Source organism: Choloepus didactylus, chromosome 7 (assembly GCF_015220235.1).
Source record: "Choloepus didactylus isolate mChoDid1 chromosome 7, mChoDid1.pri, whole genome shotgun sequence".
Taxonomy (NCBI): domain Eukaryota; kingdom Metazoa; phylum Chordata; class Mammalia; order Pilosa; family Megalonychidae; genus Choloepus; species Choloepus didactylus.
In genome coordinates this window covers 10,503,493-10,625,388 of record NC_051313.1, presented here as the reverse complement: position 1 = coordinate 10,625,388, position 121,896 = coordinate 10,503,493, and the positions used below count along the sequence as shown (strand labels likewise).

The 121,896-nt window shown below is 41.6% G+C and overlaps 2 protein-coding genes across 3 annotated transcripts; both read left to right on the top strand.

Moving 5' to 3' along the window:
* Positions 1–216: 216 nt before the first annotated feature.
* Positions 217–103,229, top strand: PEX7 (peroxisomal biogenesis factor 7). Of its 2 annotated transcripts, XR_005217921.1 has the most exons (11): positions 217–415; positions 2,111–2,168; positions 3,048–3,198; positions 18,025–18,102; positions 18,476–18,584; positions 32,730–32,836; positions 34,486–34,599; positions 36,147–36,202; positions 62,919–63,018; positions 98,559–100,623; positions 101,606–103,229. XR_005217921.1 is itself a non-coding variant. In XM_037843421.1 (10 exons), the coding sequence occupies exons 1-10, from the start codon at positions 286–288 to the stop codon at positions 98,625–98,627; spliced, it is 972 nt and encodes a 323-aa protein (XP_037699349.1). In that variant the 5' UTR covers positions 217–285; the 3' UTR covers positions 98,628–101,449. The 2 variants fall into 2 exon arrangements, 1 of the variants encoding a protein (XP_037699349.1); XM_037843421.1 differs by lacking the exon at positions 101,606–103,229 and having other exon boundaries at positions 98,559–101,449.
* A 2,442-nt stretch (positions 103,230–105,671) lies between these two features.
* Positions 105,672–109,411, top strand: SLC35D3 (solute carrier family 35 member D3). Its single transcript, XM_037843420.1, has 2 exons — positions 105,672–106,619; positions 107,539–109,411. Exons 1-2 carry the CDS (start codon positions 106,157–106,159, stop codon positions 108,366–108,368), a joined length of 1,293 nt encoding a protein of 430 aa, XP_037699348.1. The 5' UTR covers positions 105,672–106,156; the 3' UTR covers positions 108,369–109,411.
* The last annotated feature ends 12,485 nt before the right edge of the window (positions 109,412–121,896 follow it).

Genomic DNA, 121,896 nt, shown 5'->3' with positions numbered 1-121,896 from the left:
AGGCAACAACGAAACTTGCGAGAATCCCCTCCCAGCCCTACCTCCCTCTCCAGTCAGCCCAGGGTCCGCACCACGCACCAACCAGCGATTTGTTTTGCCCAAAGCCAAAATGGTGTCCGCCGGAGTCAGCGCCCTTTCCTTTGCGGACCAATAAGAGTCCAGCGCTCAGGCCACGGCCGGTGCCACTTCCGCCCTCTCTTCCCGGGTAGCAGAAACCGCCCGCCTCCACCTCCGCCTCCGAACCGTTTCCGGGTCCGGTCGGCGCGGCCGGGAGGCGGAGGCGGGATGAATGCGGCGTGTGGCGGGACGGCGCGGACGCTGCGGGTGCCGGGCCGCCATGGCTACGCCGCCGAGTTCTCGCCCTACCTGCCGGGCCGCCTGGCCTGCGCCACCGCGCAGCACTACGGCATCGCGGGTGAGCCCGCCCGGAACCAGGGGCGACGCCGTGGCTGGCGCCGGGGCCACGACCAGGGGGCGGGACTGAGGGCGGGCCGGGGCATGGGCGGGCGAAGGCGGGGGCCGGAGCCGAGGCGTGGACGAGTGAAGGCGGTGGACGGAGACGGGGGCAGGGGGCGGGGCGAATGAAGGAGGGGGGCGGAGACGGTGGACGGGGGCGGGGCCTGTGGAGCCGGGGGCGGGGCGGCGGTGGGCCCGTAGTAGTGGGAGGGATCAGGGGGAGGGGCGGGGACCGGCCGGGGTTCGGGAGGTGGAGCCCGGCGGTCCTGGCGGGCCCCGGAGGTCGCGGGAGCCGCAGGTGGCCCGGGTCCCGCTCTTGAGGTTGCGGGGAAGCCTCCGGGTGAGAGCCTGCCCGCTCCGTTCCCTCGGTGGGGTCCTGGAGGGAGCTGATGTGCAGAAGATACCTGCCATCCTTTCCGGTTAGCGTGGACGCCGGACAGGGAAGCGGCTCAGCAGCCCCTTCCCGCATACCTTAAACCAGAAGTGGCTCAGGTACCGCGGCCCTGTGGACAGCGGGCGGGTAGGCCCCTCCGACTGGTCCAGACCAGCGCGTTCCACCGTCTGCCCCCGCTGCGCTGAGACCCGCGTGTCCTGCCCAGCAAGAGTGCCCTGAGCAGGCGCTGGGAGTTCTCCCTGCGAGCGCCGGGATGACGTGCGTGAGGTTCCGGACTGATCTTTGGGTTGCACACAACTGCAAAACCCTTAAGGGTTCAGTTTAGTCTCTGCGTGCGCCTGATAGCAGCTCAGGGGTCCATTCTTGACCTCGCTGTTTTTTAAATTCATTTCCTGCCTGTGGTTACGCACTGAAACTATAAGAACCAAGTCATTGCATGATGGCAGCTCTCAGTAGTATTTTTTATTTGGTCCTGCAGCCTAAAAACGTAATGATTTCTAAAACCCAGAGAGAGAAATATTTGCTTTTTCGGTATTGTTACCATTAGCTCTCAGTGTTTGCACATTCAGATGTACAGTACCTGCCAGCTAGGTTGAAGTATTAATGACCCATGAATTTGTAAAGATAGTTTAAATCCTTTTTAAAAACTCTTTAAAAGGAAGTCATCTTTAAATAGAAAAGTTTTCCCTCCCAGTCTCTATAAAAATAAACATAACTTCTTTTAAAATGTATTATTCTTTTATTAAAATTAATTCTTCTTTGGTGGATAACTAATATTAACTGTTTTTAGCACTGTCACCAAGGATGTGGTAAATTCCACTATGTCTTTGCACAATCATATTTTTTTAAAGGTATATTTTAGATTTACTGGGGAGGCTGGGTGGAGACAGTGAAGGAGCACAGTGTGTGAGGGGCCAGTATGGCTCAGGTTCTCATCTGTAAATGGAGAGGGACACCTACAGGGCAGGTGTGTGTACCTGGCACCCTGCCTGGTTGTAGAGCAGGCACTTATGCTCCCCCCCAGGGCTGTGGCTAGATCCCAGTTACAGATGAGCTTAGTGATGGAAGCACAAGATGGAAAGACAGAAATGGAGGGAGGGCACAGTCCTGACCCTTTTGTATTCATGCTCCCCATTACTTTAGGGAGACACTCATGTTAGTTAAATTAGGTGCTTGTTGCTTCACACCTCCTTGACCTTAGATGGTTGCTTGGCAGATCAGTGTTCAATGGCACTGCCTTGATGATTTTTCTTTCTTTAGGCTGTGGAACCCTAGTAGTATTGGATCAAAAAGAATCCGAGCTGCAGCTTTTTAGAAGGTAAGGAGGCTCTCATGATTAAATTTACATTCATGCTCTGTTGGTATTAGAGCCTTAATAGAATTAGGTTTATAATCTTTTTGATCAATAAAATGTTTTAATTGCCAATGTAGAGGAAGCTTGAGCATTTGCCTATAGTAGAACTTAATTTTTGCCACCAAGTTGTATTGCGTTACATTTCATAAAATTAAAAAAAATAAGTGGACTTGTTTACTGTGTGACGTTGACTATCTGTGCTGTCTTCTTAATCTAGTTGAGCTTTACTCATTCAGGAGCTGCTTATCCATTCTGCAGATTAGCCAGCCCCACTTTTCCTTTCTTCTTTCCCTGTCTGTCTTGTCCATGTGACTGTTGGACTCAGTAAGACCTACGTTGGGGCTAGTCAGAGGTAGAGAAAGGAAAGGAAATTCCTATCAGAAGATAACTACCTGCTTATAGGTCGGGCAAAAGATTTATGGGAAAAGTTGACATCATTGGTCTAAATTAGTATTTTGCAGCTTGCACTGGCCCATCCTATAAACCACAAAACACAGTGAACCCCAGCATGGCCGCGTGCCCTGATATAATAGTGCCAGTCTGATTGCACTGTAATCTGGCTCTGCAGAGTCTCATTGTTATCACTGGGACTGTTCTTTTACCCTCTCTGAACTTGCTTCTGATCTGTCCAGTGCCTGCTCTGTGTACCCCTCATGGCTGTGAAGACCACGGGAGATAGCGCATATTAAAAGATTTAATGTTTGATAAACTGTAAAAAAATAAAAAATATAAAACTTGATAAACTGTAAAATGATGGTTGTTATTCTTTTTTTTCAGCTACCTATGTAAGCGTGTATCTGTATTTTTGATTAGTGTTATTTTTGTTTCATTTCCCTGGTGTAGCTTTGACTGGAATGATGGTTTGTTTGATGTGACCTGGAGTGAGAACAACGAACATGTCCTCATCACCTGCAGTGGTGACGGCTCGCTGCAGCTCTGGGACACCGCCAAAGCCACGGGGCCACTGCAGGTCTACAAGGAACACACGCAGGAGGTACGGGGGTAGTTCTGGGCTGGGTGCTTTCTTTTTCAGACTTTGGAAGAAATCCCTTTAGGGATGGACATGTGGGAAAATGTCTACAGGGGACAAGGGTTTACACTTCAGTGTTTTTTTAGGAAATTGTACATCTTAGATGTCTCTTACTATTTGATAACTCAACCATAAAGTACTTCTTGGCCTAAGGAGCTGGGAAAGGAAAGCAAAGGTCAGGCTTCTCTCTGGGCTGTAGGAACGCCTCCAGCTGTGCCCTGTGCCAGCATTTCCTCCAGAGAGCCCTTCACTTTCTTGGCACTGTAAGATTGTGCCTGCTACACAGGCCTTGAGATAGAGGTGGGTGGACCTTCCGCAAAACATCACAAGATCATCTTTAGGGCTTCAGTAAGGTTCACAGCATATTAGAGCAGGAACATCAGGTCCTGAACATGGGACATCACTCATTGAAGAAACTTTAAATCTAAATCTGGTTCACATTGCTATAATTCTTTGTTTAGCTTAGGGAATAGTTTGAGCTTCAGGCATATTTAAAAAATATAGACAATAATTATTGTTTAATGAACATGAAAAGACATTCTTTTCTTCTGGTAGTGTGCTGGTTTGTGTATATTATGTCCCCCAGAAAAAACCATATTCTTTGATGCAATCTTGTGGCAGCAGATTGATGAATCTTTTTGATTAGGGTGTGACTTTTTGATTGGATGTTTCCGTGGAGATGTGACCCACCCAACATTAGGTGATAACTCTGATTAGATAATTTCCACAGAGGTGTGGCCCTGCCCATTCAGCGTGGGCCTTGATTAGTTCACTGGAGCCCTATAAAAACTTAGAAGGAGCTCACTGCTAGCTAGCTGTTGCGACTTACAGAGACATTTTGATGACAGCTGTTGAAAGCAGAGTTTCGCTGATGCTTTGGAGGCTATAGCCCAGAGTTTGCCCCAGGAGGATGATTCAGGAACATTTTGGAAAATGCCATTTTGAAACACAGCCTGGGAGCAAGCAGTCACCAGTCATGTGCTTTCCGAGTTAACAGAGGTTTCCCGGATGCCAATGGCCTTTCTCCAGTGAAGGTACCCTATTGTCAATGCCTTACCTTGGACACTTTATGGCCTTAAGACTGTAACTTTGTAACCAAATAAACCCCCTTTTTATAAAAGCCAGTCCATTTCTGGTGTTTTGTAAAATGGCAGCATTAGCAAACCAGAACGGGTAGTTTACCTTAAATATTTAAAAATTTTTCCTCCAGTTACTATTAGATACTTCAAACAAAAACTTACAAATTTACTTTCAGGTTTATATCAGCCACAGTGCCTGACCCAAGAAGGCTCTCAGTAAATTCTTATTAATTGCAAGAATGTTAGTCTTTTGTGATTAAAGATTAATTACATGAGGTTTCCACACATCATTTCCTGGTGATAGCTATTAAAAAGCAGTATCACTAAGATTGTTACTGAAAATGATGAATAATTTTAGTTCCTGTATTTTACTGTAAAAGCTGTTGGAAAATGTTTGAAAATATTACCATGTTTTCAGAGAATCACTGACTTTTTGGTAAAGGTAGAACTTTAGTTTCAGCACGTTCGATGCAAGAATCCCCACAGAGTAGCAAATCCAAGATTTAGATTCTGATACCATGATGATTTTTGCCATTTCTTTATTCTACCTGTAATACAACTAACTTAATGTTTTTCTTTGAGTTGTAACTTTTATTTATCCAAAAACAGAAATATTCATGAATCCATGGGTTTGATGACTAGTTTAATATGTATACCTGTTTCTTCTTTATGTGCATCAAAATAAATATTTAATAAAATAAAATAAGTGTGTGTACTACGTGAAATCACCTCACGTACAACCGGTGGTGTGTGTGTTACTCTGTGGGAAATGCTGTTGTAGAATGTCCCTGACAGATGATCATTCAGTCTTTGCTTCATCACAGCAAAAGTGAACTTCACTGTCCAAGGAGATAACTTATTGTACTTTTAGATTACTTTAATGGTTAAGAAATGGCTTGTCTTAATCCCAAATCTCCCTTCTGTAGCAACCAGCTGTGCATCTCATTCCTTTCTCTGAAGCAGTGAGAGTAAATCCAGTCCCTCTTTTCCAGGTGAACCCTTGAAAATAGTCATCATGGCCCCTTCAGTCCTCCCTCTTCCAGACTCTGCTTGTGTCATTCCCTCAGCCCATTGCCAGACACTGTGGTCTCCCCATCTTCCATGCTTCTGGGGCCCCTGCTCTTGGTTTCCAGTGATCCTTTTAATATTGTATGTCTGATTTATTCTAGAAATGTGATGGTCAGTGCTGAGCTTTGTGAGACTTTGCCATCATGCTCCTGAGGCTGTTTTCTATAATGAGACCTGAAAGGCCTGTGCATTTTCCTCAGCCAGGTAATGCCAGGTTACTTAACTCCACTAGTAAATCACCTAGATCTTTGTTACTTGAACTGTGGTTAAGCCAGATTTTCATGATTCTGTAACTATGTGACTTTTGTTTTGAACTGAAGAAATGCTTTGTCATATTTTTGAGGTTTTTTTTTTTTTTTTAACCAACTATTATTCTAGATTATCTCTTCTCATTTTCTTTACAAATATAAATTTTGACAAACATTTGTGTCAGTTGGAATGCTTTCTCCATTTATGCAAGAGAAAATCCAGCAAAATCCAACAATTAGAGTTATTATTTCACCTCCACCTACTTCAGGCATATGGAGGTGGGATGGTTCTAGGCGTGATTAATTCTAGGCTTCTCCATGTTACTGATTATCAGGGTCCTCCTGCTTTCCGCTCGTATCCTCGGTGGGTTTCTTTTTCTCCTATGCTAGTTCCCTCATGCTCTGAAGATGCTCCTCATCTTGCAAGGTCAGAAAACAGAAAAGGGGAATGTCCCTGTCGGGAGTCTCTCTCTAAGACTGAGCGAACGCCTCCTCGCAGCCCTGCAGCAGACACCTCAGTGGCTTCTCATGCCCAGCCCTGACCCTGTCACTGGTGGGCGCTACATGAGCTTCACCTCCAGGAACGAGAAGGGCCAGAGCTTTCCCTGGAGGACAAAACGGGCTCTGCAAGCAAGGAGGAAAGGGGGCTTTACTGTTGGAGAACCAGCCACCACTACCTATTATGTAAACGTTACTCCCCGTTGTCTAGCTCCAAATTGTTTGTGAAAAGTAAACTGTGGAGGCAGGTGTCAGATAGAGAAGTGCAGAGAACATATCAGACTGTACCGAGGCAGAAAGGGGAAATCCGAGATCCAGGTCTTTTTTAGGCCTTGGGGAATGAGGATCTTGGTGAGTGAAAAGAAAGAGAAGTGTGGACATCATCTATGAGCCTGGCCTTTAAACTGTGTGTCAAAGAAGGAATCAAATTCTTCTTCATAGTATTTGGTGGTGTCTGCGGAGGCCAATGTGTCTTTGAACTCCATAAAATACTTTTGGCTTAGAATGCTGCTATGTTTTTTATTACAATTTAAAATAACAGTTTAAAACTTTACACCCAAAATTGTCATTTTAGAGGAAAATAGCTTCTAGCTATGTATCAGTTGAATCAATTCTCCCTTTTGGGATTTTACTGCCAATGGGATATAATGATTGTCATCGCTTTTCAATCTTTATGTTTTAAAACCTTCACTTACTTATCTATTTCTTGGTTTTGTTTAGTATTTTAAAGTTTGGACTTGTATTCGAATAGCTAGACCTGGCTGTACTGATGGCACACGTTGTATGCAGCCGTGTGCTCGTCATTGAAGAAGCAAGTATGAGTGAACCTCAGGGACCAGGCTCTGGTGTTACTCTGGGACATGCAAGCCATTTTAAACAACATGGTGACTGTGGAAACGGTGGTTTGTACCAAGCACACGGAGGGGGGATCTAATGGCAGTCACGAAAGAGGTGCTGCTCAAGCCTCATCGTGGGCACACAGGAGACTGCTAGGATCGCAAAGAAGAAAGGGCATTTCTGCTGGAGAAGGGCATCCACCAGGGTCCATGTCTGTGGATGAGCAGGACCTGTTCAGGCCGCCGCCACTCCTTGGGAGGGTAGAGTGAGTGGAGGGAGGCACGTGTGTGGGGGGCGTGGGAGATGAGGCAGGAAAGGCGGGCGTGGGTCACACCCTGATGCTCAGAGGCCTGGCCAGGGAAGGGGTAGTTTATGCCGTACAAGTTCAGGCGATAGACGGATCGTGTAGACTGTGTACTAAAAGCAGGGCATCTGTGGATGGATACGTATTACACGTTTTCCACTTAATCCACTTGTTCAGGTCTTAGGGTGGATGAGACTAATTTAGGGATTAGACATGTTAGCATTTGAAATGAAAAAAGGTGGGCAAATGCTTGCTGTAACTCAGTGGTTCCCACATTTTGGTATATACTAGGATCATCTGGGGAGCTTTTAGAAATCTTGATGCCCAGGTCATGTCCCATATGAATCCCACTCTAGTGTCTGGGGCTTGGAGCCAGACATCAGTATTATTTAAAGGTTCCCAGGTAATTTCAAAGTGCAGTGGTTTGTGGAAGCCACTGCCTTACTAGGTGTCCAGTTTTATTCCCTTGGTGTATGTTTTACCTGATATGTTGGGAGTTGTAGTGATTCAAAATGCAGATTTAAAAAATCTTCAATAAAGGGAGTGAATTCCCTCTGAAGTGGTCACTCACAGTCCATTTATCTATCTGAAATCTTTTTTTTAAATTTTTTAATTTTTTTTAATTTTTTAAGTAGATGGAAGCTGCTGAGGTTGAGAATGACATTGGTGTGTGACGTGTGCTTCTGTACCTGTCCTCACTCCCACAGGTACTCACGGAGGTGCTGAGCATTACACCTGGTGCCAAGCACTGTGCCTGGCTCCAAGCCAGTTAGGGAGCTTACAGAGCTAGGAATTAGAACCCCAGATCTCCTGTTTCAGGATCTGTTAGCAAACATATCTAGGAGGATGATGCAATCTTATTTGATAATTTTTTTAACAACTTTATTGACATACCATACAGTTCACCCACTTATAGTGTAAGTTTAATGGTTTTTAAGTGTATTCACAGATAATGTGAAAGAATTACCATCATCAAATTTAGAACATTTTCATCCCTTGAGGAAGAAACCCATATCCTTCAGCTATCACTCCCCATCCTCCCTGCTCCCCACCCTCCCCAGTCCTAAGCAAACCACTCATCTATTTTCTGTCTGTATAGATTTCTCTCTTCTGTACTTTCACAAGAATGAAGTCAGATAGTATGTGGTCTTTTGTTTCTCAATTATTTCATTTAGTGTAGTTTCTACAAGGATCATACATGTTGTAGCATTATCAGCACTTCATTCCATTTTATGACCAAAAATATTCTATTGTATCGCTGTATCACGTTTTGTTTATCCGTTTGTCTGTTGATGGACATTTGGATTGTTTCCGCCTTTTGGCTTTTTTGAATGATGGTACAGTAAACATTTGTGTACAAATCTCTATATGGCTTATGTTTTCATTTCTCTTGGCTATATACCTAGGATTGAAATTGCTGGGTCATACGGTAACTCTATGTTTAATTATTTGAGGAATTGCCAGACTGTTTTACATTCCCACCAGCAGTTTATGAGGTTTCTGCTTTCTCCACATCCGTGTCAGGACTTACTATTATCTGACTTTTTTATTCTGCCCATCCTAGTGGATATGAAGTGGTATCCCATTATGGTTTTGATTTTCATTTCCTTGATGACTGATGATGTTGAGCATCTCGTAACGTGCTTATTCACCATTTTGACTTTCTTCTTTTGAGAAATACTGTTTTGGTTTGCTAAAGCTGATGAAATGCAATATACCAGAAATGAACTGGCTTTTATGGGGATTTTATTAGCTTACAAGTTACAATCCTGAGGCCGTGAAAATGTCCAAATTGAGGCATCAACAGGACAGTATCTTCTTCCTGAAGAAAGGCTGTTGGCATTCCAGACTCTTGTCATGTGGCCAGGCACATGGCCAGCGTCTGCTGGTCCTTGTCTCCTGGGTTTCGTTGCTTCCAGCTTCTGGCTGCAGTGGCTTCCTCTCTGTTTCCTGTGGGTCCTCTCTTAGCTTCTCCAGGGCTTTTCTCTAAACTTCTCTTGCTTTTTTTCTCTTCTATCCTCTTTAAAAAGGACTCCAGTAAGAGGACTGAGACCCATCTCGGGTCAGGCCTCAACTGAAATAACTTAATCAAAGGTCTCACCTACAATAGATCTGCACCCACAGGAATGGATTAAAAGAACATGATCCTTTCTGGGGTGTATACAGCCTCTAAACTACCTCAAATATCTATTCAGAGCGTTTACCCATTTTTAGGCTGGGTTATTTGTCTTTTTGTTACTGAAATGTAAGAATTTTTTTTATGTATTCTGAATATTAAACCCTTAACAGATATATAGTTTGCAAATATTTTCCTCCATTTTGTGGGTTGTCTTTTCAGTTTATTGATAATGTCTTTGATGCACAAATGTTTTTAATTTTCATGAAGTCCATTTTATCCATTTTATTTTTGTTGCTGTACACGCTTTTGGTGTCATTTCTAAGAATCCTTTGCCAAGTCCAAGGTCATGAAGGTTTTCCCCTGTGTTTTCTTCTAAGAGTTTCATGGTTTTAGCTCTTAACATTTAGTCCATTGATCCATTTTGAGGTATTTTTATAAGTGGTGTAAGATTGGGGTCCACATTTTTTTCTTTCAGATGAGGACATCATTTGTCCCTGCACCATTTGCTGAAGAGACTGTTATTTCTCCACTGGGTGGTCTTAGCAGACTTGTTGAAAATCAGTTGATCATGGATGTATGGGTTTATTTCAGCACACTTGGTTTTATTCCATCGATCTGTACATCTGTCCTTGTGACAGTGCTATACTGTTTTACTGTTTTGATTACTCTAGCTTTGTAGTAAATTGAAATCAGAAAGTGTCAGTTCTCCAGCTTTGTTCTTCCTTTTTAACGTGGTTTTGGCTATTTGGAGTCCCTTGCAATTCTATATGAATTTTAGAATCAGCTATATATGAATATAAACTCATATATATTCTATATGAATTTTAGAAGTCATCTGGGATTTTGGTGGGGATTGCATTGAATCTGTAGATCAATCTGGGGTGTATTGCCATCTTAACAATAAGTCTTCTGATCTGTAAACATGGAATGGATTTTGATCTTCTTTAACTTCTTTCAGTAATATTTTGCACTTTTCAGAGTATACATTTTACAATGATTTGATGATTTTAAATTATATGGAACTAGAAATTGTTTTTAGTTTTGCTGGTACAGCTATTTAAATATATGTAGACTTTACATTTTATTTAAGCCAGGGAGGAGCACAAGGAGTACAAGTCATAATTTCAAAAAGAAACAATGGAAAGATAATTCCAAAATAAATAAAAATACTTCACCTTTAAAGAGGGTGAGGAAAGAAAGTAGTGGAAGGGGACACGGATGGAAGCAAGACTTCTCCTAATGTAACTTGTTTCATAGTTTTGACTTTGAAACCAATGAAGTCTTTGACGTAATTAAAAATGACAATTTATATAAAAAAGGAAAAAACAATTACTAAAAACTGAAAGCAAACACGAAGCAAATTAATTGAATGGTATGTCAATTGGTACCATAACCAGATAGGGAGAATAATTATTTCAATTAACTTTAAAAGCACAGTATATTGATTGTCTAACCCTAATGGGATATATTCAATGAAAAGAATTACAAAAACTGCATTCAGCAAAATCAATATTGTTACTTTGATACTCTCACATGTATATAATGGGATAAAGCATATGAGTAAGTATATCATTAAAAACCACAAGTTTTAATATAAAAAGATATGAGAATAAAATAAATTAAGTAGAAACAATCTTTAAATAGAATGGGAAATATCCATGTAAACTCATGATTGCTTTTTCTCTTTCTGAAAAACTGTCTTTCCTCAGTTTTCCCCTGTAGAGACCTAGACACAGTATCCACTCGGTGGCAGTGCCTGCCCCTGGTTCCCATTGAGGCCCCTAATACCGTCAACCGCTAAAAGGATCAGGGATCTTTGAGAAATAGATCCCAGGACTGGGCAGGAAATATACACATGGATCCAAGGCATCCTGTATCAGAAAGAAAGAGTGCTGCGAAGGCTGCTGGGGCCGCGTCTGCGGGGGAGGAGATAGAGCGGGGCTTTCGGCCAAACATGTGACCATTTCATCCTCAGAAAGAATGACGGCTGTGAAGCGAAACACTGCACACACGCACACATGCACACACACACACACATACACACACGGACTCTTGTTGGCCAAAGGGGACCGTTTCATCCTCAGGAAAAATGACGGCTGTGAAGCGAAACACTGCACACACACACACATACACACACCCGTACACACACAAAGCATATTTATATTTATATTTTCATTCATTCTGTGAAGTTGTGATGACTAAAAAAACACATCTGGTCACCACTGAACAAAAAACAACCAGCTCCTTCTGAAAATTTTTACGTGAAGGTAAAGAATGAAGGCCTTTATCCTGCCTCTCCCATATGAATTTTATTGTGGGATAATTGCATAGTTGAGAAGGAAACTTCTTTACAAAAGAATTCCAGCTAATAAATGCAGAAAGAAGGACGAAACTAGAAAATCACCTTTTAGTCATGCCTAGTGAATTAATGACTGTAGGCACAGATCATCAGTGGATGCTAAACCATTAACTTAAGACTGATACATCCTCTGAACAGTCAAGATCTCTAAAAGTGGGTCAACCAGAAATTATACACCTCCTAATACAATAGGAAACTAAAACAAAATTGTGTATCTGATGAAGCCTCTAGATCTAGTTTCTAATTTAAGGGCAGCTAAGAAGGGTAGAGGAAAAGTTAACCATCACCAAGAGAAAACAGTCAACCAAAGCCAGACCGTAGGTCACAGTATCACACTGATAACTTGGTTTCTTCAACCAATAAATGGTACCCAGAGGAGGGTGCAGAATAAGCGAGGTCAGGAGAGGCAGTGTCCTGGATTAGAAGAGGCTTACAAGATGTAATAGCCAAATCCTGATTCAGAGACACCAACTGTGAAAGGACACACTTGAGACTGTCAGGTTATGGACTGAGTATTAGGTGATATTAAGGAACTGCCATTAATCTCATTAGGTATGTAAAAAAGCAGAACCTCCTTTTCTGTTAGAGAGCTGCTGACTGATTTATGAGTGAAGCAGTCTGATGTTAAAATCCAGTCGCCAGTCAACCATCCATCCGGGGAACAGATGAAACAAGATGGGCAAAATGCTGAGAACTGCTGATGTGTTGGGGGCACATAGGATTTATTAAACTTTCCTCTCGACTTTAATGCATGTTTAAAGTGCCCACAATGGAAAGTTTTAAAAAATATAAATTTCACATTAAACGAAATGCACAGCCTTTTCTAATCACTTAGTAATTAAAAGTCAGTGTCCCTTTCCTTTGTGTTGATACAGATAAGCATGAAAATTCTGGACATAGTTTTATTTGATGATTCTTAATTAAATAGACCAACTTAAAAAGGGCAACACTTTACAGTAGATTAAAAATGAGTTCTTTGGGAATTGGTTTCAGTAATAAAATTGGTCCTCTCATACTATGGTTTTGATAAGTTTCGGATTTCATAAAGCAGCACAAAACAGTGTTCAGTGTTAGTTTTTTTGCTTCTTTGCATTTTCCCCATTAATTTTCTTTTCCACTGCCAAGTGTAATTTCAGAAGACAGGCCTTTAGAGAACCTACTTTTAAAACATAAGGATCAGGGACTCCACCTCTCTCTTCCTTTTTGTGTTTAATCAGACCCTTTGCCATGTCCACTGCCAAGTAGGAGTAGGGGGGAAATTGGGAGTAGGGGAGAGAGAAGAGTAGATCCCCATGGAAATATGCCTCCATTCAGGTTGGTTTCTCTGTCCATTCATCCTTTCATTCATTCCAAACATTTTTATTACTCTACTGTTTGCAAGTTACTGTACTGGGCCTGGCTGGGAAGATGCACGGGTCAGGTGTCCTTGTCCTGCTAGGCAGTGAGCGGCTTTGGGCTGCTGGTTGTCTGGTTTATGATTTGGTAAGGGCTGGGAGTGTACGGAGGGCCACCAGAGGGGAGGTTCTTGGCTGGGGCAGGGGAGCGTCCTGGAGTCTGACGGGAGCACAGGAATGACCTGTTCGGGTGGGGGTTGGGCAGAGGGACAGCAGTGGAGGCAGAGGACAGTGTCCCCTTGAAGGGCGAGGGGCAGTCAGGGTGCTGATGGTGGGGCTGACTCACATCAGTGGAAAGACACTGGAGGTTTTAAAAAATTCACCATGAAATATTTCATACATGCATAACATAAGGTGTAGAAATAATATCAGCTTAAGAAAGAAATCCTAGCCTGTGCCGTTGGAGTCCCCTGGTTACTCCTTTTGGTGTTTTTTTCCCCTCTCCCTTCTGTTCCCCTCCTAGTTCCCTCCCTCCCTCCTTGTGGAGTAACTACTGTCCTGAATTTTGTGCTTATATTTTCTTTTTAGTTTTACTTCATATGCCTGCATCCCTAAACAACACAGCATAGTTTTGCATGATTTTGACCTTTGGGTAATAAACATCAACATGGATGAATCTCACATAATGTTGATAAATTACGGGAGCCACATAGAGTGAAACCACCAAAGGGCTTTGTACAGGAGAGTGACATCAGTTTGTATTTTACAAAGATTATTCTTTATGCGGTGTGGATAATGGATGGAGAGAGCGGTTGGAAGGATGTTGCCTTCCCCAAACATGGTATTTTTATTCCCTGCTTCCCAGGTCTTTACTTGGTCACCCTACCTGAAACCTTTCCTCTTGAATCGGTGGAGTTTTCTCTTCCAGGGTGTTTAGGTCTCTGTTCAGAGCCGTCTTCCCTGACCCTGCTGTCAAAAAGTGGCCCCCTGCCCTTGCCATTGTCTCCTAGTCCCCTTACCTGGCTTTATGTTTCTTTGTATATTTTTAAAATTACAATCTGAAGGTTTTTTTATTGCAGCATATTTTCCCCTGCCAGAAGATAAGGTCCACAGGGCCTGGGACCTTGCTAACATTGCATTCCCATGTCTTGCACATAGTAGGTTCTTACCAACTATGTGTTGACTATATTCGTGCACTGACCCGAGGCTGGGATAATGGAATCCAGCTACCCCTTTTCTGCTCTCTCCCCAGCATCTCTCTGGCTGTGAACTTGGTCCAAGCTTCAGATTAACCCCAATCCCTGTTCCTGTGAGGCATTTCCACTCGGCTGCCTTGCTGTCACCCCAAACTCAGTATGTCTAAAGTTAGACGTTACCTTCCTTCCTCCAGTCTTTCAGTTTTGCCAGTGCCACCCTCGCTGACAGTCCCCAGGCCCCGGTGGTGCCTGGCAGTGTTTACTCTTCCTCTCCCCAGGGTGGCTGCACAGCTCCACTTATGTCTTTGGGGAGTTTCTGCTCACTGTTTCCTGCCTGTTGACACTTCAGCCTCCTTTCAAGGCCCTCCTTGAACCCTTGTCTTCTGGGCATCATGCCGAGGCTCCGGTCCCAGCTCCCCTTTTGTACTTAATGTTTATAGGATTTTTATAAATACCATTTCATTGGCTTGTACCATTACTTTCCCATGTCCTAATCTTTTAAACATAGTAGAACAAATTAAATACTTACTGATCAGCCGCCTATATTTCCTCCCCCACTGTCCCATTTTAACCTCAGCCCCACGTGTGTCCTGTGCTTGGTGTTGTCCTAGAACCCTAACATTTGCCACTTCGTGGTGTAACAGGTATCATCAGCTCAGTCCTTACCTGCCATCCTTCCTCTCAGTAGGGTGGGGTTCTCTGAACGGATGGAGGCTCACTCGGTCTTAAAAAGGGAGAAGTCATAAGATTTTGATTTTTGTTTCACACTGGAAGCGTGTGGAGGCAGTGGAACCTGAGCTATATGTTATTTAAAAAAATTTTTTTTTAATCTTCATTTTATTGAGATATATTCACATACCATGCAGTCATACAAAACAAATTGTACATTTGATTGTTCACAGTACCATTACATAGTTGTACATTCATCACCTAAATCAATCCCTGACACCTTCATTAGCACACACACAAAAATAACAAGCATAATAATTAAAATGAAAAAGAACAATTGAAGTAAAAAAGAACACTGGGTACCTTTGTCTGTTTGTTTGTTTGTTTGTTTGTTTGTTTCCTTCCCCTATTTTTCTACTTATCCATCCATAAACTAGACAAAGGGGAGTGTGGTCCTTATGGCTTTCCCAATCCCATTGTCACCCCTCATAAGCTACATTTTTATACCTGAGCTATATGTTATTTTTTAAAATTTGTATTCAGTTCTTTTCCAAAATGAAGTCAGTAGCTCTCTGTACCTACTCAGCAGTGATGCAGGTTGGGAAGATAAATCGATTGATTAAACTTTTTGAGTGCCTGCGATAATGTGAGGATACGAGATGTGTTGCTTGTGTGGTGCCCTAGGTGCCTGGTGCTATGACACATGCACACAGTGGGTGCTTCAGCAACAGGAATTTATTAGCTCATGGTTTTGAGGCTAGAAGAAGTCTAAATCCAAGCTATGGGCAGGGCTCGTTTTTCCCCTGCAGAATGCAGGGCTGTGGCGCTGGCTGCTGGCCATCCTTGGGGTTCCTTGGCTTGTATTTCTGCCTCCCATCATGGCGATGCCTTCTCATTTCCTGCTTCCATGACTTCCGAGTTCTTTTTGTGAGACCTCCAGTAATCTGGGTTAAAGCCCACCCTGGTTCAGTTGGCCACACCTTAACTAAAAATAACCTCTTCAAAGGGTCCTTTTTACCTTGGGGTCACACCCCCAGGGATGCAGACTAAGATTAAGAACATGTGTTTGTTGGGGTACAGAATTCAGTCTGCCACATGAGGGATCTCCAAATCTTGCAGACATGGCAGTTATTTACCATTAATTTTGGTAAACCATAAGTGCTGAATGAGAATTGGGTTAAAGATACTCTGGAAGGCTCGGAAGAAAGCCGCCAGCTCTTGGAGGGGGTTGGGGGAGGCTTATTTCGTGAAGGAGGCACTGGGGCAGGAGTTTACCAAGTGAGCAGGTGCTTTACATTCCCTGATATGGATAATTCATGGAAATAGAGCTGGGTCCATCAGTGCTACATGTTGCTCCAGTGAAGGGGGAGCCCAGCAAGGGCAGGGCTTTGTCTCCTTGCTGCATGGCCCGAGGCCCCCGTGAAGTTCCAAGTCAACAGTGGCCTCGAGCAGCGTGCTCTAGAGACAGCCTGTCTACTACATGCAGCCATCAAGCTGCCTGGGTTCAAATCTCAGCTCTCAACTTGCCAGCTCTGGGAGCTTGGACAGGTTGCTGACCTGTGAGCCTCAGCACTGTGCCCACCATAGAGAAGTGAAGATGGAATGAGAGAAAAGATGCAGAGTGCTTGTGACGACGCCTGGCACGCAGGACATGCTCAGTGACGATTGCCTGTTCTTGTTGTCATCGTCATTTTTGACTGTTCACATCAGCCTAGAGCAGGTGCTAGACTCCTGGTCCCTGTTTTTGTAAATAAAGTTTTATTGGAACACAGCCATATGGACACACCAAGCATCGTCTGCTGTGCCTTCGTGCCCTACGAGGGCTGAGTTGAGTGGTTGTGTCAGAGACTGTATGGTCTGAAAAGCCTAAAATATTTACCATATGGCCTTTTAGGGTAGTTTGCTGAGCCCTGGCCTGGAGGATTTGGGGTCTTCAGTGATTGCTTCCAAACCTGTCTTTCATCTCTATCTGTCAAACGCTATAGCCGTGCCCTGGGTTTGGCTGCCCCTCCTGGGGTTCCTGAGCTGCTCTCTGGTGCCAGCCAACGGACTGTGGTTCTGGAGTGTTCCAAGGGCTCTTGTCTATTTTCTTTTCATGAATTGGGGCAGCTGCAGGACCAAGACAAAAGTCACTAATGAAGATAAATATCCTTTAAAGGCAATATTTAAAAAAAAACAAAATTACTGCAAAAAATCCAAGATGAACAAAATATCAAAATGTGAATGTAGACAGTATCAGTGTTACTGGCTACCCCCCTTCCCCCACCCCGGGCTCCAACGTGTCTCAGCAGAGCTCTGGGCAGCAGAGAGCGAGGAACCCACACCCCAGCCACAACAGTCCCCAGGGGCCTACATTCTGCCCATGTAGATACGGTGCTCAAAGGAACTGGGCACCTGATGACATTTAATGACATGGACTCAGGCCCACATCAGGTCCACTTTCCCAGGTGTAATCACGCAAACATTTTTGTTGAGCCGAGCTAACAGGATTGATCTGTATATGATCTGTTCTATAAAATGACAAAATGAGAAAATGTCTCATAATTTTTCTGATAGTTCACTGTAAGCTGTGATGCGCGGACTAGAGTAGCAGCATGGGATAACCGAAGTTGTTTACCAAGAGATCTGAAACGATCGCCTGGTTCCTATAAGCTTTTTCTAAGAAGGGCCAGATACAGATGTAATTGAATTTTAATGCTTTCTGATAAACTCTGACCCAGCAAGCTTTTAGATGACCAACTTTCTAATCTGCTTTGACATTTCTTCAAGGTGCTGCAAACAGTGATTTGTTGGTAGATTTAAAAATATGTGTAATTTTAGTGAAGAAGGTTTTGCAAGAGTCTATAGAATTCTGTTGAAGTAGAATGGAGTCTTATCTGTAAGGAATTGGCCTGGAAATGTGGAGAAGACGAACTTTCCGTTTCCAGACACCATGTTGAGGTTTATAGGACATTGTTTGATGTTTCAGGGAAATAAATGGGTTGTTCTAACTGGCTATGACTGTTATAAAGAGATAATAGAATATAATCTTAAACCTATGCTCTTTTGCTTTCTAAATGACACTTTAAAATATTTTTAGGTTTATAGTGTTGATTGGAGCCAAACAAGAGGTGAACAGCTTGTGGTGTCTGGTTCATGGGATCAAACCATCAAACTGGTATGTCAGCATTACCGTATTTACAAACAAATACTCCCTTCCCCAAAGCTTGCATTGAATTATTTTCTTTTCCAAAACATAGTTCTGTAGCTTTTCAATAGGACAGCTAATTTTCTTTTCAAAACTATGCATTAAAGCACTTATTAGAATTTCAGAATTTCTAACCTTTTGGCTATAACCTAATAATTAGCTCAGCATTGATTACCTGGGACCCTTAAATAATGTCTTGGTTTATATAAAAATAGAATTTCACAAAATCTTTGAGATATGATTGCACAGATCATGTGTATATTATGTTGTATATATTGCCTATATAAAAGCATATATTTGAACTGACCTCTGTTTAGTAACTGAATTATTTGTTTACTTGTAGTGGGATCCAATGGTTGGAAAGTCACTGTGCACTTTTAGAGGCCATGAAAGTGTCATTTATAGCACAATCTGGTCTCCCCACATCCCTGGTTGCTTTGCTTCAGCCTCAGGTAAATACTTCACTATTTAGCAGAAGCTGCATTTGTGGTGACTTTGCCTGCATGCCCAGCAGGTGGCTCTGTGAGCCTTGGGGTTGGAGGGAGGCAGGCCCGCAGCACTCTTCCTCTGTGCGCTTCAGACTGCTTCACTCTTTACCACCCTCTTAAGAGTTAGCTCAGGACTGCATTACCTTTCACTGATTCTAACCATCCAACTTGCCATGTTTGCTTCTGGTGAGGTGAAAAGACAGGAGCAAGCCAGGGGTTTGGCCTTGGACTCACTGGAGTCTGAGTACTGTCTCTTCACCTAGGCCAGGGGACCCCGAGTTTCCTTCTAGTGAGATGGGGTCAGTGCCACCCCACTCGTGGGAGCATGCATGACGTCTGCCTGGCAGTTAACTTCCTTCCCGTGAGGCTCACCTGCCTTCTCAGGGATGTTCTCTTTAATTCACGGCCTCTGAGCCACAGCAAGCATGTTTGGGGTACGGTCTTTTATCTGACTATTTGTTTTTGATTCATGCCAGCAACTCTGTGGCAAAACAGACACTTATATTTATGTGTCTCTGTTATTTTTGCAGAGGAAGACCATTTTATAGAAATTTAATAATTGCATTCTATAAAAATTTCCAAATTTGGTTTGGCTGATTTATAAGTCATATAAGGCATGTCAATCCAACTAACAAGTAGATATCATTCTTCATTCATCAGATTGGTGACCCTGAAGGACTGAGGAGAGACATTTGTTAACCATCTCAGATTACAACAATGTAACAATTTAACCTTTTAAGTGTAATGCTCGAGACTACTTTGCAAAATCATTTTACAATTTTAAGTTAAATCAGAATTTGAATTAATTAAGATTTACAAAGATAGAAAGCCATTGCTGCTCTGAAATCAATTGTAAGTAAGTTGCGGAAAAACCTCGCCTGTCGTTGCAGAGCTCCACCTGCCAGTGGTCATCTAGGGGCTGCCCCGACCTGCCCTGGCAGCTGGCTGCTCTGGGGCACTGCACCGTTTCCTCTGCTTCCACACCCAGAGGCTCTGCCCTCCTAGATGCCCTGCTTTCATCCATCAGCCTTCCTTCCGGCACGCCAGCCAGTCTCCTCTGTTCCCTGACTTCATGTGAAACAGTTGCATAATGAGGCCCTTTCTGGGGTCAGTGCTTCCCCTGCCCTTGCCCACATGTTCAGGCTGTTCTCAGCGGTGGGAAGCTCTCCTTTGGAATGGCATTTGGAGTTACAGTTCCTGTGGTTGTGAATATGGATTGTTACTTCTTAATGAGTGATACTGTATTATCTGCTGTAGCATGGCTTTTCATACTGTAAATTAGGTAGAACTCAGCTATGAATGAATGAATACAGTTCAGATTAGGCGACCACAGGTTATAAACCCTTCAGAATTGGGAACCAGCCTATCTCCTTTGCTAGCCATGGAATTGCTTTGCTTAGGCGGCTTTATCCTTGGTCTGTTGGTCAGAACTAAGATTGCTAAGATGGAGTAACAGTTACAAGACTGCGTAACATGTGCTAATTACTCATAATAAGATCATCATTCCTTATTTTTTGCTTCTTTTATAACCTTAAAAAAGATACATAAATTTATTTAAAAAAAAACAAAATGGTATCCCAGATAATCCCTATTCTGACCATATATATAGTCAGGAAATTCAAACCACACAGAAACATGCCACCCTGTTTCCCTCTGAGATAACCACTGCTAATATTTTCTTGTTTTCCTCCAGAAAAATTCTTATCCCATTCCACAATATATAGTATAATAAACTAAAAATATTAATGGGGGCTGTCCTTGAGAAAAAATTGGATATCCTTAAAGGCTAATTTGCTTAATGATATTTGGCTTTATAATTACAGGCTTATAGCTATAAAACCCCTCTGTTGCTGAAATCCCACAGGAAAAATAACTTTGAAATTGTGAGTTGGAAAAACTCTTGTTGCAAATTCTTTTTCTCCACTAAGAAGAATGTTTTTAAAAAATAGTTATTCATTGTGGAGGTTTCTTGGTAGCTTCAATCCAGTGTTGTAGCTGAATTGACTGAATCCTACAACCGTTCAGGAATAGGGTGGTTCTTAGCCCATACTTTCGAATGGACTGGATGGAGAAAATTTTGTTGAATTCTCTGTTTAAATTTATGAAATTAAAACAAGTTTAAAATAGAAAAAGAGGTACAGCAATTTCTTTTATTCGGTCTCCCACAAGTCAACACTTGGCTAAAGAGTTGTCTGAATAAGGCTTCTTTTCTAAAAGCTCAGACTTTTTAATACATATTTAAAATTTCTGGTACTTCGTTTTTCTTTTAGATAATTTTGTGCAGTGTACTATGTGCCATGAAAGCTTTTAAAAATGCAGAGATAAAGCAAGGTGAATGACTTGGTTGGCCTTGGCCAGGCCAAGGTCTCCCTGGAGCCCTTTTCCTGCCGTCTCATTGGACGTGGTCAGAAGGAGGAACCAGTATCTGCTCAGGTGTTCGATGCGAGGAGCCAGCAAATGAGCTCCCTTGGGAATGCATACACAAATACAGTCGTCCGTCTGACGCTGAGGATTCTCATTTGGGTTTTATGAGCAGCAGTGGTTTTACAGCTTTGTAAATTTTAAGTTACTTTCTAATTTACTTAAAATTCTAAAATGATTTTGCAAACTAGTCTAGTGTATTACCCTTTATGGGTTAAAGACAACAGTCTGAGGTGGTGAGCAGATGCCCCTTCTCAGCCTCTGGGTGTGGCCAGCCCGATGGCTGGGGAGTGGCACCAGGTGGTTGGACTGGCACATCCGCGTCCTTGGGAGACCGGAGCCCTTCTAGGGGGCAATGGCTCTCTGGGAGGCTCGCGCTTGTGTCTTTGGCCCATTGGTTTACTGAGCCCTGGGTGTGGTGGTTGTGGTGGTTGTTGTGTTTCCTTTTGATCTGTGAGCTCATCTCACGTTTAAGTACAAGTCTTCTGTCTCTTGCACATATTTTGCAATGTTTTTCCAGTTTTTGGTTGTCTTTTAACCTTTTTATTTTATTTCTTAATGTATAAATATTGTAAATTTTTGGTAGTTAAAACATATCGATTCTTCACTTTTTGGGCCTTTGGCTCTCATTTCAGGTGAATAAGGGGGTGGTGAGGTGAAACATGGGAGGCCGTGGGAGGCAAAGAGAGGGAGGACATCTAGGCAGAAGGAAAAGGGAGTTCCCAAGGTAGAACCTAGTGCATTTGAGATGCTGAGAGAGTCCAGACGGGATGTTTTGGGAGGGAAAGAGTGGTTAAAAATGAGGCTGGGGTGGCAAGCAGGAGGTCAAAATCACACCTTTTAGTTTGGGTTCAAGATTTTGGACTTCCTCCTGTGAACAGTGGTGAGGCATCGAAGAGCGTCAAGCAAGAGGATGAAGATAATTGGGCTTGAAGAAGCTCACTCCAGCATGGTGTAGACGATCACTCGGAGAGGAGCAGGAATGGATGCAGGGCCACCAGTCAGTATAGAAGTGGGGATGGTGTGGAGGAGGGTGGTGGCAGAGGGGATGGAGCAGAGCAGGTGGGTATGCGCTAAATTTAGAGGTGATTGTGGAAGATGCAAGAGAGGTACAAGTAGAGGGTAACTTCCAGGTTCCTAGCAAGGACAAATTCATGGATGGTGAAGCCATAACTCAGATAAGAAATAGGTTTGAAAGACAAGGGCTTGAGCTTTGTCTTAGAACTCACTGGAGCCTGTGAAACAAGCTCGTGGGTATGTCAGATGAGCAGTTTGGAGCTGAGATGAGCGATCTGACCTTAAAAATAAATTCACATGGTTGACTCAGCAGTGATAACTTACACCATTGCAGAAACTCGGAACACCCTGGAAAGACTCAACAGGAGAAGCTTGGAGTAGAGCAAACTAAACAGAGGGCAGACCACTGCCTTCCACCAACACGGCCCCTGCCTATTGATTTACAAATTGCGTGTGGTGCTTTCACACTATTGTGGTGGGGTTGAGAAGCTGTTACAGAGATCCACTGCCCCACAGAACCAAAAATATTTGCTATCTGGCCCCTTCCAGAAAGTGTTTGCCTCGGGGCTCTAAAGAATAATTGCGACAGAGAATAACTGCAATAAAGAAATCGCAGCACTTTGCAGAGTTTGGTTGTTGAGGAGAGGAGAGAAGACAATAGCTGGAGGAAGAGGTAGCATGGAGGGAGGTTGTGTTTATTTAATTGAAAGAAACTAAATGTTTAAATGATGACTCAAAGGCACCAGTAGAAAGTTAGAAAAGGGTGAAACAGCAGCATGATGCAGTTTTTTATGTTAGACAGTTCTGTCTATTCCAAAATTATACAAATATTCCCCTAAATTTCTTCTAGTACCTTTATAGTTCTATGTTTTAAACTTAATATTGGATTTATCAGGAATTTATTTTGGAGTAAGAAATGAGATAGAGCTGTAACCTCTCCTCCCACCCCCAGCCCCGCCAGTGGCCTATCAGTTGTTGTGATGCCTTTGTTAAATTAGCTATTCCTTTTCTCACTGATTTGAAATAATAAGAATAGTGAAGATAACTTTCATTTACTGAAGGTTTTACTATGCCAGGCCCCATGTAAACACTTCACATTTTTTAATCAAATAATTGTATCTTGGGGAATATCACCTTTATCATATTATATTTGGGTCTGTTTCTGAGGCTTTCTGCTTTGATCCGTTCATTTGTTTCCCTCCATACATGTACATTGATTAATTGCAGTTGCTTTATAATACATTTCAGTTTCTGGTAGCCAAGCCTCCTTTTACTGCTCTTTGGTTTCATCCACTTTTTGGCAGTTATTCATTGTTTATTTTTTCCAGATTAATGTTGTAATTTTGAAGAGTTCAAAAAATTCTACTGGAATTTTAATTGGGACTGCATTAAATTTACGGGTTAATTTGGGTCATCTCCTATATTCTTAATTGTGCAAATTTCTCATTCAATAAGAAGCATTTCAGGTGGCTGCTCTGGTACTGTCTTCTCATTTAATTACCCAACATCCAAAGAGAGATAATTGTTCCTTTCTTGTTGATAAACTATGTTAGTGCCCAAAGTTGTTGCGTTCTCTCTAGTAGCTTTCTGTAGGTAATATAATGTCACAGAAATCCTTTTGATTTATTTTATTGTTATTTTTACTTCTAAAAATTAAAAATGACCAAATGTCTTTGAATTCTGGAAATATAATTAGCTCAGAGACACTCAGCAAAGGAAACCTTCAGGCAAATTGTGTACAGATATATCCATTTAGATTAAGCAATTTTTTGAGATCCTAAGATAATAGTGAATAGTAGTAACTTTTGTGTAAAAACACAATTAGTTCAAGAAGTACTTTGTTCTCTGAATAAAATTAACAGCATTGTTTTCTAGAATGAAGAGCAGTGCTCTCTGGCAACTTATAAAACTGTTACTATTATTTTAAAAATCCCAAATTGTCTTAAGTCATAGTTTTTTGTCTATAATCTGAATTAAATCTTTTCCAAAATATCAAGTCTTTCAGGATGGGACCAATAGTATCTTTTTCCTTGTCATATTTCCCTTCCCAAGCCTGGATCTTCTTCCTCTTCTCTTTCTATGGCACAGTGAATCGTAAGGCTGGGTATGTAGTAGGTAAATGATCGCAGTATTAATATGCTTAATTTAAATTAATTAACCCTTTAACCTGTATATCAACTTGGGTTAGTAGTCTTTTATGCTTTTACTTTAGTGTAAATGCTAATAAGTTTCATGCTGTTAGTGATCAACTCTGGAAGGAAGGCCACAGTTCAGTATGGAAGTACTTGCTTGGTTACAGCTTAAATGCTGATAACTTGATGGTAGTTGGTGAAGAGCTCTACCACAGAGACTATTAGTCCAAGTTGAATTAAAGTTCTCGTAAGGGTGTGAATTAGATTAGCATCCTTAGCACGATTTTCTTAGGGCAGTGTTGTCCTACAGTTTCAAAGGCCTCATTTCAGATCCTGGGTGGGGTCAGTGGTATTAAGTTAGATCCACCTTCCAAATGAACTGAAATGTGCTTCTCTTCTAGTGAAAAAGCGAAGACATGACTTCTTGGAGCTCTATTTGGTAACATTTGCAGTGTAGCAGAGTCACTGAATATAACTGTACCTATTTAGAAAAATGTTAGTGAGTAAAACTCCCTGAAATACTGATAGGTTTTTAAAAAATTCCTTTACCTTAGTATTTTATGTGATTTTGTTAATTTACAATTTTAAGTTTCTAAAATTGTCTTCCTTTATTTTTGATCATTGTCTTTTTACATCAGTGACCAAATGAAAAGTCTCATCGTGACAAAACATGAACAAATATAGGGAGAGCCGTGTGCACAGCCCACTGTTTGGTGCGAGGCACCCACACCTCTTGCTTTTACCTGGCCTTTGTGTGGTGTGGTATACACAGTGTTGACTCTGGATATTGCCTGTGGAAGAGTCCGTGTATGAGACTGAATAGCACAATATAATGAGTTGTGTACAGAGAGTTAGTGTTAATCATAAGCTTTAGCTTTTTAAACTCTGTGCAGTGTACATAGGTAGTATATATAAACAACCTCACATCAACAGAATGGCCATTATGTTTCATAGAAGGGAACATCTGTTCAATGACCTTACCTTCATGTGTCATATTAGAAATGAATACAAAAGTGGTCCTATCAGGCAGGACTTTGTTGGACCATGAAAGAAATCCAGACCCAGACTGCCTGAAGGAGGAAGATCATTGAGTTGCTCACATGTGAACCAGCAGAGAGATCCAGAGAGGGCCTGGCTTTGTAGGCAAGGCTGGATGCAGGGCTCAGGGGATGCCCTGGCCGGCCCCCTTGTTCTCTCCTGTGTGGTGCTGGTTTCAGTGGCAGGTACCCCGTGATAGCAAGATGGAGGCAGTGGCTCTGGCCCCTACGTCCATTCTGGTTTCTGCCAAGTGAGAAACAGTGAGAGGTTCCCTCTCAGAAATCTGGGAGACTTTCCTTTTTTCTCATTGGCTTTGATGGTCCATGTGTATGTTCCTGAGCTAAATACTGTGCCTGGGGAGGGAGGTGCAGTGTGCTGATTGGCTGAGGCTTGGCTCGGTCCCTGCAGGTGGGAATGGAAAGGGGAGCAGGTGGTACCAAAGAGCGTACACTGAGAGTGCAAAGAGTGGGTGCTGATTGGGTGGAATTAGGTGAGTGGATTCTTGAGGGCTGTTCTGGTTTGCTAATGCTGCCCTTTTGCAAAACACCAGAAATGGATTGGCTTTTATAACGGGGATTTATTTGGTTACAGAGTTACAATCTTAAGGCCATAAAGTATCCAAGGTAAGGCATCAACAATTGGGTACCTTCACTGGAGGATGGCCAATGGCATCTGTAAACCTCTGTTAGCTGGGAAGGCACATGGCTGGCATTCGCTTACTCCCAGGTTGTGTTTCAAAATGGCATTCTCCAAAGTGTTGCTCTTGGGGTGTTTTGTCCTCTCTTAGCTGCAGCTCCTCTCCAAAATGTCGCTTTGGTCACTCTGAGATCCTTGTCTGTGAACTCCTTTATAGAACTCCAGTGATCCAATTAACATCCACCCTGAATGGGTGGGGTAACACCTCCATGGAAAATATCCAATCAAACATTTCACTCACAGTTGATTGAGTCACATCTCCATGAAAGCACCCAAAGAATTCCAATCTAATCAACACTAATACGTCTGCCCCAAAAACATTGCATCAAAGATAATGGCATTTTGGGGGACATAATACATTCAAACCAGCACGGGGGCCAAGACTCAGAAAGCGGTCACATGTCCAAGGCTTAAAATAAATCAGAGGGGACTAGAAGAAAATCAAGCATTGGACCAATAAGCTGTAAAATATGTTCTTTTAAAAAAATAAAACCTTTAAAAAATTTTCCTTTGTATTTGCTTGCAGTAAAGCCATTTTCTGCCACCTTTTATGATTTTGGAAACTATAGAAAGTTGATTTGGCAAACATTTGCCATTTTCTTGAAATAGTCTCTCGTGATTTTCATATTATTAGCCTGCTTAATAAAGTTGAGAGGATTTAAAGTTTTCGCTGTTACTGCAAAAATATCGGAAGGGATTCTGGTATAGTAAAACATTGGGGTATGCTCTCAATCTCTCGTTGTGCCTAACTGCTTGCAGGGAGACAAGAAACTTTGCTTACCAATTGTGTATGTTCATTGGTAAGCAGATGGACTTCTTAGTTTGACTTGTTTTCATACATTTTTCTGGAGGGCACATGTAGCCAAATAAGTGCCTTACACGGTGAAACACTACAGTGTTTTTGATTGCTATTGTATAATAAATGGGCATAACCATCTTAAGAGAATTTTTTGAACATATCTAATAATTTTGATTGTGGTAAGGGGCACTGTCAGCAAGTCAGCCAGATAATTATTGACTGTCTACCATGTGCTGGGAACTAAAATACGGTGAGGAAGAAAATGGAATTTCTGCCCTCATAGGCTTCCAGGCCAGTTGGCAAGAGAGGCACTGAAAAGAAAACGAGAAGCATCGTCAGGATGTGAAGGTCTCAGGAGTGAGGGGCATATGGCACGGTGGTTAGGGGTGTGTGTGGACGCCATGACTGGACTGTCCGGCTTCAAATTCCGGCCTCCCCACTAACTTGCTGTGACTTTGGGCATACTGTTTAACCTCTGTCTCTTCGTTCCGCATTTCTAAAGTTGAAGTCTGGGGAGGGTGACATGAGTCGGTGCATGCCAAGGGCTTACACGGGGTGAGCACTCGGTAAGGGCTCTGGAGATGTTCCCTGTGGTTATCGACACAAATTCAGCAGAAACAGACAAGAGGATTCCTGAGCTGGTTGGGGCAGCTCCCCTGAGAAAGTGGTATTGACACTGATGAAGCTAAGTGGAGAGGTAAGGTGTGGGGGCAGAGGGCTGTGGGAGAGAACAGAGCCTATCTGAGAACCATCTGAGTGGCCCTTCCAGCAGGCCCACTTGCTGGGAGAATGAACAGCCAGGGCTTGTCTGAGAACCACGTCCGGAGTCTGAAAGCGACTCGCTCCGCGTGAACTCTGGATTGACTGGTTGTCAAATAACATACCAATCCAGGGATTCAGAACCTGGCAAGTCCTCAGAATCATTGGGGGAGCTTAAAAAAACACAGAATTCTGGGTTCCATCCTCTTCCTACCTCCCAGCTTAATCTAGGCATCAGCCCAGTGTTAGTCTCTGGCAGAGCTCTGTTTGAGATGCCGAATCATTTGCTTATTTCTGTTGATGTAATGGGGATTACATGTTTGTTTTCACAGGAATATACTCGTCTCTTTTAGAGAAAAACCCATAGAACGGTTTCAGTGTTGAATTCAGAGAGGAAATGGTTTCTTCAGTTTTAGAATTCCTTAGTTTTTTCTCAGTTCTGCCAGTGAGTTGTCTTTAAAAATTAATTTTCTTGCTTTGACTTCTTGCTGACAAGAACTTGCAGTAAAAAATACTACAAACAATGTGTAAAAATCACCTTATTCTGCAAAATTTGTAATTATGGAACCCAAAGTGATAAAATAGGCATTCAAGATGTATTTTTATGTCTGATCCGATCTTGTGGCATATATGTAGGCTACCAACACATTTAATTATAGCATTCAGCTATATAACCTTATATATTCTAAAATAATGTATAAGAATATAGCATTTAGGTTACTCCAAGAATCTTCAAGGTTCTATGGTACCTGCAAATCTGGAACCAAATTTGTGATCATTAGTTTTATTAAGACAGAGCCCCAAGAAGGGGAGTTTGTAGAACTCTAGGTCTAGCTTCCATAGCAGAGTTCTCCAAGGACATTGCCTTTTATCTAGTTCATGATAGTTGAATTAGCACAGAATTCATATTTCTAAATCATATGAGATAGAAGGAAATAACATTTGAGCTGTTTATTTAAAGAGGATTAATAGGAAGCAAACTTTCTTTTGAACCATGAAAACTAGATTACTGCTATTACAGACTCCAAATAATTGCATAGATGTCGTAGCCTTGCCTGAATGTGTAGGGTCCAGCAGTGAAAATTAACCTCATGCTACTACCAGGAAAAGTCGTGTTACAGCTAAGAGGCATCTGGCATTTCAATTCAATTAAATTAATTTGGGCCCTGTCTCCTTCCTTTTGCCACTCAGTTCAGTTCACAGTTTCAAGACTCTCTGTTTCCTCCCTTCCTCCTTGCCCACCCTCCTCTTACCTGCTGCAGTTTGAAGTTAGACATAGAGCAGCCAGCCCTTCCAACTCTGCATTGTGCATTTAAATCCTTGGGTTCACCCGCCAGCAGCAGGCCTGCAAGCGATAAGGGAAGCTGGCGATTCAGGTGGGTCCATGGCACCATCCCAGGGCTGATGAAACTCTGGCTGACAAGGAGAGGCCAGTGTTTGGCAAATGTGATTTAAAAAAGGCAGAAATACGAATTTCCTGGCGGTGAAAAGAGTTTAGTGAGTCATAGTATCATTTGGCTGGAGGTTGCTCTCCTACCTGGAAAAGAAAGCAGTAGGATGGAGTGTCAGACCTGAAAAATGGGAGCTGATGCCAGGGTAGTGGATTTGCAGCACTTGAGAGGCAGGCCGCCACGTTTTTGTGCCCCTTCAATTAACTGCAAGAAGGGACAAGCCAAGCCATGTCTGTTTTTTTTAATGTTGCCTAAATATGAGGATGCTGAACCAAAATACTGTGCCAGAGAGGTTTAAGATAACTATTCACTCACCCTTTGTAGTTGTTGTTTTGTTTAATTTTCTACCAAATTATAATACACATACAAACCAGTGCGTAATCTCAAATATACACCTTGATGGAGTTCCATGATGGACACATCTGGGTAGCATCAAATATAAACTTTTGAACACTGGCATGCATCATTTAGACATTTTATATCTTTTAGTTGAAACCTCTTGCTGAATCAGATGTTTTTCTCTGGGGCCAGACTTTTCAGCAACTGATGCTGCAGGAGAATACTGGTCACTCGCTCCATGATGAAAAGGGATCTCTTTGCTCGCAAGTGATAGAACTCGAACTATCTTAGGTTTTCGTGAAGTTTGCTGAAAAGCAGACCCTGGAAAGGGAAGGCGAATGGAAGCCTGAGTAGCCCAGAACACATCCTCTGTCATCTGGACTCTTCTCTGTTGGACTCTTCTTTGCTTGTTGACATGACTCTGCAGGCTGGCTTTCTCCACAAAGAGGGACATGTGGCCGCCAGCAGCTCCTGAATTTTGTAACTTGTAAATTTTGTCAAAACAGAGGGAGTGCTGTTTTTTCATTTGTAGTTCAGAAAAATCCCAAGCACCTACCTTTGACCTGCCTGCTGTGTTCAGGTACCATGACTGGCCTGCTAGGAGCTGGCCCTGGTTGGTCAACTGGGCTGAGCCCCAGGACTTTCTAGAATCACATAGCTGAGAAGAGGATGCTGCTCCTAGAAGCAGGGTGTTGCTGGACAGACCATACAGTGAACATCCACTGTGCCAGTCTGTATATATTGTGTCCCCTAGAAAAAGCCATATTCTTTGATGCAATCTTATGGGGGCAGATGTATTAGTGTTGATTAGGTTGGAACCTATTGGTTCAGTGTTTCCATGGCGATGTGACTCAATCAATTGTGGGTGAGACCTTTGATTGGATAATTTCCATGGCGGTGTTGCCCCACCCATTCAGGGCGGGTCATTATTGGATCACTGGAATACTTTAAAAAGAGCCACACAGGTCCAGACACAGCTACAGCCAAGAGGAACACTTTGAAGAACACACAGAGAGGAGCTGGAACGCAACCCGAGATAAGCAGATGCCAGCCACGTCCCTTCCCAGCTAACAGGATGCCATTGGCCTTCCTTCAGTGAAGGTATACTTGTTGACGCCATAGCTTGGACAATCCATTTCTGGTATTTTGCATAACAAGTGCATTAGCAAACCGGAACATCTGCTTTATATGCTGAATGCCGGGAGAGGCAAGTGAGAGCATTTTATCAAAGCTGTTTGGAGTTCTGAGGTGAGATATACAGCCTGGGGGCCAGACCACAGGCAGTGATTGTAACCAGGGCCTCGGAAGGTATTTGGAGCTCTGATCCTGACCACGGCTTCCATCCAGTACCCTCCACTCCATCATCCCCTTTTATCCCTGCCATCCTTGGCTAGAGCCGAAGGCGTTAGTGCTGCTCATCATTTGTCACAGTGGTTTTCAGCCTTTTTTAAAAATCACAAGATAATGTTTTTAAATTTAAAAAGAATCCCACCCCCAGCAATAGTACATATTTATGGTTCCATAAAAATGTAGTAAAAGTACCATAAAGACATGGACTGACAGGATCCTACCAAATTCATTGTAGTGGTGGCGCCTGGGCAGGGAGGGTGGGAGTGGCATTGGAAATAGGGATTCCAACTTCATCTGTGGTGTTTCCTTTCTTTCCTTTGGGAAAAAACCTCAGGGGAATATATGGTAAAATGTCACTTGTGTGAGATTGTTATATCCCAATATAAAGGAAAAGATATTAAGGGATTAAGACAGTCATTCCTGAAGAATCAGCCAGTACCATCTGCCCGGCTCTTGGCCTCCAGCAGCTCGCGAGGTAGCGACCCGGGAGCCAGACCCCCAGGATCTGGCTCCAAGTTCTGGTTCTAGGTGTGAGTTTGGGTTTGGGTTCCAGTTCCACCACTTACTCTCTTGAGTGAGTTATTTCATCTTCATGTGCCTTGGTTTCCTCATTTGTAAAATATCATAAAAATTACTATACTTCATATAGTTGTGATGTTTTAAAAAGTTATACATACAAAATGAGTGAAAAAGCATCTGGCACATAGTATACACTCAATAAACATTAGCTGTTATTGTTATTTTTAATTCCTTCTAATAATCATGATAATGTTCTCTTGTATTTTTTTTTAACATTTATTGAGGGTATACTGTATATCTGGCACTGTATTAAGCCCCCACTACCTTATCTCTTTTCAACCTTATAAAATGGGTATTTTATCACAGGTAAGGAAACTGAGGATCAGGGAAGCTAAGTAATTTGATCAAAGGTCAACAGCTACCACATGATTGAGCCAGATTAGAACCAAGTCCTGGAACTCTTAGCCACTACATATTCTTACCTCCAACAAATTTAAGTCATACTTTTCTTAAGCAACTTCCAAAGAAACCAGGAATAAACTTGTCTAAAACAGCTAAATTTAGCCAGATGACATATGATTTAGAATTGGGAATATAGGGAAATTTGTAGGTAATTAGGGATAATTTAAGAATTTAACATTTTTAGATACTACATGCTAGAAACCATGTTAGGTGCTTTGCAGATACTTTATTGCATTGAATTATTGCGCAGCCCTGCCTGGTAGGCATCTGTTACCCAGAAATGAAGACTCTGTCTCAGGTACGACCTTCCTCGTGCAGGGTCGCCCAGCTGTGGGCGGGATTCGAGGCCCTGGCTGCTGTCATGCTGGAGGCCATGCTCTTTTCGTCCCTCTAGACTAGCATCTCGTGATCAGTTGTTGCTTGTATTTTACTTTTCCTGTAGATGTCTATTTCCTGGGTTTTATTCATCCTGTCATCTTGTTTCTTCAGAATGTAGAAAAATTAACAGCAAACCTCATATAAAACATTTTCAGGGGTGACATTGTGCAGCTAAGCAATGGAAAACATTTTTGCAGTGAGGCAACGCATAATCCTTACATTTTTTTGGCTTTTTCCAAGGAGAAAGTTATACCTCCGGCTGACCCATTAAAATGCAGTGTGCATAAAAGCTAAAATGAAAAAAAAAACCTTCCCCATTTTCACATGGGAGACTTCATCCACGTTTAACAGGAAATTTGTTACCATTTTGTTTCTTGTAGAATATGCTGGTTCAGGGTGCTAACTTTATTTACTAGAGATGAGGATTTTCAGGGACATTTCCTGTCTGCAAAAAAGAAAAAAAGCACTAGGAGTGGGTTTAGTTAGCACTGTGCTTGTCTTAGTACAAGATTCCAAGTTTCCTGTTTCAGATCATTCAAAAAGCATTTTCATGGTGCACTTCCTTTTGTAGTCCATTGCTTTAGTAGATTTTACACATAATTGTAATTTTTAAAAAAAATTAAGATAGCAACATCCCAACAAGGAAAGCAGTATATTTTCACTGGATTTGTCATCACAGGCCCGGTTTTGTCACACTGGTCACCCACTCATGGTGAAGGAAAATGATCGAGTCTTTCTCTTTCACCAGGTGACCAGACCCTGAGAATTTGGGATGTGAAGGCAGTAGGAGTCAGAATTGTGATTCCGGCACATCAGACAGAGATTCTGAGTTGCGACTGGTGTAAATACAATGAGGTATGGCGTGTAGATTTATCCTGTGCTGCCGAGCCCTCTGCAACAGTAAAATGTTCCAGATTTTATTTTAGCTTTGTTTATGTGGATGTTGGTGTGGCATTAATAGACCGTTAGGGTCAGTCAGTTCCTTTTACTTTGAATTGATGACGGTGAGTGACCTGTGTTGGCATTAATTGGATTTAAGTGCAGATAAAACAGGCAGCATAAAAAACAGAATTCTCAAAAGTGCAACAGTGCAGCCTTGTTCATTTTGGGAGCCTGCTTTACAAGTTACATAATTTTTTTTTTCTTTGTTGCTCTTTACCCTGCCAGTTTGTATCATCTTTTGCTTTTATTTCCTTTTCACTTGGCTAGTCGGGCTGCTGAATGATTTGTAGCTTGGTTTTTAATTTGACAGTCCATTAGTTTTAAAATTTTTCAGTTTCATCTGCCTTTTAAGCTTCTGTGAGACAGTGGTGTCCGGTGTAACTTTTCCCAAAGCTTCAGTTAACCACCTGGACATATGAATTAAAAATAGAAATGGATTAACTATGGGATATTATATTATTTATGTACATGCAGTTGTGTGCTAAGACAAATAGGTAAACACATGCCTTTTATTTTCCCAGTTTTCATTTAATTAATGAAAGTTACGAGAACATTGTATTGGCAGAGTTCTTTAAATAAGAAGTGCATATTGTCCATATTCAGTAGTAATATTTGATCTAAATAAAAATTTCAAAGCTAATTTGCACAGTTCAGATCCCGTTCATCATAAATGAATTTTCCATATAGGAAAATTGTGTGTTATATTTTATTAATCTGGGGATTCTAAAACAGATGCTGATACATACTTGAGAGTGGTTAACCGTTTTTTTTTTTACTCATTGAAACTTTTCTTCAAATGATCTTATGCTGAAGCCGGACATATTCAGACATTGAGTTGCTGGCAAGGGGGTTGATTTGGGGTAGGGGTAGGGGTGGACCCAGCCCCTGGCATGGTCAGCCCCTGGCATGGTCAGCCAGGAACACTGAGTGCCTCCAGGGCTCTAGAGGGCAGCTTTGTAAAACCTGACAGGGTGGCAGATTTGCCATCTTTTGCTTCCACTTTCAGATGTGTCTAGATATTGTGTTAAGACGTGGCCCATGAAAGTTAGCAACAGTGATCTAAATCAGTGATTGATTTAGATTCAGAAAATGATACAAAAATTTAATTTATACCTTTTGCTCTTTCGGATATTCCTAAATTAACAGGTCTCTTGCTTTTTAATGCCTGATAAAATCTCAGAGCATTTTGAAAACCTTTTGAAGGGAAGGTGGGCTCATCTGTCAGATAGAATATTGCAAAAAGCAAATTAGAAAGTAATGCTGCTAATGGCAAATAGGAAATTCCCCAATGCTGTTTGGCACTACCGCCTTTTTCTGTTGTGTGATAGTGTTTTGTCATGAACATAAAGCATATTGAGTTCCTTTTCCCTGAAGTCATATTAATTTGTGCTTTTTAACGTCTGTTTTGATTCCTTTCTGTCCTTGTAATTTAACTTCTCAAGAATGACTCCTGGGTTGGTTTTAAATAATTATCAGAAAATAGTTACCATTTCTAGTAGGAAAGCCTAGGTACAGCCTAACTGCACAGATGCCACATTTACTTTTCTCTGAATTGTCTTCAGCATTTGCTGGTGACGGGGGCAGTTGACTGCAGCCTGAGAGGCTGGGACGTCAGGAATGTGCGGCAGCCGGTGTTCGCGCTTCTTGGCCACACCTATGCCATCAGGAGGGTGAAGGTGAGTCTTCAGGCTTTCTGTTCATACACAGAGCACATGTTCAGCTGTAAAGCTGGCCAGTGACGTTCATGTTTAGGAATTGGGGACTAATGATTCTTCTTTATGCACGTTTTTCTTACGTAGTTAATGATCAAGAACTCTAAAAAGCTAAAATGAGGTAAAGTATTTGAATTATTATTTGACAAATTGGGCAGTGTAGACATTCAGTACTGAGGGCTCAATAAAAATGTTTGCCTAGTTCTGTCATCCCCAATGTATTATTCCTTTTAAATATTATTTTTTAATTGTAGTAATTTGCTTCTAGTATTATATACTTTGTAATTTCCCACTCAGTGGGAAGGACTCTTTACTTTATTGAAACTGATATTGAGTGATGGTTAATTCTTTCTTTTTCTCAACATGATATATATATATAAATCTTTACAAGTTAAGATATAGAAAATTTCTACTCTGTAAACAGCACACAAGGAGGTAACTTTTTTTGTGTGCTGCTCCAGAGAAATTTGCCTGGTTATCAGGTAATTCAAATTAGTTTCCCAGCTTCTGTTTAGGCAGGTTCTGCAAAGTCACTGTGGAAAACATCTTCTTTAATGACATCTCCCAGTTTCCTTCTTCCATTAAGGCAAAAGGACCTCATTGATCTTTTTCAACAAGATAATCGTGTTATGCCTATTTTTAAAAATTCTTAATTTCAGTTAAATTAATATTTTAAAATTTAAAAAAGGCTGCAGCACAACATCTGAGATCCAGAGCCCTGGTTTGTTTGTTGTTTTTTGATGTTGGTCTCATTTGGACAGATTCTACGAGTTGAAAAATATCCTCTGAGTGGTCCCACCAGAGAATGAAATTTGATCATGTATCAAAGGTGCTTTGCAAACTATAAAGTACTGTATAAATATAGTTGCACATGTGTATATAGGTAAGAGAAACACTGAAGAAGTAAAATTGCGAAGATCAACCTAATAAAGTGTGTTTATTGCTTATCTAAAAGGCATTACTTGTCTTTAAATTGTCAGATTTTATCCTTGATGTTATTTTTCATTAGCTGGGCCATACAAATAATATAAAAATATTTTAAAGATGTTTTTATTTATAATATATATTCATGAGATTGGAAATTTGCTTAATTATATATTTGTACTAACACCTGCTTAAATTCCTTATATGTCTAGGAATCTGTTGGATAGCCAGTATACTCTTGGAACTTTTTGGATAGCCAGTATGAAATTGTATTTAATTTTTTCAGAATAGCAACATTTTGGGAATATTTTATTCTTAAATGAGCTCTAAAAAGCTTGAAGAATGGCTTTTTTTTTTTTTTTTTTTTTTTTTGGAGAATATAAAAATAAATGTTTTTCCTGTAGATGGTTATGTGGTGGATATCAGGATGATTTTTGCTTCAAATGAAAGTACATAAGATTTGGGAAAGCATAATTTTAAGTGACTAAACTTTTATTTGAATGTTAGTGAAATTAACCTTATAAAGTAGCGTGTTATAGTCACAGCTAACCTCAAAAAGGTTTTATCTTTTTTTTTTTTTTTTGTAGTTTTCACCATTTCATGCTTCAGTGCTGGCCTCTTGTTCTTATGATTTTACTGTAAGGTACAGTGGCTTTCAATAAGTTTATTGTGAAATATCAAGTAGCATTTGCATGTTTGCAACATTTATGAAAGATAATTTGTTTATTTTACTAATATAAAAATAATCTGAGCTGATCACGTTTAAATATTTGCCATTAGGATTAATGTTATTTTTCCATCCAGCCCCATGTATGAATAAATTCTTTGCCATTTAAAGATTAACCTGGTTACCCTGTTTAAAAGCCTTTTTTCCTTATACTTGTTCCTGTAGTACCACTTTTCCACTCTGTAGATTGTGTAGACCAATATCTTTTGAGTTTAGATTTTAAAATTTTGGAAATTTCATTTTTTCATGTCTAATTATATGAATTTTAAGGCTAAGATTGTTACAGATGAAAAAACAATTGACATGAGTGTATGCATATATTTATGAATGTGTGTATAAAGATATATATACACACATTGTGTGTATGTGTGTATGGATCCAGCCATACCTCCATTTCTGAACCCACACCAAAGGATTCATTCTATTTTTTCACCCTTTCCATTGGCCACAATATGTTTAATTATTTTCTAAACCCTAGAATGCACAGAAAGCTGTTTCAGACTTGCAAACCCATGCCTTTGCAAAAAAGAAGCTTATTGATTAGATTGTAACATTTGCTTAGAGGTGTTTCATTTTGTTTTGTTTTGTCTTTAGCCTGAGAATATAGTCCATACACTAGGCTCAAAAGTTATTTGGGTTAGTCCTCTGCTCCCCTGTCAGAGGATGGTTATGATAGTCATTTGAAACATGGTTTGATTCCTTTATTTCTGTTCGTATTCATTCCATTTTAGGGTTTTCCTCCCATCTCTGTTGATTTTATACATTTTTTTTTTCTGAGCACACAAAATATTGCCATGGTTCCAAAAGTCAGGATGTACATAAAGGTATTTTCAGAAAGGTGTTGTTTTTCCTCCCTTCATTTCCTCTGTTATTTTCATTTCATTCCATTCCATGTCTTATAGGTAACTCATCTCCCTCAAATAATCAGAGAAGCAGTCACATGTTTATTTTCTTATTTTCCCTACTTTCTTACATGAAAAGTGGGATTCTCTGTGTCTTAGTTTCCCAGCTGCTAAAACAAATACCATACAATGGGTTGGCTCAAACAATGAGAATCTGTTGGCTCACAGTTTTGAGACTAGAAGTCCAAACTCAAGGCATCAGCAAGGCAGTGCTTTCTCCCCGAGACTGTGGCCTTCTGGGGCTGGCTGCTGGAGATCTTGGTCCTTGGTTATTCTGTCACATGGCAGTGCACGTGGCGGCGGCGGCTCCTTTCTCTTCCGGATTCTGTTGACTTCCGGCTTCTTCCCCTGATTTTCTTCATGTCTGAAATTCATTCTGCTTATAAAGGACTCCAGTGACCTAGATTAAAGGCCAAGGTGATTCAGCTGGGCCACACCTTAACTGCAGTTAGTCTCATCTTCAAGAGATCTGGACGTGTCCACACCCACCAGAACGCGGACCAAGACCAAGAACCTCTCCAAACTGGGGTACACAGTTGAATCCACCACACTCTGAATACTCCTTTGAATGTTGCTTTTTTCAATTAACATGTCCTGGATATCACTCCACATAAGTTCACAGAGATCCTCCTCATTCTGCATTATACTCCATTATGTGGATGCCCAGAGTTTTTTCAACCACCCCTCTACCTGTGGTCATTTAGCTTGTTTCCAGTAATTTAAAGTAAATAGTGACGCAGTGAATAACCTGTGTGTATGTATTTTCATATTATTAGAGCATTAACTTCACTTTATCCTTCTACAAGTGGGATTGCTAGATTAAAAGGTAAACACATAAGTAGTTTTGTTATATATTACCAAATTCCATTCCATAAGGAATATACACACCAGCAGTGTTTGAGAGTGTCTGTTTCTCTGCCACCTAGATAACAGTATATTTTTTTGTTTTTGCCAATCTTTGAGGTGAGAAATGGTATTTCTGTGTAGTTTTCATTTCTGTTTCTCTTAGTCTGAGTGAGGCTGAACATTTTGTCATATGTTTAGTTCCCTTTTATATCTTTTTTCCGCCTGCAGTCTTTAAAAAGTTCTCCATATATTAGGGAGCTGTGATAAGTGTTGCAAATATTTTCTCCCAGTTTGTTGATTATATTTTGACTTTATTTATGGTGTGATTTTATTTTTTGGTGTTTTATTTTGGGGGTGGGTGTATGTTTTTTTTTTCTTTGTGTCATGGAAAAGTCTGTTTTTTTTTTTTTAATTTTCAATTTATCAATCTTTTCTTTTGCATTTGAATTTGAATCATAGTTATAAGGACTCTCCTTACATCTGGTGAAAGAATAATCCACCTGTGTTTTTTTTTCCTAGTATTTATATGACTTCAATTTTTACGTTATGTTTCAACCATACATAGGAATGATGGTATATTTTTCCCAAATGGCTAACCAGTTGTCCCCAAACCATTTATTCAGAAGTACAACTATGCTCCTGTGATTTGTAATTCCATCTTTATCTTATACTAAAGTTCCATATGTACTTGGATCTATTCGTGTACTTTATATTTTATCCCGCTGATCTCTCTAAGTGTTCACAAGCCAGAACCACATTGTTTTAATTATAGAGCTTATATAATATTTTTTTTAATAGTATGAGAGGCTAGCCCTCCCCTCATAGCTTTTCTCTTAGAGTGTTTTACTGGCTATTTGTGTTTATTTTTCCTTAAGAATTTTGGTATCAACTTGCCTAGCTCTATAAAAAAGTTTGTTGGTATTTTTAATGGGATTACATTCAATGCATGAAATAACTTAAGGAGAATGACATCTTCATGATTTTGAGTCATCCTATTGAAGAAAAAGACCTGTTTTTCCATTTGTTCAAGTCTGTTTTTATACTTTCAGGAATGTATTCAAGTTTTCCTCATAAAGGTGTTGGACATTTCTTGTTGTAGTTATTCACATGTATTTTATCTTCTTTGTTACTTTTGTTCATAGGCTATCCTCTTTACAGCATCAGCTTATTGGTTGTGAATGTAGGCTATTTATTTCTGCATGTTGACTTAAAAACCTCTTACTTTACTAAATTCTTTCATTGTTCCAATTGGTATTATCATTGATTCTTTAAGCATTTCTAGGTACATGATCTTATCATCTGCATATAAAGATAGTTTTACATCTTTAATTCCAATTCTTATGCCTCTAATTGATGTCTCATGTCAAATTGCATTGAAAAATATTTCTAATACAATGTTAAAAAGTGTTAGAGAAAGTGTCTAGTTCCTGATATTAGTGAAAATTCCTCTAGTGTGTCCTATTAAGTAAGATGCTGGCTTTAAGACAAAGTGTAAAAATATATTTATCATTTTAAGAAAATATCCACCAATTCCTGTTTTATTGCTTGCCTTTTAAAATTGGGAATGGATATTAAGTTTTGTTGAAGGCCTTTTCAATATCTGTGGAGATAATCTTATGATTTTATTCTTCATAGAGCTATTAATATGATGTATTTTATTAAGGGATTGTCTAATACGGAACTGGTCTTGTGTTCCCGAACTAAATCCACTTGCTCTTTGTGCATCAGTTTCTTAATATGTTGTTGGATTCTGTTTGCTAATATTTTATTTAGGGCTTTTGAATCTAAATTCAGAAGTGATATTGGTCTGTAGTGGGCTTTTTTTGCCATTGCTTTTTTTGTTTTATGTATCAATGTTGTACTTCATAAAGAGAATTCAGAAGTTTTGCTTCATTTTGAAAGCTCTGGAACAATCTTTGCAGTACTGAGGCTGTTTGGTCTTGAAAGACTTGGTAGATTTCCTCTGGAAGCCATCTGGGCATGGTGCTCTTTTTTTTGAGTATTTCCTTGATGACGTTCTCTATTTCTTCGTGGAAGTCGTTTTAAGTTTTGTCTCTAATGGGGTCACTTTTGGTAAAAGGTGTTTCTCTAGGAAATTATCTTTTTCATGTAGGCGTTCACATTTATTTGCATAGAGGTCTGTAAAGTAGTGTCTTACAATTTTGTAATTTCTTCTGTTCCAATGGTTATTTCATTCTTGTAATTTCTTATTTTATATATTTGTACTTTCTCCCTTGATTAAGTTAGCTAGTGGTATGTGTATTTTATTATTTTCTCCAGCAAACGTAAGTACTGTTGTTCTATAATCTATCTTATTGGTTGTTGCTTTTGTCTTTATTATTTCCTTCTTGGTATTTTCTTTGGTTTAGTTTATTGTTTTTTCAGCTTTTTAAATTGGTAATTTATTTTTATTCCTTTATTTTTATTATAAAGTACTAAAGCTATTAATTTTCCTCTGGTTACTATTTCAAATATATTTGATAGATTCTGATATATAGTTTTCCTTATCATTTTTAAAAATTTGGTAAATTCTGTTTGCATTTTTCTTTTCCCCAAGTGCTATTTATTAGGAAGTTATGTAATTTCCAGATATAAGAGCCCTTTATTTATTGTTTTAAAATTTGTAAATAATTTCTAGGTTTTACACTGTGATCAGAAACTACTGTTTGTAGTCCTTCTGTTTTATGGAACTTAATGATTTTCTGCATGGGGGAATTAATAAATGATAATGTTTTGGAATGTTCCATGTGCAATGGAAAAGAAAGAATATTCTCTATTATTAGCATGTAAAGTGCAACATATAACCATGAGATCTATTAAATGATTATACTGTTTAGATCTTTTACATCCTTTCTTATTTTTGATACATTTAATTGGTCTTGTACTGAGGGTGGTGTGTCAAAATCTCCTATTATTAGTGTGCTTCTATCTGTCTGTCCCAGCAGCTCTTGTAGTTTTCGTTTGCAAAGGTGGATGCTGTGTTATTTGGTGCCTAGATATTTATAGTACCATAATTGTGAATTGAGGCTTTTGGCTTTAAAAAATGTTCTTCTTGGTCACTGTTAATGCTTTTTTGTTTGAAGTGTTCTTTGTCTCATGTCAGTATCATGGCCCCTGCTTTTATATTGCTTCCATTTCTCTGGTATACCTTTTCCTGTATCTTTCTTTATAGCTGACTAGAATCACTTTGTTTTAGGATGTCTCTTTTATATAGCATAGATTTGGGTCTTGCTTGTTGAGTTAAACCTATTCCTATTTATCAGTAAGAATGATGTGTTTGGTACTAAGTCTTTGATTATTGTATGTTATGATTATTATGTGTATTATTTTATATATTGCTGTGTTTCTTTTTGTACTTTTTTTGTTGTATGTTTTGTTTTTGCCCTTTTACTTTTTAAATTTGGTGTTTAGTTTTTTTTCTTGTTTTAGTGTTGCTGTTGTTCTTATAACTTTTTCAATGCCTTTATTCCCTATATTCTTATTATCCATTTATTATCTGGTTTGTAGTTTTTAATGTTTTTTTTTATCTCTCACCTATTGCATATATAACAATCAATGAGCTTATTCTATTTCCTTCTTTTCATGTCCCTTTTCCTCTGTATTTTTAGTTGTTTTATTTTTACTTTGTCAGACCATTTAGCAAATAATGTACAGCACATGTTGTATAACTTGTTAGTCTTGCACTCTTGTTTCTATGTTTTACTCTTAAATACATAACTGAATATATTAAATGCTCATCATCAGTCTTTGTGCTGAAGTTTCCCCAGTCATCTCTTGCCTTGATGACGTTCTTGGGTACAGAATTCTCTGGAGCTCTTTCATGTTTAAAATTGTTTTTCTATAGCCTTGATGCTTGAAGGATAGCTTAGCCAGATGCAAACTCCTTGGTTCACACTTTCTTTCCTTGAGTTTTTTCAAAATACTGCCTCGTTTTTTTGCCTTCCTTTATTATGTTATTTTTGCAAATTCCAATGCCAGTCTAATTCTCTTGTAAGTTATTTGATCTTTTTTCCTGGGGACCCTGAGGATTTTCTGTCTAGGTTTACTGTGGTATATCACAAGTTGATCATTGCCAGTTAATTTCCCTGCTACTCAGTGAACTCTTTAAATGTATAGATTTGGGCCTCCTTTTATTTCCAGAGAGCTTTTTCTGTATTGTAATTTTAAATATTAGTTATGATCCATTGTTTTATCTTCTACAGGGACTTCAGTACACAAATCAAATCTCCTTTGCCTGTCTTCTCTTTTAAACCCTTTTGTCTCTGACTCTTTTTACCTCTTTATTTCATTTTCATTCTTTTGATTGTTTTCCTACTTGTCTTCGAGGCTTTTATGATTTCATGTGACTTTGTTCTTTTGGCATCTTGTAATTTAATTTCTTATATGATTTTGCCTTATTTGTTCTAGTTTTTTCTTGAATTCAATCAGCTCTTCTCATTTCTTTCCCCTTTTGTCCACTTGTTTTCTTTGTTTTTGAATTCCTGATCAAGGTAATTTTTTTTCATAATCCAAATGCTGATTTGAAGATATTTAACTCAGCTCAGAGTGTTATGTTACAGCTTTCTTTTATTTTGCTGTTTTTTTTTTTTAAAAAAAAAACTTATTTAAAAATAATTTCAAACTTACAGGACAGTTGCAGAAATAACACAAAACCCGTATAGAAAACTCAACATGCCCCCTACCTAGGTACCCAGACCCAACCAACTTTCAACATTTTGTCACATTTGCCATTCTTTTCTTCTCCCCCTCCCTCCCTCCCTTTCGCTTTCTTTCTTTCTTTCTTTTTAGACATTTGAGAGTAGGTTGCATACATCATGCTCCTTGAACACTTAATACTTCCATGTACCTTTCCTAAGAACAAAGATATTCACTTACGTAACCACCCGAGTACAGTTATCAAGTTCAAGAAATTTAATGTTGATATAAAGCTTATAGTCTATACTCCAATTTTTTTCATATATCCCAGTAATGTCCTTTTGTACCTCTTCTCCTCCATTATTACATCTAGTCCAGGATCATGTATTGCATTTGCATTTCATTGTTACTGTCTCTTCAACGTGTCTCTCTTTTTTTTTAATTAGAGAAACATATATATATAACATGAATTTCCCATTTTCAGCCACTCCCAATCATACAATTCAGTGGTATTAACTACACACTCACAGTGTTGTACTACTGTCAGAACTTTCCCATCACCCCAAATGGAAACCCTGCAACATTGTGCATTAACTCCCCCTCTTCCCTCCTCCCCTGCCCTGTCAACCTGTTCTCTACTTTTTGTCTTTCTGAATTTGCATTTTCTAGCTATTTCATGTAAGTGGAATCATACAATATCTGTCTCTTTTATCTGACTTATTTCACCCACCATGATCTCTGCCAGGTTCATCCAGGTAGTAGCATGTATCAGAACTGCATTCCTTTTGGGGGCTAAATAATGTTCCATTGTATGGATTACCACATTTTCTTTATCCATTCATCCACCGATGGACCTTTAGGTTGCTTCTACCTTTTGACTATTTTGAATAATGCTACTATGAACATCATTGTGCAATTATCTGTTTGAGTCCCTGCTTTCAGTGCTTTGGGGTATATACCTAGACGTGAGATTTTCGGGTCATATGGTAGTTCTGTGCTTAGCTTTTTGAGGAACTGCCGAACTGTTTTCCACGGCAGCTGCACCATTTAATATTCTTACCAACAGTGTACAAGTTCCTATTTCTTGGCATCCTCACGAGTACTTGTAACTTTTTGTTTTATTAGTAGTATTCATTCTAGTGGGTATAAGGTGGTATCTCATTGTGGTTTTGATTTATATTTCCCTAATGACTAATTATAAATGCGCAGCTTTTCATGTATGTACTGGCTGCTATTTTGGGGGTTTTTGAGGAAAATTTTTCATCAGATGAGTTGTTTGAGTTCTCATGTCTATTTTATTTTTATAGTCGCTTTCTTTTCTGCACACTAGTAGACAGTGTTAGTGGTTTTGGGTTGGCATCTTTCATTCCCTTTAATCCTCTTTCCCTCTAAACTATGAACTTTCCAAGAACTTTCTTGTGTCTTACATGTACTCATGTACCTTTGAAAAAACAAAACCTTTTTATTTTCAGATAATTTTGACTCACAGAAGATTTGCAAAAACAGTGGAGTTCCTCTGCACCCTTCCCCAGTTTCCCCATACATTAACATCTTACATACCATAGAATAATTATTAAAACTAAAAAATTGACCTTGATACAATGCTGTTACCTAAACTAAACTATGTATTTGTATTTCACTGGTTTTTCTACAAAGGCTCTTTTCCTCTTCCAGGGTCCAACCCTGTATCTCACATTGCATTTAGTTGTCCCCTCTCTTGGGTCTCCACCAATCTGTGACAGTTCCTCAGTTGTTCCTTGTCTCTCATGACCTTGATATATTTAAAATGTACTTGTTATTATTTTGTAGAATGTCCCTCGGTTGGGATTTGTCCGATGCGTTCTCATGATTAAGCTGAGGTTGCACGTAACTGGAAGGGCCCCCACAGAGGTGATTCCCCTTTTCCGTGCATCATGCGGGGGTGTCCAATGTCAGCTTGTTTTACAGGTAATGTTAACCTTGATCATTGGGCTAAGGTTGTGTTTGCCAGGATTCTCCACCCTAAAGTTGCTATTTTCTTTCTGAATTACTAAGTATTTTAGGGGAGATTCTTTGAGAATACACAGATAATGCTGTTTCTGCTTAAACTTTCTTCTCTAACTTTTTTTTTAAAATTTATATTGTGGTAACATAGATGTAACACAGAATTTCCCATTTTAACCATTTTTTAAGTGTACAATTCAGTGGTACTAATTACATTGATGATGTTATGCCCCGTCACCACCATCCGTTACCAAAACTTTTTTATCACCCAAAACAGAAACTCTGTACCCATGAGGCAGTAACTCCCCATCCTCCTTTCCCTGGCCCCTGGTGACCTGTAATCTACTATCTGTATGAATTTACTTACTCTAGATATTTCATGTCAGTGGAATCTTTCCATTTTTGTCCTTCTGCGTCCGCCTTAAGTCAGCATAGTCTTCTCAAGGTTCATCCATGTTGTAGCATGTATCAGAACTTTATTCTTCTTATGGTTGAATAATATTCCATTATATGTAAATACCACATTTTATTTATCTGTCCCTGGTGGTGGACACTTGGATTTCTTCCACCTTTTGGCTAATATGAGTAACTCTGATGTGAACATTGGTGTGCAGGGACCTGTTTGAGTCCCTGATTTCACTTCTTCTGGGTATACACCTACCAGTGACATGGCCAGCTCCTAAGTAGTTCTGTGTTTAAATTTTTAAGGAACTGCCCAACTGTTTTCCACAATGGCCTTTGTGTACTTTTAAGCTCTTACTCTAATCTAGCAGTACACTTTTTCTGCTTTTTCATACGTAATGTGGACTTTCTCTCTCTGGTGGTAGTTTTAGAACAGGTTTGGGCCTGTTCCCGGCTTCTCTCTGCTCCGCACTTGTTGTCCACAAAGGCTTGCAGCAGGAATGTGGAAGATGGCTCATTGGGTTTTAGTTTTTATTTTTCTTCTGACAGGTTATTTGAAGTTTGGACATGCTGAAGGCCTGAGCTTTGTATAGTCTATTTGTTCTCGGTGGTGTTCTGTATTGGTTTTTTGAGGATATGTTAAGAGTTTTTGATTTACAAAGCCTCATTGCCTCATCTACCCAGAATTCTTTTCTCTTTCACTTCTGAATCAGTATTTGATATGGCAGGCGCTGTATAATTCTGTTTGTGTAAAATTTACTTCTAACAGAGTAAATTACAATGGTGCCTTAAGAGAAAGTACATGTTTAACTTGGTTTTCTTGACTGGTACAATAGAAGCAGCCAGACAAACTGGGGGACATAATCACACTGAGGCTCCCAGCTCTCAATTAAAAGGAGACCATAACCAGTTTTTAAATTTTAATGATATTTATAAAAAAGTAAGGAGCAATTAAAGTTTTTAGCTTGGCAGCCAAAGAATGGCAACATGGCAGACAGAAAGAAAACTTGTCAGGTGCTCTCCATCTGTCCCAGACTTTCCCAAACTGGAACTGTGGAGCCTAGATCCTTGGCTGGAATTTGGGACCATACATGTGGATTTAAAAGGCATTTTCCTGCTGATAATTCAGGCCTTATGAATGAATAAGCCCAATGGAGATAAGTGTAGAGAAAGAAGGGTCCAAAGTCAACAGTATGTTCGGGAGGTAGTTAATGTTGGAAGGAAGCAGGGAACAGCCTTCCAGAAACGGGAGACCACAGAACGCACAGCATCATGGACACTGTAGGAGGAGAGGATTTCAACAAGCTGTGGATGGCCGGGAATGCCAGATCCTCCAGAGAGGATGAGCAGGGTGGAGAGGCCTCTCTCTCACCTAGGGTCTATTCTAGGATCAAAAGGCATTTCCAGGTATAGAATCTGGTCCTTGGATTTCAGGCATCTTTCTGGTGTTTGAAACTGATCACCAGAGGCTTAGCCAACCGAAATGGGACATTAATCTTTCAATGATCTCATTTTTAGGATCTTTAACAGTTTAAATTGTTTTTTTATTCTGACTTTTGGATCCTTTCAATCAAGGGACACTTTACTCCATATCAGTGTTCTGTTACTGATTGGAAGAGGTGGCCCAGTGACTAGCCAAACACTAAAATCTCTCCATGCTTTCTTTTTGGAATCCTCATTATGACCTGAACTCCTTGGTTTCTCTGTATGTTCACGTAGACCCAAATCCGCCAGCGGGAAAATGCCTTACTTTGATGTAGATGCGACTCAGGACTATTTGTTAAGACTGGGCTTTGGAATGTGAACTGCACTACTCTGAAATCTTGTAGGTACCAGACCATGCTCAGAAATCATTACAGTCTTCTTTTCTCTCTAGTTTTAAGAATTAGGTTTTGCTTCTTTCCTGAAATAAGACTAGAGATTGGGAGGTAACTGTTTAGTGCCCCCTGGGGAGTGGGGTGGGTTAGGTCATGGTGCTGTGATGTGCTCCAAGGCCAGAGGCATCACTGAACTTTATATGGTGAAGGGCCATCTAGTATACTAGCAGCTCTATTTGTAAGCATTTGGGGAAAAATTAGATTATAGTTAAGCAATAGGGGATGTTTAACATATAGGTTGGAAAGGGCATTTGAATAAGCAGTTATCCTGTATATCTTAGAGTCCAGGTTTCTTTAGATGCAAAAGAAAATGAATACCACCTGCCCTCCCAAGCTCACAAGTGATCCCAGGAATTCCATCAAAGGACGTGCTTGAAAATACTGTGCCAGTTCTTAATGACTCTTCCTAGCCTTCGCTCCTCTTCAGGCCACCCCTCACCATCCCCATTCCCTTCCCTTCCGACTATACCTGCCAGTTTGTCTGCATCTGTCCCCATCTGTCCCCTCTCCTGCTCAGAGCATGTGTGGACATAGTGCTCTTGGACCTCTGCTCTCCTGTTTCCTTTGGGCCTTCACTCCAGGCACTTACCTCTCCGTGCTGTGTCTCCAGTCTCCCAACTTGCCACTGACTTTCTCCCTAGTCTGCACTTCCTTCCTCTATCCGGTTTTTCCCTTTAACTCACATCATATTATCCTTCCTTTATGGCCAAGCCTTTGGTGTCCCCTCGAGCCCATCCACCAGAGCCGTCTTAAGACCTTCGTAGTCCCGGCATGCTCTTATTTTGAGGTCTTCCTATCCCATGTCATTTAAACCTATTAAAGTGGGTCCACATCACTGATTAAATAGAGTTGATTATATTGAAAAGATTTGTTATAGTTTTGTTTTTGAAGGGATTTGGCGAAGCATGACACTTAAGATTGATGATGATTTCTTGGCAATAATCATGTATCATCAGGAATTCTAGTGAAGGAAAAAACTCTAACCCATAAATTGTTTTCCAACGGAATGAAATGTTTCTGAATACCAAGTTTATCAATTAATAATTTTAATTTATACACCACCATTAGTTAAAATTAATTTTAATGCTTGGCTCTCAGGCATTTTTGTGGACCCCTGAAAGCTTGTAGGCCAAGGTACTTGGTGCCTATGTCTGTTCACTGCTAAGCCCTGGAGAGAGCCACCGGGGACCCCTGTAATCCAAACCCCCTTGTCGCACTTGGCCTGCTGGGCCACCCTGCTCTGCTTCACACTGTTGGTTAAGTCTTTCTTCTGGGAACTCCCTGTCCCAGGGATTCCAAGTTCTTCTTTGTGTTTTCCTCATTCTCTTCCAGCCCTTCCTTCATATGCTTCTTCATGGGATCCCCTCCTGCCCCTTAGACTTGGTGGTCTGCCTTTGGCTTCATACTCCTTCTCTTCTGCCTGTTTCCCAGGCTTTCTCATCCACTCTGAAGGACTTTTCCGGAGAGCTTTTCGACCTGTGTATTCAGGGTCAAAACAGGCACCTCAGATTGCACAGCTCCAAAACCACGCCCTTTACTTCCTGTCTTTTCCCTGCTGGTCTTGCTGGTTTATCTATATTATTTGTCTTAATTAATGAGACTATTATCCCTAATCAGACAAGCCCGAAATTTAGAATTCTCCTTTTTCCCACAACATAGAAAACATCTCCCCACGTGTAGAGTAAAAAATTCATACCAGTTGGTTTCCAGGCAGTAGGTAGAACATTTTCTTTTTCAGATAGGATTTTAACTTTAACATACATTACAGGTATCAGATTATTGTTTCACTTCCAGACTACAAGTAACTGAGGCTATAATTGTGCAGTCCAATAGAGGATTGTTAAAGACTTTCTTATAAAAAGAAAAATAAATAGAAAAGGAAAACAAAATCACCTGTAAAATTTTGTTTTTGAATATATACACTATATGCGTATATATGTATGGTGACTCTTTCTCAGCCACTGCTGAGGATGAGACTTGACTCGCACCAATGCCTTGTGTGAGCGTCGTCTCTCATTTGTGTGTCTCAACCACTGTAAGTTAAATTAAATCTTTCCTCTAAAGAATTTTATATCTGATTGGATTGATGGTATTTTTAGCGTCAGAAAAATAATTTTGGAAGAGAAAGACAACAGTTCAAGATAACAAGACCAGCAGTGACCTATTTAAATTTTAGTCCTGATAATTACATGGATATCACTTCTAGATTCTGGATGGTTAGTCTTTGTAACACAGGCTCTTTGATACATAAGTTTTCATTTGGTTGCCCATTTTTGTGGTTTTTTGTTTTTTGTTTTTTGTTTTTAGCTTTTAAAATTTCTGTTCTAACTACTTATGCTGGGTGCTATATCAAGACTGATGACATGATGGAGATTTTAGTATTATGAAACACAAATCTCATATTTTTGTTTTATGTGGCTGTATTAACTATATACCTAGTAGAAGGCAACTTTAAGTGTTTTACCTGAATAGTAGCTGATTATCTTTCACTGAATAAGTTAGGAAAATCTAAAAGGTAATATACAGCATAGTATTTTAAATTATTTAATATGGTTTAGGCTAAGTAAAATTTTCCACCTTTATGAAAAGTATCCCACCTCCCTTCAGCTGATGGGCAGTATACTTTATAAAATATATGTTGGTTCTTTCTAAAGCTTCACTCAAGGTAGAACTAAACCTACAAGGTGTCCTGGAAACTATTTCCATTTTCCTCTGCGTGTTATCACCACAAATTGTAACGTAGTATCTTTCTCCTGATATGTTCTCCATTAAGTTACTTTTTTCTGCTAAGCCACCTTTGCTGGGCTAACCATGCAAAAGCATGATTTGAGTTCTCAGTACTTGTTTTTGGTTTCATAACAAGCATAAATCAGCAAATCGGGCATGTGTGACAGCCAAACATAAGTAAAAGCCACTGTAATTATGTTTTTTTCATTATGAAGAGCATGGTTTTGTCTCTTCCACACTGTCGCAGATACTTTTCATATACTTAAAGATGCAACTTTGATAAGTTGGTAAAGATAAAATGTTCAGCCTCAAACACAACAATACTCTTCAAGTTTCTTAGCTTTTATAAATATTCTAATCTTTAAAACATTTTTATCAGTGGTCTTTGGTAATAATAAGCCAAATGGAACTTACCCTTTTGAGACATGCAGGTTATTTGGCCAGAAAAAATAGGGAGTGAATTTTAATTCACATGTTATCATGCTGTGCTCATGCCACAAGTCTCTGTCTGCCTCTCCCGGCAGCGTGAGTACCTCACCCAGCTGGTAAGCTGCGTTTGGATTCTGGGGCTGTGCGGCTATCCTCTGCCTTATAAATTCAGACGCATTGATAGAATATCTGTTATCCGCCAGCCATTGTCATAGATGGTTTGGGGTATCTTGAAAATACTGTGCGGGTTCTTAATGACTGTTCCCAGCCCTCGCCCCTCTTCAGGCCACCCCTCATCGTCCCCATTCCCTTCCCGTCCGCCCATGCCTGCCAGTTTGTCTGCATCTGTCCTCATCCGCCTCCTCACCTGCTCACAGCACATACTGGACACAGTGCTGTTGGGCCTCTGCTCTCCTGTTTCCTTTGGGCCTTCACTCTGGGAAATTACCTCGCCCTGCTGTGTCTCCAGTCTCCAACTTGCCACTGACTTTTTCCCCAGTCTGCACCTCCTTCCTCTATCCAGTTTTTCCCTTTAACTCCCATCATATTCTCCTTCCTTCTTGGCCAAGCTTTTGATGTCCCCTTGAGCCCATCCACCAGGGCCGTCTTACGACTGTCATAGTTCCAGGGTATTCTTACTTGGAGGTGGTGTTTGCTGAGGTGTGGGGTGTGAATGTTCCCATCTGGGCCAGTCAGGCCACCAGCAGGCAGCCTTGGGTGGGGACTTGGAAACTGTCCACCCCTGCTCCACATGCCACTAGGGCTGGCCCTACACCTATCATGCTGGAATCTTATTAATTATTGGTTGTGAAAATGATTTTGTGGTTATAACATGAGCGTGTGTCCACATTTCCCTTGCAGAAATGTTTGGGAAGAGCTAACTGGAATATAAAACAAATTAGTGATGGTTGAAATTCAGATGTCCTTAATATAAATTGATGTAGCCTCTTTAATGGGTGTATCACTTAGAAACCCCATCTTAAATCCTCCTTAACAAAATTCTATCCCCTCTGACCGTGCCTGACACTATGCCAGTTATTGAACTGCTCTGTGTGGTGTAGAACTGGCCCAAGGGACTGTTGGCCCCAGGGGGTTTTATTTTATAATTTTGTTTTGTGTTGTTTTACTTTTTAAATGTTTTCTCAATGCCTTTTCACTTCCATTCTTCATGTTCCTCTGCTTTTCTGCGTACCATTTTTTAATGTGCTTACTTAATAAAATCCATAAATGTTAAAAATAGCTGTTTATTACTTCCATATACTTTTCTATAATTTTTGGTCCTCTAATCCAAGTTATTGCTACTCCCAGATGTCAGATTCCTAGAGAAATGCAATGTTATTCTAGTAAATGCCCTTACATGACTGATATCCCCATGCTACTAACACATTTTGAGCCCCAAGTTACCATGATATACATTCCTGAAAAAGCAGTGTAGGTTAACTTAAAATTACTTAATTTAAGGTTTTATTGGGGAAGAATGAAGTAAACAAACTCCCAAGATTCGGTAACTATTTCATCGGGAAAGACTAGTTAAGCAAAAGTTATAACAGAATTGCTAACTTTTTCTAAGTCTCTACCCATAAATCACGATTTGATAAAATCCCAAATTAATAAGGAGGTAGGAGAGAAGTACAGAGTGGGGGTGGGAGGTTATCCCTCACCTCCCTTGCTCTCTGGAGATGCAAAGGAAGCTTCCATGGGCTAGAACCCCGTTGGGTGATTGAGCTCATGAACCTTTGAGGCGGCCAGACTGGAGGCGAGAGGCTGGCTGCTCCGCACGCTCACCAGCCGTGGGAGGGGGAAACGAGACTTGCGTGCAGGGATGTCCAGGGGACATAAAGAGTACTCAGAAAATAGTAATAGTGGTAGTAAGTTTCCTATTTTAAAATCTAAGTTTCTTAAGGAGAGTGGAGAGGCCATGTCTGCCAGTTCTTTCATGAGATACTTGGATTGCTTAACTCCACCAAGGGACGAAGCCCCCGCCCCCTGCCCCCCTGAGAATGTCGCAGGGAGACCACAGGTTCCTGATGTGTGAATCCACGCCTGCGTGCCCATTCCACTTCAGTCCAGCCAATTTTAATATTTTCCCCCAAATGATTATATATTATCTGTGCATTTCTTTAAAAAATTACTTCTTAGCATGATGCAATAGAGAGTTGTCACAATCCTGGATTTGCCATAATGCTAGTTATTGTTGTATTTAATCTCATAAAGCCATTTAATCCCCCTGAGTCTTTGCTTCCTCAATCATGTAATGCATTGTTATAAGATTTAAATACCAATATATGCAAGACTTTGCATAGTCCTGACTCCTATTACGCACTCAACAATTTTTCATGTCCTTCCCTTTTTCATTACCTTATAGATTCTTCAAACTTTGCATTTAGTACTGTATCACTCTACATTTATAAGCCCTTATATTTCTGATCAAACAAGCCCAAATCCCAAAAAGACTCTCAAGTCACGATGTCTGCAATTTAATTTTAAATGACTCAGGAAAATATTATTTTATATGTTTTCATAGAGAGAGATAAGGCAAAGGTGGCAAAATTTGAACAATTGGTGAGTCATTATATTTATTCTTTGGATTTTTCTGTGGGATGGAAATTTTCAAAATAAAGCTTGAGAAAAAAGTAAAATATGTTAATGTGAAAAATAAGACACTGAAAATATTTCTTACTAATTCTTTCTAATAAAGGAGGTATTTAATGGTATTAGTTTAATTGTAAAGTAAGATAAATAGCTTTATTTGTATTGATTAAGTGGGAAAATGATCTTTAATTGGATTGAAGTAAACTTAGACTCTCAACAAAGCAGCAGGTAGACCTTGTATCTTTGTCACATTTACTCTCGTGAGATTCACGTTTATATGGTAAGTGCCTTAACTTTGGCGTGGCTGATGGGCTTTTTTTGATCCTTATGTTTATTAGCAGAAAGATTTCCCCAGGCAGGTGCTTCTCTTTTTTCCCCTTCCCTGTTTAAAAAGGTCAGTCAGAGTAAACAGATCGTATAGCTGGCTATGTGCTCTGTCTCCCAGGCCTTCCATTTCAACTTTACCTAGTCCCTTTTCCCCTCAAAAAAAAAAAGGTCAGCCAAAGTAAATAGCTAAGACACGTGGGTATATAGGGAGCTCCTGTGCAGCCTCAAATGATCATCTCACCTCATCTCACCTTTTAAGATAGTTTTTATTTTTTTTTAATTCCTCTACATTTGTTTATCAAACCCTAAGAAACTATGTGGCTTATCCTATGGTACTAATAGTTAACATTTGCAGGAATTACAACTGAATTCTTACAGCAATCAAAGAGTGGCTTAGTGTTCTGTGCCTTTCACGTCTAAGATATAAATGTTGTGACCCTGTGACATTTTTCTCTGTGGTAAAGGTTCCCCAGCCTTCGCCACTCACATTAGGAAAGCAGCTTAATACAGACGTCTTTGGAAATATTTGCAGTCATTTATTTGTTTAACTCTTGTAAGGATATTTTAGTATTGCCTATATTTCATGTCAGTAAGCCACAGAGCCTGATGACAGGGTAAGACTTGTCTATTTCATTTTTGTTGTTGTTGTTGTTATTGTTCCTAACCCTTGAGACTTAGATTTACTGAATAAATATTTGTAAATACAAGTGAATATACATTACCTGAAAAATTGTGATACTTCTTGCATCACTCTGATTGTAAAAGCCTGCAAACAATTGTATTTAAATATGGTTTTTCCCTTTAATTGTTCTTGAAGTAGCCACTAATAAAACTGAATTCAATGTGGCATCTCAACAGGTGGAAAGTCCTGTTGGGATTTAAAAAAATGATATTTTCCAAGGAGAAAACTGCTGTTCCAATTGTGTTTAAATCAGTAGTGACTAGATTGCAGAATTTAATTATTTAAAGATTTTGGAGCCATTGTATTGTTGTCCTGATTAGAGTTACAGATGGATGTTTTTCTCTTCAATCAAATTTAATTGTGATTTACCAATGATTTTAATTGCACTTCATATATCATTTTGGTTTTCTCACCTACTGGTGAAGATATTTGTATGTGTAAAGCAATAACTCCCAAATTTGTTGATGTGTTCGTTTTTTTTTGTATGCTCCCAAAGAGTTTTTCCATTTGACTTGTTGAAATTGGAAAATTCTTATGTTAATTATTGTTATACTGGAAAGATCTTTTCATGGAGTAGAGCTTAATTTTGTAAGTTAAATGCTAGCAGAAAAATGAAAATAATTTCCTATAAAGTGAAACAACATACATTAATTAGAAAGAAACTTGTAAGAGTTTTTATTTAAATGCCTTAATTTAAAACTGCAGAACATTCTCAGAATGATTTATTACCAACATTTTTCTTTAAGAATCAGACCCAAATCTGTGTCTAATTCATAACCTAATGCAAGCACATGAAGAATTAGGTAGATGTGAAAGGAAGGGGGAACTTCAAGCCTTGGCTTAATGCAGAAGTCACTGCTTTGAACTTTGAATTGTACTGATTACTTCCAGCAGAACATTTTTGAATGTTGTCGGTTAATTTGCATTATAATTTTTTAAAACTGGTTTTAGTCAGGCAGCCGGGTGAATTTTATTGTAGACATTTGTATTTTCTAATGTAGAATTTGCTTTGCCTCATCTTCCATAGTGGGAAATCAAAAGGCAATATCTGAAATGAAAAAAGATGAAGGAAGTCTGTGAGCCTATTATTTAGAAACGCAGAATGAACTATCAGAAGAAACTAGGAGAATTTAAAGTGATTGCCCTGGAGTCGAGGGGGCAGGAAGCTGCATTTAGAATTACTTGACTCATCTGTGCACTCATTTTTAAGAAAAGGGAAATGGAGCAGGATGCCTAGCCCACCTCTCAGTCTTCCCCACTCTTGGTTATTTGCACACATAGTAAGCGAATCAACTGGGGACTGCTGGTCAGCTGGTGGGAGTTTGATCTGTCCCCCAACTCCCCAGGGATAAGGAATTCACCCTGAGGTCTGCCTGAAATCCCATACAGAGAATAAAAGTCCAAAATAATATTAATTTGTAAACAGAGATCAGCAGAGTTCCTTGACTTTCTCTACAAGTGTGTGTGTGTGTGTGTGTGTGTGTGTGTTACAGAGCTTCCTGAGCTATCTAAAATAGAATAGGGACAGTGTCTCTCAGGATTCCGGGTCCCGCAGAGCGCGGGGCAGGAATGCAGCAGGGTATTAGGCGGGTACTGAGGCTGCTCTGCTCGGAGTACCTGTTCCGTCATCCCTCCTCTCTGTGTGCACTGGGTAGTCCTTCCTTTCCCCACTCCTTTTATTCCATGTCCAGTCACCAGTCAGCATGCTGCCTCTGTTTCCCTGCCCCCATCTTTACCTGGGGTTTCCTCCCCCCACCCCACCCCCGTCCCCATCACTGCCGCCTTCTTCTGAGCAGCTGGTACCAGAGGAGACCCTGGTGAGCCGCTCAGACAGCCACAGCCTGACCGCGAGTCCTCACCCCTGTGCCCTTAGCTGAGGACATCCAAAGAATGCCTGAAGTCCAGGCAGACGGCTGCCAGAAGTTAAATACGTCCTGCATTTAGGTGTGGAGTGAAGTTCGGATGCAGCCTCGTCTGATCCCGTCATCCATCTGGGCTCCTGTGACACACTCTTTTTCTCTAGGTAAAGAGCCAGTCGCAGCTCACATGTACAGAGACTATTCTTAACCCTGAGATATTGATATGCTTTCATTCGTAGATAGAATTCTCCCCATTTTGTTTTGTTTTTTTAGTCAGGTATTTGTTTGAAACTTTTTTGCAAAATTATTTCATGGTTCTAACTTTTGTGCCAGTAAGCAGTAAACTTACTGCCTTTCCCACCACTTGCTCAGATGTGGCAGTCTCCAGAAAGTCACCCTGCATCCTTGGGGATCGAGCCGTAAGTGACGACCGAGCAGGCCTCCCCCAGCCTCGTGGGGCCTTTCATCTGCTTGGTTCTCTAGGCTCAGTGGTGTGGGACGTGGGGCTTAAGGTCACCGTGTTGACGTCGAGCCGGCCCCTCTGAGATACTCATCTGATGAAAGTTTTAATTGAAATGTTGTAAATTAATGCATTTTGATAGAGAAGCTTAGATCTAGAATTTTATCAGTATTTAACCTTGACTGTTTATATTTACAAACATTGGTGTGGTTTCTGGCTATTCGTGATCAATTGTTCTAAAAGTCACTTTTGGAAATTCTTCAGTAGTTCTTCACAATTAATCATATATTCTTCTTTTAGCAGGCAGCTATGTTTTTCTGTTTTAAGCTTTATTTTTGTTAATATCACTTCCCCTCAAAAATAATAATAATACTCCAGTCCAACCATGTGAATGAATGAGAGTTGGCACTCAGACATTTTTGACTAAATGAATGAAAGTTTAGCTGTTTCCAAAGTAGTTTTGCCAGCCTATAATTTCTGTTTTTTTACTCCCTTCCAAAAGGGATACAGACAATAAAATAATAGGCCCATGATTCCAATTTTCTACTCAGGGGAGGTTGACTTCAAAAAGATGGGAACCGGTAGAGTTACAAAAAGAGCTGATCCTCTGAATGATATATACATTAGGAAAAGAAAGCAAGTGGAAGATAGGATGCAGCAAGTGCCTATAAAAATAAGAGAAGAGAGAAAGGAAAAATTCCTAAATTCCTGGCCATGGAGTTCAGATTTATTCTGGCTCATAACTTCCTTAGGGTATTGGTTTTGAATGGACGTTGGCAGATCAATGAACTCTTGGCATTGGCTTTGGCTTAGAGAGTTTTCTTGTAGTTTGAGGATTTGTGGGGAAGCCTGACTTGGTCTGGTCCCATTTGAACTTTCAGGGTGTTAACTGAAGCTACTTGAAGAATCCCAGATCCTGTGCCTCCATCTTCCAGATCCTCAGTGTGGCCCAGGCCTAGAGGACAAGTGAAGGGCAGCATCTTTCAGGAGAGGAAGTACAGGGTGTGATATCAGCAGAGGCTGTGCTTTGGGACTGCTATTTATTGGTCATATCTCCTTGGATTGCCTAATTTCTTTGGGCATGTTTTCCTCATCTCTGAAATGAGAATGGTTATAGTCATTGTATCTATCATGGAGAGTCTTTGTGACGATCAGAAACAGTACAGGGTTGTGTGAAAGCCCTGTACAAACTACAAAGAACTGATGAACTATAGGTGGAAGTTCTTGTTGAGAATGGATTAGGTAAAATGGAGAACTCAGTTTTGGATCAGATCTTTATTCTTTATTGCTGGGACAGTGGAGCTAACACTGATACCGTTCTGTCTTTTTTAGCAATAGTGTAGGCGATAGCTGACCACCTCGTTGGCTAAGTTAATCAAATTATATAAAATAATGGTGTTACTGTTTCTGTGAAAATCTACCTACCCTTTTTTCTCATATATTTGTCCCTCCCCAGAGTTTTGCCTCCAGTGGTAGTTAGCGCTACCTGTGTGTTAAGTTCCAACCCCAAACGACTGTCTGGAGCAGTGGTTCTCCAAGTGTGGCCCCTGAGCAGGAGCATCAGCTTCCAGGGGTCTCGTTTTTCTTGCAAAATCTTGAGGCCCACTCAGACCTTCTGTAGCTGTTTAGCAAGCCCTCCAGGTGATTCAGATGAAACGTGTGTTTGAGAACCATTGGTCTAGATCTGTGATTCTCAATTAATATTCCTAATTAAGATCCCTACCCCCACCCTGGGCAGAGTTTCTCAACCCCCCTGGGGAACTTTTGAACCTCCTGGTGCCTACGCTGTACCCCAGGCCTATTAAAGCACAATCTCCAAGGTTGGGACTTACACATTAGTATCTTTTCAGGTTTTGGAGTTGAGATTCCAGGTCAGGGTTAAGACTACCCTATTGGCTTTTTCCCTCTCCTTCTCTTCTCCTTCTTCCTGAAATTGCTGTTGTTTTGAATGGGGATTTATCAAATCTGTATCTGTCAGGATAAGGTTGAGAAGCACTGCTTTAGATGGTGGGTCCCAAACCTAGCTGGGGAGAGATTTCTGATCCCATACAGAGCTACTCAATCGGAATTTTTAGGTGCAAGGTTAATGATTGTGTTTTCTGGGTCATCATTTGGGAACCATGTCTATAGGTGATGAAAAGGTAACTTCATTTGTAATGTTGGCCTTTGTTCCTCTGTTGTTTTTTTGTCTTGTCCTTAATATATATTGACAGTTCATTCATCTATTTTGTTCATCTGTTCATTTATGGAACATTCTTTGGATGCCTGTGTGCCAGAAACCGTTATACATGGAAGATATACAGAGAAGAATAGGATACTATCCCAGAATTCAAGGAGCTTATTAGTGTCTTTTAGGGGAAGAAGTCCATGGAACTATTAAAAGTACTATCATGGAAGTCTTGGTTTCTTCTGATTCAGTAATCGCCAGGCCCCATTAATTTTTATGCCTGAACGCACTCTGAGCCATCGGCCGTGTTCACCACCACCTCCGTCATGCCAGCTCCACACCGCTGCCATCCCTGTTTGCATGGCTGGTGTCCCCACACTGCCGCGGAGCCCCCAAGCCCATTGTCAAATAGCCGAGTAAGACATTCGTAACAGGGCCAGCCACACGGGAACCCTGCATCTCTCCTCACAGATATTCTTTAAATTTAAAACTATTCTAAAAGTTTATCAGAAAAAAATGTTTATTGGTAAATTTTTTTAGAAGAAGGCAAGGCTTGCCATCTAAATCACTTAAAATCCTTGGTGACTTCTCTTGCCCACTCCCCACTCCCAGTTCTCCCGTGGCCTCTAGACCCGGAGCGCTCAGCCCTCCTCTCAATGCCAGTTCCTGGAACAGGAGCCAGCTCTCTGCTTTCCACCTGCCTCTTCACGCCCTGCAGGGTTCTGTGGCTGCCTGGTCCTCGGGAAGCCCTGCTCACTCCATCCTGCAGCATCTTCTGAGGCTACTTGTCAGTTGTAATCACACTAGTGTTTTGTGATTTTTTTTTTTTTAATTTTAATTTTTTTTTTTTTTTTTTTTGTCAGTCTATTCCTCCAAACTCTGAGCTACAGGAGAGCAGAGCCACATCTCTCTCTCCTTCACAGTGCTCAGCCCAGTGCCTGGCCCATAGGCTCACGAGGGACTGAATGAATGAGTATTAAATGAAGAGAAAAGAAGCTCTTGTGAAATTTTTTGTACATGGCTTTCAAGACTGCTAGACCCAAGCAGTGCAAACAGAGGGGATTGTAATGGTGCAATTGCTTAAAATTATAAAACACAACTCAAATTTGTGTATATATTAAGGCAATGAAAAATGGTCAAATGTTTTCCAATCTTTTTCTTGTGTTTAGGAAAGACCCACAAAGAATTAAGTAACTCATAAGTCTAGCACAGGAAAGGAAAAGGAAGAACTTCTAAAAATATTTTAAACCTTCTACTGAATTCATCTGTTGGCTGAAATTCAAAAATATTCATATATAGGTTTCAAATTACATTTTATTAAAGGAAAAAGTAATTTCTGCTTAATTTTTGAAATGTTTGATTTATTGAATACAGTGCTACGTACTTGCTTTGTTAAAGAATCATGGAGTCAGAAAGCAAAAAGCTGCTTATCCAAGACATTGCATAATAATCACTTTTTTCTCTCTCCATCTCCAATTTAAATGAAAAATGTTCCTACCATTCTGTAATGTTTTTAATCACTGGAGGCCTGCCCAATGTATTTACTTCCCATGACAGAGTTTAATAGTCAGTGATTTCATCAGCAAAGAGACAGAAAGTCACCAAGGAGTATGTATGCTAGACCACAACAAGCAGCCGTTTCACTGAGAAACCGCGCACCCCATTCGACCACTTAATGACGTGCTTCTCCTGGGGGTAGCCGCCCGATTTACTCGTGATTGGTGCTTGGAACCCCTAGACCTGGGAGGCTGCGGGGGGCCTCACCTGCTGCCTGAACTGCAAACGTGGGAAAGCCGGGAGAAGTCCTGCCTTCCTCCCGAAGCTCACCCTTCCTGGTGGGGCTCAGCGGAAATGTATAGAAAATCCTGGACGAACATGCATCAGGCAGCAGTGTGACTGCCACTGGAGAGTGGGGACAAGGAAAGAAATGCATATGTTTCTTTTTAATTAAAAAACAATTAGTGACTTAAAAATAAATGATGGCAGATGGAACTATTGCTGAACTTTTGGTTCTCTCAATTTACTTAGCTTGTATTTAACTTGATATTTTTTAGTTTACCGAAAATTCCTTTTTTAATTCTAACTATTAATATCCATTTTCCTGATTTTCCTGGCCCCTGATTCCCTTGAGGTTAAGCAAATCAAAGCTTTGGTTCTGCCTGTTTAGCACCTCCTTTCAAGGAGAGCTGGCTTCCCTGTCCACTCCCTGCTCAGGGCTCCAGCCTTCACTTAGTTCTCACCTGAGTCTTCCTCTCTGTCTCATCAGCTCACTGACACTTTAACGATGTTGTTGTGCTTGATTGATTGTTTTTGTGTTTTACGTACATCTAGTTACATAGGCGGCCATCCTGTTGGGAAGGGACCTTTATGATTTTGGCACCCTAATATTGTTCACGCTGCATATTGCATAATTTCCATCAGCGCTCTGGAATGGTATAATTGCCAGGGGGCTTTTATGCCATTCGCGAGACTAACTCTCCCCCCACCAAATGGTGTCCTTAGCGTGCAGTTTAATTTGATGAACGTTTTGCAGAAAGCAGATCAATACTTGACAGTTTTCCCAGGTTAAATTTACCGTGGCTGTCATTCTGTGGTGTAGAGCAGCGTGGGGCCCTGATGGCCCTTCTAACAGTGTGTCAGAGCAGATCGGGGTTTCCTTTCTGAGTAGTCTCAGTCCGCCTGTGTGTGTGATGTCCTCCTCCACCACCAGGCTGCGGCGGAGGGTCTGCCCCTGGTCTTTGTCAAGCGTCTTCATTTTTGTAGGGGCGTACGGGCCTGTCCACGCTGCAGCATGGCCCCTAACTGGCCCCAAACAGTAACCAGTACAACAAAACCTGTGTTCCAGGAACTTGTCCAGAAGGCATAACCTTCATTACCTTTGAAAAGTTTTAGCAAAAGAAGCCGAGTGTTTGACCCCTCTATTCTATTGAAATAGAATATAAACAGCCAGTGGTCAGAGAGCTGGGCGCCTGGTGACATCACAGTGACCTTCCGGTAGAATGGGTGGTGCCATCGACTGGTAAGCAGCAGCCAGGGGGGCAGCGTCCCCGCTTGACCTAGATGGCTGGAGGACACTGTGCTGACCCAAGCTGGGGCTGCTGCTCGATGCCATGAGCTGTCCACGAGCAGTTTGGTTCTGGATGTTGAGCTCGGGGCCTGACCTTGCCTCCCCCTTTCCTTTGGCCACTGGAAACTTAGCATCTGTGGCCCTCCCCTCAGGCACATACAGCTAAATGTGATGCGTTTTTGTTTTCAACCCCCACTGCAGGTTCCAACTTCCTTTCCTACCTTTATTTTCCCTATTTATTTTTTTGCCATATTAAATGCATATTTTTAAAACCATTTTGAGTATTCTTTGGAACACAGTGGATATCTACAAAATCATTTGATTGTTGTTTCAAATAATGCAAATCAGTAAATAACAATGTTGTGGAAACTAAATCCCACAATTCTGTATTTACTTTTGCTTAAACAAACATTGTCAAGATCAGAATATTAAATTTTGGTACGATTCACTGTCTCTAGACCCGAAGGGACAAATACGCAGGTAGTGGAGAGCGCTGTGATAGCTGAGCAGGACCACTGCCTGTTCCTTCTTTTTTTGAATAGACAGATTTTCAGAAGTAAAACCACTTTCCCTAAATATTCTACAGATGTCAGTAATCTAAGGAAAGAGCCATTTATTCACTGTCCTCTTGTACCCACACTGCTGCTTAACCATAGCAACAGTCCTTTTCAGAACTTAACAGGGCCAACACTGTATTTATTAGGGAAATAATACCAGCAGGTTAAATTAAACAAACGGGGACTGTTGGTTCTGCTTGTTTACTCTCTTTCAAAGGGATCTGCTCACCCTTCAGTGTTCCTTGTTGTAGATCATTAGGCTGAATTAGCGTATGACTGTATGGTTCCGAATGTGTCATTTTTATGGGGTGTTTGGAGTCAGATAAAAAAGATGATGAGCAAATAAAGCTTTAGAAATAAAGTACTATTTTGTGTATTGAAAATAGGACCAAATTCTTCTCTATACATAGAAAATCAGAGATATATTATGAGTAAATGTTATCACTCCCAGTCTTTAGAGGGTAAATAGAATACTTAATATTGGCCCGGGAAAACATATTTCTTTTTTTCTTGCCTCTTAGAAATTACATTGACATGGAATCCATAAGAAAGGCTGGGCCTCGAAAAAAGATAGTTGTAGAATTACAGAGATTTTTATCACAGAACAGATTCTTTTCAAAGAATTTGAATGCTGTTGATATGTAAATTAAACCTAAGATCTTTTCATGCCAGTCATTGAGAAATGAAGTAGTATTTAAAATCACAAAATGTTAGAGTACATCTAATCCAGTATCTTTATTTTATAGCCATGAATGCTTTTGAAAATTGCTACAAAAGCTAAAGTGACTCTCATCTTAAATGTCTTAGTGTAATATAAAAAAAAATACCTAAAACTTGTTAAGGTTCAAACTCATAAGTTATACTAATGGGAATACAATCAACTTTTATAAGGACAGCTTGATTAATAATTTTGTATTTTTTTTAACTTAAGATGTAATACATTTTTTTTCTTTTTTCTTTTTTGAGATGTTTTATGTAGATCTGTATTAGGGCTATGCCTTTATGAATTGGTTGAGCCTGTTTTGATAAAATCTTTCTTAAATCAAATACCTTTTTTTCTTATTATAAGTTTTTTGGTAGTTTTAGCAGTTAAGTTACTTGTTTTTGTTTCTGTTCACAGATTCTGGGACTTTTCCAAGCCTGCTCCCCTTCTTGAGACAGTGGAGCACCATACCGAATTTACTTGTGGCTTAGACTTAAGTCTCCACAGCCCCACTCAGGTAATGGACGTGCCCTCCTACCCGTGCACTTCACAGACAGCCCTACGCGGTGCTGTGTGCTGCTCTTTCGAACAGAAAGGTTGGACTTGATGTCCTTTGCTATGAACTTGAACGTGTGAGCATTTGGAAGGCCGGGGAAGAAGAGGTATGTAGAGCATGGCAAAGCTCTCTGCTCTTCTGGGAGGAAAAGGAACTTCCCCAAGGCCTGTGCCTAACGTGTTGGGGGTTGAGTAAGCCTCTCTCGATGGAAAGGGTGACAGCAGAAAGGTGGCAGCAGGAGCCAGGGGGCTGTGGCCTAGATGGGCTCAGCCTCGAGGCCGCGGGGCCTGGGCCCAACTTCCCCCTCCCAGGACCACGGCTGCCATGCTTAATGGGCGACGTCAGTGAGGAGCAGGGTAGAGGAGCGTGCCTACTGTCTTAATTAAGATTTCTTTTCATTTGAGGAACTTAAGACATAATTCTGAGTTTAAAATATTCTCATTAGATATTAGAATGGTCTCATTAGCATTAGAGTAATTGTTGACAAGTGGCTACGTGTCATGTAGGAAAAGCCCCTGAAACAGTGATGAGTGAAATGGCATCATCTTCAGTGTAATATATATAATGTGCTTCAAATGAACAAGTTCCTTTTCTAAGAAGTACATTTATTATAGGTGATTTTTTTTTGAGGCCAAATAAGGAAATGACCCACAATTTTTTTTCTTTGTTTAATAATATTTTTTTAAATTCATTTTATTGAGATATATTCACATACCATGTAGTCATACAAAACAAAGCATACATTCGATTGTTCACAGTACCATTACATAGTTGTGCATTCATCACCAAAATCAATCCCTGACACCTTCATTACCACACACACAAAAATAACAAGTATAATAATTAAGGAGAAAAAGAACAATTAAAGTAAAAAAGAACACTGGGTGCCTTTGTTTGTTTGTTTGTTTCCTTCCCTCATTTTTCTACTCATCCTTCCATAAACTAGACAAAGGGGAGTGTGGTCAGTATGGCTTTCCCAATCACATTGTCACCCCTCATAAGCTACATTATTATACAATCATCTTCAAGATTCATGGGTTCTGGGTTGACGTTTGATAGTTTCAGGTATTTACTGCTAGCTACTCCAATTCACTAGAACCTAAAAAGGGTTATCTATATTGTGTGTAAGAGTACCCACCAGAGTGACCTCTCAGCTCCTTTTGGAATCTCTCTGCCAACTGTAGCTTATTTCATTTCCTTTCACATCCCCCTTTTGGTCAAGAAGATGTTCTCCATCTCACGATGCCAGGTTTACATTCCTCCCTGGGAGTCATAGTCCACTTTGCCAGGGAGATTCACTCCCCTGGGTGTCTGATCCCACTTAGAGGGGAGGGCAGTGATTTCACCTGCCAAGTTGGCTTAGCTAGAGAGAGAGGGCCACATCTGAGCAACAAAGAGGTATTTGGGAGAAGGCTCTTAGGCGCAATTTTAGGGAGGCCTAGCCTCTCCTTTGCAACAACAGTTTTCCCAAGGGCAAATCCTGTGGTAGAGAGTTCTACCTGTCAAACCACCAGTCCCCTGTGTCTATGAGCACATCAGCAACCATCGAGGTGGGGAAGCCCAATACCCCTGCATTCTCCACCAGCTCCTCAAGGGGGCTCTGCATATTTTTTTCATTGTATTTTTTTTTTTTTTTGATCATCATTTTATTGAGATATATTCACATACCACGCAGTCATACAAAACAAATTGTACTTTCGATTGTTTACAGTACCATTACATAGTTGTACATTCATCACCTAAATCAATCCCTGACACCTTCATTAGCACACACACAAAAATAACAAGAATAATAATTAGAGTGAAAAAGAGCAATTGAAGTAAAAAAGAACACTAGGTACCTTTGTCTGTTTGTTTGCTTCCCCTACTTTTCTACACATCGATCCATAAACTAGACAAAGTGGAGTTTGGTCCTTATGGCATTCCCAATCCCACTGTCACCCCTCATAAGCTACATTTTTATACAACTGTCTTCGAGATTCATGGGTTCTGGGTTGTAGTGTAATAGTTTCAGGTATCCACCACCAGCTACCCCAATTCTTTAGAACCTAAAAAAGGTTGTCTAAAGTGTGCGTAAGAGTGCCCACCAGAGTGATCTCTCGGCTCGTTTTGGAATCTCTCTGCCACTGAAGCTTATTTCATTTCCTTTCACATCCCCCTTTTGGTCAAGAAGATGTTCTCCATCTCACGATGCCAGGTTTACATTCCTCCCTGGGAGTCATAGTCCACTTTGCCAGGGAGATTCACTCCCCTGGGTGTCTGATCCCACTTAGAGGGGAGGGCAGTGATTTCACCTGCCAAGTTGGCTTAGCTAGAGAGAGAGGGCCACATCTGAGCAACAAAGAGGTATTTGGGAGAAGGCTCTTAGGCGCAATTTTAGGGAGGCCTAGCCTCTCCTTTGCAACAACAGTTTTCCCAAGGGCAAATCCTGTGGTAGAGAGTTCTACCTGTCAAACCACCAGTCCCCTGTGTCTATGAGCACATCAGCAACCATCGAGGTGGGGAAGCCCAATACCCCTGCATTCTCCACCAGCTCCTCAAGGGGGCTCTGCATATTTTTTTCATTGTATTTTTTTTTAATTTTTTTTTTTTACATCAACCATATATAAAAAAAATTTTTTTAAAAACATACAATAAAAAAACATTTCAAACAAACCATAACAAGGGAGTAAGAAAAAGACAACTAACCTAAGATAACTACTTTACTTCCAACGTGTTCCTACTCTACCCCAAGAAAGTAACCTAATATAGCAACATTTCTGTGAACTTGTTCCTACTATACCCATCAGAAATTAACAGACCATAGTCTTTCCTGGGCATTTCCAGAATGTTAAATTTACCCACAATAGCTTATCTGTTCTTACTGGGTTATCATTCCCCCTTCCTTAATTGCTCTCTATCACTAGTTCCCCTACATTCTACATCATAAACCATTGTTTTACATTTTTCAATCTTCACATTAGTGGTAGCATATAATATTTCTCTTTTTGTGCCTGGCTTATTTCGCTCAGCATTATATCTTCAAAGTTCGTCCATGTTGTCACGTTTCATGACATCGTTCCTTCTTACTGCCGCATAGTATTCCATCATGTGTATATACCACATTTTATTTATCCATTCATCTGTTGAAGGATATTTGGGTTGTTTCCATCTCTTGGCAATTGTGAATAATGCTGCTATGAACATTGGTGTGCAGATATCTGTTCGTGTCACTGTTCTCCGATCTTCTAGGTATATACCGAGAAGTACAATCACTGGATCAAAGGGTAACTCTATATCTAGTTTTCTAAGGAAGTGCCAGCCTGACTTCCAGGGTGGCTGAACCATTATACAGTCCCACCAACAATGAATAAGAGTTCCAATTTCTCCACATCCCCTCCAGCATTTGTAGTTTCCTGTTTGTTTAATGGCAGCCATTATAATTGGTGTGAGATGGTATTTCATTGTGGTCTTAATTTGCATCTCTCTAATAGCTAGTGAAGCTGAACATTTTTTCATGTGTTTCTGGGCCATTTGTATTTCCTCTTCAGAGAACTGTCTTTTCATATCTTTTGCCCATTTTATAATTGGGCTGTCTGTACTCTTCTCGTTGAGTTGTAGGATCTCTTCATATATGCAAGATGTCAGTCTTTTGTCAGATACGTGGTTTCCAAAAATTTTTTCTCATTGAGTTGGCTGCCTCTTTACCTTTTTGACAAGTTCCTTTGAGGTACCGAAACTTCTAAGCTTGAGGAGTTCCCATTTATCTATTTTTTCTTTTGTTGCTTGTGCTTTGGGTGTAAAGTCTAGGAAGTGGCTGCCTAATACAAGGTCTTGAAGATGTTTCCCTACATTATCTTCTAGGAGTTTTATGGTACTGTCTTTTATATTGAGATCTTTGATCCATTTTGAGTTAATTTTTGTGTAGGGTGTGAGGTAGGGGCCCTCTTTCATTCTTTTGGATATGGATATCCAACTCTTCCAGCCCCATTTGTTGAAGAGACTGTTATGTCCAAGTTCATTGGCTTTGGGGGCCTTATCAAAGATCAGTCGGCCATAGATCTGAGGGTCTATCTCTGAATTCTCAATTCGATTCCAGTGATCAATATGTCTATCTTTGTGCCAGTACCATGCTGTTTTGACAACTGTGGCTTTATAATAAGCTTCAAAGTCAGGGAGTGTAAGTCCTCCCACTTCGTTTTTCTTTTGTAGAGTGTCTTTAGCAATTCAAGGCATCTTCCCTTTCCAAATAAATTTGATTACTAGCTTTTCCAAGTCTGCAAAGTAGGTTGTTGAAATTTTGATTGGGATTGCATTGAATCTGTAGATGAGTTTGGGTAGAATTGACATCTTAATGACATTTAGCCTTCCTATCCATGAAAACGGAATACTTTTCCATCTTTTAAGGTCCCCTTCTATTTCTTTTAGTAAAGTTATGTAGCTTTCTTTGTATAGGTCTTTTATATCTTTGGTTAAGTTTATTCCTAGGTAATTGATTTTTTTAGTTGCTATTGAAAATGTTATCTTTTTCTTGAGTGTCTCTTCAGTTTGTTCATTTCTAGCATATAGAAACATTACTGACTTATGTGCATTAATCTTGTATCCCGCTACTTTGCTAAATTTATTTATTAGCTCTAGTAGCTGTATCATCGATTTCTCAGGGTTTTCCAGATAAAAGATCATATCATCTGCAAACAATGACAGTTTTACTTCTTCTTTTCCAATTTGGATGCCTTTTATTTCCTTGTCTTGCTGGATTGCCCTGGCTAGCACTTCTAGAACAATGTTGAATAACAGTGGTGACAGCGGGCATCCTTGTCTTGTTCCTGATCTTAGAGGGAAGGCTTTCAGTCTCTCACCATTGAGTACTGTGCTGACTGTGGGTTTTTCATATATGCTCTTTATCATGTTGAGGAAGTTTCCTTCAATTCCTACCTTTTGAAGTGTTTTTATCAAAACGGGATGTTGGATTTTGTCGAATGCTTTTTCAGCATCTATTGAGATGATCATTTGATTTTTCTCTTTTGATTTGTTAATGTCTTGTCATACATTGATTGATTTTCTTATGTTGAACCATCCTTGTATGCCTGGAATGAACTCCACTTGGTAATGGTGATGATTTTTTAATGTGTCTTTGGATTCAGTTTGCAAGTATTTTGTTAGAGAATTTTTGCATCTATATTCATTAGGGAGATAGGCCTGTAGTTTTCCTTTTTTGTAGCATCTTTGCCTGGTTTTGGTATTAGATTGATGTTAGCTTCATAAAATGAGTTAGGTAGTGTTCCATTTTCTTCGATGTTTTGAAAGAATTTAAGTAAGATTGGTGTCAGTTCTTTTTGGAAAGTTTGATAGATTTCCCCTGTGAAGCCATCTGGCCCTGGGCATTTATTTGTGGGAAGATTTTTGATGACTGATTGGATCCCTTTGCTTGTGATTGGTTGATTGAGGTCTTCTGTTTCTTCTCTCGTCAGTCTAGGTTGTTCATATGTTTCCAGGGAATTGTCCATTTCCTCTACATTATCCAGTTTGTTGCCATACAGTTGTTCATAGTATCCTCTTATAATTTTTTAAATTTCTTTGGGATCTGCAGTAATTTGTCATCTTTCTCATTCATTATTTTGTTTATATGGGTCTTCTCTCTTTTTGATTTTGTCAGTCTAGGTAGGAGCTTGTCAATCTTGTTGATCTTCTCAAAGAACCAACTTTTGGTGTTTTTTATCCTCTATTTTTTTTTGTTCTCTATGTCATTATTTCTGCTTTAATCCTTGTTATTTCTTTTCTTGTACTTGGTTTAGGATTGGTTTGCTGTTCATTTTCTAGCTTGTTCAGTTAATCCAGTAGTTCTTTGATTTTGGCTCTTTCTTCCTTTTTAATATGTGCCTTTAGTGCTATAAATTTCCCCCTTAGTACCGCTTTTGCTGCATCCCATAGGTTTTGGTATGTTGTGTTCTCATTTTGATTCGTCTCTATATATTTAGCAATTTCTCTTGCTATTTCTTCTTTAACCCACTGATTGTTTAGGAGCATGTTATTTAACCTCCAGGTATTTGTGAATTTTCTGTCTCTGATGGTTATAGACTTCTAATTGTATTCCGTTGTGGTCAGAGAATGTGCTTTGAATAATTTTCTTTAAATTTATTGAGGCTTGTTTTATGTCCCAGCATATGATCTATTATGGAGAAAGTTCCATGAGCACTAGAGAAGAATGTGTATCCTGGTGATTTGGGATGTAATGTTCTATATATATCTGTTAAATCCAATTCATTTATCAGATTGTTTAGGTTTTCAGTTTCTTTATTGGTCTTCTGTCTGGTTGATCTATCTATAGGGGAGAGTGATGTGTTGAAGTCTCCCACAATTTTTTTGGAAACATCAGTTGCTTCCTTTAGTTTTGCCAGTGTTTCTCTCATGTATTTTGTGGGCACCTTGATTGGGTGCATAAATATTTATGATTGTTATTTTTTCTTGTTGAATTGCCCCTTTTATTAGTATATAGTGGCCTTCTTTGTCTCTCATAACATCCTTTCATTTAAAGTCTATTTTATCTGAGATTAATATTGCTATTCCTGCTTTCTTTTGGCTGTAGCTTGCATGAAATATTTTTTTCCATCCTTTCACTTTCAATTTCTTTGTGTCCCTGTGTCTAAGATGAGTCTCTTGTGTGCAACATATTGATGGTTCATTTTTTTTGATCCATTCTATGAATCTGTATCTTTTAATTGGGGAGTTTAATCCATTTACATTCAACGTTATTACTGTGAAGGCATTTCTTGAATCAGTCATCTTATCCTTTGGTTTATGTTTGTCATATATATTTTTTCTCTCTCTCGATTAATGTCTTTTAACATACCCATACTGAATCTCTTTAGTACTGAACCTTTCTCCATATCTCACTCTCCTTTCTTTGTTTCTCTGTCAGTAGGGCTCCCTTTAGTATCTCAAGTAGGGCAGGTCTCTTGTTAGCAAATTCTCTCAGCATTTGTTTGTCTCTGAAAAATTTAAGCTCTCCCTCAAATTTGAAGGAGAGCTTTGCTGGATAAAGGATTCTTGGTTGGCAATTTTTCTCTCTCAGAATTTTAAATATGTCATGCCACTGCCTTCTCACCTCCATGGTGGCTGCTGAGTAGTCACTACTTAATCTTATGCTGTTTCCTTTGTATGTGGTGAATTGCTTTTCTCTTGCTGCTTTCAGAACTTGCTCCTTTTCTTCCATATTTCAGTGTGGTCAGAATACGTCTCGGAGTATGTTTATTTGGATTTATTCTATTTGGAGTTCGCTGGGCATTTATGCTTTGTGATTTATATTGCGTGGAAGGTTTGGGAAGTTTTCCCCAACAATTTCTTTGAATACTCCTCCTGGACCTTTACCCTTCTCTTCCCCTTCTGGAACACCAATGAGTCTTATATTTGGACATTTTATATTATCTATCATATCCCTGAGGTTCATTTCTATTTTTTCCCCATTCTTTCTTTTGTTCTTTCATTTTCCATTCTGTCATCTTCCAAGTCACTGATTCGTTGTTCAACTTCCTCTAGTCTTGTACTGTGAGTATCCAGAATCTTTTTAAATTTGGTCAACAGTTTCTTTAATTTCCGTAAGATCGTCTGTTTTTTTATTTACTCTTACAGTTTCTTCTTTATGCTCTTCTAGCGTCTTCTTCATGTCCTTTATATCCTGTGCCATGGCTTCATTGTTCATCTTTAGTTCTTTGGTTAATTGCTCCAAGTACTGTGTCTCCTCTGATCTTTTGATTTGGGTGCTTGGGCTTTGGGTTATCAGTATCATCTGGTTTTATAATATGCTTTAAAATTTTCTGTCATTTTTGGCCTCTTGGCATTTGCTTAACTCGATAGGGTTCTTTTAGGATTTGTAGACCGATTAAAACCCTTATCTCTAATTTGTCAGATCTGCAGCTTTGTGGAGTACACTTTTTCTAACTAACCAGCAGGTGGTGTCGGCAAGCCTCCTATTCCTCTCAAGCCAGTTCTCCCCTACTTTGTCTTTGTGGTGAGTGGGGGTGTGAGACTTGTAGGGTCCAATTGATGTACCAAGCTTGCGTGTGTAGTTAGTATTGCCCGCCCTGTATATCGGGCGTGTGTCTGGGCGGTCAGGGAGTGGGGGGCGGCTCTAACAATCAAATCTCCCTGGTGTTCCTGGAGATTTAAAGCTGCTGCAGTAGTCTAATTCTTCAGTTCAGTCCTGCCACAGTTTATCTCTGCCACTGACCCACAAGTCCTTGGCATTGGCATATGGCCCCTGAGACTTGTGAGTGGGTCCCTCTTCCAGGCCGTGCACCCCCAGGTCCTTTGTTGAGGGATGACTGTCTATAGGTGATTTTTAATAATAATAATCTTACCTGTTTTCTGTCCCACTTAAAAGAAAAGTTGCCAAGTACCTGTTGAAGTGTGGCAGTGCCAAGAAGGGGAACCTAAATGAGTATTTTCCCCCTTCTGCCTCCCTGTCACCCATACTCTGTGAGTCCCAGCCCGGGCCTGGTCCCTATCTCCCCCACTTCCTCTGCCCCAGTGGTTCCTCCTCCATGTCCGAGGAATTCCAGAGCTGTCATAAATCCCCCACGCAGAGGCCCACCTCCTTGCAAAGAACTTATTAAAAGGAGCTAGTAAGAGATTTTACACGAGGCCATATATTCTGTTTGTGACCTGGTGACTGCCACCTATCTCTTCTATTTATCTGTCAGCTGAATAACCAGAATTCCATTTTTGGTAAGGAATTAGTTCCTATTGAGAACAAATAGGAGTGAAGCAGCAGAGGGCTTTGGGCTTTAATTAAGCAGCAGGTCCAACAACATAATGCACAGTAGATGGTGCTTGAAACTTCTGCTGAACTAATGCAGAAGTGGGGCAGAGTCTTGGGGTTGGTAGGCAACTTTGAAATAAGAACACTGTTCCTCTCTCCCTCTCATTTATTCTTTCCACAAAATATTTTTATATGCCAAATGTGCTAGATTTTGGGAGCTCGGTGGGGAGCAGAAATAAACAAGCCTTCAGAGAGCATTTATTCCAGTGCTACATCAAATAATCTCACAAATGTAAAGGGAGAGCTGCAAGAAGTTCTGTAAAGGAGTATAGTGTGCCTTCAGAGCTCATAATCAGGGTGGGTGTTTGACGGCTTTAAGAGATGAGTAAATGCTTTTGAGAGGAAATGAGGCTCAACTGAGATCCGATGAAGGAGGAGGAATAAATTTTATGAAGAAGCAAAAGAAAGATCATAAATAGGCAAAGATAACGGTATGTCACAGACCTTGTCACAGGAGGGAGCATGGCTAGTACTTGAGACTGGAAGAGGTTATTTCTTATTTAGGGTTTGGTATTCAACATTAGAATTAAAAGCGTATACTTGTTTACTTGTAATATTTTAAAAACTTGAGTGTTGAGATTACTAACTAAATTTTTATGTTTCTCCCTGTTCTTCACTATTAGTTTTTCTTTATATAATTTTTGCTGTGCCTTGTAGGTCATATAAATGAAATATTGAAGAGTTTTTATTTTTTAATGCATCCTTGATTACTTAATGCATTTTTAATCTTTTGAAAGTATCGTTACAGAGTGACTGTTTCTCCTTTTCCCTTAATGCTCTTTTGGCATTCATCGGTTCACTCTTTCATTCTGTAAATATTAATTGAGTCTCTATAAGAGCAGGATGGGATGGTAATCACAGTGTAGTGTGATAAATGCTAGAATAAAAGGAAGCAGAGGATGCTTTGGGAAAATATTCAGTCATGTATTTAATAAATAGGTATTAAGTGCTGGGCACTGTTTAAGCGCTAGGGAAAAAGCAAACCAGGTTGGGGCTACATACTGTAGGAGAAGTAAAAAATAAACAAACATATATAAATTTATGTTATAGTAAGTGCTATTCAGAATTGGGGTGATTTGATACAGAGAACAGAGGGGGAGGGATTTTTTGTTTGGAGGGCAAAGCCTCTCTGAGAAAGAAATTTAAGCTGACAATTGAATAATGAGATGGAGCCACCCAGCCCAGAATTTAAGGCAAGAATTTTTTCAGAGGAAACAGCACAAGCTGAGATGGCAAGAATGTGAGTTTGGTGTAAGAGACAGAAAGAAGGCAAGTGTGGCTGGACCCGGTGAATGAGGAACCAGGGAGGGGCCAAATGGTGTAGGACCTGTGTTTGTTTTTCATTGAATTTGCAATGTAAAGCCATTGGAGGTCCAACAGCAGAAGAACACTACAACCCGACCTGTGTCTTTAAGATCATTCTGACTGCTGTGGAGAACGGACCGTAGTGAGGGGGCCCAAGCTGGGGCCAGCCCGACATCTCCTGAGGTGATAATCCAGGCGAGGGATGAGGGCAACTTAAAGTGCGTGTTCCAGTTGGAGAGGCGGGAAGAAGCAGGGTGGGTTAGACTGGACCATACAAAACTGCTGGACATTTCTTCTGGTTCCAGCTGGTATTTTGGAGATAATGGCAGCAGGATTTGTGATGGATTGGAAATGGGCTATGAAGGAAGCAGAAGAATCAATGCATACCCCTAGGATTTGGGCCTAGGCACCTAGGTGGATAGTGGTTCAGTTTGCTGAGATGGAGGAAGAGGAGGGTTGGGAGAGGGATAGTCACGAGTGTGTTTGCAGTGCCTCCTGTTCGGCACTCACATGGAGATGTGTGGTGGGCAGTTAGGAACAGGCTTTGCCACCACAGGGGAGAGTTCAAGGGTGATGCACATTTGGGGGTTTTCAGCATATAAATGATTTGAAAGGTTTGGGGGAAGGGTGGAATCATCTAGAGAGAGTACGGTGATGAAGAAGAGTGTTGTGGTATTGAGCCTCGATTGCTCTTAATATCTGAAGGTCTGAAAAGGGAATTCCAGCCAAGGCATTGAGAAGGAATGGCCAGTGAGTTAGAGTTAGAAAGCAATCTAGGAAATGATAGTGTATTGGAAGTCCAAAGGAATAAGTGGTTAAACAAGAAGGACACACTGACATATAGCTGAAGAGACTGTAAAATGTTACAGCCACTTTGGAAAACAATTTGACAGTTTCTTTAAAAGTGAAATATAAATTTTCTATTGTAAGGTAGTTTGGTTCGAAAGACTGGCAACAAAGCCAATGGCAGGCAACAATGAAGTTTGATAAGAGAAGCCTTCAGGGCAGCCCCAACCAGCAGAAAGGGCCTGCTTGGAGGGAAAACCATGCAGTCGGGTGGTGGGATTTCCTTTATAGGGCTTTCTGCCAATCAGGGGACTTGGAAATGTAAAGTATGTGAGCTTTGGCCAATAGGGGATTATACATAGTTTATCTTGTAGCTCAGCAATGCCTGGTTTGTAGATTCAAGCAGAAGAGGTGGGGAAGGGGGAGAGCAGCGGTGAGGCGTGAACAGGAAAAATGGCACAAAGTGGGAGAGGGAGGGGGCAGCAACACAGCCTGACTTTATAAAAGAGGGAAAGCGGGGAAGGGCCCAGGACCCAGACCTAACAACTATATGTCCCAGCATTTACACCCTTAAGTTTATCTATCCAAAAGAAATGAAATCATGGGTCCAAAGACTTGTACATGAATGTTCATCACCAGAAAGTGGAAATAATCCAAGTGTCCTTCAGCTGGTGAATGAATAAACAAAATGGTATATTCCTGCAATGGAATACTATTCAGCAATAAAATGGAGCAAACCTCTGATACATGCTACAGTGTGGGTGAACCTCAAAAACATAATGCTAAGTGACTGAAACTAGATGCCAAAGACCATACAGTATATGGTTCCATTTGTATAAAATGTCCAGGAAGGCAGATCTATAGATATAGGAAGCATCTTAGTGGTTGCCTAAGGCTGGAAGTGGGCATGGGGGTTGACAGCAAATGGGCACAGAGGATCTTTTGGGGGTGATGGAAATATTCTAAAACTGGATGGTGGTGATTGTTGCACAACTCTGTGAGTTTTACTAAAAATCATTTAACTGAACATGCAAAATGGGTGAATTTTTATGGTGTTTAAATTATACTTCAGAAAAGCTGCTTAAAAAGTAACGTGGGAATGAATAGGAGCTCTGCTTTTTCCTTAGATGTAGAAAGCTGGAAAGATCATTATTCTGGCTCTAAAAATAAGTAAAAACCAAATGAACTACAAAATCACAAATGTTCTTGAACCCATTAGAGAGCTAAGATTGCAGAGCAAGCAAATAGCCTGAATTCCAGAGGGACAGGCCCCTCCCTCCAAGGAGAGAAGGGATGCTGGAGCCGTTTCACCTCTGGCAGAGCACAAGAGGAGGCTGCAGCCGCTGCACGGGAGAGATCTGGTAGAAAAGCTGGGCAGCATGCAAGAACACATGAGGAATTTCAGCAGAGATGAAGATATCAGAAATAATCAAATAGAAACCGTAGAAATAAAATACAAGATCAAAAATGAAGAATTCCTTCAATACACTCATCAGTAGACCAACAAGTGAACTTAGAAACACGTCAGTAGAAGTTGCCCAAGCTAACCACAAGGAGAAAAGAGAGTTGGGAAGGAGAGAGGACAGAACAGAACCTCTGGGAAACTGTGGGATGATATAAAATGCTCTTGAGTATGTGTATGTGTAATCCTGGAAGGAGAAGAGAGAGAAGCGGAGAGAGAAATACATGAAGAGAGTTTTCCACAAATAATGACAGCTGTCTAACCATAGATCCAGGAAGCTCAGAGAACTCCAAGCAGGAATTTTAAAAAGCAAATAAAACAAAACATTGAGGCACATTATATTCAAATTGCTAAATGCCAAAGATAAAGAGAAAATCTTGAAGGCAGAGGAAAAAGGACACATCATATCTAGAGCTAAAAGATAAGAATTACAGCAGACCTCTTTTCAGAAGCTATGCAGGCCAGAACACAGTAGCATATATTCTTTAAAGTACTGAAAGAAAAAAAATTGTGAACCTAGAATTTTATACCCATTGAAAATATCTTTTGAAAATAAAGAGGAAATATTTTTTCTGACAAATAACATCTGAAAGGATTCACTGCCAGCAGATTGGCTTTTTGGGGAGGTTTTTTTGTGTTTTTTTTTTTTTTTACAAGAAATGTTTAACAAAAAAAAATGCTTCTGGCTGGACTGTGATACCCATACCAAAATGTAAAACTGCAAAAAGAAATGAGCTCTGGGAATGGTAAAAAAAAAATGAAGTATACATAAAAGATAGTTTTCTTTAGACTGCCTAAAGCAAAAATAGTAACAATGTATAGGGTTTATAACATGTAAAAGTCAAGTTATCTGACAACAATAGCACAAAAGAGAAAGGGAAGGACTGGAAGTATACCGTTGCAAAGTTCTTATACCATATGTGAAGTGGTGTAATATTATATAAAGATGGATTGTGCTACATTAGAGATGTCTGTTGGAATCCCTAGGACAACCATTAAAACTTTTTTTTTAAAAGAAACATAATTAATGTACTGGGTTCAATAATTCTCCCTCAAAATTCTTGTTCACCTGGAACCTCAGAATATGACCTTATTTGGCAGTGGGGTCTTTGCAGAGGCACTTAATTGAGATCTGGTCACCCTGGGCTTGGGTGGCCCAAATCCAATGGCTGGTGTCCTTTTCAGAGGCCATTTTGGACAGTTCAGTTGGTGGCCCTGGAGGCCAGACTGCATTCAAGACTGGAGGTGTAAGGTCCTTTGAAAGCTGTGCCCCTAAAATAGGGCATTTGGAAAGGACTCGATGAGAAGACGTGATAAATAGAGGAGAGACTTAAGAGGGTAGAGTCATCATGACATGGTGACCCATGGGACTTTGGATTTGAAGAAGGGGTTGTCTAACCCCAAGTCCCAGTTACTCTTGGTATAATATTTTCAGAGATGCATTTGCCCTATTCTCCCTGTAAACTTATAAAGTTTCTCCTTTTCCCTCAATTTTATTTATATTGTGGTTTAGACTTTAAACTTTCTTTTGTTTCAAACTAAATTGATGATCTTAACCAATACTTCATATATTTTTTTACCTAACATCACATTATTTTAACACAAACGTTTGTATTGTTTCTATTATTGTTATGTGTTTACTAAGTAACAATTGAACTTCTTTCTAAGGGAGATAAGATTCAAGATCATGGTATACCTCCCTATTTTTCTCTCCCTTTTATCAGGTATCTAGTGCTCCATAACAAACTACCCCACAACTGTTAGTGGCTTAAAACACCAGCTGTCGTAATGGCTCACAGCCCCGGGAGCCAGTAGTTGGGGCTGGGCTCAGCAGAGCAGAACTTCTGGTTGTTTCTCCTGATGTCGCTGGTGCTACTCCAGTCACCTGGTGGCTTTAGGGTGGGTGGTCTCAGGTGGCCTGACTCACGTCTGTCTTCTGAGCCAGGTGTCTCCAGGTGAGCGCCGGCTGCTACACTGAGCACTCATAGCCTTCCCAGAGCACAAGAGCAGAAGCTCCAAGGCTCCTTGAGGACTAGGCTTGGAAGTCACAGTGTGTGTCCCTTCTGCTGTGGTGCAAGTGACCCAGGCAGCCCAGATTCAGAGTGGGAAACACTCCACCTCTCGAGAGGAGAAGCCGTAAAGAATTCGTAACCTTTTGTTGTTATAGCTGGTAGTTTAAGTTGTTTGATGTGCTGTATTTACCCTTTATTTTCACAGTAGGTAGTCAAGTTTGGTGATTGTATGTCGATTTAATTTCACCCTTTGTTCATATCATCTTCTACTCATCTCACAGAGAATTTCTTTCCATCTGCCTTCAAAAACCTGTTGTCTCTGGTAGTGATCTTAGCAGCTGTAGGGCTTTGCCGACCTCAATTTAGGGCTTCTGTGTCTTAAAATACTCTCTGACTTTAAAGAGTATCTGAGTGTCCTCTTCTTGTATTTATAATTCTTGTCCTTTCTAGTTTCTCCCTTCTTAGAGATCTAAAAAATGAGGTCCAAAGACATTTTTGTATTATTCCTCCTTTCTTCTTGACAGAATTTGAAGACACGATATCTTTAAAGGTTTAAACCCTGACAAATAAGTGTCCCGGGTCATTCTCTAAGGATAATTGCTGAGAAATACTACCGTCCCTCGCTTGTTAACCAGGCTGAAGTTAGCTTTCACTTCAGAAATTTTTTCTTTGATTTTTTTTCTCTGATCATGATTTGTACAGTGCTAGCATCCTGTCTTTTCTCATTTATCCTTATTATTTCTAAATTGGATGCCCTTTTTTCTGTTTTTAGGTTTGTGAGTTTCTCTGGCCCTGTAATACATCCACTTGTATACTTGGGATATTTTGTGTTACCATATCCTTAGAACCCCTGACCTTGTGCTCCGCAATATCAGTTATTCTGTTTTGAATGTTCATGGATGTTTACTATCTGTAAAGCTGGGTACAGGTTTCTGTATCTTTGCCCTTTCCTTTTGGGTGATAGTTATTTCTCTTTTTAGTCTCTTTTAAAATAGATATTATCAGTTCATTCCACATATCTCCTCTTTATGTTTAATACAGTTTATTTAACTTTTTCCCATGATGAAGATTTGGAGAAATTACATTTAAGTAGAAGAAAAGAAAAAGATTATCCATGGTCCTGCCACTCCAAAATGGGTCTCCACTATATCATATGATATCTTTCTCTTCAGTGCTTAACTTTTTAAGTGGTGTATAACAAACATACTGAAAAATGCACCCATTCCAAGGGTACCACTCAATGAATTATCTGGACGTGTGCACAGCTGTGTAGCCAACATCCAGCGGCACGAAGATCACCACCAGCAGCCCAGCTGCCCTCTCAGCGTCCTCCCAGGTGCCACCCCCGCCCTCCTTCCGGTCTTTTTCTGTATGTGCGCATTTCACTGCGTATATGAATTTATCTTCTGGGGCTCCCCAAATGCTTGGTAAACAAAATGGTTAATGAATGAACATCCCAGTCTACCCATGCTAGGAACGTGTGGGTGCTATAAAGGTTTTTCCCTAAAATTGGGTAGAAGAAGTTTTGTATATATATTTTTTTGTTTTCGTGGACGATGTTTTGATTTGGTGCTGATTTAAACTAATCCTTTAAATGTGTTTTTTAAAGTATCTTTGGCTTTGTTGGTGTTTTATTAAAAGATATTAGATATTTTAAAACTCAGTTCTCTTTTTGGTTCCAATCCCTATTTCCGTGATCTGAGATATCAGGCTTAAAGGTTGAAAGTGGATAAAAATATTTTCAGTCATTTCCCAATATGCATTTTGGACATTAGGTTTGAGAAGAGGGGACCAGCATTGCTGGCAGTTGGAATCTCTGTGCCCTGTTCGCTTTTTGTCCCAGGTAATATTTCAGCATCTGTCACAGACTCGCTGTAGAGTTGAAAGGAGCCTGGGCCAGAAGCAAACAGTGGCCTCAGGCTTTCTTCTCTGCACTTTTCTCTTTGATGCTCTCATAATTATGTAATTTTTTTAGCTTGAGATTATATAACAAGCACTGGTTGTTTTTCCGCAGCTGTAAAACCTTCCCCAGGCCCAGCCCTAAGATGGGAGGCCCTCAGGCTGCAGTCCAGAGGCAGCCCTTCCAGCCAGAGCTCTGTGGGCTCGTTGCACCTTACCTCTGCTGCCTCTGCTTCCGGGTTCCCATTTCTAAGCCACCCACCTTCTTATCCAGTTCACCCTGTCTGGACTACGGAGCATTGCTTCTAAAAACCAGGCAAGCATGCTGCCTTGACACACTCCAAACTACCTTCCTTTGAAGCTTCATTTGAGACCTTGATCCTACTCAACATGCCTTCGAGATCTTTCTGATTGTCTAGCCCCTTCTCCCCAGTACCTGTTCCCAGCCTTCTACAGGGTCATTAACACTCTGACCTTCGGCTTCACCTTCTTTGCTGTAAAAATTGGGGCCCAGGAAGGAGCATGTTTTTCCATCTCTGCCAGCTCTGAGTATATATGTTCTGTTTCTGTCTCTGTCCTTCCAGTGGGTTCCTAATTTCCTCACTGGCTCCCTCATCCAGGCCTTTGCTTCATCACTTATCCATTGTTTTTTTAGTCTTCAGTCAATTCCTTTCTCTATTTTCAAACTTCTGTTGGGATTGCCAGCACTTGACTCCACTACCCTATTTTGCTACACTAAATTCTAAATTAGTAGATTTACCTGGTACCTTTAGTGTCTCAAAATCTCTGCCTCCTTTTAACCCTCCATAGTTTGTCTCTCTTTCATCGTTCAGTTGAAGTTAAGTCTAAAAATGTCACCAGTAAACTCCTGAAAACCAAAGTGGCCTTTTCTCAGACTTCATTCTCCTTTAGTATATGACATATTTTTCAGAAAGCATTTCCATTCTATTGCTTTAATGTAAGCTGCTCACCTCTTCTTCCTTACCTCTTTGCTAAATGTCCTTGTTTCCTTTGCTAGTTTATTCCTTATCATCCTTCCAAAAGTAAACATTCTCCAATACTCAACTCTTAGCCCTCTTACTTTTACGCACTTTCTCCTTGAAGCTGTCATTTAAGTCTGTGCAGTGATGCTTGACCCTTTATCCACCCACCTCTACGGTTTGATCCGAGAAGATGTCCTGCTCTTTCTCCAGTATTTCAGTCAGTTGATTGTATGGTGGGGCCAGACCTGGGAGTCATCCTAGTTTTCTTGTGTCTCTGCACCCTCTAAATTCAAGTGGGCGTGTCACCAATATCTCTGATATCTGTACCATGCCTTTCTAGCTCTGATGCCTTAGATAAGTATTTACCAGTATCTTTGCTATGGATTACTGCAGTAATTTCCTGACTGGTTGCGAAGCTCTTCCAGCATCCCATTTGGTTCTCCACACTGCTTCTAGGGAAAGCACTGTGAGCCTAATTCTGTTAGTTCTTGACCTGAACCATATCAACAGCCCCAATAAAGATGGGAATTACCACCATCACCATTATTCAACAGGGTTCTGGAAATTGTAGCTGATCAGTAAAATAGAAAACAAGGTGGGTTATAAATATTTTTTAAGTGTAGAAGATTGTATCAGTTGTACTTCATGTACTTGCTAACTTGTATAAACAAGAATATGAACTTTAAAACTATTAAAAATAATAAGAGTTAAATAAAATTGTCACTAAAAGTAAATATAGAAAAATGAATACCTTATCTAGATACCAACAATCAGTAGTTAGAAAATAAAATGGGAAAAATTAATTTTACATAGTAAAAACTGTGTGTGTGTATATAATACATAGAGGAATAAAATTAATTAAAATATGCAGATTAAACGGCATGCTCTTAACCAGTAGGTTAAAGAGGAAATCACAAGGTATATTAGGAAATATCTTGAGGTGTTAATGAAAATGAAAATACAACATACCAAAACTCACAGGATGCAGCAAAGGCAGTGCTGAGAAGCAAATTTATAGCTCCAAATTCTTACATTAAAAAAGAGAGACTTCAAATCAGAGACCTAACCTCAAAACTGGAAGAACTAGAAAAAGAATAGCAAACTAAAACTAAAGCAAGCAGAGAGAAGGAAATAACAAAGGTTAGAATGGAGATAAATGAAATTTATTTAGAACAAAAGAATACAACTGAGAGAATCAACAAAACCAAAAGTTGGTTCTTTGAAAAAAATCAATAAAATTCACAAACCTTTAGCTAGACTGACAAAGAAAAAAGGAGAGAGGACATAAATAACTAAAGTCAGAAATGAAAAGGGGCATTATTACCAACCCTGCTGTAATAAAAAAAAAAAAGAATATAATGAACAGCTGTATGGCAATAAATTAGATAACCTAGATAAAATGGACAAACTCTGAGAAACACAAACTCCCTACACTGACTCAAGTAGAAGATCTCAACTAACCAATTACTAGTAAAGAGACTGAATCAGTAATCAAAACTTCCCAAGAAAACCCAGGACCAGATGGCTTCACAAGGGAATTTTACCAAACAGTACAAGAAAACTTAGCCCCAATTCTGCTCAAACTCTTCCACAAATTGAAGAAGAGGGAACACTCCCTAATACATTCTGCAAGACCAACATCACCTTCACATCAAAGCCAGATAAAGATACCATAAGAAAAGAAAATTATAGACTAAGATCTCTTACAAATACAGAAGCAAAAATCCTCAAAAAAATGCTAGCAAACCAAATTCAACAGCACATTAAAAGAATTATGCATCATGATCAAGTGGGATTTATCCCAGACTTGCAAGGGTGGGTCAACATAAGAAAACCCATTAATGTAACACACCACATTAATAAAGTGAAGGAAAAAAACAGCATGATCATTTCAATTGATGCAAAAAAGGCATTTGACAAAATCCAGCACCACTTCTTGATAAAAACACTTAAAACACTAGGAATAGAAGGAAACTTCCTCAACATGATAAAGGGCATATATGAAAACCCCACAGCTAAGATTCTAATTAATGGCAAAAGACTGAAAGCTTTCCCTCTAAGATCAAGAAGAAGACAAGGATGCTGTCCTAGTTTGCTAATGCTGCAGAATGCAAAACACCAGAGATGGATTGGCTTTTATAAAACGGGGATTTATTTCGCTACACAGTTACAGTCTTAAGGCCACAAAGCGTCCAAGGCAACACATCAGCAATCGGGTACCCTCACCGGAGGATGGCCAATGGCCTCCGGAAAACCTCTGTTAGCTAGGAAGGCAGCTGGCATCTGCTCCAAAGCTCCGGCCTCAAAACGGCTTTCTCCCAGGACGTTCCTCTCTAGCAAGCTTGCTCCTCTTCAAAACATCACTCCCAGCTGCACTCTCTTTCTTCCCCCCAAGTCAGCTCATTTATATAGCTCCACTGATCAAGGCCCACCCCGAATGGGCGGGGCCACACCTCCATGGGAACATCTCATCAAAATTATCTCCCACAGCTGGGTGGGGCACACTCCAAGCAAATCTAACCAACACCAAAACTTCTGCCCCACACAAGACTATAAAGATAATGGCATTTGGGGGACACAATACACTCAAACTGGCACAGATGCCCACTGTCACCACTGTTATTCAACATTGACCTGGCAGTTCTTGCCAGAGCAATTGGGCAAGAAAAAGAAATAAAAGACATCTGAATTGGAAAGGAAGAAGTACAACTTTCCCCATTTGCAGATGACATGATCCTATATATAGAAAATCCTGGAAAATCCACAACAAAGCTCCTGGAGCTAATAAATGAATTCAACAAAGTGGTGGGGTACAAGATAAACACCCCAAATCAGTAGTATTTCTATACACAAGAAATGAACAATTGGAAGAAGAAATCAAGAAAAAAATTCCATTTACAGTAACTAAAAGAAGGAAAAACCTAGGAATAAATCTAACCAAGAATATAAAGGACTTGTACACAGATAGCTATAACACATTGCTAAAAGAAATCAAAGAAGACCTGAACAAATGGAAGGACATTCCATGTTCATGTATTGGAAAACTTAATATTGTTAAGATATCAATTCTACACAAAGCGATTTATACATTCAATGCAATCCCAATCAAATTCCAACAGCCTTTCTTTGCAGAAATGGAAAAGCCACTCATCAAATTTATATGGAGGGAGTGGGGCAAGATGGCGGCATAGAGAGGAGTGGAAGCTAAGTAGTCCCCCTGGAACAACTACAAAAAACCAGAAACAACTAGTAAATAATCCAGAATATCTGCGGGGGGACAAACGAGACCATCCACTCATCATATATCAGCCTGAATTCGGAGGAATGCCCGAGAACACTGCATAAAATCTGTAAGTAAAACCTGCGGATCCAAGTCGTGAGACCCCCTCCCCCATAGCCCGAGCTACAAAGCCTCATGGTGCCAGAGAGAAGCTCTGTCCCAGCAAGCAAATATAGCTCAGCTGAGCTCCAACTGGGGTTTTAGGTAGCGAGTGTGAACTGCTCACTACAGGTACGCATCCCCCAAAAACAGACAGAGGCTTTGGGTGATGACTGACCTTGGAGAGCTGGAGGGTCACCTTGGACTGGGTCTGAAGGGGACTATCTGTTTCTTTTTCAGCTCAGTGGAGAAAGCCCCAGTCATTTCCAGTTCCCAGGGCTTTGACTTGGGGAAAGGTGGAGACAGCACAAGCAGAGAGGGAGACCATTGAAATGCTAATAACCTCCACCTGGGGGGTCTGTCTTCTCTAGGAGGAAAGGGGTGGGGCCCTTTCCATTCAGAACCAGACCCCAGAGCCTGGGGGAACACGGCCATACCTCCTCACACCAGTCAAGAATTATAGGCTAACAGGCGTCACCTGCTGGGCAGAAAAGCACAGTGACCTGAGGCATCAAAGGGTGGAGCAATTTTCTAAGACACACCCTCAGGGAAACCAGATACTGACTATTTCTTCCCTCTGGGACCTGAGCCTGTTCTGGTCTGGGAAAACCTGATTTGGATAACCAAGGAAACTATGCCTAGACAACAGAAAATTACAACCTACACTAAGAAAAACAAAGTTATGGCCAGTCAAAGGAACAAACGTACACTTCAACTGAGATACAGGAATTTAAACAACTAATGCTAAACCAAATCAAAAAGTTTAGAGAAGATATTGCAAAAGAGATAGAGGCTGTAAAGAAAACACTGGGTATGTATACGGCAGAAATCAAAAGTTCAAAAAAACAACTAGTAGAATCTATGGAAATGAAGGGTGCAACACAGGAGATGAAAGACACAATGGAAACATACAACAGCAGATCTCAAGAGGCAGAAGAAAACACTCAGGAAATGGAGAACAAAATACCTGAAAGCCTACACACAAAGGAGCAGATGGAGAAAAGAATGAAAAAATATGAGCAATGTCTCCGGGAACTCAAGGATGAAATAAAGTACAATAATGTATGTATCATTGGTGTCCCAGAAGGAGAAGAGAAGGGAAAGGGGGCAGAAGCAATAATAGAGGAAATAATTAATGAAAATTTCCCATCTCTTATGAAAGACATAAAATTACAGATCCAAGAAGCGCAGCATACTCCAAACAGAAGAGATCTGAATAGGCCTACGCCAAGACACTTAATAATCAGATTATCAAATGTCAAAGACAAAGAGAGAATCCTGAAAGCAGCAAGAGAAAAGCGATCCATTACATACAAAGGAAGCGTAATAAGACTATGTGCGGATCTCTCAGCAGAAACCAGGGAGGCAAGAAGGAAGTGGTGTGATATATTTAAGATACTGAAGGAGAAAAACCACCAACCAAGAATCCTATATCCAGCAAAGCTGTCCTTCAAATATGAGGGAGAGCTCAAAATATTTTCTGACAAACAGACAATGAGAGACTTTGTGAACAAGACACCTGCCCTACAGGAAATACTAAAGGGAGCACTACAGGGTGATAGAAGACAGGAGTGTGTGAGACACAAGAAAGGAGGAAAGATAAAAGACTGGGACTGTGTAACTTGGTGAAATCTAGAGTATTCAACAATTGTGATACAATATACAAATATGTTCTTTTACGAGGGAGAACAAGCAAATGTCAACCTTGCAAGGTGTTAAAAATGGGGAGTCATTGGGGGAGGGATGCAATCAGCATAAACTAGAGACTGTAACTAATAGAATCATTTGTATTATGCTTCCTTTAATGTAACAAAGGTGATATACCAAGGTGAATGCAGATAAGAGGGGGGGTAGGGGAGGCGAGTTAGACACTTGACATTGGTGGTATTGTCTGATTCTTTATTCTACTTTGATTTAAGGTTATTTTTCCTTTCGCTGCTTCCTAGCTGTCTTTTTTTTTTTTTTTTCCTTTTTCTTTTGCCTCTCTACCTTCTTTGACTCCCCCTCCTGCCTTGTGGAAGAAATGTAGATGCCCTTATATAGATAGTGGTGAAGGTGGTGAACACATAAATGTATGATCATGCAGAGAACCATCGATTATTTACTTGGGATGGAATGTATGGTGAGTGAACAAAACCATATTAAAAAAAAAGTGGGTTGATGACAAAACCTCGAGGGCAATATATTGAGTGAAATAAGCCAGACACATAAGGACAATTATTGCAGGGTCTCACTGATAGGAACTAATTATAATATGTAAACTCATAGACACAAAATATAAGGTACCAAGATATAGGACGAGTCTTAAGAATGGGGAGTGGTTGCTTAGTATGTGCAGAATGTTCAATTAGGATGAACTTAAATGTTTGGAAATGAACAGGGGTGTCGGTAGCAAGATGTGAGAATAACTAACAGCGCCGAATGGTGTGTGAATGAGGTGGAAAGGGGAAGCTCAGAGTCATATATGTCACCAGAAGGAAAGTTGGAGGTCAAAAGATGGGAATGTATAAAACTGAATCCTATGGTGGGCAATGTCCATGATCAACTGTACAAATACTAGAAATCGCTTCCATGAACCAGAACAAATGTATGACAATACAATTAGAAGTTAATAATAGAGGGGCATATAGGGAAGAACTATATACCTATTACAAACTATATACTACAGTTAGTAGTATTTCAACATTTTTTCATAAACAGTAACAAATGTACTATATCAATACTATGAGTCAACAATTGAGGGGGGTTGGTTAGGGATAGGGGAAGATTAGAGTTTCCTTTTCTTTTTTTCTTTTTTCATCTTTCACTTTATTTCTTGTCTGGAGTAATGAAAAGTTTCTAAAAATTGAACAAAAATTAAGTGTGGTGATGGATGCACAGCTGTATGAGGGTACCAGGGGCAAGTGATTGTACACTTTGGATCTTTGGATAATTGTATGGTATCTGAACAATCTCAATAAAAATGAAAAAAAAAAAAAAATTTATATGGAGGGGTAAGGGGCCCCAAAGAGCCAAAGCCATCTTGAAAAAGAAGAATGAAGTTGGAGCACTCACACTTCCTGATCTTAAAACTTACTACACAGCCACGGTAATAAAACAGCATGATACTGACACAAGGACAGACATACAGACTAATGGAATCAAACTGAGAGCTCAGAAATCAAACCTCACATTTGTGGCCAACTGAGTCTTGACAAGGGGGCAAAGACCACTCAATTGGGAAAGAATGGTCTCTTCAGCAAATGGTGCTGGGAAAACTTGATCTCCATTTGCAAAAAAGAGGAGGACCGACCCCTACCTCACACCATACACAAAAATTAACTCAAAATAGATCAAAGACCTAAATATAGAGCTGAAACTACAAAGTCCTAGAAGAAGACATAGGGAAACATCTTCAGGAGCTTATGTTAGGCAATGATTTCTTAGACTTTACACCCGAAGCATAAGCGACAAAAGAAAAAATAGATAAATGGGATCTCATCAAGATTGAAAACTTTTGTGCCCCAAAGGACTTTATCATGAAAGTAAAAAAAAGAAAATGTTTGGAAACCATATATCCAATAAAAGTTTGATATCTAGACTATAGAAAGAGATCCTTCAACTTAACAACAAAAATAAAAACAACCCAATTAAAAAATGGGCAATAGACTTCATACATCTCTCCAAAGATATGCAAATGGCCAGAAAACACATCATAAGATGCTCAACATCATTAGCTATCAGACACATGCAAATCAAAACCACAATGAGATACCATTTCACACCCAGTGGAATGGCTGCTGTTAAAAAAATTGGAAAATTACAAGTATTGGAGAGGATGTGGAAAAATAGAAACATTCATTCATTGTTGGTGGCAATGTAAAATGAGGCAGCCACTTCGAAGGCAGTTTTGATGGTTCCTCAGAAAGTTACATATAGAATTACAAAATGACCTGACAGTCCCACTTCAAGGTATCAACTCAAAAGAATTCAAAGCAGGGACTCAAACAAATATCTACACTGATGTTCATGACAGCATATTCACCATTAACAAAAGATGGAAACAATCCAAATGTCCATCAGCCGATGAATGGATAAACAAAAGGTAGTATATAGTTACAGTGGAATATTATTCAGATGTTAAAAGGAATGAAATTTTGAAGCATGCAACAACATGGATGAACCTGGAAGACATCATGTTGAGTGAAATAAGCCAGATATAAAAGTACAAATATTATCTCACTGATATGAAATAATTAGAATAAGCAAACTCATAGAGTCAGAATCTGGAATATAGGTTATAGGGGACGGGGTGGGGATAGGGAATGGGAAGTTAAGGCTTAAAATGTACAGGGTTCCTATTGTTAATAATAGAAATGTCTTGATAATGAATGGTGGGTGATAGTAGTACAACATTGTAAACATGATTAACAACACTGAAATCTATATCCGAATGTGGTGAAAAGGGGTAATGTTAGATTGTGTATATGGTAACAGAATGAAATTTTTTTTTAAATCCATGGCATTACACTACACAAACAGTGAGCTGTAAGTTAAACCATGGACTATACTTAGTAGTACAGTTATTAAAATGTGCTTTCATCAGTTGTAACAAATGTTACACACCAATGCAAGGTGTTAATAATAGGGAGATATATGGAAATCCTGTATTTTATGCATGATTGTTCTGTAAACCCAGAACTTCTCTAATAAAGAAAAATATATATGCAGGACCCTAGATAATAAGAAAATTATAGAACTTTACTAAGAGACCTTTAAAAAACACTGCAGTCAGTGAACAGACATACCGCGTTCCTGCAACAGAATATATTTTTCTTCTTATTGCTGCCGTTTTCCGGCCTTTCTTATACAATTGCCTCCTAAGGTGTATTTTTCTTTTCGGACTCATGGTCACCCACTTCTGTGATGTTCTTTACCTACTCTGACTCTTCACCTTCTGCTATACTAGTGACATATGGTTTTCATTTGGAAATTAGCAAAGTTACATTTTCATTTTCATCATGTCATACCCCCTTAAAATCTTCCAAGAGGCAGCCTGTTACCTTCAGGGTTGCAGCTCAACTCTTAATCAGCATGATCTTCACTCCTCTCTACTCTTACTCCTCCTGTTTTGAAATTTGTCATCCCCATGTGGCTTCTCTCGCTCTCCTTCAGTTTTGCCTGCGTGAAGCTCTACTGCCTTTCAAAGTCCAGGACAGGCTCTCCTCTTTCTGCTCTCCTTCTCTCCCTCCTTCTCTCCTTCTGTAAATATTTGAGGGCCAACAACGTGCCAGGGGATGCGTAGTGGATTAAAGCAAATTACCGTATACATAGATGCCAAATAAATACTGAATGAACCAAGAGTGAATTAATTCTTTTTTAATGTATTGCTCAACTCTCTCCTTATTTTGCATAAACTCCCTCCCATGGTCACTTCCTGTTGTAAGCCGGTTGAGTAAATAAAATGTTTCCATCTTTAACCCATAATTTAATACACTGCAACATAATAACTGGGCTGCTTTTTCAAGATTTCAAATCGACTGCTACTGATGTTTTTCGTCTCTACATCTTTCTACCTATTTCTGTTGCTCATTTTCGCTAAAGAGGCCACATGTTATACAGACAATTAGAGGAGATTGAACTGGTTTCCCAAGGGCAAAAGCAGTTATCCACGATATTGAGAGAAAAAAGTATAATGATAAATAGGAAATAGGAAACTTGTCAATCCAGTAAATCTCTTAATGGGTCAGTAGGAATTCCTTGTTATATTAACAGCCATGCGAAATCATTTGCGGTAAATTACCTTACCAGTGGCATGTGTAAACATTTTAATAAAATGGAGGGGATTGATAAAGAATATAAATTATGTTTTCTAGATTACACATCTATTCAAAACCTGGTGTTTTCATTATAATATTTTTTCTCTAAAATCTGAATTTACAGGGCCGTTATTATTGAAGACATTTTACAACAAATCTTATTTGATCTACCAGTAAGTTTTTATTATAAACCCCTTATTGATGGGGTTCTTTTCTCTACTATCTTTGGGTCTACTGTAGCATCTAGTCCAGTACTTTGCACATAGGAAATGTGGAAATACTTGTTTAATGAATTCATTCAGTTGCTTTCCCACATTCCTTATTAATGCTGTCATGATGTATATATGTAGTAGTATTTAGAAATTAATCGGTCATATTGATAGATAAATTTCTATTCAGATTTTCAAGAGTGCTTTATTATATGCTTTAAAGAAATTGATGTTAGTGCAATTTCTATTTCTATTTAATTTCCTATTTCTAATTAGTGTGTGAACTCTTAAAACTTAGAAATACCTACTTTCCGGTACAGAAGTGAAAATGAAATAATTAAAAGTAGGGCCTGTATAGAATTCTATCCTGTTAGTTTAGTTGTTTTTCACTACCCTAGAAGAACACAGCTTTTAAAAATCATAATGAAGAAGATTGACTCTCTTCAGATTTTACATTAAGTAAAAAGCCTTTTTATTTGCATTATTTTATTAGAATGAAATATTCTGATTTTGAATAACAAAGAAATATAACATTTTGAGAAACCATTTTTTCTATAGTGTGGATAATTTGAATTCTGCATTTTAATGAAAAAATTTGCATTTTAGTCTCAGATGAAAGGAAATTCAGAAGGACACGGGGATGAAATGTATGACTGTGGGGGCTTGCAAGTTATGGATAAAGCTTCCCCTCAGATAGCTATGGGCAGAGATGGAGCCTGGCGGCCCCTGCCCTCCTGTGTGCCCATGCACCCCGGTGCTGGAGGGGATGAGGCAGAGGGCCAGCCTCAGCAGGCAGCCTTCCAGAAACCCACACGAGGTTCAGAAGTTAAAGAGGTGCACCAGGGGAATTATTATTATTATTTCAGTTTCCTTAGAGCCAGAGCATTTAGTTCTCCATTTATTCTTTACTTCGCTGCCTAAAACCCTTTCTTCTCTCAGTCACCACCCCCCCCCCAAACAAAAAAAACAAAACCAAGAACAAGAAAAACCACAATAACAACCACCACCACCCCTCTTCTGACTCAAGGCTCCTCCTGTAGCCTCAGCTTAGATAGCGCTTTCCCTCATTTGGGTTGAGTGGCTCCTACAGACTTTCACTGGACCTCCAGTTCCTCCGTCCTTGGCTGATCACTTTGTGTCACAGTCGTCGGTTTCCTTATCCAGTGGTCTGCAGTGGGGTCCTCAGAGAGCTGCTGGGCAGAGGCAGCGTTCGGTCCGCACTTGCTCAATGAATGAATGAATGCGCGAACATGTGTGTGTGTACAGTGTCTTAAATGGCCTCGTATTGCAGAAGAATAATTGACAGCTCCTGGGACAGAACAGAAACAATATCTGTAACCCTAAAAACTTCCATATAACCTGTTGCCATTCCCCAACTCTATGCTCTCCCTCCCTCTCTGCAGCCTTTTATCTCCTGTGTGTCCGTGCACAACAGTAATCTTGCCAGAAAGAAAAAATGTCTCCTACACAGATTCATTCATTCATTGAACAAGCAATTATTAAAGGTTTACCATACACAAAACACAAAGATTACAGTCATACATGAGTGTTTTCAGAAAACAGAAACACTGTTTTCCAGTGTGCTTCTGCACGTTTTTTAGCTTCATAAAGCAAGGGAGCCTGATTCATTGTGCGAGTGTGGTAATATGCTCAGTCTGATGTCTGAAAGCTTTTGCTCCATTTGTTCTCTTTAGAACAGATTCTGTTTTGTTTTATCTTTACTTACTTTTTTTGACTGTATGGGTTAATCTGTAAACCACCTCAACCCATTTAGAACTCAACAGGGTGCAAATTTCAAATAAAATAAATAAAATATAAATATTATGATTCACCACAGCTTAAATGATTAATAAAATTTTCTTACATCTTTAAGTAGGAATTCTAAAAACTGGCTTATGTAGAATAGATATCAGGAAGCATGTAAACTTTTGATTTAGACAGGTGTAGGTAGGGCTAGTGTTTTTGTTTCAAAATAATTCGGTCATGTTTCTTCTTTCTTAGTTGTCCTCCCAATTCGCATTTTTCCTACCACATACCAACCTCCAGATTTGAAACCTAGAGATAAATAAAAATGTGAAAATACAACACAAAATATTTTCCGTTATATAAATGGCACACTGATCGCTTCTCTTTTCTTCTCAAGAAAGGAAGAGAATTCAGCCTTAAGAGTTGTATTTGAATTCTGCTGAATTTTGAATTTTGCTTTAGGCAACAACAAAAAAATTCCTATGCAAAAATTACTCTGAAAGAAATCGATCTTTACTTATATGGAAAAGCCCAGTTAAGATGATTGGCATCCATAGGCTCTAGACCAGAGGTTCTCACTCCTGGCTGCACATTAGAAGGTCCATTGGGTGGTTATAATGGGTTCTGGGTTACCTTTGTATTGAGAATCTGAAGGAAATTATGAAGCTCCTCCCCAGTGTATATATACACAAAGGCTGCATTTATGGACGTATTGTGGACACTGCTTCCCCAGTCATCTGTGGACCTTGGTTTAAAGACCCTGTGTAATAAAGGATTTAGCCTTGCCCAAAGAGAGGTCTGGCCTTCATTCCCAGTTCCTGGGAGATAATTTAAGCTCTTGGATTGGCCTGCCTGATGAAAGTGTCTTTGTGTACCTGGGGGGTTTGGGCCATGCCAGAGGGTAACATTGTGACTTAGGATGGGGTTTGGTCCATGCGTATCAGCTGGACCGCTAGAGGGACTGGAGACTGAGGGCAGCCATGTGGGTGGCCAGCCAGGTCTACACAGCTGGAGCCCCAATAAAAGCTCTGGACGTCAAGATTCAGGCAGGCTCTCCCAGTTGGCAACATTCCGTGCTTATCATCACACATTGTTGCTGGAAAAATAACGCTGTCCTTAACTGCACTGGGAGAGGACAGCTGAAACTCCTTGCTTGGAAGCCCCTGGAGTCTGCCCTATGCACCTCACCCCCCTGGCTGGTTTTAATCTGTACCCTGACCCTGTAATAAACCACAATCATGAGTATAACAGCTTTCAGTGAGTTCTGAGTCCTTCCAGTGGATTATCACACCAGAGCGCACTCCCAGACTCTGCAGTTGATGGCAGAAGTCAAGGTGACCTTGTGGATCGTTCCCGAACTTCACCGTGATGCTGGGTCGGCACTTTGGGAACCAGAGTTGCAAAGATGGGTCCAGCAGTCTGCATCTTAGCAAGGCCCCCGCGGTTTTGATGCCTGCTGAAGTTTGAGAACCACTGTCCTACAGGAGAAGCTGTAATTTAATAGAATGCTTTTGACTCAATTGAGGTTTGAGAAAAAAAGAACAACAAAAACAAAGCAGCCGTTATCTTTTTTTTTTATCTTTTGTAAAACCACTCCTATGACATTGAAGCATTTTTTCATTGGAGATACATATTATATTCTTCTTATAGTCAAGTACTAGCAATTCCATCTCCCCTGGTGAACTGGTAAATTGCCAGTGGGAGCTGTGCACCTTATATTGTTGCCCTTTTCACCTTCATTGCTAGGGAGGAGTATAGCTCACTGCCATGCCTGGTTTTTGCAATTGGATAAACCTCTTTCTCTGGTATAACAGTCTGCCCCTTCCCCCCATTTTATGATGTTTGTTCTTGTAGTGAAACTGCTCTTCTCACTGTGTTAGCTCCTATGAGAAAGCAAGGGTTATCACATTCCATAGAAATGATGGTTCTCCTGTTGCAACAAGCAAAGCTTCCTCTCTGTGTGGCCGTGCTGGTGGAGAACTTTCAAAATGGTGCAGCCATGATCCCTGTGGCAAATATAACATGAACACATTTTGAAGATTTTGTTTAACTCATTTGTGTAACTGATGTAAGATTTTACAACTAGCCTAAAGGAACCAAAGAACAGACACTTAGAGGCAATCAAGGATACTGAAGTGAATTTACTTATAGGTGCAAAACTGGTAAAATCGATGGGGCATAAAATGTAATGTTTGGAATTATCTCCTGAGGGAGCATCAATTGCATTTCCCAGGAAAACACTCATTTGCTCCTTTTATGGATGAGGACCGTTTGCATTTTTGTCAGTTTTCTATAATGTACAGAGTTGTAAATAGTCCAGTCCAGGAGAGTGAAGGGCACAGAGCCCTGGAGAATTGGGTAAGCATTGGGGTCCCCAAGACGATGCCCGACGTTCACCAAAAGGGCACCCTGCTTCTCTCAGCTGACTTCCGAGTCGGCAGACAGCCAGGTCACAGGCACACGGGCGGGTCCTCGGGAGACCGAAATGGGGAACGAGGGTCTTCCATCTGAGGGGAAGGAGCTACCCTGCCCTTATCCTTCTCCTCTGTCCTGAGCCTGGCCTCTGAGGAGTCTTTGTAGGATGGGAGGGAAGGGTAGCTTTTGTCACGAGGAGGCAGGATGTGCTGGGAGGGATCCCTCGCTTTGTTTGACAAGCTAAAGAAGGAGAGGCTTCATTGCAAAACAAATTATTTATTTTCACGTCATTTTGCTTTGTTTTCTATCTTTGGGTCAACACTTATTTTTAGCAAAGTCATCTCTTATTGTCTTTCAGGCTGGCCGTGATAGGTACTATGGGACCTTAAGAAAGAGCCCTGTGTCCACACTCACTCACAGAATTAAAGGGGAAGCATGTCCCCAGAGGGCGGTGGGTGGTGGTGATAATGAGTGAGGACCCCAGGGAGCGTGGGAGGCCCCGATCCTTCCTGACCAGGAATTTACTGTGCCTGGTGCCAACTTTCAGGAATCTGGAGCTTCTCTGTAGTTCAGTGAAATGCCTTTTTTACCTTATTTTTATTATTATTATTGTAAGCTTTAAATTTATAGAACTAGATTGGGTTTAATTAATTAATGGGAAATATTATTTGCATTAATTTTAGTCAGTCTTTTTACAGTTCTGTATCCTTGGAGTTTTAGCCCTTTTTTGTGTTTACTGGTTAATTTATAATTATGAATTTAGGAAACTTTGCTGATTTGGTGTCCTTGACATTTGTTCGTTATTGTACTAAATTCTGAGCAAATAAAAAGCTGGGCTGAACAGCGCTGAGCAAGGATTCAGGAAACATGATTTGTGGATACCTTGTGCTGGGCGCATAAATTTATTTCTCTGATTCATCTCTCCATGATAGTTGACACTAGCATAGGGAAAGGCCCAGCACTGGAAAAAATATACCTAGAGGAGCCCAGGGTAAATTAATAGAATCATCTTTGTGTCCCAGGGTATAACAGAGTACACCTGCAGGATTAGGTAATAATGACTGTCAGATTTCCTTTTATTAGGCACTATTTTTAGTGGACAGATGCAACAGATTCAGGTTCTGGCTTCAGCTCTGCTCCTGTAGTGTGGACATGAGAAACAGTTCATCTTTAAAATCTTAATCTATAAATTCATTCTTTGAGCCAATATATACTGAGTTGTGTTTATGTTCTAAAAAGACATGGCTGTGCCCTCATAGAGATGGAGACACAGGTATTAATAAATAATTATAGACAAGTGTTCTAGGTTCTTTGGAACAGGGTCTCTGTAGGATCCATTTGGGACCAAGGAGGGGTTGGCCAGGGCAGTGGGAGGTGGTTAGGAATGACTTCACGGAGGGTGTGATGGTCAACTGATTCCAAATGAATCTCTGGAGTTGGGGGTGGAAGGGAGGGGAGAAGAGAGGCTTTTCCATTGCGGGGATCAGTCAGAAGACAAGAGCACTAGAAGGGAAGCTAGAGGATAAAACGTAGGACTGTATAACATGGCGAAACCCGTTGTGGACGATGACTGTTGATAATTGAACAAATATAAGAAAGTTCTTACATAACCTGGGACAAAGTACATCACTATCAAAAGGTGTTAATATTAGGGTGGTCCATGGGAAAAAATACAGTTCATGCAAACTAAGGACTATAGTTCACAGTGACATTGTAATATTCTTTCTTCAGTTGTAACAAAGGTATGATCCCAAAGTTAAGTATCAGTAAAAGGGAGGAATAAGAAGTATGGGATTTTTTTTTTTTCAGAGCAATGAGAATGTTCTCAAATTGTGGTGTTGAATGCATAACTCTGTGATTATACTGAGAGCCATTTATTGTACACTTTGGATGGATTGTATGCTGTGTGAATCAAACTGTTAAAAAAAATTAAAAAGTCAAGCACCCAGGGGTAGGCAGGGCATGGCCACATTTGGGCGTGTGAGCCTTGTGCAGGGAGAAAGGAGGAAGCAGGCAACAAGCAAACCTTAAGAGTCTTGTCTGGTTTTTAACACTAACATAAAAAAGTTTGACCACAAGGTGTCTAGTGCTCTATCTTGGATTCTGATCTGAAAATATTATTAGTGTGACCCTAAGGAATTCTGATTAATTTAAGTGGTTCTTATATTGATAGTGAATGACCGCCAAGTAATTAGATTAACCAAGACTGGTTACTCCCACTTGCAGCTTTCAACCTTTCATACCCTTTAGAGGGTGGAGGAGTGAGTGCAAGTTACCTTCGTTCACAGTCTCTCCCTCACTACTTCATCCTTCATCTCAGAGCCTACGGTGTTTCTTTTCTTTTCCTTTTCTTGTAGAAAATTTCAAACATACAAAAACTAAACATACAGAAAGTAAGCTTGCATTACTCAACTTCAACAGTTATTTACATTCTTGTTTCATTTATTCCTCTATTTACTTCCCACCTCTCTTCCAATTATTAATAGCATTATTATTATTTTTACTGTTTTTAGGTAAAATTTACTTACATCGAAGTGAACAAATCTTGGGACATTTTTGACAACCAGGAGTCACTGTGTAATCCACACACCACCACATATAAAACATTCGCATCTTCCCTGAAGTCTCTCCCCCACACCACCCCCACCTCTATCTGAAAAACAAACATAGGTAACACCGCTGTAATTATTTTCACCTTAGATAGCTTTGCCTGTTTTAGAATTTCATCTAAAGGTAAATCTGCAGTATGTACTCTCATTTCTGGCCTCTTTCGTTCAACTTAATGTCTGAGATTTCACCCATGTTGTGCATTTCAGTGGCCCCTTCCTTTTTATTGCTGAGTAGCATTCTGTTCTGTGAACTCACTGTCATTTGTCTCTCTCTTCTCTTGTCCATGGGCATGTTAATTATTTCCAGCTTTGGGCCATTGTGAATAAAGTGGCCATGAACATTTTTGTGTACATCCTTTTGTGAACATATGTCTTCATTTCTTTTAGATAAATATCTAGGAGTAGAGTTGCTGGGTCAAAAGATAGGTATAACTTTATAGGAAACAGCCAGTTTTCCAAAGTGACTGTATCATAGTACATCTCTGCCAGCCACGCACAAGGGTCACAGCTGCTCCACGTCCTTGCCAACATTTGGTATTGTCAGTCTTCTCCATTTTAGCCAGTCCAGTGGATATACACTGGTATCTCGTTGTTTTTATTTGAATTTCCACTGTGTGGCATTTTGTGTCTGTGTGTGTAAATTGTTAAAGGCTTTTGCCCATTTTTAAATTGGACTGTCTTTTTATTGAGTTCAAGAGGTTCTTTATACATTCTGGATACAACTTCTTTGTCAGATTTATGTTTTGTGAATATTTTCTCCCACTCTGTAGGCTTGCTTATTCATTTTCTTAACTATCTTTTGATGATCAGAAGGTTTATATTTGATGAAGACTAATTTATCAAAAATTTCATAGTTATTGCTTTCTTTGACCTAATCTTTACTTCCCTCCAAATTGAGAAGATATTCTCCTAGGTTTTCTTCTAAAACGTTTTGTACTTTCAGCGTTTATATTTAGGTCTGTGATCCATTTTGAGTTAATTTTTGTGTATGGTATGAAGTCGAGGTCAAGGTTCATTGTTTTTCCATATGGATAGCCAATTATTCTAGCAACATTTGTTGAAAACACTTTCCTTTCCCCATCAAATGGTTTTGGCACTTTTGACAAAAGCCAGTTGTCCAAGTCAGGTGATGTAAGAACTCCAGCTTTGTTCTTTTTTAAGATACTTTTGGCTATTCCAGGTCCCCTGTATTTCCACATGAATTTTAAAGGCACTTTGTCAGTTTCTGTAAAAAGGCCTGCTGGGATTAGGAATCATTTATAAACTGTTTTGGGGAGCACAGGCATCTTAACAATATCAAATCTTCCAATCCATGAACCTGTACTTCCCCAGTTATTTAGGCTTTCTTTAATTTCTCCCAGGAGTGCTTTGTAGTTTTTAGTGGAAGTTGTGTGTATCTTTTGTTAAATTTATTACATGTTGTTACTTGATGCTATTGTAAATGATGTTTTAAAATGTCATTTTCTGATTGCTGCTGCTGGTATATGGAAACGCACTTGACTTTCCTTATTAACCTCTGCCCTGAGACTGTTGCAGCACTGCATTTCCTTTGTAAAACAGTTCCTTCCCTTCATGCTTTCATTCACATGTGTTTCAGATGTGAATGCCTGGTCTTCCAAGTCTGCCTCCTGGCATCTCTTATTTCAAGAGGGCCAGTGCGGTGCCCGGTTTGGCCACGTCTCCTGACACTGTGCCCATGTGTTCAAGTAGGCCCACTCAGGGCATCTCGAGGAGAGCAGCTGTCATGTCCAGTCCGGAAAGAGCAGAGGGCAGAGCTGTCCTTGATCTTCATCGCTGTCCCCACGAGGCCTGTTTGCAGCATGGGACTGTATCTTTCCAATGTTTATTTCTGGAATTAGGGAATCAGGTAGCTCAGGGGGATAGGAATCCATGTAGGCAAATTCACCTCATTGAAGATGATTGCTGAAATGTATTTTTAAGTAGACCTTTTATCACAAATGTATCCCTATGTTCTCCCTGTTTAAAGGTAGGTTTACTATGGGATGCTCTATTACACTCTCGATGATGTAGGCTTTTGCTGCCAGTTTTGAGCATGTGCATCTGTAACTATGCTTCCTCTTGCTTCGTTTTTGTTTTGTAGGTGGTTGACTGTGCTTGGGATGAAACGATCAAGGTGTACGACCCTGCTAGCCTTGCTGTCCCTGCTTGAAAGACACTGCCGTAGTCCAAAACTAAGGGTGTGGCTGAAGGACGCTGTAACGGGATAAATGAATTGTTGATCACATAGATTTTAGGCTTTTATGTGCTATCCAGATTGCAAGTTTTTAAAATTTACCCCAGAATCATTTTTTGAGGCAGCTGATTGAGACTTTGGTTCACCATTAAAGCCTGGTACATAAGGCAATTTTTCTTAAAATCCTAAGGAATAACTGCTGTTATGGTATAGCCTGTAATACCTATTAAAATGGAATTCCCGTATCGTGTAATAGATAAAATATGAGAGATCAGTAGATTATATTGATGGTGATATATTGCATCTTTGTGATTTGTAATATAAAATATAATTGCTGCCGTTGATAAAATGAAAAACTGCATCTCTTGATCTTTTATCACTGTATGACATCCCCACAAGATGACTTTATCTAACATACTGTATATAAGAATATGATACGCTATGTAATATTGCTATTGTATGGTTCAGGAATAGGTTTATTTGTGCATTTATTCAGCAGTTACTTGAGCATCTACTATGTGCCTGATGCATAGAATGAATGAGATTCTCTCAAGGGCTGGTGCCACACCACAGAATATGGATGTTGTGAGCAGAGTTTTTAATATTTATTCAAATCTTTAATGTATTGTACCCATGACCCTCTGTTCTCCCTCTTCCTGCTTCTCAGATATCAAATTTTCACAAACTGTGCACTGAGCAAAAAGTCAAAGGTCCTACTACAGTTTCTAGCAATTACCCTTGAAATTTGCCCTAATTAATGCTGTAAACCCTCCTGCTACCTCCTTATGTCTCCTTGAAAAATCTCTAGGTGCTGATGGACTATAAAAAGTAGCATAGAAGAGAAAAATTAGTAAAGCAACTTAGCATAACATTTATTTTCAGATAAAATTAAAATGTTATTAAATGAAAAATTGTAATTGATTTTTCAATAAGGTTTTGAGAATATTTAAAGAGCAAAATCAACATGTAGTAATCAGAGGAATAAATAAATTAAAATATATGTATATTGTCTTACCTTACATATTTCTTTGTTTATTTATTCCAGTAAAAGGTTAAGGCAGCTTACTAAATACAGAAACAAGACAGCGTAGGTCAAAAGGTGGAACACAGGAGAATGCAGTGGAGCCAGGAGTGGGGCTGGAACACGTGTACCACAAGTCATAAAAATCTGCTGCAGGTTGGGCCAAAGTCCTGCTGTTCAGGTTTCTCGCAGCTTAACGGGACAGCTGGCCGGCTACCCCGCTCGGTGCCCGCAGCCTGAGGGCAAGGACTGCGCCCCAGGCCTGGCACATAGACGGTGCTCAGTAAATGCTTGTTGACTGAATGAGTGATCTCAGGGTGAGTTTGCTCCTCAGATCAGTCAATGCCCCATAAAGAGGACGCTCTGCTTCACCTGAGTGTATGGTAATGAACAGGTGCTGGTTGGAGTTGTCACAGCCGTGAGGTCCAAGAGCTGTGTCTTGTTGCTTCCTCGGTGGGAGCCAAGGGTATCATGCAAGAGTGTGAGAAGTCAACACTGGCTCGCAGTGCATGAATGCATGTTCTCCACACCAGAGAATTAACAATGGACCTTTTAGCATACCCAACCCTGATCCTATTTACAGTGAATCATACATTTTCCTCCTAGAATGCAAGGGGTTTTATTAATAAAACAACTACACATGTATCTTTTGAAACAAATACATGTGATATAAAAACCAACATCTCCCTCAATTTCTTCCGTTTCAGTCAGGGATGTCAGAGGTGTTTAGAACACTGGCTGCACAATCCTTACCCCAGCTCCATGGAGTCTGCAAGTCTGAAATGTGTGGGTGACCCGGATCGAGTTGGTTTCCCGAGTTGAATTGGAAAACCAGGAGAAAGGGAGCTGGATTTCCTCCTGAAAGAGAATCCCTGGGCGTTTCCAGTTCCTGGTAGCTGACAAGCTAAGCAGCTCCTGGGCTTCAGAGGACAACCTGTTATCCCCCTTGGGGTAGGAGAATCAGCATTTGTGTCCCAGCCACTGAGCCCTGAGTCAGCCTCCCCAGGCCCCTGCCGTGGTGACAGAACAGCCCAGAGGGAAGGGAGGAGAGGGCCTTGCCGGCACTGAGCATCTTCCATGAGCCAGATGCCCAGTGAGAGGCTTGGTAGATGTTAGCCTTTTTCATCTCTCTAATGTCGCTGCAAGGTGCCCTCCTGGTTTTCCAGACAAGATGACCAAGGCCCTCAGGAGTCACGATAGCCAGGAAGTCACAGAGCTGGAACTTGAAGTCTGGTAGGATTGAAGCCAAACCCATGTAATGGCCACATGGCCTCGCGTTCAGAATACCAGAACTTACTCGTGAGAAACAGTCAAGATTTTAAACTCCTTGGTGATTAGATCCTGACCATTCCCGAGAGAACTGACAGAATGGAGAGTCTGAATCTGGAGAGCTAAGAAGCTGCCCCGGCCCTGGGGTGGCCCACACAGGTCCATCCCCGCAAGGGAGGGCCAGGCCGTGGGCAGCTCCTAACTCTATATCCTCGCTGTAATCCTGCTCTTCCAGAAATGAGCTCTCATTAATTTCTTACTTAGCAAGCCTCTCCCCGCATGAGCTAATCCAGTTAATGGATTTCACTTCCATAAATGCACCCATCCTCCCAAGCCTGCTTTCCAGCCTTCCTCCCGTGGGCCTCACACAGGGTTTCGCTCCCATTTTGTTCCAGTCAGCCTCATCATGCCCACGAAACCTGCTCCTCCTCCTGCACCTGCCTTTCATCCAGCGCTCCAGCTACAGACCCGAGCGTCACCCTGCTCCTTCCCTTCTCCCTCCTCTCCACGCCACCCACATTCAGTAGGTCTTGCCGACCTGTCCCTTGACCCCCCCAGGTGCATCTGCATTCTGTCTCTTCCCCTGAACCCCCCACCGCCCACCCGAGCGAACCCCCCACCTCCCGCCTGAGCAAACCATTGTGTGTGTTTCTCTGGTTTTCAGCAGCTTCCTGAGTGGCATGTCAGGTTCCGGTCCAGCGTCCTCAGAGCCACCTCCTCGGCACAGCTGCCAGAGACTGACCTCACACGCCCTGTGATTACATCAATTTCGGTGTAAAACCTTCCTCTGCTGAGAGGACTGCCTCCAGGAAAGAGTTCACACTCCCGGGCCAGGCAGCCAGGGTCCTTCGGGGGTCAGCTCCTGCCTTATTCCGCTGCCTTCCGTCTCTGCTCTCTGCCCTGCACTTGGTGCTCCAGCAGCACCAGCCTGCTCGCCAGCTCCCCGGGGAAATAACGCAGGTTTTCATCTCTCTATCCATGCTCAAGCCAGTCCATGTGCCTGGATTGCCCTGATCTTGGCAAATCCTTACCCATCATTTACAAGTCACTTCCCCACAGGACATGACTAAAGAAAGAGATTGACAGCACACAAAATTTAAAATAGCACAACATGCCATTTGCAAAGTTAAAAGACAAGCTATTGGGAGGATATATTTGCAAAATCTGTAACATGATTAACACCCCAGTAAACATCTCACAGAAGTAGAAATGCAAATGCTTAATACACTTCAAAATGATGCTCAGACAGACTTTGTCTCACGGATGATAAGGAAATGCAAATTAAAGTGAGATCCCACTTTTTGTCTTATTAGTTTGGTAAAAAATTTAAATATCAGTAATATCCAGTATTGGTCAAAGTGAGGGCACTGCTATACACCTTTTCAGAAGGCAGTTTGGTAATGAATCAAGATTTAGAAGTACCTTTTTACCCAGCAGTTTCACTTTTAGGATTCCCTGCCCCTCCCCAAAACAGTACTTTTAGAAATGGGTAAAAATAAATGTCCAAGAACATTCATTAAAACCTTTTTTGGCAATAACCTAAATTCCTAAAGGCTATACTTTAAAATAGTCCTTTAAAAGAAAGAGAGCTGTGTGTCCTGACATTGAACTCACCCCATTGTTCTTGATATGTGTATTAGTTACCTATTGCTGCATAACAAATCACACCAAACTTAGCAGCTTAAAAGAACAAATGTTTATTATCTTTCAGTTTCTATGAGTCAGGAATCTGGGAATGGCACAGCTGGGGGTTCTGACTCTGGGTCTCTCATGAGGTTGCTGTCAGCCTGTCTGCGGGGGCTGCTGTCTTTTCAGACTAAACTGGGGCCACATCCATGGTTTGGGGCAGGCCTCACTTTCTCACGATACAGGACTCTCTCCAGGCTGAGTGTCCCCAAAACACAGCCTCTGGCTTCCCCCAGACTAAGTGATCTGAGAGAGAGAAATCCAAGAAGAAAGCCTCTGTCTCTTATAATCTAACATCAGAGTCAACGTACCATCACTTCTCCATGTTCTATCTACTGTCCACACGCACCGAGGACAGTGTGGGTGGGCTAACACAGGAGTGAGGACCAGAGGCAGGAAACCAATGGGGAGCCATCTTGGAGGCTGGCTGCCATGATATACTGTTAAAAATAGCATATTACAGACAAATGTGTATGGAATCCTAATTTTGCTTAAAAACAGAGGTGGAGGGAGGTGTATGTGTGTATAAACGAATAAACACACACACACACACACAGAGGAGCCTGAAAAGTTCCAACCAAACTCTCCATAGTAGCAAGCACTGCCTGATGAGGTGGGTGGGTGTGTGAGTGGGGGTGGGGATAATGAAGATACCATGTCCACAGTTATTTGTCAAGTGTGTTCTCCTTTTATATACTATGCCAGTGGTACTTTTACAATTAAAAATAATAAAGATGGGTAAAATTTTCCCTAAAGTCTTTATTTCCTCCTCCAGGAAGCCGCCTCTGATTTCCTCTCAAGCTGATTTAATTGCCCTCTTCTTTGCATCCCTGTCTCCCATTTCCTGCCACATGACCCCAGTATTTCATTAGCATCATAGTATGTATTGCCTCACCCCCTCCTGTGAACCGTGAGGACAAAAATGCATGCTCATCTTTGAATCTTCTCTGGCTAACAGACTGTCTGGCACAAAATACTTGTTCTATATGTTTGCTGAATGAATGAATGAACTAAAGGCTTTATTTAATGCCATTAACATTTATTGAGGGGCTCCAAAGAGCAGAGCCTGAGTCTAGACATTCGTACCTTGATTCCAGTAGGTCAAATAGCTATTTAACTTTCACATTGACCTTTCTGGTTCAATTAACCTTATTAAACATAGTACTCATTTCCCCCCCCCCCACCACCATTTTTCTTTAAATGCTTATCTAGTAACTGGTTGTGTGGGAAATGGTATTAAACATTTTTAAATAATAATAATGAAAACCCTAACGGCAAAACAATTATTTGCAATAAGTAATGGAGAAAATATATTCTGTTTTGTGTTAGTGTACGTTTCAAAATCAAGCGAAATTTTCTTGCCTAAATGGGAGGGGTGAAATAGCTGAATCAGCCCCAAATCTTGTACCCAACATTAGTATCACAAATGAGCAATTATAATTGCTGACAGAAATGAATCATTCCAAAACTAAGTCCCGGCAAACAATTCTTTATGATAGTCACTTAAGATGGCTTAAAGCAACCATCCTTTAATTGCAGTGGTCCCCAGAAGCAGAACTCTGTTGCTTGCTGATGTCTTTAAGTTACTTTTCAAAGATTTTTAAAAATTGGAGTATATTTTGAATATACACTCATACCACACACAGAGACATTCTTTGAACTGCTGCTTCAGACCTCATTATATACTAGAGAAATGATGTCAACTCTTCAAAAACAGAGTCCCTGAAATAGCCATCGTGGGTAACCGCAACTTTTAGAAACAAACCAAGAGTTCCCTGGGGAACAGGAAGCACATGTTTTCAGTGTGTTTTCCAGAGTTTTTCCTGGAAAGTTGGCACAGGGGACCCTTTGCAAACATTTTCTTGAAGGCTCACTTTGGGGAAGTGGGGATGGCCCTACCAGGTGCGGGGTGCAGGAGCTGTGGGGCTGGTTGAGACGAGCTCTTCCCACCAAAGCGAGCACCCACCAGCCAGAGCTGGCCCGAGGAGGGTCCTGGGGACGCTGCTGGACCTGCTGTATGTTTTTACTTTTTACTTTTCACTTGCGGTAAGAACAATCACGGCTTCAACACCTGGGCGGGAAGTGTCGGGTCCGGCACACAGATGGGGATAAGCGGCGGACGCGCTAGAGAAACGGGTCCTGAGTGTTAGCTCCGGGGGCGCCGCGTTTAAAGCTTAGGGGACCGGGGCCCCGACGGGCAGGTGGCCAAGAGAAGCCAACGGCAGGCACTGAACGAAGGAGAGAGGGAGGGCGGCCCCGCCAATTTTGCGGCTCGTCCCCAAACCCCGGCCCCGGCCATAATTTCAAGTAGCGCGCAAATTAAACGGTGCCTGGAGCTTAGCGAGGACGTCAGCTGAGCGAACCCCTCGGCTGCTGAGTTACCTCCGGGTGCGGATTCCTTCCCCGGGAACTGAATTCAGATCAAAGGGCTCTGAGGTCTTGCTCCCGCAGAAAATAATTTCCTTTGGCTCTTAACCAGGTGGAAGCAAACAGTTCCCAGTCCTACCGGGCCCGGACCCGGGCGGGGAACGGTGGGGATGGCGCAGGCCCCTCGGGTCTGCTCTGCAAAGCGGCCGCCGCCGGCCAGCTCCCTGGGATCCGGAGGACGCGACGCCCAGTCGCCGCGGGGCTGGGTGAGGCCCGGGGTTCTGACCCCCGCGCCGTCCCCTCGGGCCGCGGCCGCCCCCGCGCTCCTCGGGACTCACCCACCTGGCGCCAAGCACCTTGTTTCTGCTCCTTGGCTTGAACGCCCCCCCCATTGTCTCACTGCCAGCGTGTGCCTCCTTCCCCGCTCGCCGGGTCCCGGTGCCCGGGGAGGCGCCCCAGCGCCCACGCGGCCCCAGGGCCCTCGCGAGAGGCGCGCCCAAGGGCTGCAGCCTGCGGCCCCCAAGGTGCACCCAGAGGCCTGGGCCGCGGCCTCCCCCTTTGTCTGGGCGTCGGGGAGCCCCGCGGATCCCGACCGGCTCCACCTCCTTGGCCCGCGGCTGGACGAATCCCCGCGACTGCTCCGGGAGGGACCAGGGGTGGCGAGGCCGCCGCAGCACTGGGGACGGGGGCGGCGTGGGTGGGGGTAGTGACTTGGACGCCGTCACTTGTTGCGACCAATAAGCGGTGCAACAAGGGGCGCGGAAGTCCCTAAAATCCTCCTCCGCTGGGGTCCCGGCCTCCCCGAGCCCGCGCCCCTCTGCCCCGCGCCCAGTCCCGGCTGCAGAGCGTCTTCCTGACGGGGACAGCGCGCGGAACGCCACCCACCGCGCTCGTCACCTACTTACACATCGCTGTCGCCAGGATTCCCGCCACTCCTCTCGGGCCAGCCCCCCCACCCGCCACTTTTCGGAGTCCCCCGCCCCTGTCCCTACCTCCCGGGAGCGGCGGGCCAGTCGGACACGGAGCCGCCCAGCCGCGAGGACGCCTAGCTGCGGCTGTCCCCCGCAGCCGACCCGCGCCCCCTGCCCTCTCCGCGGCGCTGGGCGGGCGCCCCCAGCCCCGCGCCCCGCGCTCCTCCCGCGGTCCGCGAGCGCCGCCGCCCATGGGGTGCAGAGGGGCCGGCGCGATGCGGCAGCTGTGCCGGGGCCGCGTGCTGGGCATCTCGGTGGCCATCGCACACGGCGTCTTCTCGGGCTCGCTCAACATCCTGCTCAAGTTCCTCATCAGCCGCTACCAGTTCTCCTTCCTGACGCTGGTGCAGTGCCTGACCAGCTCCACCGCGGCGCTGAGCCTCGAGCTGCTGCGGCGCCTGGGGCTGGTGGCCGTGCCCCCCTTCGGCCTGCGCCTGGCGCGCTCCTTCGCGGGGGTCGCCGTGCTCTCCACGCTGCAGTCCAGCCTCACGCTCTGGTCGCTGCGCGGCCTCAGCCTGCCCATGTACGTGGTCTTCAAGCGCTGCCTGCCCCTGGTCACTATGCTCATCGGCGTCCTGGTGCTCAGGAACGGCGCGCCCTCGCCGGGGGTGCTGGCCGCCGTGCTCATCACCACCTGCGGCGCAGCCCTGGCAGGTGAGCGGGCTCTGCGCCCACCCCAGCCCGCCCACTTGGTGCCGCTCCCTCGCTTCCAGGTGTGTGTGTGGGGGGTCACTGAGTGCAGCGCCCTCGCTTCCAGCTCGGGGCGGGGAGTGGGGGTGTACTTAGTGCAACGCCTGCGCTTCCCGATGGGGAGATTTTGGCCCAGAGTGGCTCGGCTCGCCAATCCGACAACGGGGACCCCGCAGTGCCTTCCGCGGCGCTCGGGTCTCCTCTTTCAGTTCTGCACCCTCCTCCTCTCCTGTCTCCCGCCATTGCCCTGGCTCCGACCCCCGCCCCGCTTCACCCACGATCACCCTTTCCGCCCCTCGTGGTCTCTCCTGCGCCCCTTCCTTCCTCCGGGCGTCCACCAACCCAGACCCCGCCGTCAGGAAGGGGCCGTGAACTTGGCGCCGGGCTTGGGTGGGGAGTGGGGAGCGCGGCTCAGACGGCGGGGTATGGGGGGTGGGGGAGCTGGGGGGCTCGCTGCGCCGCGCGGGGGCTGAGGGCGCAGGCCGAGGGGACCCACCAGGAGCCACGTGCGGGTCGGGCTGGGCGGGCCATGTGAGAGTGGGGGGCCTCTCCTCCCTCCCGCCGTCCCCGAGGGCACCTGCGCTCCCCGGGCCTCTGTGGTGGCCTGAGTAGAAGGGGGCCCCGGGCTGTGGCAGGGCAGGCGCCTCTCCTTCTGGATCACACTGGGCGTTGGGCCGGCTCGGCTTGCGCGTCTACACCCGGAGGCCCAGCGCGGGGAGAAGGTGCTCGCCACAGGGGAGCTCGGTGGGCAGAGCGAGGGCGCGACCCCGAATCCCCGCCAGCCCGACGCGTCGCCCCAGCGGATGCCCACCCGCGCCCACGCCGTGTCTTCTCTCTTTTTCCTCCCTGTCCCGGCTCCGCGGCCCTCCCGCGTGCGCTCCAGGAGCCGGCGACCTGACAGGCGACCCCATCGGGTACGTGACGGGCGTGCTGGCCGTGCTGGTGCACGCCGCCTACCTGGTGCTCATCCAGAAGGCGAGCGCCGACACCGAGCACGGGCCGCTCACGGCGCAGTACGTCATCGCCGTCTCCGCCACCCCGCTGCTCGTCGTCTGCTCCTTCGCCAGCACCGACTCCATCCACGCCTGGGCCTTCCCTGGCTGGAGGGACCCGGCCATGGTCTGCATCTTCGTGGCCTGCATCCTGATCGGCTGCGCCATGAACTTCACCACGCTGCACTGCACCTACATCAACTCGGCTGTGACCACCAGCTTCGTGGGCGTGGTCAAGAGCATCGCCACCATCACCGTGGGCATGGTGGCCTTCAGCGACGTGGAGCCCACCTCCCTGTTCATCGCCGGCGTCGTGGTGAACACCCTGGGCTCCATCATTTACTGTGTGGCCAAATTCATGGAGACGCGAAAGCAAAGCACCTACGAGGACCTGGAGACGCAGCCAGGGGGCGAGGGGGCGCAGCCAGGTGGAGGCCAGCTGCCATTCCTCATGGAGGAGCTGCCCGGGGAGGGCGGAAACGGAGGTGCAGAGGGTGGGGAGGCGACAGGTGGCTCGGGTCGGCAGACTGGGCCGGCGGCGAGGGGCAGCCCCAGGGGAGTTCTGCTGGAGGCCAGGAGCGCACAGATCCCAGCCGGCGCCGAAGAAGTGAGCAAGAGGTCATTAAAAGATGCTTATCTCGGGGTGTGGAGATTAGTTAGGGGGACCAAGTATATGAAGAAGGATTATTTGATAGAAAACGAGGAGTTACCCAGCCCTTGAAGGGGAGGTGCATGTATGGCCATCTGTACAGGCACTCGTTTCATGTGTTACAGGTAACAGGTGTTTTGATGAGCGTCTGCCCAGTTTGGGAGTTGAGGACTGGGGAAGGGAAAGCAAAGAAAAAAGCTGCAGGGACTTCCGGGAGCACAATGAGCACCTGAGTGAATTATTGAGGGTGACCTTACCTGAGGCATCACAGAGACAAAAGGATGTGAAAGTCCTTAAAACAAGGCAGTGGCTTCAGCTTCAGATCCTGGCACATTTATTTCCTGTCTTTATAAACATAACCGAATATCTGCATGTACCAAGGGTCGTCCAAGTACCCCCCTCCAAAGACGGAGAGTAGAAATTATGGCAGCACTGAATAAACTCGGGAATTACATTCAGGGGACATTTTTGATGACAGAACTACCGTTTTGATCGCCAGCTGGAAAAAGAGTATATTGTTGCATATAATGAATGATGTTGCATATAAATATACTGAATTGATGTCTACTGTTACAGTTAATCTGAAATGTTTAATTTTTTTTCACTTGTTTTTAAAATGTGTGCTCTACTACTCTAGTATATATTGGTAGAAAAATGTTAAAGCTATTTGAAAATATGAGTTCTGAGCATTAATCCTGAAGTTTAATGTTTACTTTTATTAATTATAAGAATATTTTCGATGTTGTTTTAGTTCATTGCTTTGTAATATTTATTATTGAAGGCCATGACCTTTTAAAACCACTTTTACTGGGTCCAACATTCTTCCAAGCAAAAGCAAGGGTTGAAATCTAATCGGTATTAACTGAAGTCCAGCCAGAAGAAAGACTATTCTGAAAAGTAGACTCTCTCTCAACTTGCACTGCTCACCCCAAACCATGCCACAAAAAAGAGTAACAGCTATATTCACATTATGATATTTTTCTATATTAAATTTGCCAAAATAAAGTATGAGTCTATCTGTTAAAAGATAATGTTGTTGCAAATTTGTTTGAGACACATTTAAGTTCCCTTGTTGCCGTATTCTTTGTTTGTCTGCAGTGAGTGATGTACAGTATCTGGTATCATACACACAGCATTGGTGACCTTCCGAAATAAACATGGCAGTTTGGTTTAAACCAAGAACAACAGCAGCAACAACAACAAAACACTCTCATTTTCCAGTGAAGGAAATTGTTACAAAGGAAGACAAAACACTGCCTCACATGGCCTTCAAGCCATGTACACCAGATTGCCATTTATATGGAGTTTGAGATATAATATAGGATGCACGGCTTTGCAGAAACATCATTTCTTCCTTCCCTTTTTTTTTTTTTTTTTTACTTTATTACTTCATATTCGTGACAGCTTTGCCTCATTTTAGTGTACATTTACTTCCTTGAACTTCTGCTCTAGAAGTTTTGGAATGAGGGCCCAAATCTCACAAGTTGGACAACCCATAACCAGTGGCATCGGCCTTCCTGCCGCCGCCTCCCAGAGTTTCCCTGAAAGTGAGCCTGCTCTTGCCATTTACGGCACTGCCAGCATGTTCCCGAGATGTTCAATGTAGCAGCGTGCCCTTTATTTGTATTTCCTTTCCAAAAATCCAAACAGAACCAGCAGCAGAAGAAGAGATGAAGCCACATACACTGATGAGCGATTGTCTGCCTGGGGGCCTCTGCAAGTGATGTCAGTTTGGGAGCCCTCATAGGGCTGCTGCGAGAGATGGCCAGCTAGGGTCTTAAGGACTTTAAAAATAAGCATGAGTGTTACTGTTGGCACGCTGCAGGTGGCATCCTGCTGCAAGTCTGTGCAGCTGAGAATTAATGAAAAGCAGCAAAGTGGAACCAAGTGTTTTTTGGTTAATGCCACTCTCAGATAAGTGGATAGGGCAACTGTTTTTCACTGAAAACATCCCTTTGGGTTAAAAATGTTCATTTGTATTTATTGCAAAAAGCTGAACTGTTTCCTATCAACAAGCCTATAGAAGCCCCTATTTTCAGAGTGGTGGAGATAGGATATGATAGGATAAGAAAAGCCCTCAAGATCAAAAGCAGAGGGTCTGTTACATCCATTGAATTTGGCAAAGCTTGGAGGTTTCCACTCAGAGCAAAAAGTGAGTCCCATCAGGGCAGGTGTGGCCTCGGGGCCTGGGGCTCAATACAGAACGTACGAGAAGGTTTTGGGCAGTGCTTGAATTCCTGGCTTCTAAATCCTTGCTGCCCCCATCGTTGGCACTTGAGCCTGTCCACAGTCTCAACCTACCCTGACCCCTGGGCTCAGGTAAACAGGAAGGAGGCTTCTGAGGAGCTCCAGGGCCTCACGGTGGGTGGGCGCCTCTGGAAGTCACCACGTGGCTCGGCAGACCCATTCTCTGTGCCCTATTTCTGACATCTTGGATTCTCCCTTATTTCTGAGAGTAAGCCCCCACCGCAGACCCAGATGGGTGTCTGGTCCCTGCCTTGGCGATCTGTTCCCACCTCAGTTCTTTGGGTTGGAGGCCCAGCCTCATGCTCACCTTTTGCTTCTCAGCTGGACTCTGTCTCCAAAACACGGCATGATCATCAGAGCCAGCTTCTTACTGCTGGCCTTGCTGCCAGCAACTGCCCCCAAACAAGGCCTCAGTCAATCAGAAACACACAGTGGCAATGAGGGCCCAGAACTGGGCAGGCAATACGGTGTGTACATGTGACTGTGAGCTGCCGAGCAGAGCTGGAGCAGTGACCTAAACTCCAGCAAGGCCAGCAGAAGCTGTCACACATCGTCAGAGGGCCTGACCATCTGTGGGTTTAAGAGGCACATCTCACGAAGGCTAAGCTGGGTGAAAGGTACAAGTCTTTACCCCACCAAAGACTTTTTGGCATTTCAGCTTGAGAAATTTCTATTTTCAAGTCCACTGATTCTTTCTTTAGCCAGGTCCAGTCTACGATGAGCCCATCAAAGGCATTTTTTCATTTCTGTTACAGTGGTTTTGATTTCCAGCATTTCCTTTTGGTTCTTTCTTAAAGCTTCCAGATCTCTGCTTACATACCCATCTGGTCTTATAGGTTGTCCACATTTTTTTTTCCCCTTGGAACCCTTAGCATATGAATCATAGTTATTTTTAATTCCCTTCCTAATAATTCCAAAAGAAGTCTGGTTCTGATGTTTGTCTCTTCAGACATGCTTTTTTCTTGCCATTTAGGATTCCTTATGATTTTTGTTGTTGTTGAAAGCTGGACATGATGTATTGGGTAATGGAATGGGAGGTAAAGGAGACTTTGGTTTGAGGTTTCATGTTAATTTGGACAAACATTGGGCTGTGTTTAGTTGGAGCTGCAGGTGTCAGAGACTTCTGATGCCTCTAGTCCTAGTTTTTGTCTCCTCTGTGACTGTGGGCTTCCCTAAGAACTCCTCCTCAGATAGCCTCTGCGACGTGCAGCTCTTTCAACTGTAACCTACAGACGTGTTGGTGTGATAAGATGTGCAGTAGGGGAACATCTTTAATCTTCCAATTTACCTTGGTTTTTTGGTGGGCCTGGGTCTCTGGGCTGTAAACAGTCATGAGTGTTTCTTTGCTTTTCCTTCCTTCCCTTTGGTGAGACAGAATGGGGAGAGGGGCTGGAAGGTGAGAAATGGCCTTTCCCCAGATGGGACAGGGCTCTGGTGAGTTTTAGCCCCAGAGAGTGGCCTTGGCTCTGGAGAACACTCCAGGCCCCATTGGAAACTCTCTTGGCTCTTTACTACTTTGTGGGTTCCTGGAGGTCAAACCCAGGATGCTATGCTCCCTGTGCCCTCAAGCCAGCAGCTCTGGGGGCTTCTCTTTCTCATGGTGGTCCAGAGTCAGCCTCCAGGATTATTTTTAACATATTTAAAGAGTTTTATTAAAGGTAATAAAAAATACTAATAATTAAGTTAGACAGCCATTGAGCAGAAAGTTCCTTAAATGATAATGAGACTGAATCCTTCCCCAAAGCCAAGGCCCCCTCCACTGAGGATGTCCCTAACTACATCCCTCCATTCCCAGTGGTTCCCAGCTCTCATCCCACCCTCATGTGGTAGCCAAGGCCTGACCTGCACCCACAGCTAGCCTGTGCTCCCCTGAACAGAGCCCCCACCCAATGCAAGGAGCCTGGGATGCTAGGTGGGAGGAATTCATTCCAAGGTCTAGGCCAGCTTTGGACCAGGATGAGAAGGATGAGAGCAGGGCAGTAGTTTGAAAGGGTCCCAAGCAAAGCCCTGTACACCGGGTCAGAATGACCATTTCAGCATCTGCAGCTCCAACAGCTTCTGCTCCAGCTGAGCAGGTCTTTGCTGTGATGCTCCATATTCAGCTGACTTTCCAGTTTTGGGGGTGGCGGTTTGCCAGGCCACTCCAGTTCTCTGATGTGTCTGAGAAAATAACTTACTCCTCCACCTTCTATGACCTCAGAGCATCCAGCCTGTCAGGCGTGCTCGGTGCTGCTAGCTACTTCCTGCTCCAGGCTGCCGTGGTGACCGCTTTTGTTGAAAAAAAAAAACAAAAAACAAAACAAAACAAAAACAGCTTTATTGAAGTATAAGTTGCATACCATGAAATTCCCACATTTTCAGTGTACAATCTGGTGCTTTTTAGTATATTTACAGAGTCCTGCAACCATCACCACTATCTAATTTTAGGACAATTTCCTCACCTCCCAAAGAAACCCCAGTACCCACCTGCAGTCAGTTCCCCATTTCCCCCAACAACTTCCCTCCACCCCCAGCCCTTGGCAACCACTAATCTACTTTCTCTCTCTCTGCATTTGCCTCTTCTGTCCTGACTTCTTGCTACCCCGAAATTGCTTTTTCACACTATTCCCCGTAAACTCCTCTTGCACTCCCCTTTTATCCCAAGGTGTTGCTGATACAAAACTGAGAGTGGGATGCAGTTGAAAACACCCACTGAGTGCTTTAAGCTACCTGTCATGGGGCGTTTCCAAGCAGGGAAGGAAAACCTGAAGTCAGTGTCGGAGCCCAGCTCCCGAGCCCCTGAGGGTCCCCCACTCCCTGATCTGCTGCCGCCCGTGAGCAGCCCTCTCTCCCTCAGAACAACCCCTTTCCCCAGGGTCGCCCTAACCTAGATTCAAGCACTCCAGCACTACTTCTCAGAAGAAAAATAAACCAGAAGAGCGGTAGCCTCCACTCTCCATGATGAATTCTGGGCCACTTCCTGGAATGTGGAAAACCCAGGGCTGTTCAAACACCACCCCTGTTTCTGTCCCACTACCCTAAATTCATCCAGAAAGGTTTTTCTGGAAAATTTCACCTGCCGTTCCCTCCCCACTGTCTTTTTCCTCCACACAGACCTGGAAAGTCGTCCAGGAGCTGGGGGCAGTGTGCTGGGGGGGCCGGGCCAGCTCCCTGGGGACGAATGACCGTTTTTCTGCACCAGTCACGATGGGCTCAGCTTTCTTTGCCAGTGACAGGTTTAGGAGCAAACCTGTGGCCCGGCCGAGTGAGTGGCGCAGATGGGCGCATGTGCTGGCAGGGCTTTGGGAAAGTTCTGCTCTACGATAAGAGACTCACAAGGAAGAAACTCTCTTTCTGCTGCCTTTGGGTGACCTTGATGAGGCCGAGGGGTCTGAAACTGCAGGAGGCCTCTCCCAACCGTGAGGGTGAGCGGCTGCAGGCTGAGGACAGCCAAGAGGACAGGAAAGCCCAGGTTCCCCATCTCCACGGTGCTGCTGAACTAACAAACACAGTTGCCCACGTCCAGACTCCTTGTGATACGAGGCAGAGAATGCCCACTTTAAAGTCCCTGCTGGTTGGGCATTCTTTTTCTTTCAAGCAAAAGTTTCCCAACTGATATAATTTAAATGTTATAATTAATTTCGCTTCAAAAAGAAAATACTCTTGTAAAACAGAACATTTTCCCCACAGCAGCACCAGCTTTAACCCATCCACCCATCTATCCACCTGCCGTTTATTCATCAATTCACCAAACATTTATTAAGTACCTATAGATACCAATTTGTGAAGTTTGTTCCCCTAAAAAATGTTCTATAGTAAATGTAATTAGTGTTTTCATATACTTCAAGGATTGCTTCCAAAAGGGCTAGTTTGATGATAAACATTCAGACTTTCTTTGAAAGGGTTATAAAAATGCTAATGTTTGCCTTCTGAATTTTATCTGAATGACCGCACTGAACAATTTTCCTATATTCACCAATGGTTTTAAAAAGGAACCAGAAACCCTATACCATTGGGCAAAAGATATGGCCACAAAGTCTCCAGCAAAGGAAACGGAATGGCTCTGATACATATGAGAGGATCCTTGGCCTCATTTATAGTAGGGAAAAGGAAATTAAACTGCAATGAAAACACCTGTGGGCCTGAAGCTGCAGGGCTTTGACATCTCACAGATGGCTCAGGAGGGGCGCTTGGTTCAATAGCCCCACAGAACACAAACTGGCAAGAAAAAACCCACCTATTACTGACCCAGCAATTCACTCTAGGCATTCATCCTAGAAATCTAATTGCACACGGGCAAAACAATGTATGTGTAAGGATTGAAGCTTTGTTTGCCGTACCCCAAATTACCAAATCCTGAATATCTACTGAAGGGTACTAGTTCAGTCCTTGGTGGTGGAAACACACAATAGAATGCCTACCACCATTTAAAAGGCATGAGACCCCATTCCATTTGGGAATGACCTTCAAAACGTGTTAAGAAAAAGTGTGTATTATGGAAAACCATGGATCGTATGCTAGGGTGTGTGTGAAAAAAGGGCTTTGCTTTTGTATACACAGAACATCTCCAGAAGACCGTGGAGGGGACCAGGGCAAGAGGGAGTCACTGTGTACCCTTTTGTACCTTTTGGACCTTGTATCCTATGAATTATCCGTTCAAAATCAAAACAATAATTTTAAAGATGGTGACATCCCATTATGATAAGAACAAAGACCATTTCTCTCCCAGACTTCCCTTTCCATGGGTGCTCGATAAATATTGGAGCTTGTTTGCTGCTGTTGAGGGTGATGACAACCTGCTAAGAAAGACGCCTAGGGCTTGGCAAATCCTTAATATCCTCCCCACAGCACAGAGCATAAAGAAATTACATTTCTAGAAAATAATTCAAAATTTGTGAGATTGTGCTGGATAAATTGTGTTTTAGACAAATATCCTCGGTGGGAGCTACTGCTGTCCCCCCTTTCCTTCTGCCTTTGAATACTTTGCTGGGCTGTGGCCATGGGAAGTCACCAGTGGAATGTGGATGGAAGTGACATGGGTGTTTCGCTCGCTTAAAGGAAACCTGCTTGTCCTTCACTTCCTCTCCTTTCAGTCCCACCAGCCAGACTGTCATGTGCTCCTGACCAGCCAGGACCCCCAGACAAGGACAAAGTTCTGGGGGGTGACAGAGCAAGCGATAAAAGAAACTGGGGTCCCAGTTACCCAATGCAGCGGGGTCTCCACCTTCACCTCCAGCCCCCGCTTTTGGACTGTCATGAGAAAGCAACACACACATGGATCAGCTGAGCTTTGGGATGTAGGGTTTGTCTCTGTTTCTTGGGGCTGCCATAAAAAAATATTGCAAACGGTGGGCTTCAAACAACAGAATGTTGGTCTCCCACAGTTCTGGAGGTCTGAGGTCCAAAACCAAGGTGTGGGCAGGGCCGTGCTCCCTCTGGAACCAGTAGGGGAGACCCCTTCCTCACCTCTTCTCAATTCTGGGGGTGGCTGGTGGTCCTGGGTGATCCTCGCCGGTAGCTGCCTCACCCCGATCTCTGCCCCGTCTTCACAGGGCCTCGTTCTCCATGCCCCTCCTTGGAGGGCCCCGTCCTGTGGGACCAGGGCCTAGTCTAACCTAGTTCGGCCTCATCTTGGCCAATTACGGAGAAGTTATTTCCAAATCAGGTCCCATTCCTGAGACTGGGGGTTGGGGCTTGAACATGTCTTTTTGGGGGACACAATCAACCCCCAACAGATTTCTTTGGTTCAGCAGCAGAGTGAGTATTCTAATGAACACAGTCCCCTCACTTCTCACCACGACAAGGACAGTGGTTCTGAAAAGCAGAAGGGACGGGGCCTGAGGGTTTCTCCCTGCCCTCCTTCTTTCTACGCCTTCCCTCCCTCCTCCTGGCCAATGCTCAGCCTATAATTAGTAATGCGCCAAGAGTCACATGCCCTGTAGGCTGCAAATCAGGTCACGTTTAATGGACAGAATCACTGAAGCCATGTTATCCTGTGAATGCATAAGCTACCACCATTCACTATTTTTTCCATTGGCTCTATTAACAGCTGATACAACTTGTTTCCCATTTTGTTATGGTAACATATATATAACATAAAATTTGCCATTTTAAATATCTTTTAAGTGTACTATTCAGTGGCCTTAAATATTTTTACAATGTTGAGCTGCCATCACCACCATCCATTACTCAATCTTTTCCATCACCCCAAACAGAAACCATTAAACAAAAACTCCCCATTCCCTTTCTACCTCAGCCTAAGGTAAACTCTAACCCACTTTCTGGCTCTAGGAATCTGCCTATTCTAGATATGTCATATCTGATAGAGTTTTGATGGGTACAATATTCTATGGTATAACTCAAATAAGAAGTAGTATGCTTCATGGTTTGTGGCAATAGTTCATTGACTATAGTGGATATGATCAAAAAGAGCAAAAATAATTTCCCCCAAGCCATCTGAGTCATCTCTATTTGTCATTTATTCCTTTTATCTCACCGCAGAAAAGATTTTAGAACATGAAAGCCAAAGGAGAGATACCATAATTTTCTCATATCCTTCCTTCCATTGTAGACAGTTTGGTAGATTTCAAAGGCTTGTAAGAACGTCAAATGGATTAACCTCAATGGTATGTTCTGAAAATAATCTGTAAAATAAACTGAGTGCAATAGAAGCAACAACTGCTTGCTAGCAAAGAGCATGCCTTTGGTTTTATCCCTCCACGTGATGTAATTCCAAGTGTGTGTGATCCATTCTTACCTTTTGATCAACCTTCTCCTTTGGTGGGATGGAAGGAAGTTTGGTTCTAATCATTTGGAGCAAAAACACCTGGCTGAAAACTTTGCAAAACCTTAATCATCTTCATGCTTCTGTTACTTGATGCAGAACACCTACTTTTAGGGCTATCTGGAAAGCGGACCAAATTTCTTGCTTTTTGTTTGGCTATGCGGCTTCACGCAGACATTGTGTGCGTGCATGTGTGTGTGTGTGTGTGTGTGTGTGTGTGTGTGTGTGTGTGTGTGTCGTATTAAAGATCTCTAGGGGAATGGGGGCACTGTTGGTCTCAGGGCTTGTTTTCCACACAATTATGGCATATCTAGAGTGCCACTGTCTGATTTAATGTAACACCACCGGTTGTAAATCTCTGCCGTGTAACAACCCTGCCTTGGCTTAGTGGGAGTTGACACAGGTCACGAGGGAAATTGAAAAGTCCTGGATGTAGGAGCAGTGCTTTCACACAGATTGCCCAGCTCTCCAGAGGGCCACCATTCTTCCTCATTAACACATGCTGTGCCCAGCTCCCTTTAGGCTGCCCATAGTCGGCAACCCAGTTCAAATGGCTATTTCTCTGATTTTCCTTAAGGAATAATGCTCAATTTTCAGATAATCAGGCAAAAAGGGAAAAGGTTTACATTTTGCAATTTGCCTAGTGGCTGTCTTCCAAAATCTGCAATATATTTTATAAACATTATTGCTGGGTTGGTAAGAGGCCACTTCTGTAGGCACTTACTGTTATTGCGAAGATATAAAGGGAAATTTACTTCGCTTCATATTACTTGAGCCTTCCAAAGCGCTGCTGGAATCAGTGGATGGCACCAACTTTTTCAGAAAATGCGCCCTCTTTAATTCTTTAACCATATGGAGGGAGGATTGTAGAAAAGGAGTCAGTAGGCCAGGCAGGACCCCCTCCTAGAGGCAGAGATGGGGCTGTCTTCAATGCTATCGTACGTCCCAGGGACAGCGCTGTATGTGCAATTGGGTCTAGCGCTCAATCTATATTTGTTGCATGACTGACAAAAGAAATCAAAGTCATGAAATTGAAGTACAACTTTAGTTTTCTCATTCAATTAGAAGCTACAGTGGATCATAAGCTCCTTTTAAGACGGCCTGGTAGGTAAGTCTGATTTCCCTACAGGATCATTCTTGGAAAATAAAATGCTATAAATTGAGTCTGCTGGATAAGAAATAGGGAGTGTAATCTCTGCATAAAAGGTCCAGAAGCAAAGGGGCCTGGTGCAGCAGCTTGGAGAAGCTCTCAGCCAGGAGAAACTCGCCTCCCACTCCTGGAGCCCCGAGGCCACCTGCACTCAGGTTTTAGTGACTCAATCTAATAAAAATGTTCATAGAGAAACTTTTTAATTTCTTTGGCAGGAAGCTTGTCTTGAAAAATAATATAGAATGTTGTTAATAACTGAGGAAAAGTAGAAATAGGTCAGACACAAAAATGAAGGTGAAGTTGTCTGGCCTTTCTTTAATCTTCTCTGAACAGTGTTGGAAATTGCTCTTGGCAAATGAACACATTTGTTCTGCATTTTGGAGTTAATATCTATGCCAGGATGTCTGTCATTCTTCTGGGGCTGGTGATCAATATAACTCATAAATCGCAAATGACTAGACTCAGCCCCTGAAGGTCGGCCGCCTCCCCGGCAAGGCCCGCAGCTCATCCCGGGCCCAGCCCCACGTCTAAGCTTGGCCAGTCTACAGGCTACCCAGAGCAGTGGGCAGCCAGCGAGTTAGAGCTGAGCAATCTTAGCGGAGCTAGACAGTGTCTGAGGATCACCCCGAGAAAGAAGACAGCAAGGGGAGTCACGGAAGGGAAGACGCAGCCGGAGAAGAGGGTGAAGGAGGAGAAAAAGGAGGAGCTTTTTTTTTTATTTTTTCGGGGCAGCAGGAGTTTGCTGGTGTTCAGAGCAGACCAGTGGCCCTGATGATATCTGGGGTGTCTTCTAAAGGGCCTGTGCCACAGGGTGCAGGATCCAGGGCTGACGCTGCTAAGTCACACCCACGAAAACCACTGATTAAAAACCAATGCTAAATGCAAAGCAAGACCACCATGAGATACCACTTCATACCCACTGGGTTGGCTATTAATAAAAAAATGGAAAGTAACAATTTTTAGTGAGGACATGGAGAAATTGGAACACTTGTACACTGCTGGTGGGAATGTGAAGTGGTGCAAAGGTTGTGGAAGACAGTTTGGTGATTCCTTAGGAAGCTAAGTATAGAATTACCATAGTACCCAGCAGTCTCACTACCAGGTACATACCCAAAGAATTGAATGCAGGGACTTGAACAGATATTTGCACACTAGTGTTCATAGAGGCATTATTTGCAATTGCAAAAGATGGAAGCAACCCAAGGGTTCATCAACCAATGAATGGATAAACAAAATGTGTTATGTACACGCAATGGGATATTATTCAGCTGTAAAAAGAAATGAAGTTCTGATACATAAGACAACATACACGAACTTTGAAAAAATTTTGCTGAATGAAAGAAGCCAGACATGAGAAGACAAATATTGTGTGATTCCACTCATATGAAATACCTAGAATAAGCAAATTCATTGAGGCAGAAGATAGATTACAAGTTACCAAGGCCATGGTAGGGAAGGGGAGTTACTGCTTCATGGGTAAAGGGTTCCAGTTTGTGGTGATGAAATAGTTTGGGTAATGGATGGTAGAGATAGTGCCACAACATGGTGAATGGAATCCATACCACTGAATTGCTTCACAGATTTGCTTGGCTCTGCAGAAGTATTCTAAACCAGGTTCCTTTAAATAGGATGCCACCGTGTTTGACGAGCCTGGCCAGTTTCCTCAAGCCCACGAGAAGCCCCCCCTCAGCATCCCTTCAAGGACTGCCCCACATCACAGCTGGCTATTTACATCTGTGTTTGTGTCCCCACTCGACTGAGCGGCCCAGGAGCAGGGCTGTGGTTTGTTTCCCTTTGCATCCCCAGTGAGTACGATTTCCAGCACTTAGCAGGCATTTAGGAAGTGCATGCCGAATGCATGAGTCCCTTCTGGTGCATTTAAAATATGTTCTGCTTTATTAATCCTATTTTCCTAAACTAAACTGAATTTCAAAAACACATTCATCGTGAAAATCAAAGAAACTCTTTTGATGAAGGGATTCACAGATCCTTCAATGGCAGATCTTGAAAAAAGGTGACGCGTTGTAAATCCTCCCAGAAGTTCCTGCTATTGTACTGTTGTCAAAATGTTAAAACCAAATTATAGCACAGACACCTAGTTAATTCTTCTTCTCTTTTTATTACGTTGGATAGCAATTTCTTGATGGCAAGTTACATTGTCCTGAAACCTGGGCAAGATATTGTTATGTAAGGTGGACAGTTAGAAAAAAACTTGCTGTTTTGTTTTGCTTTCTTTTCAGATTCAGTAATAGAAAAAGATCCTTGGGGAGACTAGTAAAGCTGGGTGCAGAAGGGTCTGGCTCCCGCAGGAGAGCATTAGGTGACATTCTAAAAGCGGCCCATTCAATGGAACTACTTCCATGTGGCTGAGGATGCGATCAAATGCCTGCCAAAAAATAAATGTTATTGGTACTGGAGAAACAGTAAGAGCTGTAATTTCTTGGGGGTTGGGGAGGGGGTTGTCCTTTTCTCTCACCCGTCAAGAGCTGTAATTTTTGTTGACTTAATTTTCATTATTCTCCCAAAGCTGGAAGTACTCCGTTGAAATTCCCGGATCCTTTAATTAACAAACATTCCTAAGCAGATCAAGTTTCTCCTGATTGAACATCTCTTAATATGCACCGTAGAAGGACAACATTCCCTACAAGATAATTATTATATGAGGGTGCCGAATACTTGTGTTTGAACAGACATCTTAATAAGCAAAACAGATATATGCATATTTTGCATGTGAAATCTCAATAATACCATACTTCAAGATTTATACGCACTGTCTTCTTTGAGAAGGTCAGGGGGATCCATGCTGTTTTTTTAGCCCCAGCCCTGAGTTTCCTTTCTTATGTCCTTCTATTCGCGTCACTCCTGTGGATTGCTTAACAGGGGTGTAGCACTCTGCTCAAGGAGTAATTTTCACGGTCAGATATGTAAAGTGATGTTTTCCTGAGACTGTACAAATTGGTAGAGCTGAGAATAAGAACATTATCTCAGATGTTTTGCAGGGATGCCTTTAGCCTCTTTGTGATGGCTTCATTGGCTGCTTGTGGGGGCAATGTCTTACCTTTTATGAGATGGATCAAAATCGATCATCGTCCTCATCCAAAGCTATTGTTGGAATTAGGGAAGGAAAGGTGTTGAGCTTTCTGAGGGATACTCAGCCTAATCAGATGGTTAATTTGTTTATTGTCTGCAAGTGTGGTTTAAATTCGAAAAAGAATCTGAACTATCTGAGTTTATGTTACTTCTAGGACAAGTCAAATTCAGGTACTGTAGTATATTACTCTATAAATTATTTATTAATATGGTCTCCTGGGCTGTTTTCTCCTTGAGCAGTCATCCAAATTAACAAATATTTATCACCCACTATTTGCATAAGGCCCTTTGGAGCATACAAACAAGTGTAAGACACAGTTCCTGTTCTCAAGAAGCTGACACTCTCCTTG

Excerpts from the sequence above, each read along its gene's own strand:
- SLC35D3 (XM_037843420.1), top strand. The coding sequence starts at position 106,157 with ATGGGGTGCAGAGGGGCCGGCGCGATGCGGCAGCTGTGCCGGGGCCGC. Across the intron at positions 106,620-107,538 it reads CTGCGGCGCAGCCCTGGCAG|GAGCCGGCGACCTGACAGGC; the intron begins GTGAGCGGGCTC and ends CGTGCGCTCCAG.
- PEX7 (XM_037843421.1), top strand. The coding sequence starts at position 286 with ATGAATGCGGCGTGTGGCGGGACGGCGCGGACGCTGCGGGTGCCGGGC. Across the intron at positions 18,103-18,475 it reads GGGATCAAACCATCAAACTG|TGGGATCCAATGGTTGGAAA; the intron begins GTATGTCAGCAT and ends GTTTACTTGTAG. Across the intron at positions 36,203-62,918 it reads TCTTATGATTTTACTGTAAG|ATTCTGGGACTTTTCCAAGC; the intron begins GTACAGTGGCTT and ends TTCTGTTCACAG.